Source organism: Mya arenaria, chromosome 10 (genome assembly GCF_026914265.1).
Source record: "Mya arenaria isolate MELC-2E11 chromosome 10, ASM2691426v1".
NCBI classification, from domain to species: Eukaryota; Metazoa; Mollusca; class Bivalvia; order Myida; family Myidae; genus Mya; species Mya arenaria.
Genome location: NC_069131.1, coordinates 37994232 through 38114868, shown reverse-complemented (window position 1 = coordinate 38114868; position 120637 = coordinate 37994232). Strand labels below are relative to the sequence as shown.

The following is a 120637-nucleotide window of genomic DNA, read 5'->3' as shown; positions in this document are numbered from 1 at the left end:
AATAATTCACGAACTACTTCGAATGATGTACCGGCATACATCCGAGGTTGTTTTTGTTTAAAGAAAAATGGCCGAAGACTTCCGAATGCATCCGAGGTTGTTTTTGATGGAAAATGTCCGAGGTGTTCTGAATGCGTTGGAACATCACCATTAGTTATAAAAGTTGTAGAAGATCATACAAGAAAGAAAACTATGAGAGTATATAGTATCATGCAGTACAAGAAACAAGAAACAAACTCACAAACTCAATTTGACAAAAGCAGTAGCAGGAGAAGAGAAATGGCATTCATTTGGGAAACAGTATCAAAATCAGGATATTTAGGTCACCTTAAGCAGCCCGGGTTCGATTTCCCGGCCTGGGCGCATGTGACTTTGGTTTGTGTTCACCAAGCCGGACAAGTCGGTTTCCTCCTGGTACTCCAGTTTTCCCCACAACACAAGACCTCACTCTCGTGTAAAATCGTGCCAACGAGAGTGATTAATACAATGTTGTAATAACTTGTTTCACATTATCGTTTTAAAATAAATAAGTTTAAACTAAAATCAGGAGATTCTGGAATGATACTAATTCAGGTTGAGGAATCACGTGACTTAATGGGGTTCTCACATGAGTCGCCACGGGTCACAACCGATGTAAACAAACAATTATTTGCCCTTTATTTATAAATAACTTTTTTAACAGAAAGATGTGAAATTTAGTTATTGTTTTCTACCTGCAGGGTGAGTGTGACGGTTTTATGGAAGTCCTGGACGTATACACGGAAGTGACTCCCTCAATCAAGCTGGGAGGCCCGACCAATTTTGCCCCCCTCATACGGCAGGCTGTGGATATCGTCAAGGACAAACAACAGGTATCAGGCTTCACTTGGTTTCTTTGAATATCCTTATAGATAATAATTACCTAATGAAGCCTTACTGATTTGACTGAATACGACTATCCTACAACAGCGGTGGATCATAGCCTCGACCATTATCCAATAGATATGACCGTGGAAATAATATGTGTCTTAAACAATAGTCCATCATAGCGGCGTCAATATTGAAACGTGTTGTATGTATTTAAACCGACGATGGGCTTTTAAATTGAATCCATTGCGAAGAGTATTGAGTTGTTTTCTTTTAATTGTAATCTTTTTCCATGTTTCTTCAAACCGAAATTAGGACACTTAACAAAAAAATCATTTCAGTACATTGTTATTGAGTGGGTCTACTTAGCGTTATGATAAATGAGTTAATCGCTGGCGGCCTCATCACATTTTCGTTTATCTTAAAGTCTTTTCCGTAGCTTGCCGGAGATTGCCGATTTGATACGATTGTCTATATTCATTCTAATAAAAAGGTCAGTAAGCTGAGGACTGAACATGGCTAACAATAGCTTAACGTATTAACTAAAGACAACGAGACTATAGACATTTGGTCTGTCTTGCGTAAATAAAAAACCGAAATATAATCAAATCTTGTAGTCAAATATGGTCGCCGTCATGTTATAATTAATGTTCTACATAAAAGCTGCTCTCTCACAGATTAAACGTTTTGACAATTTTTATTTATTTTTTGTCTTGGAACGAGCCATATTTTTGCGAAAATTCATGGAAACCAGTTATATAAGACTGCTGTCGAAAATTTAGATCGCAGATTTTTATATTTAAGTTCAAATATTGATGCTTTATTCATTTTTATTAAACCGTTAGTAACGGTATAAGCAATAAAACATTGATTTTTGAACGCGATCTGATCTTTTGTCAACAATTTTTTTTTTATAATTGGTTTGCAGATATGAACGCAAAAAAATTCTCTTTCCAAGATTTAAATAAAAAACTTGAAAAACGGTAAATCTGCATGAGTGCAACTTTAAATTGGTTTCTATCATTACAACGCCAGTTCTTCCTAGTGACTATTGCCAATGTAATGATGTGACGCATTTCACAAGTGACTGACTTTTATTTCCGTTAATTGCGCAGTACCACATACTGGTAATTGTCGCAGACGGCCAGGTGACAGACGAAAAGGAGAACATCCAAGCAATCGTGGAGGCGTCCGAGTTTCCACTTTCCATCGTTGTCATTGGTGAGAGAAAAAAGTTGCCTTAGAGCTTATGGTAGCTTCGATAATGAGTGTGTGTAAACCACGTCATTAATTACGACATAAATGCTACGTAGGAATGCAACATTTTGCTGATAATTGGGATTCAGGGAAACGTGTTCATCATCATTTGGGCATCTGTATGTTTCCCTACCATGAGCATAGATGGCAGTATCGGCCAGGGAGTATCGGTCATGTAGGGTCAGGGAGTATCGATCAGGCAGAATCAGGGAGTATTGGTCAGGCTGGGTCAGAAAGTATCGACCAGGCAGGTTCAGAGAGTATCGGTCAGGTAGAATCAGGGAGTATCGGTTATGCAGGACCATGTAGTATCGGTCAGGTAGGGTCAAAGAGTATTGGTCAGGTAGAGTTAGGGAGTATCGGTCATGCATGACTATGTAGTATCAGTCAGATACGGTCAGAGAGTATCGGTCATGCAGGACCAGGTAGTATTGGTCAGTTAGGGCCAGGTAGTATCGTCATGTAGGGTCAGGGGGCATCGATCATGCAGATATAGAGAGTATCGGTCAGGGAGTATCGGTCAGACAGGGTCAGGCAGTATCGGTCAGGGAGGTCAGGGAGTATCAATCCGGCAGGGTCAGGTAGTATCGGTCAGGTAGGGTCAGAGAGTATCAGTCAAGCAGTATTGGTCAGGCAGTATCGGGCAGGGAGTATCGTTCAGGCAGGGTCAGAGAGTATCGGTCAGGCAGGGTCAGAGAGTATCGATCAGGCAGTATCGGTCAGGGAGTATCGGTCAGGCAGTATCGCTCAGAGAGTATCGAACAGACACGGTAAGGGCTTGTCGATTAGGCAGGGTCAAGGAGTATTGATCAGGCAGTGGCAGAGAATATCGGTCAGGGAGTTTCGGTCAGGAAGTATCGGTCAGGTGGGGGTCAGAGAGTATCGGTCAAGCAGTATCGGTCAGGGAGTATCAGTCGGGCGGGGTCAAAGAGTATCGGTCAGGCAGTATCGGTTATGCAGTTTCGGTCAGGCAGGATCAATTAGAGAGCATCAGTCAGGCAGTATCGGTCAGAAAATATCGGCCAGGCAATATATGCATAATACGATTAAAACAGACTTATGTTTTATATAATTAAATCAAACTTTGACCTTCACTGATCGATATTGCAAGCTATGGCCACGAGTGTGCGTCTTCCACTAATTGTAAAAATGCTAATGAATATAGCTCACAGTGGGTGTTAAAATTTCTTTCTTTCAAATCGGTGAAAGGTAACCGATACCTTTGAGTTGTACCTTTTCATCTCCGTTATTACTGGGAGATGTTTGCTATAGTGAGATACATTACACATACACCTCAGGGAGGCAAGTGTCTCTAAAGTTTTAAAAAAGGTACAGATTTGAAAACAATAACACAATCCTTACATTTAGATTATAGTATTTCGATATTGTCCATATTGTAAATATATTGTAAAGGACGACTTTCACTTTCTTCTTGTATGTCCATTGTATTAAAGTTTTAACATTATATTCTATTCTGCAGTCGAACCACATTGGCTCGAACTCGTTTGGCTCGAATTCATCGTTGGCTCGAATTGGATGTTAAGAACCCATTTCTTTCAACTAACGGTAATAACTCCCGCTTGCCTCGATTTTTTTAGAGGCTCGAGGCATTTTCGCCGGTTCCTAAGAATTCGAGCCAACGCGGTTCGACTGTACCTTTGGTTTCGGAATATAATGCTCCATCTAATTTTGAAAATGGCATTTTACATGCTAGTATCTAACTGTCGTACTGGTCTGAACAACGCTATTACAGAATTCTGGTACACGAGGCATGGGCATTTCACGACTCACCTATTTTCAGGGGTAGGGGACGGACCCTGGGACATGATGAATGACTTTGATGACAAGATATCAGAGCGAAAGTTTGACAATTTCCAGTTTGTGGATTTTAACAAAGTGAAACAAGGCGCGCGGAACCCCCAAGCGGCCGTTGCGCTAGCGGCCCTGATGGAAATCCCCGACCAGTACAAATACATTAAGGACTTGGGTTTGCTGGACAAAGTAGTGTGAATACTTCGTCCGGAAATATGAAAGGAAACATGTCTTCTATAGACGCTGGAAACAGTTTCTGTTTATGTTTTGTATTGTTTTAGTGCAATTTGGTTGGCAGCTACACAATCTGGTTTAGAACTAACACGAGTCTTTGCTGGATTTATACTGCAATACACATTCTCTTTCAGAGTGTTTAAGAGACTCGTTAATGGTGTGGGACAAAAATAACTTTCCCGGTAATGCATCTATAACAAGTGTTTTATAATTATTTTACTCTTTGATACCGAAATGATATAGAGAAAAAATGTAATTGCAGTATGAAAAATATTCTGGTACTAATGGTAAGCAACCCATTCCGGTAAGAGTCAATGAAATATAACGACTGATACATATGTTGACGGATAGTTTAACCTTTATGAAATACATTTGTAGCAATACGTGATTATGTCCATCAACCAGCATATGGAATAGCTGGCGCGTATACATATGCTACGTGCTTTACGCACTCGAGCGAATCGCTTATTCTAATTTTGATAAAGACAAAATCCTAAAATTCATTTTCATATTGTTCACCATTTTAACATTTCACCCTAATAGTAACAATAATTTTTCAAGATATATGATGTGTCTGTACATGAGGTAGGTGATAGTGCTATATAATGTCTATTAAATACAGTTATTCTGGTATTTTTATTGATAAAAACAAATTCCAGAAATTCATACTTTTGTTTACATGTTTCATCATTTTACCCAAAAATCACCATTGGTTTTCTATACTTCCTATTTCACACACAGAAGATATTAAACGCCACAAATATGCAAAATTCTTTTTGGGTCATTTTCACTTTAATTGCATTTTAAGCCACATGAGCGCTGGCCTTTTCAAATCAGTATAAACTTAACCAACGGCAACACAATGAATCAGCTGATTTTGGTTCCACTGCCTTTAATTCAGTCATATAAGATAATGCAAAATGACACTTTCAACCTAATGCCAGCTGTTTTGAACACTTTCAACCTCATGCCAGCTGTTTAAAACACTTTCAAACTAATGCCAGCTGTTTTGAACACTTTCAACCTCATGCAAGCTGTTTAAAACACTTTCAAACTAATGCAAGCTGTTTAAAACACTTTCAAACTAAAGCCAGCTGTTTTGAACATTTTTAAACTAATGCCAGCTGTTTTGAACACTTCTAAACTAAATGCCACAAGTTTTGAACACTTAAACTTATTTTAAGCTGTTTGAAACACTTGTAAACTAATGTCAGGTGTTTTGAACACTTTCAACCTAATGGTAGTTGTTTTGAAAACTTTCAACCTAATGCCAGCTGTTTTGAACACTTTCAACCTTATGCCAGCTGTTTTGTACACTTTCAACCTCATGCCAGCTGTTTTGTACACTTTCAAACTAAAGCCAGCTGTTTAAAACACTTTCAAACTAACGCCAGCTGTTTTAACACTTTCAAACTAAAGCCAGCTGTTTTGTACACTTTCAAACTAAAGCCAGCTGTTTTGTACACTTTCAAACTAATGCCAGCTGTTTTAACACTTTCAAACTAATGCCAGCTGTTTTAACACTTTCAAACTAAAGCCAGCTGTTTTAACACTTTTAAACTAAAGCCAGTTGTTTTGTACACTTTCAAACTAAAGCCAGCTGTTTTAACACTTTCAAACTAATGCCAGCTGTTTTAACACTTTCAAACTAAAGCCAGCTGTTTTAACACTTTAAAACTAAAGCCAGCTGTTTTAACACTTTCAAACTAATGCCAGCTGTTTAAAACACTTTCAAACCAATGCCAGCTGTTTTAACACTTTCAAACTAAAGCCAGCTGTTTTAACACTTTCAAACTAATGCCAGCTGTTTTAACACTTTCAAACTAAAGCCAGCTGTTTTAACACTTTCAAACTAAAGCCAGCTGTTTTAACACTTTCAAACTAAAGCCAGCTGTTTTTAACACTTTCAAACTAAAGCCAGCTGTTTTTAACACTTTCAAACTAAAGCCAGCTGTTTTAACACTTTCAAACTAATGCCAGCTGTTTTAACACTTTCAAACTAAAGCCAGCTGTTTTAACACTTTCAAACTTATGCCAGCTGTTTTAACACTTTCAAACTAAAGCCAGCTGTTTTAACACTTTCAAACTAATGCCAGCTGTTTTAACACTGTCAAACTTATGCCAGCTGTTTTAACACTTTCAAACTAAAGCCAGCTGTTTTAACACTTTCAAACTAATGCCAGCTGTTTTAACACTTTCAAACTAAAGCCAGCTGTTTTTAACACTTTCAAACTAAAGCCAGCTGTTTTTAACACTTTCAAACTTATGCCAGCTGTTTTAACACTTTCAAACTAAAGCCAGCTGTTTTAACACTTTCAAACTAATGCCAGCTGTTTTAAACACTTTCAAACTAATGCCAGCTGTTTTAACACTTTCAAACTAAAGCCAGCTGTTTTGAACATTTTTAAACTAATGCCAGCTGTTTTAACACTTTCAAACTAATGCCATCTGTTTTTAACACTTTCAAACTAAAGCCAGCTGTTTAAAACACTTTCAAACTTATGCCAGCTGTTTTAACACTTTCAAACTAATGCCAGCTGTTTTAACACTTTCAAACTAAAGCCAGCTGTTTTGAACATTTTTAAACTAATGCCAGCTGTTTAAACACTTTCAAACTAATGCCATCTGTTTTTAACACTTTCAAACTAAAGCCAGCTGTTTAAAACACTTTCAAACTTATGCCAGCTGTTTTAACACTTTCAAACTAAAGCCAGCTGTTTTAACACTTTCAAACTAAGGCCAGCTGTTTTAACACTTTCAAACTAATGCCAGCTGTTTTAACACTTTCAAACTAAAGCCAGCTGTTTAAAACACTTTCAAACTTATGCCAGCTGTTTAAAACACTTTCAAACTCATGCCAGCTGTTTTAACACTTTCAAACTAAAGCCATCTGTTTTTAACACTTTCAAACTAAAGCCAGCTGTTTTAACACTTTCAAACTAATGCCATCTGTTTTTAACACTTTCAAACTAAAGCCAGCTGTTTTGAACACTTTCAAACTTATGCCATCTGTTTTAACACTTTCAAACTAAAGCCAGCTGTTTAAAACACTTTCAAACTCATGCCAGCTGTTTTAACACTTTCAAACTAAAGCCATCTGTTTTTAACACTTTCAAACTAATGCCAGCTGTTTTGAACATTTCTAAACTAATGCCAGCTGTTTTGAACACTTTCAACCTCATGCCAGCTGTTTAAAACACTTTCAAACTAATGCCAGCTGTTTTGAACACTTTCAACCTCATGCAAGCTGTTTAAAACACTTTCAAACTAATGCAAGCTGTTTAAAACACTTTCAAACTAAAGCCAGCTGTTTTGAACATTTTTAAACTAATGCCAGCTGTTTTGAACACTTCTAAACTAAATGCCACAAGTTTTGAACACTTAAACTTATTTTAAGCTGTTTGAAACACTTGTAAACTAATGTCAGGTGTTTTGAACACTTTCAACCTAATGGTAGTTGTTTTGAAAACTTTCAACCTAATGCCAGCTGTTTTGAACACTTTCAACCTTATGCCAGCTGTTTTGTACACTTTCAACCTCATGCCAGCTGTTTTGTACACTTTCAAACTAAAGCCAGCTGTTTAAAACACTTTCAAACTAACGCCAGCTGTTTTAACACTTTCAAACTAAAGCCAGCTGTTTTGTACACTTTCAAACTAAAGCCAGCTGTTTTGTACACTTTCAAACTAATGCCAGCTGTTTTAACACTTTCAAACTAATGCCAGCTGTTTTAACACTTTCAAACTAAAGCCAGCTGTTTTAACACTTTTAAACTAAAGCCAGTTGTTTTGTACACTTTCAAACTAAAGCCAGCTGTTTTAACACTTTCAAACTAATGCCAGCTGTTTTAACACTTTCAAACTAAAGCCAGCTGTTTTAACACTTTAAAACTAAAGCCAGCTGTTTTAACACTTTCAAACTAATGCCAGCTGTTTAAAACACTTTCAAACCAATGCCAGCTGTTTTAACACTTTCAAACTAAAGCCAGCTGTTTTAACACTTTCAAACTAATGCCAGCTGTTTTAACACTTTCAAACTAAAGCCAGCTGTTTTAACACTTTCAAACTAAAGCCAGCTGTTTTAACACTTTCAAACTAAAGCCAGCTGTTTTTAACACTTTCAAACTAAAGCCAGCTGTTTTTAACACTTTCAAACTAAAGCCAGCTGTTTTAACACTTTCAAACTAATGCCAGCTGTTTTAACACTTTCAAACTAAAGCCAGCTGTTTTAACACTTTCAAACTTATGCCAGCTGTTTTAACACTTTCAAACTAAAGCCAGCTGTTTTAACACTTTCAAACTAATGCCAGCTGTTTTAACACTTTCAAACTTATGCCAGCTGTTTTAACACTTTCAAACTAAAGCCAGCTGTTTTAACACTTTCAAACTAATGCCAGCTGTTTTAACACTTTCAAACTAAAGCCAGCTGTTTTTAACACTTTCAAACTTATGCCAGCTGTTTTAACACTTTCAAACTAAAGCCAGCTGTTTTAACACTTTCAAACTAAGGCCAGCTGTTTTAACACTTTCAAACTAATGCCAGCTGTTTTAACACTTTCAAACTAAAGCCAGCTGTTTTGAACATTTTTAAACTAATGCCAGCTGTTTAAACACTTTCAAACTAATGCCATCTGTTTTAACACTTTCAAACTAATGCCAGCTGTTTAAAACACTTTCAAACCAATGCCAGCTGTTTTAACACTTTCAAACTAATGCCAGCTGTTTTAACACTTTCAAACTAATGCCAGCTGTTTTAACACTTTCAAACTAAAGCCAGCTGTTTTAACACTTTTAAACTAAAGCCAGTTGTTTTGTACACTTTCAAACTAAAGCCAGCTGTTTTAACACTTTCAAACTAATGCCAGCTGTTTTAACACTTTCAAACTAAAGCCAGCTGTTTTAACACTTTAAAACTAAAGCCAGCTGTTTTAACACTTTCAAACTAATGCCAGCTGTTTAAAACACTTTCAAACCAATGCCAGCTGTTTTAACACTTTCAAACTAAAGCCAGCTGTTTTAACACTTTCAAACTAATGCCAGCTGTTTTAACACTTTCAAACTAAAGCCAGCTGTTTTAACACTTTCAAACTAAAGCCAGCTGTTTTAACACTTTCAAACTAAAGCCAGCTGTTTTTAACACTTTCAAACTAAAGCCAGCTGTTTTTAACACTTTCAAACTAAAGCCAGCTGTTTTAACACTTTCAAACTAATGCCAGCTGTTTTAACACTTTCAAACTAAAGCCAGCTGTTTTAACACTTTCAAACTTATGCCAGCTGTTTTAACACTTTCAAACTAAAGCCAGCTGTTTTAACACTTTCAAACTAATGCCAGCTGTTTTAACACTTTCAAACTTATGCCAGCTGTTTTAACACTTTCAAACTAAAGCCAGCTGTTTTAACACTTTCAAACTAATGCCAGCTGTTTTAACACTTTCAAACTAAAGCCAGCTGTTTTTAACACTTTCAAACTTATGCCAGCTGTTTTAACACTTTCAAACTAAAGCCAGCTGTTTTAACACTTTCAAACTAAGGCCAGCTGTTTTAACACTTTCAAACTAATGCCAGCTGTTTTAACACTTTCAAACTAAAGCCAGCTGTTTTGAACATTTTTAAACTAATGCCAGCTGTTTAAACACTTTCAAACTAATGCCATCTGTTTTTAACACTTTCAAACTAAAGCCAGCTGTTTAAAACACTTTCAAACTTATGCCAGCTGTTTTAACACTTTCAAACTAATGCCAGCTGTTTTAACACTTTCAAACTAAAGCCAGCTGTTTTGAACATTTTTAAACTAATGCCAGCTGTTTAAACACTTTCAAACTTATGCCATCTGTTTTTAACACTTTCAAACTAAAGCCAGCTGTTTAAAACACTTTCAAACTTATGCCAGCTGTTTTAACACTTTCAAACTAAAGCCAGCTGTTTAAAACACTTTCAAACTAATGCCATCTGTTTTTAACACTTTCAAACTAAAGCCAGCTGTTTAAAACACTTTCAAACTTATGCCAGCTGTTTAAAACACTTTCAAACTCATGCCAGCTGTTTTAACACTTTCAAACTAAAGCCATCTGTTTTTAACACTTTCAAACTAAAGCCAGCTGTTTTAACACTTTCAAACTAATGCCATCTGTTTTTAACACTTTCAAACTAAAGCCAGCTGTTTTGAACACTTTCAAACTTATGCCATCTGTTTTAACACTTTCAAACTAAAGCCAGCTGTTTAAAACACTTTCAAACTCATGCCAGCTGTTTTAACACTTTCAAACTAAAGCCATCTGTTTTTAACACTTTCAAACTAATGCCAGCTGTTTTGAACATTTCTAAACTAATGCCAGCTGTTTTGAACACTTTCAACCTCATGCCAGCTGTTTAAAACACTTTCAAACTAATGCCAGCTGTTTTGAACACTTTCAACCTCATGCAAGCTGTTTAAAACACTTTCAAACTAATGCAAGCTGTTTAAAACACTTTCAAACTAAAGCCAGCTGTTTTGAACATTTTTAAACTAATGCCAGCTGTTTTGAACACTTCTAAACTAAATGCCACAAGTTTTGAACACTTAAACTTATTTTAAGCTGTTTGAAACACTTGTAAACTAATGTCAGGTGTTTTGAACACTTTCAACCTAATGGTAGTTGTTTTGAAAACTTTCAACCTAATGCCAGCTGTTTTGAACACTTTCAACCTTATGCCAGCTGTTTTGTACACTTTCAACCTCATGCCAGCTGTTTTGTACACTTTCAAACTAAAGCCAGCTGTTTAAAACACTTTCAAACTAACGCCAGCTGTTTTAACACTTTCAAACTAAAGCCAGCTGTTTTGTACACTTTCAAACTAAAGCCAGCTGTTTTGTACACTTTCAAACTAATGCCAGCTGTTTTAACACTTTCAAACTAATGCCAGCTGTTTTAACACTTTCAAACTAAAGCCAGCTGTTTTAACACTTTTAAACTAAAGCCAGTTGTTTTGTACACTTTCAAACTAAAGCCAGCTGTTTTAACACTTTCAAACTAATGCCAGCTGTTTTAACACTTTCAAACTAAAGCCAGCTGTTTTAACACTTTAAAACTAAAGCCAGCTGTTTTAACACTTTCAAACTAATGCCAGCTGTTTAAAACACTTTCAAACCAATGCCAGCTGTTTTAACACTTTCAAACTAAAGCCAGCTGTTTTAACACTTTCAAACTAATGCCAGCTGTTTTAACACTTTCAAACTAAAGCCAGCTGTTTTAACACTTTCAAACTAAAGCCAGCTGTTTTAACACTTTCAAACTAAAGCCAGCTGTTTTTAACACTTTCAAACTAAAGCCAGCTGTTTTTAACACTTTCAAACTAAAGCCAGCTGTTTTAACACTTTCAAACTAATGCCAGCTGTTTTAACACTTTCAAACTAAAGCCAGCTGTTTTAACACTTTCAAACTTATGCCAGCTGTTTTAACACTTTCAAACTAAAGCCAGCTGTTTTAACACTTTCAAACTAATGCCAGCTGTTTTAACACTTTCAAACTTATGCCAGCTGTTTTAACACTTTCAAACTAAAGCCAGCTGTTTTAACACTTTCAAACTAATGCCAGCTGTTTTAACACTTTCAAACTAAAGCCAGCTGTTTTTAACACTTTCAAACTTATGCCAGCTGTTTTAACACTTTCAAACTAAAGCCAGCTGTTTTAACACTTTCAAACTAAGGCCAGCTGTTTTAACACTTTCAAACTAATGCCAGCTGTTTTAACACTTTCAAACTAAAGCCAGCTGTTTTGAACATTTTTAAACTAATGCCAGCTGTTTAAACACTTTCAAACTAATGCCATCTGTTTTTAACACTTTCAAACTAAAGCCAGCTGTTTAAAACACTTTCAAACTTATGCCAGCTGTTTTAACACTTTCAAACTAATGCCAGCTGTTTTAACACTTTCAAACTAATGCTAGCTGTTTTGAACATTTTTAAACTAATGCCAGCTGTTTAAACACTTTCAAACTAATGCCATCTGTTTTTAACACTTTCAAACTTATGCCAGCTGTTTAAAACACTTTCAAACTTATGCCAGCTGTTTTAACACTTTCAAACTAAAGCCAGCTGTTTAAAACACTTTCAAACTAATGCCATCTGTTTTTAACACTTTCAAACTAAAGCCAGCTGTTTAAAACACTTTCAAACTTATGCCAGCTGTTTAAAACACTTTCAAACTCATGCCAGCTGTTTTAACACTTTCAAACTAAAGCCATCTGTTTTTAACACTTTCAAACTAAAGCCAGCTGTTTTAACACTTTCAAACTAATGCCATCTGTTTTTAACACTTTCAAACTAAAGCCAGCTGTTTTGAACACTTTCAAACTTATGCCATCTGTTTTAACACTTTCAAACTAAAGCCAGCTGTTTAAAACACTTTCAAACTCATGCCAGCTGTTTTAACACTTTCAAACTAAAGCCATCTGTTTTTAACACTTTCAAACTAATGCCAGCTGTTTTGAACATTTCTAAACTAATGCCAGTTGTTTTGAACACTTCTAAACTAATGCCAGCTGTTTTGAACACTTCTAAACTAATGCCACAAGTTTTGAACACTTGTAAACTAATGCCAGCTGTTTGAACACTTCTAAACTAATGCCACAAGTTTTGAACACTTGTAAACTAATGCCAGCTGTTTGAACACTTCTAAACTAATGCCACAAGTTTTGAACACTTGTAAACTTATGCCAGCTGTTTGAACACTTCTAAACTAATGCCACAAGTTTTGAACACTTGTAAACTTATGCCAGCTGTTTGAACACTTCTAAACTAATGCCACAAGTTTTGAACACTTGTAAACTAATGCCAGCTGTTTTGAACACTTTCAAACTAATGCCAGCTGTTTTGAACATTTCTAAACTAATGCCAGCTGTTTTGAACACTTCTAAACTAATGCCAGCTGTTTTGAACACTTCTAAACTAATGCCACAAGTTTTGAACACTTGTAAACTAATGCCAGCTGTTTGAACACTTCTAAACTAATGCCACAAGTTTTGACCACTTGTAAACTAATGCCACAAGTTTTGAACACTTTCAAACTAATGCCAGCTGTTTTGAACATTTCTAAACTAATGCCAGCTGTTTTGAACACTTCTAAACTAATGCCAGCTGTTTTGAACACTTCTAAACTAATGCCACAAGTTTTGAACACTTGTAAACTAATGCCACAAGTTTTGAACACTTGTAAACTAATGCCAGCTGTTTGAACACTTCTAAACTAATGCCAGCTGTTTGAACACTTCTAAACTAATGCCACAAGTTTTGAACACTTGTAAACTAATGCCAGCTGTTTTAACACTTCAAACTAATGCCACAAGTTTTGACCACGTGTAAACTAATGCCAGCTGTTTGAACACTTCAAACTAATGCCAGCTGTTTTGAACACTTTCAAACTAATGCCAGCTGTTTTGAACACTTCAAACTAATGCCAGCTGTTTTAACACTTTCAAACTAATGCCAGCTGTTTGAACACTTGTAAACTAATGCCAGCTGTTTGAACACTTCAAACTAATGCCAGCTGTTTTGAACACTTGTTAACTAATGCCAGCTGTTTGAACACTTCAAACTAATGCCAGCTGTTTTGAACACTTTCAAACTAATGCCAGCTGTTTGAACACTTCAAACTTATGCCAGCTGTTTTGAACACTTTCAACCTTATGCCAGCTGTTTTGTACACTTTCAACCTCATGCCAGCTGTTTAAAACACTTTCAAACTAATGCCAGCTGTTTTAACACTTTCAAACTAAAGCCAGCTGTTTAAAACACTTTCAAACTAATGCCAGCTGTTTTAACACTTTCAAACTAAAGCCAGCTGTTTAAAACACTTTCAAACTAATGCCAGCTGTTTTAACACTTTCAAACTAATGCCAGCTGTTTTAACACTTTCAAACTAATGCCAGCTGTTTTAACACTTTCAAACTAAAGCCAGCTGTTTAAAACACTTTCAAACTTATGCCAGCTGTTTTAACACTTTCAAACTAAAGCCAGCTGTTTAAACACTTTCAAACTAATGCCAGCTGTTTTAACACTTTCAAACTAATGCCAGCTGTTTTAACACTTTCAAACTAATGCCAGCTGTTTTGTACACTTTCAAACTAATGCCAGCTGTTATAACACTTTCAAACTAATGCCAGCTGTTTTAACACTTTCAAACTAATGCCAGCTGTTTTAACACTTTCAAACTAATGCCAGCTGTTTTGTACACTTTCAAACTAAAGCCAGCTGTTTTGAACATTTTTAAACTAATGCCAGCTGTTTAAACACTTTCAAACTAATGCCAGCTGTTTTAACACTTTCAAACCAATGCCAGCTGTTTTTAACACTTTCAAGCTAAAGCCAGCTGTTTAAAACACTTTCAAACTTATGCCAGCTGTTTTAACACTTTCAAACTAATGCCAGCTGTTTTGAACACTTCTAAACTAATGCCAGCTGTTTTGAACACTTCTAAACTAATGCCACAAGTTTTGAACACTTGTAAACTAATGCCAGCTGTTTGAACACTTCTAAACTAATGCCACAAGTTTTGAACACTTCTAAACTTATGCCAGCTGTTTTGAACACTTCTAACTAATGCCACAAGTTTTGAACACTTCTAAACTTATGCCAGCTGTTTTGAACACTTCTAAACTAATGCCACAAGTTTTGACCACTTGTAAACTAATGCCACAAGTTTTGACCACTTGTAAACTAATGCCAGCTGTTTTGAACACTTCTAAACTAATGCCACAAGTTTTGAACTCTTGTAAACTAATGCCAGCTGTTTGAACACTTCTAAACTAATGCCACAAGTTTTGACCACTTGTAAACTAATGCCAGCTGTTTGAACACTTTCAACCTTATGCCAGCTGTTTTGAACACTTTCAAACTTATGCCAGCTGTTTTGAACACTTTTCCCATATTATCAGCTATTTGCCAGTTTTGAACATTTTTAAACCTAACGCAAGCTATTTCGAACACTTTAACATGTTGGTAGCTATTGGCAGTATTTGTTTAATATTTTACTTTATGTCAGACGCATGGAACTCTTAAAATATAATACCTGTTTCAAACATTTAACCTAATGACAGCTGAATATTGACTTTTGTTCTCCCATTCAAGATAATAAGATCCAAATATTTGGCCAAATTGGAAATCCTTTTCCTGCCCTCGGGCAAAGATAAAAAAGTACCCGTATGGAACTCTTTTTTACTACGTACAGAAGAAAATATACAGTATTAATATAGTTCGTATAAACAAGGTGGGAGGAAATACATCTACTATGGTCGCTCATATAAGACAGGTTCATCCCAACCAAACATGCAGGTTTTTCTGCGGAAACTCGGTAAACCTCGTTTCCACAAAAAATAACATACATTCGGGTTGGGTTGAACATATCTTACACTCTCGGCCATGAAAGATTCTTATAAACCTCCAGTATTCATATAACCATGTGATTGAATAAATAAAACAAAACATCTAACGTTTTATGTTTATATGTATTTAGTATACACGTATGTCTTTCAAGACTCATTGTACGCGGTGACAGTGGCAAGTACCCGCCTCGCATGTCCATTGGCGTCCATTGTTGTTGCAATGATTGGCCGGGCAGTCGGCTGGAGCGGTACATTTAGGGCTCGCTGTAAGGAACAAGTAGTGTAATTTAGGCTACAGCCGTACAAGTAGGGTTCGATTGAAGGAACAAGTAGTGTAATTTAGGCTACAGTGGTACATGTAGGGTTCGCTGTAAGGAACAAGTAGTGTAATTTAGGCTACAGTGGTACATGTAGGGTTCGCTGTAGGGAACAAGTAGTATAATTTAGGCTATAGCGTACATGTAGGGTTCGCTGTAAGGAACAATACGTGTAATTTAGGCTACATTGGTACATGATGGGTTCGCTGTAAGAGGCAAGTGGAGCTATTGCGGCTATAGCGTTACATATAGGGTTAGCTCTAAGAGGCAAGTGGAGTTATTGAGGCTATAGTGTTACATGTAGTTTTCGCTGTAAGAGACATGTGGAGTTATTAAGGCTATAGCATTACATGTATGGTTAGCTGTAAGAAGCAAGTAGAGTAATTGAGACTATAGCGTTACATGTAGGGTTCGCTGTAAGGTACAAGAAGTGCAATTTAGGCTACAAGCGTAACATGTAGGGTTCGTTGTAAGGGGCAATAATTTAAGCTATAGCGTTACATGTAGGGTTAGCTGTAAGAGGCAAGTGGAGTTAATGAGGCTATAGCGTTACATGTAGGGTTCGCTGTAAGAGACATGTGGAGTTATTGAGGCTATAGCATTACATGCAGGGTTATTTGTTAACAAGTGGAGTTATTGAGGCTATAGCGCTACATGTAGGGTTCGCTGTAAGAGGCAAGTGGAGTTATTGAGGTTATAGCGTTACATGTAGGGTTCGCTGTAAGAGACATGTGGAGTTATTGATGCTATAGCATTACATGTAGGGTTAGCTGTAAGAAGCAAGTGGAGTTATTGAGGCTATAGCATTACATGTAGGGTTAGCTGTAAGAGGCCAGTGAAGTTATTGAGGCTATAGCATTACATGTAGGGTTTGCTGTTAGAAGCAAGTGGAATTATTGAGGCTATGGCGTTACATATAGGGTTAGCTTTTAGAAGCAAGTAGAGTAATTGAGGCTATAGCGTTACATGTAGGGTTCGCTGTAAGGAACAAGAAGTGTAATTTAGGCTACAAGCGTAACATGTAGGGTTCGTTGTAAGGGGCAATAATTTAGGCTATAGCGTTACATGTAGGGTTAGCTGTAAGAGGCAAGTGGAGTTATTGAGGCTATAGCGTTACATGTAGGGTTCGCTGTAAGAGACATGTGGAGTTATTGATGCTATAGCATTACATGTAGGGTTAGCTGTAAGAAGCAAGTGGAGTTATTGAGGCTATAGCATTACATGTAGGGTTAGCTGTAAGAGGCCAGTGAAGTTATTGAGGCTATAGCATTACATGTAGGGTTTGCTGTTAGAAGCAAGTGGAATTATTGAGGCTATGGCGTTACATGTAGGGTTAGCTTTTAGAAGCAAGTAGAGTAATTGAGGCTATAGCGTTACATGTAGGGTTCGCTGTAAGGAACAAGAAGTGTAATTTAGGCTACAAGCGTAACATGTAGGGTTCGTTGTAAGGGGCAATAATTTAGGCTATAGCGTTACATGTAGGGTTAGCTGTAAGAGGCAAGTGGAGTTATTGAGGCTATAGCATTACATGTAGGGTTAGCTGTAAGATGCAAGTGGAGTTATTGAGGCTATAACGGTACATGTAGGTTTAGCTGTAAGAGGCAAGTGGAGTTATTGAGGCTATAGCGTTACATGTAGGGTTAGCTTTAAGTGGCAAGTGGAGTTATTGAGGCTATAGCGTAACATGTAGGGTTAGCTGTAAGAGGCAAGTGGAGTTATTGGGGCTATAGCGTTACATAAAGGTTTGCTGTAAAAGACAAGTGGAGTTATTATTGAGGCTATAGCGTTACATATAGGGTTAGCTGTAAGAAGCAAGTGGAGTTATTGAGGCTATAGCGTTACATGTAGGGTTAGCTGTAAGAGACAAGTGGAGTTATTATTGAGGCTATAGCATTACATGTAGGGTTAGCTGTAAGAGGCAAGTGGAGTTATTGAGGCTATAGCGTTACATGTAGGGTTAGCTGTAAGAGGCAAGTGGAGTTATTGAGGCTATAGCGTTACATGTAGGGTTAGCTGTAAGAGGCAAGTGGAGTTATTATTGAGGCTATAGCGTTACATGTAGGGTTAGCTGTAAGAGGCAAGTGGAGTTATTATTGAGGCTATAGCATTACAGGTAGGGTTAGCTGTAAGAGGCAAGTGGAGTTATTGAGGCTATAGCGTTACATATAGGGTTAGCTGTAAGAGGCAAGTGGAGTTATTGAGGCTATAGCGTTACGTGTAGGGTTAGCTGTAAGAGGCAAGTGGAGTTATTGAGGCTATAGCGTTACGTGTAGGGTTAGCTGTAAGAGGCAAGTGGAGTTATTGAGGCTATAGCGTTAGATATAGGGTTAGCTGTCCTTCCAGTTTTTTCCCATCATTTCGTTAAAAAATAGAATTTATTCCCTTTAGTGTGTTTTCCTTAAGAATAAGATTATCAGGAAGAACTCGTATCTCATTTTCACACAAAAAGTGGTTTAGTGCCTCAAATCCCATGACTGGCCACATTTACTTTACTCTCCTCCAGAATTATCGAAGTTATACAGATCGAGCGAAGAAGTTGTGGTTGGAGTATCTGTTTTGCACCATATCTTCGTCGACCGGCTTTCAAGCGACTCGCTCATGGTTTGTAAAATACACTTTTTACTTTTTAATTACGAAATAAATTGTGGCAAATCATAAAGAGTGTTTAAACAGAAATACCAAAAGCTTGAACCCTTCAGCAAATGCTGATATTTGCTCGAACCCCACTGAAACCAAAATACTTTTGTTCTGCTATAACTGTATATTTTTCTGCAATTTTGATATCATACAGTAAAATAATGAAAAAGTCAGTGTTTTCAGATGCACGACCGGTAAAACTAATTCAGTGTGTGTATACCACGTATACCACGTGGTATACACACATTGTAATTTTTTTGGTCCAAAAACATGAGCGAGTCACTTTAAAAGGAAGCGTACGTGTTAGTAAATTTGCGTTAAATCGCATCAGCACGTTATTTGTTTGACGGTAAGACTTCTGCCTTCTGGTTTCCGTTCCGATATGAGAATTATAACGAACGAACAAAAATAAAGGAACCAGTCCTGATTTATAGTATAATACTTACGTTCACAGTCGCACTGGTGGCTCTTACAAATCTCGTGGTGAGTAGAGGCACATACTGTAACGGTGCTGTTTTGACAATCCTGGTTGGTAGCGCAATGCTCCGCGCTCACCATAGCTGAATAAATATGGCCATTTTAACATTACTATCAAACATACTATCGTGGTGAGTAGAGGCACATACTGTAACGGTGCTGTTGTGACAATCCTGGTTGTTAGCGCAATGCTCCGCGCTCACTGTAGCTGTATAAATACGTCCATTTTAACATTACTATCAAACATACTATCGTGGTGAGTAGAGGCACATACTGTAACGGTGCTGTTGTGACAGTCCTGGTTGTTAGCGCAATGCTCCGCGCTCACTGTAGCTGTATAAATACGTCCATTTTAACATTACTATCAAACATACTATCGTGGTGAGTAGAGGCACATACTGTAACGGTGCTGTTGTGACAATCCTGGTTGTTAGCGCAATGCTCCGCGCTCACTGTAGCTGAATAAATATGGCCATTTTAACATTACTATCAAACATACTATCGTGGTGAGTAGAGGCACATACTGTAACGGTGCTGTTGTGACAATCCTGGTTGGTAGCGCAATGATCCGCGCTCACCGTAGCTGAATAAATATGGCCATTTTAACATTACTATCAAACATACTATCGTGGTGAGTAGAGGCACATACTGTAACGGTGCTGTTGTGACAATCCTGGTTGTTAGCGCAATGCTCCGCGCTCACCATAGCTGAATAAATATGGCCATTTTAACATACTATCAAACATCCTATCAAATTAAGAATACAACCTACATTTCCAGCCAATGAAATTGCGGATAAGTACAAGACTTAATCATATAGAACTTCGACTTTCGTGGGTGTCTGCATACTGCCATTCACCCGATACACTCTCCCTGCGTCAGATTTTGGGTTGACAATGTATCAGCCAATGAAGTTACTTTCTAAGTCAGTTAGATTACCTGAAGTAATATCTTAACGATAAAGAAGGGCTCGTTCGTTAGGCTCACTCCGACCATTCTTAATCATTGAGAATTTACTTCATGTCATCTAACTATTACTTAGGCACCACATAATTTGCGTTATTTCCTCAATTCTTCACAATCAATGTAGCTAAATATGTTTTATCATTCGGAACTCCTCGGCCATTCTCCATCGGAAAAAACCTCGGATGTATGCCAGTACATCGTAAAATTTTTGATAATAGTATTAATTTATTGTAGTGTTTTAACGTCCTTTTCATATATGTATATATATAAGTTTTAATTTACTGCCAATAAAGTGTTTTTGTATAAATAATTAAGAATCCAAAGAGTAAAGTCTAAGTTTAACTGCTAAACTGAAATTACTAGGCGATCTATCTGCAGTGAAGTTAAATGGTTTTTTTGGGCATTTCAAACCGTCCATATACATTGTTTTACCGAGGAGTTCCGAATGGATGTTACATAAATGGTCGGTTGTTTGACCGAGAAGTTCCGAATGGATGTTACATAAATGGTCGGTTGTTTTACCGAGGAGTTCCGAATGGATGTTGCATAAATGTTCGGTTGTTTTTACCGAGGAGTTCCGAATGAATGTAACATAAATGGTCGATTGTTTTACAGAGGAGTTCCGAATGGATGTTACATAAATGGTCGATTAATTTACTGAGGAGTTCCGAATGAATGTTACATAAATGGTCGATTATTTTACCGAGGAGTTCCGAATGAATGTTACATAAATGGTCGATTATTTTACCGAGGAGTTCCGAATGGATCTTACATAAATGGTCGGTAGTTTTACCGAGGAGTTCCGAATGGATGTGACATAAACGGTCGGTTGTTTTACCGAGGAGTTCCGAATGGATGTTACATAAACGGTCGATTGTTTTACCGAGGAGTTCCGAATGGATGTTACATAAATGGTCGGTTGTTTTACCGAGGAGTTCCGAATGGATGTTACATAAATGGCCGGTTGTTTTACCGAGGAGTACCGAATGGATGTTACATAAATGGTGGGTTGTTTTACCGAGGAGTTCCGAATGGATGTTACATAAATGGTCGGTTGTTTTACCGAGGAGTTCCGAATGCATGTTACATAAATGGTCGGTTGTTTTACCGAGGAGTACCGAATGGATGTTACATAAATGGTCGGTTGTTTTACCGAGGAGTTCCGAATGGATGTTACATAAATGGTCGGTTGTTTTACCGAGGAGTACCGAATGGATGTTACATAAATGGTCGGTTGTTTTACCGAGGAGTTCCGAATGCATGTTACATAAACATCGTTGTTAACTTTTTATACATGAGTTATGTGATTATGCGCTAATATGTGTTAATCAAAGTTGGAAGTACAGCTTTAATATGTGTCTTAAATCTTGATGGAAATTCAGTAGATCACACGTGCGTCCATTAAACCTCCCGATCAGTATCGATTTAAAAGTTAGCACCGACAATATTAACAACGTTGTTAACTTAAAGCTGCACTCTCACAGATTGAACGTGTTGATAACTTTATATTTTTTGTCTTGGAACGAGCAAATTTTTGCGTAAATATCTGCAAACCAGTGATAAAAGACTGCTGACAAATGATCCGATTGCAAATTTTCATATTTCCGTTTCAAAATTGATGTTTTATGCATTTTTCTTAAACCATACCGTTAGTAACGGTTTAAGCCATAAAACATTAAATTTGGAATGGAAAAATGAAAATATGGGATCTGATCTTTTGTCAGCAGTCTTTCATCACTGGTTTGTAGATATTTACGCAAAAATGTGCTAATTATTTTTACCTTATGAGACTATAGTAGACCGCAGTAAATCTTTTAGCATTCACCAATCATTTAATATTGGAGCGCTTTTGTGCTATTTAATATATATTTACAATCTTATCAGTAATAAATATTTTCCATAAATGCATTAGTTAGTAAGTAGTTAAAGTTTGAATAAGCTAAATTGGAACTTACCAATAACAACAACTGCAACAGCAACAGCACAGAAAAGAGTAAGTTTCATTTTGAACGTGACGAACAAATGTTAGTAACAGAGAAGCGATAACTTTTTAAACCATTTTATACTCCCATTTTACATCAGAGGTGACATCATCCTGCGCATGCGCTGTTCCAAAACATCATTCCGCGCATGCGCTCCAGTGAAATGATCTAGATTTTGAATATGTTGTCCTTTTGGTGCTCTAAGGTTCAAAAGTATGATAACTGTGCACGATTTACGATCAAGTTGTTCCAAATGCTCAACAAAATAAGCTCACATGTGACCCATATTGGTTCATTGACGTTAAAAGTTCATGTGAATCTTGCATATATGTGCTTTATCTGTATCGTGTCCATAGATGCCAAACAACTTAGGCGATAACGAAGAAGGGTTCCACTTAAAACCTGATGACAATAGCATATAATAACAAAATGTACCAACTCACTTAGTTTTAACATTGTATACATTTTACAACAATTGTGAAGACAGATATGATGATTTGTACTATGTCACTCTCGTTGGCACGATATCGCGCGAGAGTTTGGTCTTGTGGTGTGGGGGAAACCGGAGAAAATGAAGAAAACCCACTCGTCCTTGGTGACCACTAACCAAACTCACATGTGCCCAGGTCGGGAATCGGATCAACCTCGTGAGAAGCGAGTGCGCTAACCACTGCGTTAACCGGTCAACCTAATCGAACTCACTGAACAATCATAAATAATGAAAAGTAGGCATTGGGTCGACAATGCATATTTTAGGTGTTGGGATAGTTCACGTTTATTTCAAGAGTCACGAAGGAGTTTCTCGCAGCGTTAACACAAGTATAGCAAGATTGTTAAAAATAAAAAGTAGTACCAATCCTCTCAACCCACATTAAAGTGCACCGAAAGTCGAGCGTATCAGTACAATTTCGCCTCTGTTAAAAATAGATTCGTACACCAGAACGTGTAACTTAAATTGTACAAATATGCCTTGTGTCCTTGGCACGACCCCTCGCTCATTCGGAACTCCTCCATGCTTGTTTTGCATGTTTGAATGTCATGTTTGTATTGCATGTTTATATTCATGTTTGTATTTCATGTCTGTATTTCACGTTTGTATTTCACCTTTGTAGTTCAACGTGCATATGCTTCTCTTCATTTTTTAAAAAAATAATAAAGTTCAAATTCAAACTTTACGACATAACATGACCTGGTTTTGTGTGTGACTGACCAATATGCCTAATAAGTGGTCAACATAATATTTGAGATGGCAGTATTTTTCAAGTTTTCCTATACATGTACATTTATTTCAGCAAATTTGCAGTCTGTCGTTATTGATTTTAATCAGGTGAACGGTAGATATAAACATTTTTGGTCCATTTTTAAACCTGTCCTATCGTTTGAGTATGACTTACCAAGACACATATTTTTATGACTTTATTGATAAGACGTTTTTGGCGAGCTGAACTTGCATAAACCGTCAGCATATGTTAAGGACATGTGCGATTTCCCATGCCCTATATACAACAGTTATTGCGTTTCCAAATAGATCTATTGTCTACGTATAAATCGTGATTTCGCAAAATCGAGTGGCGCATGCGCAGCCGATTATTTAAAAGAGAAGGATATTTTGTGTGTGGACGATATATTCTTCAAAATATCGCTAAACTATGAAAGCTGCATTTTGTTTCTTGGCTTTGGCTGTGGGTAAGTAAGAGTTTGACGCGAAAATAATCTGACAAAAAAACAATAGACTATGTTATCCTGTTTCACATTTTAATGGTATGGTAGGTGAGTAGTTATAAGTAAATAAAAATGGACCAATCAATAAACGTATTTGATAACTCATTCGGAACTCTTCGGTCATTCTTCATCAAAAACAACCTCGGACTTATGCCGGTACATCAGTAGAAATAGTTCGTCAAGTTTTAGATAATATTATCAATACACTGTAGTGTTTAAAAGTGTGTTTTGTAATTACATAGTTTAAATCGATTGCCAGTGAGTGTTATTGCATAAATAAAAAAACAAGAGTAAAGTCAAAAAGTTTTAACGGCTTAATTGAAATTAGTACGCGATCTACTCGATGGAAAATGGCCGAGGTATTCCGAATGTTGATAACTATGATCAAACTAAACATTGAACTTTATTTTAAAATCGGCTTCTGAAACAGCTAGAAGATTTCCTCAAATATTACATATGGTTTACATCTTTAACTCCTGTGGTCTGCCACATCAATTCAACATGCAGACCTATCGGAGCTACTCGGTCATTCCTTCCAAACATCTTCAGATGTACATGGGTGGTTTAAAATGTCAGAATTCTTTACATTTGTTTACGCTGCAAGTATATCGCGTAGTAATTTCAATTTAGCAGTGAAGCCTTAAGATTTTACTCTGAGGAATCTTAAAGACATATGCAATAATATACACGTACTTCATTTGCAATAAATTTGTCAGTCAAACAAATTACTCGTTAAACACTACACTTCATTAATAGTATTATTTTAAATTAACCTACTTTAACTTATGCTTCCGATTGCTACGAAATTTGTTGTTTTTTCTTCGGTTTACGAGTGTGTCTCCAAATGCCACTTTATCCTCTTGACATGGTTTCAGCATACGCGTGCGCAGAAACATGCACAGACACCTCTACATGTGATACCACTGTCACAACATGCGGAGGCACGGCAGCCCTTGCTTGCGTAAACCGTGTATGTACCTGTTCGAATGGCGATGGCACTGGTAAGACATTTTTCCAAAGGTATTCTGAAGTAATTCAAAACTACCTCACGTTCCCTGTGCCCAGGAACACTCCAATCGTAACAACACGGCCATCTCCGGCAAGCTTGGATATTTTATTTCTTTCGGATAATGGCCGAGGTATTCCGATTTAGGTACACTCCAATCGTAACAACTCGGCCATGTCCGGCAAACTTCGGGATAGTCATTTCTGTCGGATAATGGCCGAGGTATTCCGATTTAGGTACACTTGTTAAATTATGGGCAGAATCTATGCGGTAAATGTCCTTATGACCATTTTGATGGAAGCGCAATGAACGCCAAAAACGAAGTTCCGCCTGGAATTGTAGGATCTTTACATTCTACCGTGAGATAAGTATGCTGATATTTAATTGCCCGCCCTTGTACCACAAAGAGCAGTTCCGTGGTCTAGTGGTAACATACTTGATTTCCTAGCAAGGAGTCGCTGGTTTGATTCTGCAGGGGCGGGTCCATGATTTGATGTTAGAGAGGGCGAAACCTTTTGACTTGCGCATCTATCTCAGAACTGAACTATTTATGTGATTTAAATTGTTCGCAAGATGCGCCTCACCCCAAACTCCGCCAGCATTCTCCGCCGCACGCGAGACGGCCGTTTTGTGAAAAGATTTGTCGAAGAGTTTTTTTAAAACTAAACTCTAAATCAAACTCTGGTCAAGACCGAAGGCGGGGCTCCGTAAGCGGCATAGACTGTGCTATGTTGCATTTAATTGGTGAATAAATGTGAAATTATCTTTGTTTAAAGTCTTCATTCGAGGTAAAACAGTGCCTTCATACGTAGCATTTATGACGCAATTTATCACGTGGTATACTCACACTGCGGAACGCCACTATTATCGTGAAAATGAATCTCGGTGGGGCTCTTTACGCGCCGAAGTCTGCGCCATTTTTTATTTTAAAGGTGAAGAAATGGTAAAGTTATCTTTGTTTGAAGTCTTCATTCGAAGCAAAATATTACCTTCCGACGAAGCATGTATAACGCAATTTATCACGTGGTATACACACACTGAAAAACATATGTTCGTAAGTGGCAATGAAATATGTATTGGAACACTACTTTAATGTGACTCGCTCATGGTTTGTAAAAGGCACTTTTTTAGTTACGAAAAAAAGTGAGGGAAATCATAAGGAGTGTTTAGCTGCACTCTCACATATTTTTTTTATTTTTTTTCTTTGTCTTTGAATGAGCAAATTTTTGCGTAAATATCTGCAAACCAATGATAAAAGACTGCTGACAAAAGATCAGATCGCAGATTTTCATACTTCCGTTCCAAATGTAATGTTTTATGGCTTGAACCGTGACTAATGGTTAAGGAAACAATGCATAAAACAATATTTTTTTAACTTCAATATAAAAATCTGCGATCTATTATTGGTCGCACTCTTATTTGACTGGTTTACATGGATTTTCACATAAATTGGCTCGTTCCAAGACAAAAAATAAAAAAAGTTGTCATAACGTTAAATCTGTGAGAGTGCAGCTTTAAAACAAAAATATCAAAAAATGGAACCCTTCAGTAAATGTTGGTATTTTCTCAAATATCGTCTTTGATGACCACAATTTTCAAACGTTTATAACGCGTTTGAAAATTAATTACGGCTGTGGTGTTGCATGATTGGTTGATTGACATTATCACGTGATATTATCAATATATCCTTAAAAGGTCAACATTTCCACCCAAACCAAAATACTTTTTTAGACTATAACTGTATTTTTTTCTGCAATTTCGATATCATAGAGTAAAATAATAATAAAATAAGTGTTTTCAGATGCATTACCGGAAAAACTAAATTTTGGTCCAAAAACATGAGCGAGTCACTTTAAGAAGTTTACATATACATGTTCTCTCAACATAAACAATATGGCTTCACCGACTTTTTTCAGGAGCTCTAAACTGCACGATGAATGCTGACTGTCATCACCAACACCTTCACCACTGCAACAAAGGTCACTGGATGTGTCAAGCTGGCCATTGTCATTGCGGCCAGGCACCGTGAGAATTGTTCCGCTGTTAATTGTACACTATACACAATAAAACTAATCGCAGCTGCTGTGTTTTGCTTATACAGTCGTACCCCGTTGGCTCGAACATCCAGGGACCAGCGAAAATACCTCAATAAATTCGAGCCAAGCGGGATTGTTTAACTTCAGTAGAAAGCAATCGGTCCTTTACATCCAGTTCGAGCCAACGAAAAAATCGAGCCAAGCGAGTTCGAGCCAACGGGGTTCTACTGTACCATATTGTTAAGGGCTCAAATGCGTTCTTTGCCAGAAATTGGAGATAACAGCTGTGAGTTGTGTTATCTGTCCCAGTTCAAAATACTGCAGCAATGCCATTGATCCCATGTTTGTGATATGTTTAAGTAAGTCAGGGGCAGTGTTTAAAAACAGTCTCAAGTCTGAGTTCAGACTCTAGACTCATTTGACAAAACTTCTTTTCATTGCAATTTGCCTTTTATCAGAGCATTAATGGTAAAATGTGCTGAAATATGTTCTGTTTGAATGTTTTTCTATCATTTACATACATTTTTGTAAAAGAAATGGAATAAAAAAAAAATCTTTCCTTTTTAAAAATACTTTTCTGAGTCTGAGTCTAGACTTGAACTTGAGACTGTTGTAATCATGGCCTCAGATTATTAGCACTATAATTCATAGTCAAATGACTTCAGATGACGCCAAATATATACAAAACGTAACACAGTCTTAGGTTGTTGTTGTATTTGAGTTTATAAAGGTCGCCCGCGCCCTATAATGGCTGCATTATGGCTTGACCCCGTCACAACCCCAAGTGTGACTTAATCAGAATTTTTAAGCCAAAGGGGGAGTTTTACTCCCATCGGTTGATGGGATATTCGCCAAAGGAGTCATTTTGTACCCAAAATGCCGCGAAACCGGCGATGAATGACATCTAGAGTGGTCCCACAGCTCTATATATGAGTCTTAGGTTATCGCACAACAGACCTATAAAATGTGTCGGGTGGCAAAAATTACATACTAAGCATATTTAAAAATCTACGACCATCGTCTTTGACGACATTTAACGTTGTAAATATCCTGACTTTTGTACGACTAATCTAAGACTATCCAACGAATTTCGTAGACCTGCTGTACGACGTATGTGACAGTGGACTAACTGAAAACTACTTAGGCAATGCCATACAGATTCTAGATTAGCCTAATATGAAAGACTGGTAGATTTTGGGCATTCGACACCGTCGCAGCAGAAGTTTTAAAATCAAAATATAGCAAAGATAAATGCATTGTTGAGCTGATATATATTAATGAGACAACTTTCAAATTATATTATAAACTATTTACAAGCAACCCTGTAGCCAATACTGAACAAGAGAGAGTACAGTTTGACCAAACGCTTGCAGCCTACTGTATAAAACTGGTTATGCACTAGTCAGGTCCGGCATAGCGGGGACTTTGAATCTCGGTCCAGCCAGTCCAAGGTAAAATCCCCGCCATGCACGGACGAACTGCTGGTAAAATTCCCGCAATGGAGGAACGAACTACGGGTAAATTCCAGGCCATGCAGGGACGAACTACTGGTAAAATTCCCGCCATGCAGGGACGAACTGCTGGTAAAGTCCTCGCCATGCAGGGACGAACTGCTGGTAAAATCCCCGCCATGCAGGGACGAACTGCTGGTAAAATCCCCGCCATGCAGGGACGAACTGCTGGTAAAATCCCCGCCATGCAGGGACGAACTGCTGGTAAAATCCCCGCCATGGAGGGACGAACTGCTGGTATAATCCCCGCCATGCGGGGACGAACTGCTGGTAAAATCCCCGCCATGCAGGGACGAACTGCTTGTAAAATCTCTGCCATGCAGGGACGATTTATTTATTTATATATTGTTTTCATTGATTTTTCATTAATCAATTTATGCACAATTTGATAATAGTATTTTCCGCAATTTGTCGTTGAAATTAATTAATAAATTTAATAAATTGTGTTTTGCAGATTTATGACCCACTGGCCATATGATTACGATAACAAATGATCTACGCGCGACATGCACTAATTGAAAAGGCCATAAAAGTATCCGACAAAAAGTATATGGACGGTCTGAAATGCCCAAAAAAACACATTTAACTTCACTGCAAATAGATCGCCTAGTAATTTCAGTTTAGCAGTTAAACTTAGACTTTACTCTTTGGATTCTTAATGATTTATACAAAAATACTTTATTGGCAGTAAATTAAAACTTATATATATACATATATGAAAAAGGACGTTAGAACACTACAATAAATTAATACTATTATCAAAAATTTTACGATGTACTGGCGTACATCCGAGGTTGTTTCCGATGGAGAATGACCGAGGAGTTCCGAATGATAAAACATATTTAGCTACATTGATTGTGAAGAATTGAGGAAATAACGCAAACTATGTGGTGCCTAAGTAATAGTTAGATGACATGAAGTAAATTCTCAATGATAAAAAATGGGCGGAGTGGGCGTAAAGAACGAGCCCTCCTTTATCGTTAAGATATTACTTCATGTAATCTAACTGACTTAGAAAGTAACCTCATTGGCTGATACATTGTCAACGCAAAATCTGACGCAGATAGTGTGTATCGGATGAGTGGCAGTAGGCGGACCTTTAAACACCCACGGAAGTTGAAATTCTTTATGATTAAGTCTTGTACTTATCCGCAATTTCATTTGCTTGACATTTAGTTTGCATTTTAAAAATGATGGTAATGTTAAAATGGCCATATTTATACAGCTACGGTGAGCGCGGAGCATTGCGCTAACAACCAGGATTGTCACAACAGCACCGTTACAGTATGTGCCTCTACTCACCACGATAGTATGTTTGATAGTAATGTTAAAATGGCCATATTTATACAGCTACAGTGAGCGCGGAGCATTGCGCTAACAACCAGGGTTGTCACAACAGCACCGTTACAGTATGTGCCTCTACTCACCACGATAGTATGTTTGATAGTAATGTTAAAATGGACGTATTTATACAGCTACAGTGAGCGCGGAGCATTGCGCTAACAACCAGGATTGTCACAACAGCACCGTTACAGTATGTGCCTTTACTCACCACGATAGTATGTTTGATAGTAATGTTAAAATGGCCATATTTATACAGCTACAGTGAGCGCGGAGCATTGCGCTACCAACCAGGGTTGTCACAACAGCACCGTTACAGTATGTGCCTCTACTCACCACGATAGTATGTTTGATAGTAATGTTAAAATGGCCATATTTATACAGCTACGGTGAGCGCGGAGCATTGCGCTACCAACCAGGGTTGTCACAACAGCACCGTTACAGTATGTGCCTCTACTCAACACGATAGTATGTTTGATAGTAATGTTAAAATGGCCATATTTATTCAGCTACAGTGAGCGCGGAGCATTGCGCTAACAACCAGGATTGTCACAACAGCACAGTTACAGTATGTGCCTCTCCTCACCACGATAGTATGTTTGATAGTAATGTTAAAATGGCCATATTTATTCAGCTACGGTGAGCGCGGAGCATTGCGCTAACAACCAGGATTGTCACAACAGCACCGTTACAGTATGTGCCTCTACTCACCATGATAGTATGTTTGATAGTAATGTTAAAATGGCCATATTTATTCAGCTACGGTGAGCGCGGAGCATTGCGCTAACAACCAGGATTGTCACAACAGCACCGTTACAGTATGTGCCTCTACTCACCATGATAGTATGTTTGATAGTAATGTTAAAATGGCCATATTTATACAGCTACGGTGAGCGCGGAGCATTGCGCTAACAACCAGGGTTGTCACAACAGCACCGTTACAGTATGTGCCTCTACTCACCACGATAGTATGTTTGATAGTAATGTTAAAATGGCCATATTTATACAGCTACGGTGAGCGCGGAGCATTGCGCTAACAACCAGGATTGTCACAACAGCACCGTTACAGTATGTGCCTCTACTCACCATGATAGTATGTTTGATAGTAATGTTAAAATGGCCATATTTATACAGCTACGGTGAGCGCGGAGCATTGCGCTAACAACCAGGATTGTCACAACAGCACCGTTACAGTATGTGCCTCTACTCACCATGATAGTATGTTTGATAGTAATGTTAAAATGGCCATATTTATACAGCTACGGTGAGCGCGGAGCATTGCGCTAACAACCAGGATTGTCACAACAGCACCGTTACAGTATGTGCCTCTACTCACCACGATAGTATGTTTGATAGTAATGTTAAAATGGCCATATTTATACAGCTACGGTGAGCGCGGAGCATTGCGCTACCAACCAGGATTGTCACAACAGCACCGTTACAGTATGTGCCTCTACTCACCACGATAGTATGTTTGATAGTAATGTTAAAATGGCCATATTTATTCAGCTACAGTGAGCGCGGAGCATTGCGCTAACAACCAGGGTTGTCACAACAGCACCGTTACAGTATGTGCCTCTACTCAACACGATAGTATGTTTGATAGTAATGTTAAAATGGCCATATTTATACAGCTACAGTGAGCGCGGAGCGTTGCGCTAACAACCAGGATTGTCACAACAGCACCGTTACAGTATGTGCCTCTACTCAACACGATAGTATGTTTGATAGTAATGTTAAAATGGCCATATTTATACAGCTACAGTGAGCGCGGAGCATTGCGCTAACAACCAGGATTGTCACAACAGCACCGTTACAGTATGTGCCTCTACTCACCACGATAGTATGTTTGATAGTAATGTTAAAATGGCCATATTTATTCAGCTACGGTGAGCGCGGAGCATTGCGCTAACAACCAGGATTGTCACAACAGCACCGTTACAGTATGTGCCTCTACTCACCACGATAGTATGTTTGATAGTAATGTTAAAATGGCCATATTTATTCAGCTACGGTGAGCGCGGAGCATTGCGCTACCAACCAGGATTGTCACAACAGCACCGTTACAGTATGTGCCTCTACTCACCATGAGATCTGTAAGAGCCGACAGTGCGAATGTGAACGTAAGTATTATACCATAAATGAGGACAGGTTCCTTTTTTTGTTCGTTCGTTATAATTCTCATATCGGAACGGAAACCAGAAGGCAGAAGTCTTACCGTCCAATAAATAACGCACTGATACAATTTAACGCAAATTTACTTACAAGTACGCATCTGTTTAAAGTGACTCCTCATTTTTTTGGACCAATAAAATTACAGTGTGTGTATACCACGTGGTATACCGGTCATGCATCTGAAAACACTGACTTTTTCATTAGTTTACTGTATGATATCAAAATTGCAGAAACATATACAGTTATAGCAGAACAAAAGTATTTTGGTTTCAGTGGGGTTCGATATTCGAGCAAATATCAACATTTACTTTGGTATTTTGTTTAAACACTCCTTATGATATGCCACACTTTATTTCATACTTAAAAGAAAATGTGTATTTAACAAACCATGAGCGAGTCACTTTAAAGCCGGACAACGTAGATATGGTGCAAAACAGATACTCCAACCACAACTTCTTCGCTCGATCTGTATAATCTCAATAACTCTGATGTACAGTAGTACAGTAAATGTGGCCAGTCATGGGATTTTAGGCCCGAAACAACTTTTTGTGTGAAAATGAGATACGAGTTCTTCCTGACAGAATTATTCTTAAGGAATACATACAACGGGGGTTAATTTTTTTTTTTAACGAAATTATGGGAAAAAACTGGAAGGGCATATGTTTAAGAAACACAAGGAATTTTTCAACTTTTGTTTTCTATATTTATTTATCCCTTTCGGTAAATTAAAACAATTGTATTATTTGTGATACTGCGCTATATAGCCCCAATAACTCCACTTGCCTCTTACAGCAAACCCTACATGTAGCGTTATAGCACTTGCCTCTTACAGCGAACCCTACATGTAGCGTTATAGCACTTGCCTCAAGCGAACCCTACATGTAACGTTATAGCACTTGCCTCTTACAGCGAACCCTACATGTAACGTTATAGCACTTGCCTCTTACAGCGAACCCTACATGTAACGTTATAGCACTTGCCTCTTACAGCGAACCCTACATGTAGCGTTATAGCACTTGCCTCTTACAGCAAACCCTACATGTAGCGTTATAGCACTTGCCTCTTACAGCGAACCCTACATGTAACGTTATAGCACTTGCCTCTTACAGCGAACCCTACATGTAACGTTATAGCACTTGCCTCTTACAGCGAACCCTACATGTAACGTTATAGCACTTGCCTCTTACAGCAAACCCTACATGTAACGTTATAGCACTTGCCTCTTACAGCAAACCCTACTTGTAACGTTATAGCACTTGCCTCTTACAGCGAACCCTACATGTAACGTTATAGCACTTGCCTCTTACAGCGAACCCTACATGTAACGTTATAGCACTTGCCTCTTACAGCAAACCCTACATGTAACGTTATAGCACTTGCCTCTTACAGCGAACCCTACATGTAACACTATAGCCTCAATTACTCCACTTGCTTCTTACAGCGAACCCTATATGTATATGGAAGGGATTATCCGCCAGTTAATTCATGCTGCTTTATGACATTTCTCATTGCATTCGTCTAAATGGCAGGTGCCTTTTTGTTATTGACAAAAAAAATGTCTATGTGTACAACTTTAAGATGCCTTCACTTTATTGCTTAGTGTTAACGTCTAAACGACCAATGACATGTGTCAAGTTCTTACATTTAAATAACTAAATAATTAAATTGTGTACAAAACTACAACTTAACTATAAATACTAAATAACTAATAGTATTTATATACTGTAATAAGACCATTGAAAGGTAAATTAATATTCATCAATAGCAGTATGCATTTGTCAATAAGCATATAGCCGATAGATGAATGCATCTAGACGAACGCAACTGAACGAATGGAATTAGAAGGGAACCAGTAAATATTGGTATCCTGCGTCAGCAACATTAAATGGGAATGGAAACCAAATGCTGGTACCCTTCTTATTCACGGGAGAGCACTCTCGCGACTTTTGCTACGGTGGCAGTCAAAAGTTTTCGTGCAGGAGCTGTCAAAAATATATCTAGAAGAGGTCATGTATAACATTATCTGAACCTAAAAAAATAATACTGCTTGATGCTATTTTCTGCTGATTATATTTTTCCTGGATTATTTTATTCGGTACTGAGTTAGACACATATCCAAATTCTTATCTGCGTTTCGGCCTTAATTTAAAATGTATTGTCTACTAGGCGGTGACCAATTGTCGATGGATAACATGTTTTGAAATTTCTGAGGCCATTAAAAAAATCCAAGTATGAGCTTAGTGCTATCATTCGCAAGAAAATATGTACGCCTGGCTGTCATGTATAGAACTCTATGCATGTGTTTCATTCACTCAAATTTTCAATTTCTTTGCCTTCACTGGCTTCAGGACAGCCAAAGCATGTATACTAGAAATCTGTTATCAGCATCACTAGTGAATCCGGACGGGGGTGGGGGGGGGGGGTAGGGGTGGGGGGTTGCCCCCCCCAACCTGTAAATCGACCAAATTAACTTTTATTTCTATATCGGAGACAAAAAGTAATAAAATGCGCCAAAAATGGACCATTTCGGACTAGAAATTGCTAAAATTATCTTGGGAAGTACCCCTAAACACCACTGCCAACACCTTAAACCAAAGGTGGGGAGCTGCAATTCAACTGCAATTAAGAAAGTCACACTTTTAATTTTCACCTGGCTTATGTGTTAGGCAATATCCTCGGGGGCGGATCCAGGATCTGACTTTAGAGGGGGCATAACTTATGGGTGCAACTTTTTTGACTTGCGCCCCTCCCTCAGAACCATTTTTTTATAGGAGGGGGGGGGCAACCTCAAACACCCCCCACCCAGGATTCTGTGATGCTGATAACAGATTTCTAGTTTACATGCTTTTGCTGTCCTGAAGCCAGTGAATGCAAAGACATTGAAATTTTGAGTAAATGAAACACATGCATAGATTACTATACATGACAGCAAGGCGTACATATTTTCTTGCGATTGATAGCACTATGCTCATACTTGGATTTTTTTTGATGGCCTCAGAAATTTCAAAACATGCATGCTTTTCATCGAAAATTGGTCAAAATCTCACCGCTCGCAGACAACACATTTCAATTTCAGACCAAAACGCAGATTAGAATTTGGATATGTGTCTTACTCAGTACCGAATAAAAACATACAGGAAAAAATAATGAGCAGAAAATAGCATCTAGCAGTATTACATTTTTAGGTCCAGATAATGTCAGACATTACCTCTTTTAGATATAATTTTGACAGCTCCTGCACGAAAACTTTTGACTGCCACCGTAGAAAAAGTCGCGAGAGTGCTCTCCCGTGGATAAGAAGGGTACCATAATTTGGTTTCCATTCCTATTTAATATTGCTGTCGCAGGATACCAATATTTACTGGTTCCCTTCTAATTCCATTCGTTTAGTTGCGTTCGTCTAAATGCATTCGTCTATCGTATATATGCTTATTAGTAAATGCATACTGTTATGTTTGATTGATGTATAATTAAGTTAGCTTTTAATGGTCTAATTACATTATATAAATATTATTAGTAATACTATTAGAAGTTTAATTGTACTCTTGTATTTAATTTAGTACACCAAAGTCAATTAAAAGTTAAAACTTGACATCTGTCATTTATCATTTAGACGTAGACACTAAGCAATAACATGAAGGAAACTAAAAGTTGTACACTTAGACACATGCGGTAGTCCATTTCAAACACGAACGAAGCAATTGCATGAAGGCACTTACGATTTAAACGAATGCACGAGTAATTTAAAAAGAGAAATGTCATAATGCAGCATGCATTAACTGGCGGATAATCCCTTCCATATATGTAACGCTATAGACTCAATAACTCCACTTGCGTCTTAAAGCGAACCCTACATGTACCATTATGACCTCAATAACTCCATTTGCCTCTAACAGCGAACCCTACATGTAACGCTTTAGCCTAAATGACTCCACTTGCCTCTTACAGCTTACCATACATGTAACAATATAGCATAATACCTCCACTTGGTTCTTACAGCGAACCCTACATGTAAAGATTAGCCTAAATAAATCCACTTGCTTTTTTCAGCGAACCCTACATGTCACGCTTTAGCTTCAATAACACCACTTACCTTTACAGCGAACCCTTCATATAACGCTTTAGCCTAAATCACACGATTTGTCCCTTACAACGAACCCTACATGTACCGCTCCAGCCTAAATTACACTACTTTTTCCTTACAGCGAATCCTACATGTACCGCTATAGCCTAAATCACACTACTTGTTCCTCACAGCGAACCCTACATGTAACGCTTTAACCTAAATAATTGCCTCTTACAGCGAACCCTACGTGTAACGCTTGTAGCCTAAATTCCACTACTTGTTCCTTACAGCGAACCCTACATGTAACACTATAGCCTAAATTACTCCACTTGCTTCTCACAGCTAACCCTACATATAACGCTATAGCCTCAATAACTCCACTTGCCTCTTACAGCGAACCCTACATGTAACGCTATAGCCTCAATAACTCAACTTGTCTCTTACAGCTAACCCTACATGTAATGCTATAGCCTCAATAACTCCACTGGTCTCTAACAGCTAACCCTACATGTAATGCTATAGCCTCAATAACTCCACTGGTCTCTAACAGCTAACCCTACATGTAATGCTATATCCTCAATAACTCCACTGGTCTCTAACAGCTAACCCTACATGTAACGCTATAGCCTCAATAGCTCCACTTGTATCTTACAGCGAACCCTACATGTACCGCTATAGCCTAAATAACTCCACTTGACTCTTACAGCGAACCCATCATGTACCAATGTAGCCTAAATTACACTACTTGTTCCTTACAGCGAACCCTACATGTACCGCTATAGCCTAAATTACATTACTTGTTTCTTACAGCGAACCCTACATGTACCGCTATAGCCTAAATTATACTACATGTTCCTTACATCGAACCCTACTTCTACAACTGTAGCCTAAATTACACTACCTGTTCCTTCAAGCGAACCCTACTTGTACGGCTGTAGCCTAAATTACACTACTTGTTCCTTCAAGCGAACCCTACTTGTACGGCTGTAGCCTAAATTACACTTCTTGTTCCTTACAGAGAACCCTACATGTGCCACTGTAACGTAGCCTAAATTACACTACTTGTTCCTTCAAACGAACCCTACTTGTACGGCTGTAGCCTAAATTACACTACTTGTTCCTTACAGCGAACCCTACATGTACCGCCCCAGCCGACTGCCCGGCCAATCATTGCAATCACAATGGACGCCAATGGACATGCGAGGCGGGTACTTGCCACTGTCACCGCGTACAATGAGTTTTGAAAGACATGTGTGTATAATAAATACATATAAACATAAAACGTTAGATGTTTTGTTCTATTTATCCAATCACATGTTTATATGAAAACTGGAAATTGTCGAAGAAGATTATATGAACCTTCCATGGCCGAGAGTGTAATTTAGGTTCATCCTAACCCGGGCGTAGGGTGTTTTGCGAAAACGTTGTTTACCGAGTATCCGCAACCCACCCTGCGCGAGGGTAAATATGAACTTAACTTACACGAGCGGTTATGGAAGATGCGTTTCCTCCCACCTCAGTTAAACAAAGAATGAAAAAATGTAAAAGAAAATTGCTGGAACTCTTTTGTGCGTAGTGAAAATAAATGCGTATAGATATGTGATAATTCGTGGTTGTCATGGATATGCGCGCAGTGATTCAGATTATGTTAAAAGTCAAATCGGTCTTCAAATAGTTCTAAGTGGAGACTGCAGCATTATTTCTTGAATGGTGCGTAAAGACTATTTTTATGGTGTCATTTGAAGCTAGAAATAAAAAATAAGCATTTTAAATATTGCCATAAGACAAGGTTTATATGAGTCTTCAACAAAGGAGGTAATTGCATGATGAAACTAAAAAAAGGTGTTCCATTCGGGTACTTTTTTATCTTTGCCCGTGGCCAGGATAAAAATTTCTAGAATGGTTGAAGGTTTGGATCTACTTATCTGAGGTGGGATAAATTTTCATTACCCGAGCAGACGTTTTTTTTTTGTGGAAACAAGGTTTACCGAGGTGGCATTAGTTTAAACATGTTTAAAACAGCTGGCATTTGTTCGAAACTTTTAAACAGCTGGCATCAGTCTGAAAGTGTTAAAGACAGCTGGCAATAGTTTGAAAGTGTTTTAAACAGCTGGCATTAGGTTGAAAGTGTTCAAAACAGCTGGCATTAGTTTGAAAGTGTTTTAAACAGCTGGCAGTAGGTTGAAAGTGTTCAAAACAGCTGGCATTAGTTTGAAAGTGTTTTAAACAGCTGGCAGTAGGTTGAAAGTGTTCAAAACAGGTTGCACAAAGTTAAGTGTTCAAAACAGCTAGTATTAGTTTTTTAATATTTCGTAACAGCTTGCATTAGTTTGTAGATTCGCATAAAGATGACACAATGTGAAGAGTGTTCAAACAATGGTCTAGGGAATTAGCTGTCTGTTTTGCCTCCGCGTAATCAAATCACAGATCTTTGAACTTAATCTAAATCAAATTCGAACGCACGCAAACAAATTTCAAACAAAGGATGCGGATTCCAAAAGTATCATTTTTGTTAAAGCTGCACACTCATATTGGCCGATTTGATGTTTTTGTCTTCGAATGAGCACTTTGTATGCGTTATTGTCTAGAAACCAGATATACAAAACTACTGATAAAATATCTGATCGCAGATATTCATTTTTACTTTCGAAAATTGATGTTTTACGTTAAAGAGCCTTACTTATGCTTAAAGAAAAATGAAAAATTTCGCGAGTTTTCCAAACAATTAGGAGCTGTATCATTGTGCGTTATTTTATATGACTGAATTAAAGGCATTGGTACCAAAATCAGCTGATTCGGAAGCAAAACCAAAACAAAACGCCAAAAATGAGAATCTGTGAGAGTGCAGCTTTAAGAAAATTACTTATACTAGGATACTGTGGGCTGTTTGAATAAGAATTGTAGTCGCTATTAGTCGTACATTGAAAATGTTGTGTCATAGTTTTATAAATATGCTTCTTATCTGAGTGAATTAAACTTTAGCCAATATAATATTAAAAATGAACACAAAGTTCAAAAATGAAAAAAAAGTTATATCATTATGTTGCCGTTGGGTAGGTTTATACTGGCCAGCGCTCATGTGGCTTAAAATGCAATTAAAGGGGGAAAATGCCGCAAAAAGAATTTTTCATATTTGTGGCGTTTAATATCTTCTGTGTGTGAAATAGAAAGTATAGAAAACCAAAGATGATTTTTGGGTAAAATGATGAAACGTGTAAAAAAAAAGTAAGAATTTCTGGAATTTGTTTTTATCAATAAAAATACCAGAATAACTATATTTAATAGACATTATATACCTACCCCATGGGCAGACACAATGATATATCGTGAAAATGTGATACTTGGGGTAAAATGTTGAAAAACGTAAAGAAAATTATGAATTTCAGGATTTTGTCTTGATCAAAATTAGAATAAGCAATACATATTTAAGATAATCGAATTTTAACGATTATAATCCTTTATTAATATGGCCTCACATGACAGTATGCAATTTTGAAAATAATGCGTCGATATATGGAGGAAGTGCTTTCTGAAAGGGAGAACCTTTTGAAACACGAACACCATCCGAAATTTATATAAAAAAATATGTTCGATTAAAACTGCTCATTTATAGAAAAAATATGAATATGAAACATTTAAGACACATATAATTATCCCAAATGACATGGGCTGTGTTCAAAAACAATATTAGATTTTACTTAATTTCAAAATTACAATCCAAGTGATATGATTGGACTGTAAAAATAACTGACCAATGAACTGATTAGAATTACTGCGGCATGACTAATAACACGGATAAGAACACTATTGATTACTGCCTTCGGACAGCTATTACATATCAGTTAAATCTAAAAACAATGTTTGCTAATCGGGTTGTGATGTAGCTAATCGGAGTGCGTAAAATTAATAAAAAAACAAGTTTTAGAATGATTTGAATGAACATTCCTAGAATATGTGGTCTAATGGTTACAATCTTGACTGTCGATCCAGGTATCGCAGGATCGATTACCCGCCGCATCGCTAAAAAAGAAACCCCGAGTGCAAGAATAAATAAACTCAACAACCACGCACCAATGCATTGATTTGTGCACACCGGATATGCATTTCCGGGAACTTTTGCGTGCTGGAAATTTGTATTTGGCAACCCATCCATGCTATATCACGCCTACCAACGCACCACTTCTATTTCCTCTTATTATCTAGATTTTGCAATCTGAAATGTAACATTCCACTCATTGCATCATTAAACAATAGTGCACATACATTTTGGTGAAATGTAAAAACATCATTTTCAACGTCATCTTTTTTTCGGAGGTTTGAACTTTTAGATATGCAAGAAACAAATTAAATCACGTGTTTCCTGTTTGCATTAAAAATCCGACCCTCGGGCATGATGTATGGCGATTTGTCTTGATGAGATAGATATTTGAACCAATTTTCATGAAATCCTCCTAGTTGTTTAGGAAATATGGATCGCTTATCATACAAACATGAGTTGAACAACGACATCAATATATAATAACGTTCACTATGGCATTTGGGGTTAGATAGACTTCTTCGACAGTGTTTGATGATTGCTCAAATATTGTCTAGGTCCACAATTTTTGAAAACGTTAGTAACGCGATTCACTAACATGCTGTAGCGTGATTGTATTATGAACATAATCATGTATTGCTACCAATGTATTATATAAAGGTTAAAATATCCGTCAACTTATGTATCAGTTTCTATTTTTATTGACTGTTCCGGAGCGGGCTCGCTTACCACTACTACCAGAATATTTTTCATACTAAAATGATATTTTTTCTCTCTGTAATTTCGGTATCAAAGATTAAAATAATTATAAAACATGAGTTTTCAGATGCATCACCGGGAAACATATTTTTGTCCAAAACCATGAGTCTCTTTAACACTCTGAAAGAGAATGTATATTGCAGTATAAACCCAGCAACGACTCGTGTTAGTTCTATACCAGATTTTGTAGCTGCCAACCAAATTGCACTAAAACAAATTTTAAACAGAAACTGTTTCCAGTGTCCATTGAAGACATGTTTCCCTTCATATTCCCAGACGAAGTATTCACACTACTTTGTCCAGCAAACCCAAGTCCTTAATGTACTTGTACTGGTCGGGGATTTCCATCAGGGCCGCTAGCGCAACGGCCGCTTGGGGGTTCCGCGCGCCTTGTTTCACTTTGTTAAAATCCACAAACTGGAAATTGTCAAACTTTCGCTCTGATATCTTGTCATCAAAGTCATTCATCATGTCCCAGGGTCCGTCCCCTACCCCTGAAAATAGGTGAGTCGTGAAATGCCCATGCCTCGTGTACCAGAATTCTGTAATAGCGTTGTTCAGACCATTACGACAGTTAGATACTAGCATGTAAACTGCCATTTTCATAATTAGATGGAACATTATATTCCGAAACCAAAGGTACAGTCGAACCGCGTTGGCTCGAATTCTTAGGAACCGGCGAAAATGCCTCGAGCCTCTAAAAAAATCGAGGCAAGCGGGAGTTATTACCGTTAGTTGAAAGAAATGGGTTTTTAACATCCAATTCGAGCCAACGATGAATTCGAGCCAAACGAGTTCGAGCCAATGTGGTTCGACTGCAGAATAGAATATAATGTTAAAACTTTAATACAATGGACATACAAGAAGAAAGTGAAAGTCGTCCTTCACAATATATTTACAATATGGACAATATCGATATACTATAATCTAAATGTAAGGATTGTGTTATTGTTTTCAAATCTGTACCTTTTTAAAACTTTAGAGACACTTGCCTCCTTGAGGTGTATGTGTAATGTATCTCACTATAGCAAACATCTCCCAGTAATAACGGAGATGAAAAGGGACAACTCAAAGGTATCGGTTACCTTTCACCGATTTGAAAGAAAGAAATTTTAACACCCACTGTGAGCTATATTCATTAGCATTTTTACAATTAGTGGAAGACGCACACTCCTGGCCATAGCTTGCAATATCGATCAGTGAAGGTCAAACTTTGATTTAATTATATAAAACATAAGTCTGTTTTACTCGTATTATGCATGTACTGCCTGGCCGATATTTTCTGCCCGATACTGCCTGACCGATATTCTCTAATTGATCCTGCCTGACCGAAACTGCATGACCGATACTGCCTGACCGATACTCTTTGACCCTGCCCGACCGATACTCCCTGACCGATACTGCTTGACCGATACTCTCTGACCCCACCTGACCGATACTTCCTGACCGAAACTCCCTAACCGATATTCTCTGCCCCTGCCTGATCGATACTCTCTGACCCTGCCTTATCGACAAACCCTGATCGTGTCTGACCGATACACCCTGTACGATACTCTCTGACCGATACTCCCTGACCGATACTCCCTGGCCGATACTGCCTGACCGATACTCTCTGACCCTGCCTGACCGATACTCTCTGACCCTGCCTGAACGATACTCCCTGCCCGATACTGCCTGACCAATACTGCTTGACTGATACCCTACCTGACCGATACTACCTGACCATGCCGGACTGATACTCCCTGACCTCCCTAATCGATACTGCCTGACCCTGTCTGACCGATCCTCCCTGACCGATCCTCCCTGACCGATACTCTCTATATCTGCCTGATCGATGCCCCCTGACCCTACATGACGATACTACCTGGCCCTAACTGGCCAATACTACCTGGTCCTGCATGACCGATACTCTCTGACCGTACCTGACTGATACTACATAGTCCTGCATGACCGATACTCCCTAACTCTACCTGACCGATACTCCCTAACTCTACCTGACCGATACTCCTTGACCCTACCTGACCGATACTACATGGTCCTGCATGACCGATACTCCCTGACTCTACCTGACCGATACTCTCTGAACCTGCCTGGTCGATTCTTTCTGACCCTACCTGACCGATACTCCCTGACCCTACCTGACCGATACTCCCTGACCCTGCCTGACCAATACTCCCTGATCCTGCCTGATCGATACTCCCTGACCCTACATGACCGATACTCCCTGGCCGATACTGCCATCTATGTTCATGGTAGGGAAACATACAGACGCCCAAATGATGATGAACACGTTTCCCTGAATCCCAATTATCAGCAAAATGTTCCAACGTAGCATTTATGACGTAATTAATGACGTGGTTTACACACACTGATTATAGAAGCTACCATAAGCTCTAAGGCAACTTTTTCTCTCACCAATGACGACGATGGACAGTGGAAACTCGGACGCCTCCACGATTGCTTGGATGTTCTCCTTTTCGTCTGTCACCTGGCCGTCTGCGACAATTACCAGTATGTGGTACTGCGCAATTACCGGAAATAAAAGTCAGTCACTTGTGAAATGCGTCACATCATTACATTGGCAATAGTCACTAGGAAGAACTGGCGTTGTAAAGATAGAAACTTTTAAGTTGCACTCATGCAGATTTACCGTTTTTCAACTTTTTGTTATAAATCTTCTAAAGAGATTTTTTTACGTTAATAGCTGCAAACCAATCATAAAAAATTGTTGACAAAAGATCAGATCGCGTTCGAAAATCAATGTTTTATTGCTTATACCGTTACTAACGATTTAAGAAAAATGAATAAAGCATCAATATTTTAACTTAAATATAAAAATCTGCGATCTGAATTTTCGACAGCAGGCTTATATAACTGGTTTCCATGAATTTTCGCAAAAATATCGCTCGTTCCAAGACAAAAAATAAAAAAAGTTGTCAAAACGTTTAATCTGTGAGAGAGCAGCTTTTATGTAAGACATCAAATTATAACATTACGGCGACCATATTTGACTACAAGATTTGATTATATTTCGGGTTTTTTTATTTACGCAAGACAGACCAAATGTCTAAAGTCTCGTTGTCTTTAGTTAATACATTGAACTATTGTTAGCCATGTTCAGCCCTCAGCTCACTGACCTTTTTATTAGAATGAATATAGACAATCGTAACAAATCGGCAATCTCCGGCAAGCTACGGAAAAGACTTCAAGATATACGAAAATGTGATGAGGCCGCCGGCGATTAACTCATTTATCATTACGCTAAGTAGACCCACTCAATAACATTGTACTGAAATGATTTTTTTTGTTTAGTGTCCTAATTTCGGTTCGAAGAAACATGGAAAAAGATTACAATTAAAAGAAAACAACTCAGTACTCTTCGCAATGGATTCAATTTAAAATTCCATCGACGGTTTAAACACATACCACACGTTTCAATATTGACGCCGCTATGATGGACTATTGTTTAAGACACATATTATTTCCAAGGTCATATCTATTGGATAATGGTCGAGGCTATGATCCACCTTTGTTGTCGGATAGTCGTATTCAGTCAAATCAGTAAGGCTTCATTAGGTAATTATTATCTATAAGGATATTCAAAGAAACCAAGTGAAGCCTGATACCTGTCGTTTGTCCTTGACGATATCCACAGCCTGCCGTATGAGGGGGGCAAAATTGGTCGGGCCTCCCAGCTTGATTGAGGGAGTCACTTCCGTGTATACGTCCAGGACTTCCATAAAACCGTCACACTCACCCTGTAGGAAGAACACATTAATTAAATTGCATATCTTTCTGTAAAAAGGTTATTTAGAAATAAAGGGCAAATAATTGTTTGTTTACATCGGTTGTGACTCGTGGCGACTCATGTGAGAACCCCATTAAGTCACGTGATTCCTCAACCTGAATTAGTATCATTCCAGAATCTCCTGATTTTAGTTTAAACTTATTTATTTTACAACGATTGTGGAACAAGGCATTACAACATTATATTAATCACTCTCGTTGGCACGATTTTACACGAAGTGAGGTATTGTGTTGTGGGGAAAACTGGAGTACCCGGAGGAAACCCACTTGCCCGGCTTGGTGAACACAAACCAAAGTCACATGCGCCCAGGCCGGGAATCGAACCCGGGCTGCTTAAGGTGACCTAAATATCCTGATTTTGATACTGTTTCCCAAATGAATGCCATTTCTCCTTCTCCTGCTACTGCTTTTATCAAATTGAGTGTGTGAGTTTGTTTCTTGTTTCTTGTACTGCATGACACTATATACTCTCATAGTTTTCTTTCTTGTATGCTCTCCTACAACTTTTATAACTAATGGTGATGTTCCAACGCATTCAGAACACCTCGGACATTTTCCATCAAAAACAACCTCGGATGCATTCGGAAGTCTTCGGCCATATTTCATCAAAAACAACCTCTGATGCATTCGGAACTCCTCGGCCATTTTTTTTAATCAAAAACAACCTCGGATGCATTCGGAAGTCTTCGGCCCTTTTTTCTTTTAACAAAAACAACTTCGGATATATGCCGGTACATCAGTTGAAGTAGTTCGTGAATTATTGAATTATATCATTAACTAAATGTAGTGTTTAAGCTTGTACTTGTAGATCTAAGTTTAAATTGATTGTCAGTGAAGTGTATTATTGCAAACATCTACTTGCAGCGTTGTTAAAGTGTACCGATTTCGGACAATGTAAACCGCCCATAACCATCCGTGGTTGTTCTCGATAAAAATGGCCGAGGAGCTCCGAATGCCTAGGATGTATATGAACGATTCACAATGTTAAAACTAAACATTCAACTACGCTGTAAGTAGATCGCGTAGTAATTTCAATTTAGCTATTAAACCTAATGAATTAACTCTTGTGAATCATCATTATTTATGTAAAGAGAATCAATTTGGACTTTGTAATACACAATTAAAACACTGCAATATAAAAGTTTACGGGCTACTTTTACTGATGTACTGGTATACAGCCGGGTATGTTTTCGATGGAAAATGGTCGAGGAGTTCCGAATGACATCAACGGGTATAAACCCACTATAATTGGAACAGTTAAAACGCCTGCAATAGCTACTACAGTAAAAACTCGATATGTTAAAATCGTTGGGACCTCGTGGAATACTTCGAGATAACGAAAAGTCGATATATCCGAAATACCAAATATCTCCAACCTCACCCAACGCATTCGAAATTATTTCGACATAGCCAGAACATCGATATAACAGAATTCGACATAGTGAGTTTCGAATGTAATAATTTAATGGTTGTTGCTGCTTATCTGAACAAATGGTCTGTTGCTTCTACGAAACTGTTACTTTTGATTTTTTTCTTAAAGTTAATTTTTCTTTCAGGTAATGACGATATTTATACTCACGTCCTTTTTGAGCGGAAATATTCCCTTGTCCTACACAATCCTGTCTCCAAATCCGTACACCGGGATGATTCCGTCATCATCAAAAGGTTCCAGGGTCTCTCCAAGTATACAAATAACCTGTAACAATCCTTAAAGGGGCTGTACTCCGTATGATAAAATAGCGAAAAAAAGAGAAAATTGTCGAAAACCGACATAAACTTGGCATCGATGTGTACAATGCATTGAAACTTACTAACTGAAGTACCACATAGTTTATAATTTATTTAAGTTTTAATAGCGGGTATTTCGTATTTTTACATTAAAAAGATTACTGGGTATGTCTACCAGGTAGATTTCATTCCTTATGCGTGATTGGCTAGTCGGTGTTATTACCGAGGTAGGTGTATAGCTTAATTTTGTCGCCCAAATAGAGTAAGCCGTCGTAGCTCAGTGGATACGACGCTGGACTGCAATGTGTACACGGGTTTGAACCCGGTCTCCGACACATTTTGTTTTTACATTTTGGTACTTTTTTACAATTATGATATCAAAGCGTAACACATTCTATTAGATAATTGTCCTGAGATTCCTTACAGAAATTCCTTTTTTTGTGCCAATCTGGTGTACATTCCCTTTAACACTCTCTGTATCTATTATTAGCATGTTATTATTATGGGCACAATCGTGTACAGTATCTATTCACGATCACTAAACGATCATATACATTCTTAGAAATTATCATTAACAATTCCTATAACAATCAGCAGTAATCGCCAGAACAGTCATTAACAATCCCTAGAACAATCAGCAATAATCACAAGAACAGTCATTAACAATCCCTAGAACAATCAGCAGTTATCACTAGAACTGTCATTTACAATCACTAGAACAATCAGTAGTAATCACTAGAACTGTCATTTACAATCCCTAGAACAATCAGCAGTAATCACTAGAACTGTCATTTACAATCCATAGAACAAACAGCAGTAATCACTAGAACTGTAAATTACAATCCCTAGAACAAGCAGTAGTAATCCATAGGACTGTCATTTACAATCCATAGAACAATCAGCAGTTATCACTAGAACTGTCATTTACAATCACTAGAACAAGCAGTAGTAATCTTTAGAACTGACATTTACAATCCATTGAACAATCAGCAGTAATCCCTAGAACTGTCATTTACAACCCCTAGAACAATCAGTAGTAATCACTAGAACTGTCATTTACAATCACTAGAACAAGCAGCAGTAATCCCTAGAACTGTCATTTACAATCCCTAGAACAAGCAGTAGTAATCACTAGAACTGTCATTTACAATTCCTAGAACATTCAGCAGTAATCACTAAAACTGTCATTTACAATCACTAGAACAAGCAGCAGTAATCCCTAGAACTGTCATTTTCAACCCCTAGAACAAGCAGTAGTAATCACTAGAACTGTCATTTACAATCACTAGAACACGCAGCAGTAATCCCTAGAACTGTCATTTACAATCCTTAAAACAAGCAGCAGTAATCCCTAGAACTGTCATATACAATACCTAGAACTGTCATTTACAATTTATAGAATAATCAGCAGTAACCAATAGAACTGTCATTTACAATCCCTAGAACTGTCATTTACAACCCCTAGAACAATCAGTAGTTATTAATAGAACTGTCATTAACAATCCCTAGAACTGTCATTTACAACCCCTAGAACAATCGGTAGGAAACCCCTAGAACTGTCATTTACAACCGCTAGAACAATCAGTAGTTATTAATAGAACTGTCATTAACAATCCCTAGAACTGTCATTTACAACCGCTAGAACAATCAGTAGGAAACCCCTAGAACTGTCATTTACAACCGCTAGAACAATCAGTAGGAAATCCCTAGAACTGCCATTTACAACCGCTAGAAGAATCAGTAGGAAACCCCTAGAACTGTCATTTACAACCGCTAGAACAATCAGTAGGAAACCCCTAGAACTGTCATTTACAATCCCTAGAACAGTCATTTACAACCGCTAGATCAATCAGTAGGAAACCCTTAGAACTGTCATTTACAATCCCTAGAACAATCAGTAGTTTCAGTTATCTTTAAACCGTGCACGATAATTTCGAATAATCCCACTAGCCGATACATTGTAATTAGAAAGGACGTGATAATAACCTAAAAAATATTGCTATTTATCTACTTATCAGTCTGTATTTATTTAATTGTAAATGCATTTATTTGCTCACTTATATATGCAATACACTTATCGTCGTATATGTCAGTTACGGTTACTCGTGTTTTTCTTCTTACAGACGTAATTTAAGAAATTGTTTCGCTAAGACAAAGACCAATTTCGTCTCGGACAAAATTGGTGTTCGTCCTAGCGAAACAGCTTCTTACGTCTGTAAAAGGACACTTTTGTAGAAAATCTCGTACTGTATCTATTACGTGTAATTAAACGTGATTTAAACAGAGTGTTTCTCCTACAAACTGACCTCCTGGTAAGGGTTGGTCCTGGACGGCTGGACGTCGTGGAGGGACAGGCCATCATACGTGTCCTTACCCTGCATACGGTTGCTCAGCGTGTAGTCGATACCTGGATGATAGTACACGTATGAGTACGTGTAGTGAGGGGTATCTGGCTAACCCTGATTTAAATGCAGAAAATGATGATAATAATATTGAATACGATAATGAAGACGATATTGAATACGGCAAATACTTCGTAACTGAAACACTGCTGTTACTGCTGCTACTGCTTCTACTGCATTTACTGCTTGTGGTGTGTGGTGCTGGTGGTTTTTACTGCTGGTGGTGCAGGTGGTGCTGTTGTTGTTATAGTTTTGTTGTTATTGTTAGTGATGGTGGTGATGGTGGTGGTGGTGGTGGTGGTGGTGGTTTTGATGATGATGATGATGATGATGATGATGATGATGATGATGATGATGATGATGGTGATGGTGATGATGATGATGATGATGATGATGATGATGATGATGATGGTAGTGATGGAAGTAATAATACCGGTGTACATGCCTACCAAATATAAGGCCGCACTCCTTTAGGCCGACGTTTTGTATGGCGGTGGTAACCTCCTTGAGGCTTTGGAACTTGTCTGCAATTGTCCGGAACATGACTTTCTCGCCAACATCCTCACACTCGCTCATCGACTCCAGGAAAACCGAACGCCTGTAATCGAGACGAAAGTTGCGTTTGAACGATGACATTTCAGGTCACGAGTAAACACTCCCACCACCTTCCCTTCATCCCCCAAACCCGTTATAACCGTCGCTTTAGCAGTCCATGACCTCCGCATGAAATAAACATTTTTGTACAACAAAAAACAATAACATTTTTTTTTCTGTATAGAAAAATAACCCCAGTTATTATTGTATAGAGGGATACTGGGTCATTTTAGTATGTCGTACCAGCCGCCTTGAACCAGGGACGGTGTTGCCTGATATTCTTTAAAAATTAAAATGTTAAATGTGGTAATAAGAGAGTGTTGCGAAACATTAGTTGTACTTGTTCGTGTAGCCTGATTGCAGTTGACCTAATATTTGTCTTTCAAGGACGGATCCGATTGGAGAGGGGATTACTCAGGCACACAACTTTTTGACATCCGGCCGTCCCTACCAAAATGTTAGCACGGGAGTTGGTGTATTTTTAATCAATATCTAGTCCAGAATGCGCGTATAGTATAACTGTTTTCTCCGATATTGCCATAAAGAGTAAACTTGGACTATTTTAGGGTGGTGCGCCCCCTCCCCCTAAACTCGCTATTAGTGCCGGTAGGTTCACAAAACCCTGCATTAAAGCTGCTCCCAATGCTCATGATTTTGAAGATGACAGTACGGTCCACCTTGTTTGAGCCGAAACGTCGTCAAACAAAATTCCGTTTTTTTTTAAGAATTTATGCAGCTGATATTTATTTTATTAAGATTTTATTTCAGCATACGTACCACAAAACGTCATCTGGGCCGACAGCGCGTTACTATGTTGCATTTTATCAAGTTGTTTCTCACTATGCTATGTCATGCTATGTTATGCTATTCTAATCAAGGCATCCGATAGAAAAAGGTTTACTCTTTCAAATAATACCAATTAAAAATGTTGCAAGTAGTATAAAAAAGATGGGACCAGTCTACGTAATTATTGATCGTCCCTCGAACGTGTATGGAATAGATCACACATTGAACAAATTGTGAATCAACTAGATTGACATGCCGTGTCCATGATAAGCATGTTTTTGTATACGTGTTGCGAGAAATATCTTAAAGGCCTAGTTTAAGGAATATGTGGCATTTTAATCCCCTGCTGTGCATCTGCACTGGTGTCACAGTAGGGGCCAATTTCCTGTGTATTCGTTTCATTGGCTCAGGGCCATTTAGACTCCATTTTCATTATAAAACTTCTAAATCTGCACAGCAGGATACGCAGATCGGAGATCTGATAAGAGGGATCAAGGCAAGTAGATAAAGATTAATAAACAGAGGTTGAGTACTATACACAGTTGAGGGGTGGGGGGGGGGGGGTGTAGGTCACTTATGGAAGGCATAAACTGCATTCGCTAACACTCTACCTTTGTAGTTGTACTCTAACAGATTGACCGTTTTGACAACATTTCTTTTGTCTTGTAATAAACCAAATTTTGCGTAAATGTCTGAAAACCAGTGATACAAGACTGCTGACAATAGATCAGATCGCAGTTATTCATATTTATGTTCGAAAATCGCTATTTTATGGCTAAAAGCGGTACTAACGCTTTATGAAAAATGAGTTTTTCGGGAGTTTTCCAAATAATTGTGATATGTTCTAATGTCAGTATTGGTTAAAAAATCAGCTGATTCTGTGACAAAAACTAAAAATTGTCAAAACTATCATTCTGTGAGAGTGCAGCTTTAAGGCGACAGTTTCAGTCAGCTGCGGTTAAGCATAGCAAAGCTACCTTAAACAAGACGAAATCTTAAACAAATTCACGACTTGCCTTTTAAGTGATACAAGACCATAGGCCATGTATAAACAATGAACTTAGCGTTGATTGAAAAGTGTGCATTTATCAAAAAAAGCCTTAAATGATATTTTAAGATATCGTTGAGTGTATTGAAATATTTGCTGTATACTGTATTTTGCAAATTTGAAAAGCTACATATTTTATACCTGTAGTTGATACGCGAATTTTAGTTTCATCAATAAACTCCACATCGAGGGGCGAAAGCGAAAAGGTTCTACATTTTTCTTTATTTAATGTCACTTAGAACCTTTTCGCATAAATCCATCGATATGTACAGAACATTTCACAATAATGTTATACATACTGAGTACAGTACCATTCGAATGTGAGTTTAACCTTGTATACACATAGGTCAATATAGTCCATAATTATGAAGTGAGTTTAAAAACAACCCGTAAAACTCAGCATAATAATGGAGTGACTTTTATAAAACGACCCGTAAAACTCGGCATAACTTGAAATGGAGTGAGTTTTAAAGTCAGGTAAATGATGGAAGTTAATTCTAAATTAACCCTTAAAGCTTTAAACGCATTATCATTGAAACATAATCTATAACGTTTAAAATCTTACCTTCCAGATTTCCTACCTCCGACCTCGCCTGCCATATATTAAAGTTGACAAAATTTAAATCTCACTGAGTTGAACAATTCCTTTATCAAAAAGGAAGAAACAAATCCTTTCCTATCACGAAAGATAGGTTTTTGTCCAATATCAGATACACTTTAAATCAACCGTTCAACATTTGTAGCATTGTTTATATTCAAAATACTATTGACAATTGAGTTTTTTTATAATTTCTTAAGTTACAGAATTAACCAGAGCGAAATATTTAGCGAAAAATTAACTTTAAACTGTGTTTTAAGTTTAACACGGTAAAGACAAGATCGGTATTACATACCTGATAAGATAAAAGAAAAAAACGTGACCTGTAACAGTGAAGTACGGAAGCGTATGTCGTACATACAGTGAATGTTGTTATGTAGAGCTGTCGGTTTGTTATGAAAGCGTTTATCATATAAACTGGTGATTTGGTCAGGAAGCCTAGTACTGATGATGTGGCCATGTAGTGTATTCGGCTTAGTATGGAAGCGTATATCGTATATACTGATGATGTGTTCATGTAGTCTAGTCGGTTTGTTATGAAAGCGTATATCGTATATACTGATTAAGTGATCATGTCGTCTAGTCGGCTTGTTATGGAAGCGTATACCGTATATACTGATTAAGTGATCATGTAGACTAGTCGGCTTGTTATGGAAGCGTTTATCGTATATACTGATGATGTGTTCATGTAGTCTAGTCGGCTTGTTATGGAAGCGTATACCGTATATACTGATGATGTGATCATGTAGTCTAGTCGGCTTGTTATGGAAGCGTATACCGTATATACTGATGATGTGATCATGTTGTCTAGTCGGCTTGTTATGGAAGCGTATACCGTATATACTGATGTTGTGTTCATGCAGTCTAGTCGGCTTGTTATGGAAGCGTTTATCGTATATACTGATGATGTGTTCATGTAGACTAGTCGGCTTGTTATGGAAGCGTATACCGTATATACTGATGATGTGTTCGTGTAGTCTAGTCGGCTTGTTATGGAAGCGTATACCGTATATACTGATGATGTGTTCATGTAGTCTAGTCGGCTTGTTATGGAAGCGTATACCGTATATACTGATGATGTGTTCGTGTAGTCTAGTCGGCTTGTTATGGAAGCGTATACCGTATATACTGATGATGTGTTCATGTAGTCTAGTCGGCTTGTTATGAAAGCGTTTATGGTATATACTGATGATGTGGTCATGTAGTCTAGTCGGCTTGTTATGAAGGCGTTTATGGTATATACTGATGATGTGGTCATGTAGTCTAGTCGGCTTGTTATGGAAGCGTTTATCGTATATACTGATGATGTGGTCATGTAGTCTAGTCGGCTTGTTATGGAAGCGTATATGGTATATACTGATGATGTGATCATGTTGTTTAGTCGGTTTGTTATGGAAGCGTATACCGTATATACTGATGATGTGGTCATGTAGTCTAGTCGGTTTATTATGGAAGCGTATATCGTATATACTGATGATGTGGTCATGTAGTCTAATCGGCTTGTTATGGAAGCGTATATCGTATATACTGATGATGTGGTCATGTAGTCTAGTCGGCTTGTTATGGAAGCGTATATCGTATATACTGATGATGTGGTCATGTAGTCTAGTCGGCTTGTTATGGAAGCGTATATCGTATATACTGATGATGTGGTCATGTAGTCTAGTCGGCTTGTTATGGAAGCGTTTATGGTATATACTGATGATGTGGTCATGTAGTCTAGTCGGCTTGTTATGGAAGCGTATACCGTATATACTGATGATGTGGTCATGTAGTTCATTCAGCTTGTTATGAAAGCGTTTATCGTATATACTGATGATGAGGTCATGTAGTCTAGTCGGCTTGTTATGGAAGCGTATATCGTATATACTGATGATGTGGTCATGTAGTCTACTCGGTTTATTATGGAAGCGTATATCGTATATACTGAGGATGAGATCATGTAGTCTACTTGGTTTGTTATGGAAGCGTATATCGTATTTACTGATGATGTGTTCATGTAGTCTACTCGGTTTGTTATGAAAGCGTATATCGTATATACTGATGATGTGGTCGTGTAGTCTAGTCGGCTTGTTATGGAAGCGTTTATGGTATATACTGATGGTGTGGTTATGTAGTCTAGTCGGCTTGTTATGAAAGCGTTTATCGTATATACTGATGATGTGTTCGTGTAGACTAGTCGGCTTGTTGTGGAAGCGTATACCGTATATACTGATGATGTGTTCGTGTAGTCTAGTCGGCTTGTTATGGAAGCGTATACCGTATATACTGATGATGTGTTCATGTAGTCTAGTCGGCTTGTTATGGAAGCGTATACCGTATATACTGATGATGTGGTCATGTAGCCTAGTCGGCTTGTTATGGAAGCGTATACCGTATATACTGATGATGTGGTCATGTAGTCTAGTCGGCTTGTTATGGAAACGTTCATGGTATATACTGATGATGTGGTCATGTAGTCTAGTCGGCTTGTTATGGAAGCGTTCATGGTATATACTGATGATGTGGTCATGTAGTCTAGTCGGCTTGTTATGGAAGCGTATATCGTATATACTGATGATGTGATCATGTAGTTTAGTCGGCTTGTTATGGAAGCGTATACCGTATATACTGATGATGTGATCATGTAGTCTACTCGGTTTGTTATGGAAGCGTATATCGTATATACTGATGATGTGGTCATGTAGTCTACTCGGTTTGTTATGGAAGCGTATATCGTATATACTGATGATGTGGTCATGTAGTCTACTCGGTTTGTTATGGAAGCGTATATCGTATATACTGATGATGTGGTCATGTAGTCTAGTCGGCTTGTTATGAAAGCGTTTATGGTATATACTGATGGTGTGGTCATGTAGTCTAGTCGGCTTGTTATGAAAGCGTTTATCGTATATACTGATGTGGTCATGTGGTCTAGTCGCCTTGTTATGGAAGCGTTTATCGTATATACTGATGATGTGGTCATGTTGTCTAGTCGGCTTGTTATGGAAGCGTTTATCGTATATACTGATGATGTGTTCATGTAGTCTAGTCGGCTTGTTATGGAAGCGTATACCGTATATACTGATGATGTGTTCATGTAGTCTAGTCGGCTTGTTATGGAAGCGTATACCGTATATACTGATAAAGTGATCATGTAGACTAGTCGGCTTGTAATGGAAGCGTTTATCGTATAAACTGATGATGTGTTCATGTAGTCTAGTCGGCTTGTTATGAAAGCGTATACCGTATATACTGATTAAGTGATCATGTAGACTAGTCGGCTTGTTATGGAAGCGTTTATCGTATATACTGATGATGTGTTCATGCAGTCTAGTCGGCTTGTTATGGAAGCGTATACCGTATATACTGATTAAGTGATCATGTAGACTGGTCGGCTTGTTATGGAAGCGTTTATTGTATAAACTGATGATGTGTTCATGCAGTCTTGTCGGCTTGTTATGGAAGCGTTTACCGTATATACTGATTAAGTGATTATGTCGTCTAGTCGGCTTGTTATGGAAGCGTATATCGTATATACTGATGATGTGATCATGTAGTCTAGTCGGCTTGTTATGGAAGCGTATATCGTATATACTGATGGTGTGGTCATGTCGTCTAGTCGGCTTGTTATGGAAGCGTATATCGTATATACTGATGGTGTGGTCATGTAGTCTAGTCGGCTTGTTATGGAAGCGTTTATCGTATATACTGATGATGTGTTCATGCAGTCTAGTCGGCTTGTTATGGAAGCGTATATCGTATATACTGATGATGTGGTCATGTAGTCTAGTCGGCGTGTTCTGGAAGCGTATACCGTTCATTTTGATGATGTTGTCGTGAAGTCTAGTCGGCTTTTTATGGAAGCGTATATCGTATATACTGATGATGTGATCATGTAGACTAGTCGGCTTGTTATGGAAGCGTATATCGTATATACTGATGATGTGGTCATGTAGTATAGTCGGCTTGTTATAAAAGCGTATACCGTATATACTGATGATGTGGTCATGTAGACTAGTTGGCTTGTTACGGAAGCGTATAGCGTATATACTGATGATGGGGTCATGTAGACTAGTTGGCTTGTTATGGAAGCGTATACCGTATATACTGATTATATGGTTAATTTACTCTAGTAGGCTTTTTATGGGAACGTATATCGTATATACTGATTGCGTGGTCATGTAGACTTGTCGGCTTGTTATGGAAGCGTATACCGTATACACTGATTATCTGGTCATGTAGTCTAATCGGCTTGTTATGGAAGCGTATACCGTATATACTGATGATGTGGTCATGTAGTCTTGTCGGCTTGTTATGGAAGCGTATACCGTATATACTGATGATGTGGTGATGTAGTGTTGTCGGCTTGTTATGAAAGCGTATATCGTATATACTGATGATATGGTCATGTAGTCTAACTGGCTTTTTATGAAAGCGTATACCGTATATACTGATGATGTGGTGATGTAGTGTTGTCGGTTGTTATGAAAGCGTATGAAGTTTATTCTGATGACGTGGTAATGTAGACTAGTTGGCTTGTTACAGATGCGTATATCGTATACACTGATGGTGTGATCATGAAGTGAAGTCGGCTTGTTATGAAAGCGTATACCGTATATACTGATGATGTGGCCATGTAGTCTTGTCGGCTTGTTATGGAAGCGTATATCGTATATACTGATGATGTGGTCATGTAGACTAGACGGCTTGATATGGAAGCGTATATCGTATATACTGATGATGCTGTCATGAAGTCTTGTCGGCTTGTTATGGAATCGTATACCGTATATACTGATGATGTGGTCATGTAGTCTTGTCGGCTTGTTATGGAAGCGTATATCGAATAAACTGATGATGTGGCCAGGAAGTCTAGTAGGCTTGATATGATAGCGTTCGTCGTACATACTGATGATGTGGTCATGTAGTCTTGTCGGCTAGATATGGAAGCATTTACCGTATATACTGATGATGTGGTCATGTAGTCTTGTCGGCTAGTTATGGAAGCTTATACAGTATATACTGATGATGTGGTCATGTAGTCTTGTCGGCTAGTTATGGAAGCGTATACCGTATATACTGATGATGTGGTCATATAGTCTTGTCGGCTAGTTATGGAAGCGTATACTGTGTATACTGATGATGTGGCCATGTAGTCTTGTCGGCTAGTTATGGAAGCGTATACCGTATATACTGATGATGTGGTCATGTAGTTCATTCAGCTTGTTATGAAAGCGTTTATCGTATATACTGATGATGAGGTCATGTAGTGTTGTCAGCTTGTTATGGAAGCGTTTACAGTACATACTGATGATGTGGTCATGAAGTCTAGTCGGCTTGTTATGGAAGCGTATATCGTATATACTGATGCTGTGGTCATGTAGTCTAGTCGGCTTGTTATGGAAGCGTATATCGTATATACTGATGGTGTTGTCATGTAGTCTAGTCGGCTTGTTATGGAAGCGTATATCGTAAATACTGATGATGTGGTCATGCAGTCTAGTCGGCTTTTTATGGAAGCGTATATCATAATTATATACTGATGATGTGGTCATGTTGTCTAGTCGGATTGTTATGGAAGCGACTATCGTATTTATTGAGTATGTGATCAGTATATTCGATGTTTACTGCCATATAAAGTATATATTATATACACCTACATAACAAACCGACTAGACCATCAGTAAATACAACATACGCTTCGTTAACCAACCGATTAGAATTCATGACAGCCTTTATCAGTATAAACGATTTATACTTGTATATGATATCACATACTCGACGATAAATTTATAAAATGTGACTTTTGAAATCACACGATGGTGTAACTAGAGCCGGTCTTAAGCCATAGTTAGACATACAATTTAGTATATTAAAAAGGATATGGATCAATAAAATCGTAAACAAAAATATCGAGTAACCAGAACGGACCTCCTTTTTGACATTATATACATTATATACAGAATTTAGACACAGTGGCTTGATGATAAAGGCTCATTTAAGTCATAATAACTCATTCCAACTAGCCAAAATTATATTTTACACATACCTGAACATGTATATCATCAATATAATACATTGCTTTAAACATAAAATGAGATTTGACAAAATTCAAAAGTACCCTATACTGTAATATGAAACTAAGGCTTGATTACGACTTGTTTACGACTCAAAATGATTCATCATCATCATTCAAGGTTACGATCACTTTCTACACTTTGCGCACCCCAGTATGATAAAACGCGAGATAACAATGTTGACATTAAGTAATAAACATTTACATATATTGAAAACAAGAAAAGAAATGCACGTAAGTGAAAATGAAATCGCGCATCATTTTTATCGATATGGAGGGTTGTTTGTTCTTTTAAAGTGACACTCTTTTTCAAAATCAATACGTACACATATATAACAAACATTAATTTTGAGTGATAAATCTTTACATGCTTACTAAATAACACTTTTATTGAACATATTAATAACTGATAACAAGATTGTGACCATGTATTTAATAGCTGAAAACGCAAAAATATTAAATTATTGGTGAATGCTTAAAGATTTACTGTGATCTACTATCGTCTCATAAGGTAGAAATACCTTCTTTTGTGCACCTTTCTTTCAAATTAAACTCGATATCCTTCATAAGAATCGTTGTTTTCGACATTTATTCACCCTGTTTGGTATATTTATTGTATGAATTGTACTAAATCTGATTTGGGAGTAGGAGTGCATCTTTAACAATCCATAGCTCGATGTGTAGCTCAAATCCTTTTTTCCAAATAAAGCATAATTCAAGAGAGTTTCTCCACGAGTTTCAAGTCCTTTATATACATGTATTGATCGGGAATTTCCATAAGGGCAGCGAGCGCCACAGACGCCTGTGGGTTCCGAGCGCCTTGCTTTACTTTGTGGAAGTTCACAAACTGAAAGTTATCAAATATCCTCTCCGGAAGTAGGTCATCAAAGTCGTTCATGGCGTCCCATGGACCGTCCCCGACTCCTACGACAACGATGGAAAGGGGGAAGTTGGATGCAGTGACGATGGAGGCGACTGTTTCCGCTTGGCATGCTAGCTGCCCTGTCGTTGCTATCACAAGGATGTGGTACTAAACATGGAAAAGTTTAAACGATAAGAGTGGTTAAGTTGTATATGGGTTGTGAGTTCGACTCCTATCAGATCAAGTATCACCTTTACTTTTTATTGTGCAATTTATGTTTAAATACCAACAAGCTTGTCTTGACATGCGATAAACAAACATTGAGTTGTAATAGAAAGAACTAACGTCATAACTGCTTCTTCAATCTTAATCAAGATATAATAAACTCGGAACTCCTCGGCGATTTCCCATCGAAAATAACCTCGGATGTATATGGACGGTTTACAATGACAGAAATTACATTTTAACTACGCTGCAAGTAGATCGCGTAGTAATTTCAATTAAGCAGTGAAACGCAATGAATTTACTCTTGGGAATCTTAATTATTTATGCAATAATTGCCTTCACTGGCAATCAGTTTAAACTCAAATATACAACATACATGTTAAAACACGACAATGAGTCAATACCATTATTTAAAATTTACGAACTACTTCTTCTTCTGTTGACCGTTACACTTGTTTACAGTTAGATGACGTCATACTGTCGAAGTGTCGTCATATGTTTTAACGTGATGTTTTGACGTTTATTATTCAGACGGAGTGGTGAATTGTGAATAATTTTCAGAAAACATTAATTTCAAAGTGCTCCGTGAAGCGCTGCATGGGTTGTATTGATAACCATTTCCCTCCTTAGTATTTGATTATATAACTCTATTTTTCAAAAAGGAAACTTGTAAATAGTCTATGTACACAGCTATGTATTGTTTGTTGATTTATATAAAAAACTGTGTGAAATATAGATATAGTCTCAAAACTTTCCCTCGTACTGATGAACCAGCATACATCCAAGGTTGTTTACGATGTAAAATGACCGAGGAGTTCCGAATGGTTGATATATAATATAATATAACCGTTCGCTTTGGAAACCTTCTACCTTTTTGGTGTTCTTTACGATGTGTACTGCCTCGTCAATGAGAGGCGCAAGATTTGTAGGTCCCCCCAGCTTCAGACCCGGAGTCACGTGATTGTACACGTCCATCACCTCCATAAATCCATCACAGTCGTTCTGCAACATAGACACGGGGAGTGTTATGTTTACATTAGTAGAGGTTATACAATACCTATACAGTCGAACCTCGTTGAAACATAGACACGGGGAATGGTATGTTTACATAAGTAGAGGTTATACAATACCTATACAGTCGAACCTCGTTGAAACATTGACACGGGGAATGGTATGTTTACATAAGTAGAGGTTATACAATACCTATACAGTCGAACCTCGTTGAAACATAGACACGGGGAATGTTATGTTTACATTAGTAGAGGTTATACAATACCTATACAGTCGAACCTCGTTGAAACATTGACACGGGGAATGGTATGTTTACATAAGTAGAGGTTATACAATACCTATACAGTCAAACCCGGTCCCGATTTCTTGAAACTTCTTATGTCTCTTATAGCAGGATTAAGCTAAACTCACTATTTTTGGTTTACAATAAATTGCGTCATATTCACTTCTTTGGGAATTTTTATACTCATACTTTTACATAGGAATTATCATTACGAAAACACATTAAACTATTTTTCATTTATCAAGATACAATTTAAGTATGTATTTTAGCTAATTGAAATAAGCTACTCAAGCCTGTCAAGCTTAAGAAGTTTCGAGAAATAGGGGCCTGGGGACTGGTGAAATAACTCGAGCCTCGGAGGATTTCGAGCCAAACGGAAATACTTACCTTCAGTATAAAAAAATAGGTCCTAAACATCCAGTTCGAGCCAACGCAGCATTCGAGCCAAGCCAGTTCGAGCCAATGAGGCAATCGAGCCAAGCCAGTTCGAGCCAACGAGGCAATCGAGCCAAGCCAGTTCGAGCCAATGAGGCAATCGAGCCAAGTCAGTTCTAGCCAACGAGGCAATCGAGCCAAGCCAGTTAGAGCCAATGAGGAAAAATTGAGTAAGCCAGATTGAGCCAATGCGGCAATCGAGCGAAGCCAGTTCGAGCCAATGAGGCAATCGAACCAAGCCAGTTCGAGCCAATGAGGCAATCGATCCAAGCCAGTTCGAGCAAACGAGGCAATCGTACCAAGCTAGTTCGAGTCAATGAGGTAATCGAGCCAAGCCAGTTCGAACCAACTGGGTTCGACTGTATATATATATAGGTTAAGATCGGAAAGCTATTTATTTGGTATTCTTGTCATACCGACAGAGCACATATAACAATAATGTTTAAATGTCTTCATTCAAATGACTCTTTTTTAAAAAAATATAAAAAGGCCACTTAATCAACCAATCACGAATGACAAATGACATTTTGTGCAGTACTGTTTTTTTATTCTTAAAATTTCAATTCACGTATTGCTAGTCTACCGCAAAAGTATGTTGATTTGCAATGCATGCACACCTATTACCTCTGGTTTAAGGGGGAACAACTTCCGGTCAGGTGTGCCCTTGTCCCCGAAGCCGTAGGCTGGGATGATGCCATCATCGTCTAGCGGTTCCAGAGTTTCACCCAAAACACAGATCACCTGCAATAATCATCAGCAATGCCTTGAAAGATCGTATGCAATCCCCATGTAAAAATTGAAATTAAGTAATACAGCAACAACTGTTATCATTATTGGTAACTGGAACAAGCAAATACACTTCATAGAATGTGTCTTCGATTCGTACTGATCGCCTTAAAAATAGAATGTGTCTTCGATCCGAACTGATCGCCTCCAAAATAGAATGTTATTTCGATCCGTACTGATAGCCTAAAAAGAATGTGTCTTTGATCCGTACTGATAGCCATAAAAAATAATGTGTCTTCGGCCCGTACTGATCGCCTCAAAATAGAATGTGTTTTCGACCCGTTGGTGGGAACTTGGTATTATGCTTCTAAAATGAAAGCGAACGGTGTATTTTTATAAACGATGTTCCATTAATACAATCAAGCCTTTTTTTAAAGTATTAGATTTACATATATCTTTTTAACGCGTGACAGAGGAAGACTATAACGAATAACAACATGTAGCGATAGTGTAAACATTCAGGAATTAAATTGAATTCCGGTAGATCTATATTTACGAGAATTTGAAGTTGTTCCGGTGGTTACATTTGAATCCCCAAACTTCACATACCATACTAACGTACATCCTGGTACAGATTGTTGTTCTCCTTGACCGTATGTAGTCAGTAACCGCTGAATTTATTCTTACCCTGGGTATCGTTACACTTAAAACTTTGTAATGAATGAGATGTTAATTTTTTTTTCAATCGATTAGCCACTCATTTTTTTATCCCCTAATGTAAAGTCAATATTATTAAGCATTACCGTACATAGTTTTATGCGTGATCTCGTATTAACGTTATCAGAGAAAGCAAAATTGTTATGTTCTGTTTTTAATGATCGAGGCATATTTTTTTTTTTAAATATGCCCAACCGCGACCTAAGGGACAGGGCGCTGGTTGTCATCCACCATTTAATGACTTTACTGGGAGTATATCTCTTCAATGAATGATAGAACATGGTTGTAGAACCCTATTCAACTTTCACCACCTTTAACAAACGACCTCCGAGAGATACAAGGCGGAGCAGCAGTTAGTTAACAACAACTAACTTACTTCGTTACAAATTTACTTACTTACGCACCAACTCACTCACTCACTCACTCACTCACTCACTCACTCACTCACTCACTCACTCACTCACTCACTCACTCACTCACTCACTCACTCACTCACTCACTCACTCACTCACTCACTCACTCACTCACTCACTCACTCACTCACTCACTCACTCACTCACTCACTCACTCACTCACACACTCACTCACTCACTCACTCACTCACTCACTCACTCACTCACTCACTCACTCACTCACTCACTCACTCACTCACTCACTCACTCACTCACTCACTCACTCACTCACTCACTCACTCACTCACTCACTCACTCACTCACTCACTCACTCACTCACTCACTCACTCACTCACTCACTCACTCACTCACTCACTCACTCACTCACTCACTCACTCACTCACTCACTCACTCATCATACCATGATAATGTTTTAAATTAAATTGCTGACTTAGACTCTTTCTGTTATCATATTCTCTATTTTTAAAGGATACAACGTAGCTGGATCATGAATATAATTGCCATAGCTTTAAGTGAGATAGTTTTATAAAGCGCATATCATAAGGCGTCTAAATGACTAACCTATGAATATCATCCGCCATGTTTGATTTTAAACTCACTCAGATGTTGACATTCCCTACCTTATTGAAGTAAACCGACATGCTTATCAGAGGTTAAACTTAAGACGAGGAAGTTTTTACTATCCGAAATTAGATACTGATATGAGCAACCATACCGCCGAAGTACTTGCTTTTAAAGCTTAATAAAATGTCGCTTGCGAAATATTACAATACATCATTTAAAGGCCCGTTCTCGCTTCGGACCATTTATTTGTTCATATGTACGACTAAAGAAGTGGTGAAGAGGTTGAAACTGAACACTTTTAAGTGACACTCTTATTCAAAGTCAATACATACACATGTATAACAAACATACATTTTGACTAATAAAACTACTTACTAAATAATGTATTTATGGAAAATATTAATTTCAGATAACAAGATTGTAAACATTTTTTAACAGCAGAAAGCGCAAAAAAATTAAAGGATTGGTGAATCCTAAACTATTTACTGTGGTCTACTTTAGTCTCATAAGGTAGAAATACCGTGATTTATGCTTATTTCTTTCAAATTAAACTGGGTATCCTTTATAAGAACCATTGTTTTCGATATTTATTCATCCTTTTTGGAATATTTAAACAATATCATCAATTGTGGTAAATCTTATCTGGAGTGCATCTTTAACTATCGTAGTGTGGTTATGGTGTCGACATAAAAATAATTTTATATAATATTTGAATGTTTACGAAATAAGATGCCTTTTGACAAATTTCAATTTAATTATGAAGTGCTTTTATTTAGGTTCATCTTGATAATAAACACGACAAACTCATTCAGATCAGTAAAATCAAGAAACCGTTAACAAAATCGGGCTTATTAAGCTGCTTGTTACACCCTAAAGAACTGGGGGAGGGCGGGGATACTCAAGCCCCCCCCTTCTTGGGGCACTGTTACGGCAAAAACATGTTGATAAAAAGGTCGGAAGATTTATTTTATTTATATTTTCTTTATATGGAATTTATTTCATTTTGAAGTGTTCAATCAAAGGAATGTTTTTTCCGTTAAAAAAAAATATATTTAATGTTTCATAGCTCCATAACTGTAGCTAACGGGGGATTTAAATGGGGGGGGGGTAGATGGGTTTTTTTAACGGGGGGTTTAAATGGGGGGGGGGTAAATGTTTTTTTTCAAATGGGGGTAAATGGGGGTATGGGGGGGGGTAAATGGGGGGAAGGTTAAATGGGGTGTTTAAATGTTGTTGTTTTTTTAAATTGGGGGAAGGGTTAAAATGAGGTTTGAAATGGGGGCTTTTAAATGGGGAGGGGTAATTGGGGGGTTGAAATGGGGGGTTTTAAAGGGAGGGTAAATGGGGGTTAAATGGGGGTTTTAAAGGAGGTTTTAAAGGGGGGTTTAAAGGGGGGTTTTAAAGGGGGGGGTTAAAGGGGAGGTTCAAATGGGGGGGGGGGGTAAATGGGGAGGGGTTAAATGTTTTTTTAAAGGGAGACAATATAGATTGATAGAAAACTTTTTGTTATTTAAATGCGTTATAATATCTAGTTCAATACACATCAACGATCAAAACAAAACAAAACGCATATGATTTGTGTGCATATTAAAACTATTATCCTTTTTTAAAACGTATGTTCATGATTTTCGTGGTAAAATAGTATCAGATTAATAATGTTTGCATTCATGTTTTGCTGTATTGAAAGACGTTCGTTCTACATAAAGAGTTCTTACATTGATATAAAGTGTAATTATTTAATGAGCTCATATATGAATTGCTTTGATAGTAAACAAGTGTATCTGGTAGGTAAGTTTGCATAACAAATACGTGGTACGTTCTTATTGGGTAACAATAATAACAAACCAATATGTTCAACAGTCCGTGGTAAATGGCGCGCTTTTAGATACAACTATAACGAAACACCAGCGCAGCCCAATGAAATACCTGGTTTTTGGTCGATATCACCTACAAACCCATTAACCTGAGAGCGGATCTTCACAACGGTTTAACACAAGTATACGAGTGTTATTAATTGGCTTTATAAAACTCCGAAATAAATCTGGTGAGTTCCTTTACTTAAATCGTTTTAAATGTTTATAAAGATATTGGTTTAATTTAGTTATAATTAAAGCTTATATTTCGTGGAATAATCTAATAGTTCATAAAGTTATAACTAGATCGATATGCTTGAACAAATCGTGTCTTTGTTTTCCTAGCAACCAACTTTTTTTGTTAAAGCACAACTAAATTAATCTTAGGTCTAGATGGCATAGTCAATTGAATAGATGATTTGGACGAGGGCGCACCCGGGGCGCGCCCATTCTAAAATGGTTCAAGTTGCATTTATACAATATCCGAGAAATAATAAAAATATTGCACATGAATGCATATTTCAGACGAAATGTCTCAATATTTTCTTAGGTACTACTTCCAGCCCCAATTTATCCATTAAAACCGTGTATTGATCGTATTCTTTGGGAAGCGAGTGTACTTTTTTGGTTGCACTTCCAAAGTGCGACCCCTATTACGCGAAATTCTAAATCCGCCCCTGGATATTTCGGAATGAATAATGGTATCTAATGTTTTTGCAATTAGGCCCATCAGGAAACAATTTTTTTAAAAGTGTATTTGCCTTTTTGAAAAAAAAACATATGTAAAACTTACGGCTTGTGTCGTAATTACACTTTTATTGACGCACGCATATTCTGATTCTGAATCACACAAAAACTGCATTAGACTTCCTCGCCCAGCATAAAAGGTGTATATAAACATAAAAAAAATCGGCCGTATAGTGCCCATTTAAGTGCACTAGCCGTCGTAAAGAAAAAAAGGCAAAAAATCAATGAATAATAGCTAAAATAGGTACAAGAATAGTACACTTTCACTAAAAACATATTTTTAAGTCATGCAATTTTCTATTTTCACTTCGTAAACAAGCATACGTTCAGCTTATACACTCAATAACTTACACGTGTGGCCTCCGGGTAGGCGTATTTATATTGCGAGAAAAGTGATATGACTTACTAACCAGGTGAAAATATCCTCCTAAAACACCAAATTCCCTTCGAACACCGCCATTTCATTCCGCATCACACATTTCCCTCACTTAAAATTCGGAAAACACAAAACACGTTGGACCCCCTGTGAGCTTACTGAGCACTATTTTATATTTGTTGATTGTACCAGCAAATAGAGCAAGCGCCAATTTCTTATGAAAACCATTCATATATGAAAACAATTGAAACGATTAAATTGATTAGATTGTATTATTTATGCACAAATGTTAATGACATGGACAGCACAAATTTAGGCTACAGTTATCTTTATTATTATCCAACTTTTAGGTATTTGACGCGATACTGGGCAATTGCCGTACTAATAACAGACAATTTAAGATAATATATGCCAAAACTCGACCAAACTCGGACAATATGAGCGTCTGTCAAAAGTCGCCTTTTATGAGAGATATTTTGGAAATTATTTCAAAAGGTAGTCATTTTGTTTTCCGTTTTTCCGACTGTTTAAAAAATTTTGTGTTTTGTTTTAACCTATTTGAAATAACTAGCCTATTAAATACTTTATTCACTTTGTATGGTTTGAAATTACAGTTTTATTTCAGCTGTTGGTGGATTTAACGACTATTATATTTTTGTACACCGACAAAATGAACGACGAAGGTGAAAAAATTGACGTTTTGGCAAACAATTTATAAAAATAAGACGAAAATACATGCTTCCTTACACTGCACAGTGCTTTATTCATAAGTATGTGCAATGTCATTAAAAGGATGCATGTCAAAATCAGCAAAGTTAAGTCTATACAAGCAGACACCTTTAATAAATAAGGGATAAATACAGCTTTAATGTGACTTAAAAGCTATTACAATGTAGCACTATGGAAACCCCGTCTTGTGGCAATATTAAGAATGCTAATTGACTATACCCGCTCCAAATGGCACGATAAAAAAGTTTTCACGCACCGTTCAAGAAAAAAAATGCTCCACTCTACTCAGAACTATTTAAAGATCGATTTGACTATTAACATAATCTGAATCACTGCGCGCATATCCATGACAACTACGAATGATCCCATATCCAAACGCATTTATTTTCACTACGCATAAAAGAGTTTCAGCAAAAAAAGCATTTTGTGTAACTGAGGTTGGAGAAAAAGCATCTACCATAGCCGCTCGTGTAAGATAGGTTCATCCCGACCCTCGCGCAGGGTGTTTTGCGGAAACTCGGTAAACCTCGATTCTGTAAAACACCCTGCGCTCGGGTCGGGATGAAACTATCTTACACTCTCGGCCATGAAAGATACTTATAATCTTCACACATCGTAGCGTTTGCACGTATCCAAGATTTTGCAGTATTCAATACGCTTTCAAGATCCTTTGACAGATTTATGTTTCTATATTATTCAGATTTATTATCTAAAAATCCCCAGTCGTACATCCAGCGTAAAGTGGTCGTTGATCATGTATTTGTTTGGTCTGGCCAAGATAACTGTCATTCTGTAGCAGATCGAACTGGAGTCGCATTTCAGTTGTAGCTATTAAAGCATAGAGCGCATACATGAAAACCTATTTGAAAACACTCAACAATTTTTGGTCTTTCAAGAACTACCAATAACATTTGAGTAAATGAGTGTCATAGTTTTATAAAAAAAACTTCCTTCCTTCCTCCCTCCCTCCCTGCCTCCCTCCCTCCCTCCCCCTCCCCTGCCCCCCTCCCCCTCCCCCTCTCCCTCCCTCCCTTAGTATTGTAACATATATTTCCATTAGATATAATGTTTTAAAATTTGAACGTATTGGAAGGAACAGTGAATACAAATTACAAAATATATTTAAAATAAAAAGATTTTGAAATAACAATTACCGTTTGCATATTTTGAAATACTTGTAACCTTACACCTTATGTAGATAGCTATGAATGAAGAACGCACGATGGCTTTGGTCCTTTAGCAATTGTATCTTGCCAATTAGTGATGACTAGATTAAATGCCTTATGATCAATAGCTTGCAGGAGGCATTTGTTCATCATATATAGTCCTGAGGAACGAAACAAGAATAGATACACGAATGAAAAGCTATCTAAACTATTGTAAATACATCTTATGCTATTAAGATTTCAAATTAACAAATTTTAAAGCGATAATCTTCATTAGCATGACATGTGTCTACAGACAATTGTGATAGGTATATTTGAACGGAGAATAGCTTTTGTTCGGTTTGAAATATTAGTTCGTTAGTTAGTGTTATATAAAGAACCATATCTGTCTGATGAAATACATATTAGGACGATCTTGAAAGTTATGGGATTGGAGTGTGTTGTTGAATGGGTAAGTCAATTTACATTTTCAGTTTTGCTCTATATTGTACATTGATCGAACATGTAAAGAAGGCCTAAGAACATTCATGAACATTTTAGTTGACATATCACAATGAATACTTCTTTACATTCACCATACACTTGGAAAGAAATGGATCCATTTTGTATAACACGCAGGAGTTTGAAGTGTGAAGTCGTCTGTTATTAAAAATTAGATTAAAGCCGCGCCATTGAACCAATGGTATACGACCTTAAAATACCGAATATTAACTAGTGTTTGCGTTGACATGTCTTAAGTAATGAATACACAGTTGCAGAAGATTTAACGAATCTTTATTATGATGAATATTTATTAAATATGTACATTTAAAGATCGACCGCACTGTTTCATTTTTCACTGTTGTATGAACGCAGTAGGGAAAGTTACTAGACAGATCATCAAACGATTTTCAGAAATGCCTTAAAGCTTTTAATGAATATTGTCAGCATTGGAGGCTTCAGGCCATTATGAAAAAAACAAGGTCAGGATATCTGGTGCAAACAGAAGGTCATGGAGACACTATGGATATTTACACTCACCAAATATACACGAAATCGTTGATAGTATTTAGCCCGATTGGAATATTTTATTAAGACAAAGAACATTAATTCCAGCAAGCAAAAACAGCTCTTCATTTTCTATTCAAAAGAATGAATAAAATTGACGTACTTATCGATCTCCAACTTAAACAAATTGATCATACTATTGTTTCTTATATTGAAGTTCTCTTGTGAACATTGAGGATTTGAGAACACCGAAATTTTTGAAGAAATAATTCATAACTTTTATAACTTCTAAAAGGAAATAACAATTTAAAGAAAAGTACAAGACCTTAAAGGTCACTCAGTAAGTGTATTTGAGGCGTTGCGGAGTCCCGAAGAACGAAGCAAGCGTTCAAGTAATCACAGTTAATTCCGTAATAGAGGCAATTTTCGCCAAATATCTGATCAAACACTACCGTCAGTTCGTCTGCGTCTGTTATGATATTTTTCGGGTTCTTGACCTTGGCTCAAGGTCAGATAATATAAGGATTAGTTATCCGCATGCAATTTAAATGATATGGTGTAAGCAACGCACGAGTTATACTCAGACTAAAAACATTCTTGTTTGTACAATTTAAAAAGGTAACAGAAAGTTGAATTCAGTGAATTTATTTAACGTAAAAGACTAAATTTGCATTATATATCATACCTTTTTTAAAACGTCTTCTTTCCTGATAACAAGGTATAATTTAGTTAACCTACAGCAACTACTTCACGGTCAATATATCGCACCATGTGAATTACAGTTCGAATTCCACCAACTATTTCCGAGTTTCCTATAACACGGAATATTGTTTGTATAAAACAAAATAGATGAACATGGGGATTATCTGCGAGGCTCTTGATTTTGCAGTTTGTTTTATTGATCTCAAGTTTGCTTGATCTTAAGGTGCTTGATCTGACTTTGCTATCAAGTTTTGAAGAAACTCTGTGAGTTTGAGATCTCGTAAAAGAAGGCAACCCGCGGCCATTTTGTTGGTGGTTTTGAACCACCAGCGGCCATCTTTGACGGGTTTCCATTGTTTTATTGACAATATTAAACGTATAAACGAATTGATTTTAACCGAAATAATTCAACACCTTGATAATCGTTTAAAGTCAACTGAGGAATTGTATTTGTGTAAGATAATGGATTTAAACCAAATTCAAAATATTTAACTGGAAAGGGTATTTCCTCCTTTATTAAATACATTCTATACCTGAAACCCTCAACTGTTTTAAGAGTATTCCACACGCAATAACGCATGCTTGGTTTTCAAAATGACTGCGCTTTTGGTAACCGTATCAAATCGTATATTTATTTGACAGGTTGGTCGCATTGAAACAAATCACAGACTATCACCTCTGATATGATATTCAATAAAGTTGTTAAAATATCCATTGTAAAGAAAGAGATAGTAGCCTTTAACAAAACGGCGATAACACGGAATGCCTTGCTTTCTGATGGTATCGGTGTCACTTGTGGCCTTAATATACCATTAACTGTTTTCATAGGTTACACATCTAGTATTGTTTGATCTCGGATCTCTGCTTAACAGATTGAACCTATTGTACGCATTATCCATGGGAAACATTTCGTCGTTTATTGAGAGTGCGCTTTTATTGTGATAGTTTCAACAATGAAAAGTTTACATTTGATCATAAGCTTTGTCCTATTTGAGTACTGTGGTTAAAAAGAATTTAAAGCTTTTAAATTAGGATGATTTGGGAGAAAACAGTGTGTTTGGAAATGTTTTAAAAAGTTAAGAGATTTAAGACGAAAATAAGTTGTTTCCAAATGTGTTATAAGAAAAACACATAGTCATTTTGTATGATTTATTGATTAAAACAATCGTACAACGTGAATCAATTAGAGAGCTATATTCACACTAAAATGATTTTTTTTTTCGATCGTCCTTTTAAGAATGAAGCTAACTACAGAACACTTTCCATTATATCACAGAAAGTTTCAAAGATATCTAATGGTAAATTAATGACTTTGTTGACGCTTTTTAAATATTATTTTAATGCGTCGCTGTCTCTCTTTCACAACTATGACAAATCTATCACAAAGTTTGCAAATTACCCCCCTTCTTATTGGTGACCAGCAGACATTTTTGAAACCAAAACCTTAAAATATATATCTGCAACTTGTTAGAGAAACGTGTCTTGGATTGAGTCATTTTGTATTTTAAAACATTTAAGTCAATGTAATTTTGAAAGTCTTCAGCACGGACATATCGCAGCTACACTTTGCATTCACTGCGTTGATCGCTTTAAGTGTGCACCGATTGACAGCTGCACGTACAATGATTGGTGCAAACACAGATATCCGTTTATTTTTTGGGAATAATGTCTTCAATTATTTTTATTTGATAATTCGTTAGGAATTTACACTGGTCTTGTCATTCTCCACGACTTATTTACTCATCAACTATGGTTTGAAAATCGGTACTTCTTAATATTATCATGTGCTGATGGCTATCCCATACCCAAATGTGCAAAATTGCCTCAAATCATTTACCCAGATCAATATAACACCATTCTTATCCAAAACGGATTTAAACATTCTTTTGTTCGAGTCATATGGAGTCAAATTAAAACAAATATTAACGTAACATAATGACCGCAAACTTCTATCACAAATGTATTAATAGTGATAAGCTAAGGTCGGTATTTTGCTACTAACGATTTGCTAATAAAGACTCATCGTTTTGATTTCAAACAATGGTTTAACAATTAAACATGATTTCATTATTAACTTCTTATACGAATGACTGGTTCTCAAAAAGAAACGTCTATTGTCATCTTAATCAGATCAAGGTATTGTACGTCAGTGCTATTGTTCAAATACCCCATAGAAATGAATACTGGCAATCAAACAATGGAACCCGTCAAAATTGGCCGCTGGTGGTTCAAAACCACCAACAAAATAGCCGCGGTTGCCTTCTTTTACCTTACATAGATGTATTTTTGTTGTCAGTAACATTTTGATCATTGTGCTTTTCATAAAAGACATAGATAGTATCCCCCGCTGAGTCGAAATTTCGGGAATGGGATATTGTTTGGGCGTTGTCCGTTCTTCCGTCGTTCCGTCCGTCCGTCACATGTTGTTGTTTTTTGTCAAACATATGACATACCGTTCTACGGATTGGGGCAAATGAGACATTACATTTGGTCCAATAGTTATGATTTTTTACAGAACGTTTTCTTTAATCAACTATTATAATAATTTGTGACTAAGTCAGTATGTGTCAACAACTAGGTCATCAGGTCAAATCTTAAAAAACAATAAAGGGGTTATATTTATGGATATATTCTAGCCTTTATGTTATCCCATGCCCAACTTCAGGTGACAGAATGCATCTATTTTAAAGTCGACCACTTGGGATCAAAAACTAGGTCACTAGATCAAATCCTAGTAAATAATCAAGAGATTATATTTTGTAGCTTAAAAGTAACATGCAGAATGTTTCAAACTTTCATTTTCATAAAATGAACGTTGCCAATAAGGCGAGTGATATCAATTCAACGAATTTGCTTGTTATTTAACTCGTATAACCCGTGCATAAACATTTAGAAAACGTGTATATGGTTTTCGGCGATAATGTTCAACCTCAGTTTTGACCTACTTCTTAAGACAAATAACTTAGATTGTTGACCAATCAAATATTGTGTTTAATGAAAAATGTAGAAGAAATAATGGAAATGAACCGTTTTGATTGGTTTAAAATTAATTCGGCGGATCTACGAGAGGCACTTATAAGATGAAGTTTTGAAAGGATTTTTTTATATTGACTTCTAATTGCTATTCGTAATCATTAACCTTCTGTGAAATCACATGAAATGTTATATTTAGTGCAATGTTGTTGTTTTTTTAAAAATGAAATGCTTTCAGTCTTTTATCTTCAATGGAGACATATTATCCCCCATGCAAATCTCTTGTAATCTCCAATTATGTGTCGTATATGCTTCTTATCTAAAATCTTTTATAAATTACTTATATGAAAAAATGACCCTGTTTGTTCTTTTCAAAATAAGTATCTTATATTCCCTATTTTCAGAACAAGCAATATATCACAAATCCGAAACAAAATCGAGAACTTTTAAATCTGTGCACTGTGTTCTTATTTGTAAACAAAGCGAAAATAGATCAACCTGTTTATAGGTCCGTGATATTATTGAAAATTAGTAATATTGAAATATTATTTAGTTTTCCAGTTACTTCTGCTGTCAGTAAACATCATCGCACGCGCTTTTTGGTGAAATGTACAAAAATGCGCTCTTTTATGTATTTTCTTCACAAATAATGTAATTTATGTTTTCTTTCAATACTTTCAGCCAAACATAAATTATTTATTTATTAACCTCATAAAGTATAAAACAACGACTGTATAGGAGTGGTCTATACCGGGCCAATACATTTATTCAATGATCATACACGCAATGGTTTCATGAGGAAAAAATGACCACTGAATGTGGCATATTGTGTCCTTGCACTTATACATAGTAAAATGAAAAAAAAAGAAAAACACATTTCACATGTAACTTTTAAATGTCCATGAAACCTCTTCTCTCAGACTTAAGAAGTATGTCATGCACACCCAACTTTCATCCGAAACGAAACAAAATCGTTTATCTGAAAAGATACAAAAGTTATTAACATATTCTTGATAAACATGGTATTTCTAATGAAACACATAAACATAAAGAACATCGAGGGTGGGCGGGAGGGCGACCAATTTTCTGATGGTTTAACTGGCCCGGTACAACCTCGAATGACGAAAACACGTGGACAAACGGCTTTTATACCAGCCGTTTGGTTATATAAACCCACTGACCATTACCATATATGGCAATAGTCGGAAATCCCCCCATATATGGTAATGATCGTAAATACGATTTATTCCGAACAGAAAATAAATATATTTATGTTTTCTTTCAATACTTTCAGCCAAACATAAATTATTTATTTATTAACCTCATAAAGTATAAAACAACGACTGTATAGGAGTGGTCTATACCGGGCTAATACATTTATCGAATGAAAAAGAACGGAAAAACCCGATTTGTATAAACATATTTTAGTTACTCAACTTTAAAGTAACTGACTTCTTGCATTTTTCACTTTCCCTGATGTAAATATCTTTAGAAATCTCTGATCTCCATCGACCATGTTTTTTAATTAATATATCTGGTACGCCCCTTTCAGAAGCTGTTGTCGCACCTCCCGACCTAAACGAATGCAATCCGTATTTAGAATTATCTAATCCTAAAATTGTAAGATTTTTAACAAATATTTCTCTTGCTGTTGTATATGAAATATGCTTCCCCTTTCTTAATCTATGTGTATTATCTTTCTTGGAAAAATAAACGTTTCTAAACAAAAATTCATCTGAATCTTCTGAAAGCTGAGCTGAATCCATGTACATTCGTAAACAATTCACTGGACAAATATCGTTTTAAACTAGTACCACCATAACTAACAAAATCCTTCTTATTCCGAGACAACGGTCGCCATGAACAAAATCCGTCTCATTCCGAGACAACGATCGCCATGAGTAAAATCCGTCTCCTTCTGAGACAACGCTCGACATGAGCAAAATCCGTCTCATTCCGAGACAACGCTCGACATGAGCAAAATCCGTCTCATTCCGAGACAACGCTCGACATGAGCAAAATCCGTCTCATTCCGAGACAACGCTCGACATGAGCAAAATCCGTCTTATTCCGAGACAACGGTCGCCATGAACAAAATCCGTCTCATTCCGAGACAACGCTCGCCATGAGCAAAATCCGTCTCATTCCGAGACAACGATCGCCATGAGCAAAATCCGTCTCATTCCGAGACAACGCTCGACATGAGCAAAATCCGTCTCATTCCGAGACAACGATCGCCATGAGCAAAAAACCGTCTCATACCGAGACAACGATCGCCATGAGCAAAATCCGTCTCATTCCGAGACAACGCTCGACGTAAGCAAAATCCGTCTCATTCCGAGACAACGCTCGCCATGAGCAAACCTGTCATCATAAGCATAGAATCACGTCATGAGCAAACGATTCAATTCATAGACACCTCTCATCATAGGCAAACCCTCACTTGTCATGTCAATTAATCACATTCACATTAGTCACTCCTCGTGAGCAAACGATCGCATGCATAATCATCGCTCGTCATGGGCAAATAATCGCCTTCAGAAACGTATCTCGTCATGAACCAAAACATTTGCATTAATTTCATACTAATTACTCTTGTGAGCAACACATCATCTTACAACAACGTCAAAACAACTTTATAACTAAACAAACTGAAAACTTTACTGAATGTCGCTATGTATACCAAAACAAAATACAGTGCATTTAAATATGATTACAACATACATCAAGCTTAATAACGCGCACAAACAGCGAACACGTACGTTGACCTAGTATATTAACGAACGCTTATACTAAGAATACCTTAAACATTTGCAACAATTCTAATTGCCAATACCTTACTAGAAAACCTTCTAGGATTGAAAACGCATTTCTTGTTACCATTGTGTGTAAAAGTGTTTTGCCCTTTGCCAAATTCCATAATTCCACAAACGTAATCTTTCTGGACATAATTAGCATTGAACCACATAGGCCAAAAGGCCGAACTAGGCCACTTATGAACAATAAGCGTAGCAGATGCATTACAATGCAAAACATGCAAAATGGCCTTAGAAACTAGACATATGGGTGGCACCAGCCAATTATTGTCATTACCCCAATCTTGAGTAAAACAGTCTACTGCTTCCAACTCATAGTCCATAAACAAGGAATTGTATCTCTTGATTTTCCTGTTTTTGTATGTAGCAAACGATCTACATCATGCTCTCCCCAAATACTATCTACATAGCTAAAAAACTCGTCGGTGACTTCCCACTCATCAGTGTTGGATAGTTTGCTTATATTATCCGCAACTTCATTTAACTCTCTCGGAATCCACTGAATACGCAGATCTATCTTAAACTAAGCGTAAAGATTCTTGTTGTAACTCTACTTTGGTACTTCCACACTGAACGATATGAACGCACGACTGGGAATCAGAAAACCATTTTACCGTTTTACCATTTAACATATTGCCAAAAACATCTAATGCAAGTTTGACAGCCCTTAATTCTCTAAAAGTAGAACTTTTGACTACTTCCTCTTCCGACCATATAGAGCGAAAAACGCTGTTTCTACAATTCACTACATAAGCGCCCGCACCCGAATGGGAAGCGTCGGAATACACTAACACTTCAACTGGCGAATACGGAGCTAGAAAACTAACGTTAGATTTCTGTAAATTCAACTGCCAAAATTCCAGTTCCTTAAGAAACGGGTGTCCTTCAGGAATTTTCATACAAACATCCCAAGAACTAGGGCCTTCTATCAAAATATATAAAAACCTAGTCATTAACCTCACAATGCTGCCTAAAACTGGTTTCATAGAAATAATTTTGTCAACGCATTTTGCTAAACATCTCGCTGTGACTGAACTGTAATTTCTAAAAACGTGTTCAATGTTTGATAAACAATCTAGTACTCTCCTTTCCGGAATACTTATACAAAATGCTATACTATTCCAAAATATACCTATCCATTCAATGCTTTGAACTGGATTCCAAACTGACTTTTCGTTGTTTATGATGAAACCAGCCTTAATGAGACTATCCTGTACAAATGAAGCATCTGTCAGCGTCCTTTCTAACGATTCAACACTTTACTAAAAATAAAAGAGGCAGTACTGCATCCAAAATCCAACACCGTGAAACAATAATATTTCCCCTTTATAGAAAAACCTAAAAATATCTGATGAGCCGCAAAAATATCTATGTGATGATACCCTTGACTTAAATCAAACTTAAAACTGTAGGAATCTTTTTCAAAATACTCTAAACCCGTTTTCCAATCTTCAAAAGAAAAACTTTCTTTCCACAAAAATTTATTTATTTTTCTGAGATCCAAGATCAATCGTTTTTTGCCTTGTTTGATTATAGCAACACTCAAGGGATTCACTGTATGCGGAACAAAAGGTGTCTCGACAATAAAATGCTTTTGTAACAATTCGTTTACAGCAGAGTTTACAAAATCTATATTATCCAAAGCGGGCTTATTATTTCTCGCAAAAGAAGGTTCCGGCACCTCAAAAAATGGTAATTTGTAACCATTATCTATAACATCGACAATATCTTGATTTGCGCCGATTTGTTTCCAAAAATCTATGTGGGATTTTAATCTACCCTTAACATTTTTGGTTCCACTTGAACAATCTGTTATAAAACTATTTCTTCATACTCAAAGAAATCTCTATCAAACAAACAGTCAAAAGAATACTCATCATCTATATTCTGTCTTGGGCTGTGTGGTTGCCGCTGCGGCTCTGGACCTGTCGGCGTAGTAATAGTTGACTCTACGTGGAGCGCCTTCGTTTGCGCGGCAATCCCTCCGGAAGTGCCCTCGCTGACCGCACGAGAAGCAGATGTCGTTGCCGGTGCTGATACGCTGGGCACGAAAGGACTGCTGTGTCGAATGACCCCATCCCTCTTGTTGACGTGGCTGCCGCTGACTTCCGGTGGTGGCGCTCGCAATGGTAGAAGAACGCTTATAAGGAATAAATTTGTTATCTGTAGAAGGCTTGGAAGTTTGATCTTTTGATAGCCCTGGTTTCAGCTTGTCTAAGCCTTTTTTCATCGTCGCTATCTGAACCAAATAGCGGCCTTTCATACTCATTCACTGTCAACCAGCCCCCGGGGGAACAATCTGCCACTTGAATTAATTTATTCCTGTGCTTAACTTTAGAAAGTAAATCTTGTAAAATTTCCTGAGCTCCTTCAGGTAAGTTCTTACACAAAGCCCTTTCCAAGCCTTCCTGAATTTCTGAATTAAATTCAAACTGATGTTTATTTGATTCACTTTTAAGTTTTGGTTTCTTGTCTTTGCTAGTTTTAATACTACACAAATCTTGTTTAAAGTCCTTCAATTGACTGTCAAGATATGTTTTAAACAACGAAAAAGCTTCAATTGCTGAGTCCCCCGAGGACTTACCGTTTCCACGTGCAACTCCGCCGCCTTCTTCGTCGCTTGCCATAATACAATACACCAATTTTCTGATGGTTTAACTGGCCCGGTACAACCTCGAATGACGAAAACACGTGGACAAACGGCTTTTATACCAGCCGTTTGGTTATATAAACCCACTGACCATTACCATATATGGCAATAGTCGGAAATCCCCCCATATATGGTAATTATCGTAAATACGATTTATTCCGAACAGAAAATAAATATATTTAAGGTATGCTAGAAAAATGTCTATCATGTGTGTCCGTTCCGGATAGAAACATCGGCAAGTCTCGTTACCTGGCAACGTTAATATATTTGAACATTATAAATGATCAGTCACTGAAAGAACGAACTAAAATAACTAACTAAATATGTCATAGCATTTAAAGGAATATGTTAAAGAATATCAATAATGTTCCACCTAATTATTATTATTATTATTATTATTATTATTATTATTATTATTATTATTATTATTATTATTTTTGTTATTTTAATAGTTATTATTATTATTATTTATTTTTTGTATTTTTTTATTATTATTATTATTATTATTATTATTATTATTATTATTATTATTATTAGTATAGTTGCAATAAATATAATCCTTTAAAATTTGAACGTACGGAAGGAATTACATTTAAAATAAAGAGATTTTGAAATAGCAATCACCGTTTGCATACTTTGTAATACTTGTAACCTTACACCCTATGTAGATAGCTATGAATGGAGAACGCACAATGGCTTTGGTCCTTTAGCAATTGTATCTTGCCAATTCGTGAAGAATAGATAAAATGCCTTATGAATAATAGCTTGCAGGAGGCATTTGTTCATTATATATAGTCCTGAGGAACGAAGCAAGAATAAATACACGAATGAAAAACTAACTAAACTATTGTAAATGCATTCCATGATATTAACAGCAAACCCTTAATGGGCATAATTTCAAACTATGATCAGCTTGATAATTTCTAAATGTGTTTCATTTACTGGATTCAAAAACAAAATTTTAAAGAAATATACCGGCAAATAACATTTTTATTCAAATTTGAATTACCCTACCCCCATTTCAGAATTTTCGATAAAAACAACATCACCCGAGAGACAAGAATAATCCTTTATTGGTTTTATTTTTTAACATTTTTGGTAACAATTCGGTATCATATTAACAAGAAATGTATTTGCTTTCAGTAGCAATACATTTTTGATCACATCACCAATAGAATCATACTGTACTGAAATAGCCATATGGTATTTCAATTTTAACATACTTTTTTGACAACGTAAAATTGGAACATCGAAGTTAAAAAGCAAAACTAACAAGTTCAAGAAATACTAATGACCTGTTGCTTATAATTAATTATCTTTAATGTTTTTGGGAACATTATGCCAGAAAATCAAAATGTTTTACTGTCTCGCTTAAAAAAATAGAGTTTGTAATTCCCAACCACCCATTTCAGCCGTGCCTGCAAGTTATGAAACTTGCTCTTCAAAGAAGCTAATATTTAGTGTGTTGTTGAATGGGTAAGCCATTTTCCTTGAGTTTTGCTCTATATTGTACATTGATCGAACATGTAAAGAAGACATTAGAACATTCGTGAACGTTTAAGAAGACATATCACAATGAATACATTTTTACATTCACCATACACTTGGTAAGAAATGGATCCATTTTGTATAACACGCAAGAGTTTGTGAGGTCGTATGTTATTCAACGCTCTGATTAGGTTCAAGCCGCGCCATTGGACCAATGGTATACGACCTTACAACTACTGAATATTAACTAGTGTTTGCAATGACATTTCTTAAGCAGTAAATTTACAGTTGCAGAGGATTTAACGAATCTTTATTATGATGAATATTTATTTAATATGTACATTTAAAGATCGACCGCACTGTTTCGTGTTTCTCTTCAGTATGAACGCAGTAAGGAACGCTACTAGACAGATCATCAAACGATTTTCAGAAATGCCTTTAAGATTTTAATGAATATTGTCAGCATTGGAAGCTTCAGGAAAATATAAACAAAACAAATATCAGGATGTTTGGTGCAAACAGAAGGTCACGGAGACCAAAGGTGGCCGGCACATGGTTTCGATAACATAATTTCAAATTCTTCCCCCAAAGGCAAAAAAATCCCTCAGAACTTGAGTCATATAACATGATTTCTTTAATAAAAGATATCGATCGCGTTTTTTAATTGGTCCATAAGTGCACCCATGCAAAAGGATGTATTGAAATTTGGTATGTTTTTACCTTTTCCTTTCTGCCAGACATGTAGTAGGGTTACGGGTCTGTGCAATTTGTGCAAAATATCGTATTGTTAAGGCTTATATGACCCGACAATACCTTGATCAAGTATCGTCCAATTTGAATAACGCAATCGCATTTTACTTGTACAAAAAACACGGTCATCTATTAATATTTTTATGGAATGAAAATGAATACAAACCGGTTACTTTGAATGATGTGTCATTTGTTAAACTCGGTTGACAGGACGCATTGACATTTTAACTGTATTGTTATAACACCTGAATCATTTAACAGGATGTGTAAGCTTATTTATACACGGATTCGGGCTTTGCCCATTCGGCGAGTGTTCATTTAAGATTGTTAGTCATGTTAGGTTTTTGGAGCATAGTGCACAGACAGAATGTAACCCTGGTTAGACCTACCCTGGTTCTTTAATGTGCACCAGTGTATAGCACTGTCACACGGGACCCCCATTTAACGTCCCTCCCGGAAGATGATTAGTATTTTTGTTTAGTGATGCGACTGGGAATCGAACCTGCGACCCCTGAAATGATAGTCAAGTGTGTTACCACTAGACCAAGGACCCGCCACATTATTTCACAGTTGACAATCTTTATAGTTTATAGTCCATAATTATATATAATCACACAAAAATGAATACATATGGCAAAATTTAAAAAAAAAACATGTTTGTTATACATATACATCAAGTGATTTGCTTAATTTTATTAGAATTCAACGTCTAATACGTATACGTCAATACTATTGGTAATAGCAAAACATTAACATTACATAAGGTTTGGACAAAAGAAATATCTCGCAGTGAACAATGCAACACTATTAACATCGTAAGTTTTTGTAATATTAGAGAAAAAAATAACAGTTTTGAATAGACTTTGTAAAAAGATTGAGCGTGAATTTATGCTGCAATTTGCAAAATGCAAAAGCCATGCTAAAATCAATTAAAAAATGACGAATGTTTAGCTCGACTATTTGAAGAATAAGGAGAGCTATCAAAGTCAATCGAGCGTCGGCGTCGGCGTCACCACTTATGTTCAAGTTTTCGTACCACCTAAAATATTATCAAAGTCCATTTACATATGGCTTTGAAACTTTGCACACTTGTTCACCATCATGCCCCAAACAGAAGGGGGTAACTCTATCAAGCATTTTGACAAAATTATGCCTCTTTTTCTACTTAGAATTTACGATAAAGTTTGCGTACCAGCTCAAATATTTTCCAAGTCCATTGACATCTGGCTTTGAAACTTTGCACGATTGTTTACCATCATGCACCCAACCTGTACAGAGAAGGAGGTTACTCTATCAAGCATTTTGACAAAATAATGCCCCTTTTTCGACATAAAATTTACGTTAGTTTGCGTACCGCCTCAAATATTTTTCAACGTCCATGACATCTGGCTTTGAAACTTCGCACGCTTGTTCACCATCATGCTGCCAACCTGTACACAGGAGGATGTCACTGTATCAAGCATTTTGACTGAATTATGCCCCCTTTTCGACTTGAATTTACGTTCAAGTTTGCGTACCACCTCAAATATTTTCCAATTCAATTGACATCTGGCTTTGAAACTTCGCACGCTTGTTCACCATCGTGCCCCAAACCTGTACACAGGAGGAGGTTACTGTATCAAGCATTTTGACAGAAATATTCCCTTTTTCGAATTAGAATTTACGTTAAAGTATGCGTATCTCCTTAAATATTTTCATAGTCCATTGTCATATGGCTTTAAAACTTCGCATGCTTGTTCACCATCATGCTGCCAACCTGTACACAGTAGGATGTCACTGTATCAAGCATTTTTACAGAATTATGCCCCTTTTTCGAATTAGAATTTACGTTAAAGTTTGCGTACCTCCTCAAATAATTTCCAATTCCATTGACATCTGGCTTTGAAACTTTGCACGCTTGTTCATCATCATGCCCCCAACCTGTACACAGGAGGAGGTCACTGTAGCAAGCATTTTGACAGAATTATGCCCCTTTATCTACTTAGAATATTCGTTAAAGTTTGCTTACCACCTCAAATATTTTCAAATTCAATTGTCATCTGGCTTTGAAACGTTGCACACTTGTTTACCATCATGCCCTCAACCTATACACAGGAGGAGGTAACTCTATCAAGCCTTTTGACATAATTATGCTTTTTTTTCTACTTAGAATTTACGTTAAAGTCCATTGACATATGCCTTTCAAGCCATGCATTTTTCAATCTAGACACTGAAAAGCGGCGGAATAGTCGAGCGCGCTATCTCTGAGACAGCTCTTGTTTTTGTAGATACAGGTTTGCGTGTCAATAATAAGAGCATGGCTTTTAGCACTTTTTGTGCCGAAATAATTATAAGATACAACTTTTGTAGCCTTCTTCTCTGTGCGAATATGCTAACAGATATGTGTAAAGCTTATAACTCAAGCTCTTTATCAATGTTATACAAATTAATCATTGCTCTGCCATGGTATAGTGAAAATTGGGACTAAATATTTACATATCTTTTAAAGATCTATAGCATAGCGGTCAATACTTGCAGCTACATGTTTTACGCCTTTAAAACACGTATTCCGTTGTTGTGGCAAAGAGGGCAAAAGGAGTAAAATGTATCTTGTGTTTTTTTTTCTTTTTAGATATTTTAACGAGTATAAGTCAAAACAATGTAGGAGAATATAGTTTCATATAGGATTAACTATGTGTTGGGTTAAGGAATGAATTGCGGGGTTGATGTCATTATCGGGGTATGAACGCAATTGGGCTGGTCAAAGTGTGTGGAGTCAAAAAGACTCCACGCGTACTTTGACCAGCCAATTTGCGTTCATATCCACGATAATGACATCAATCCCGTGTTACACCAATTATTAATTATTTTATTCAAGAATTGTTAAAAAAATACTTTATTTCATTGAAGAAAACATTTTAGTAATGTTTTCTTACCTATTCTGTTAATAGAACGACCCGACTGTAACCGGAAACATTATATCAAAAGACGTCACAATAACGCGGGAAAAGATCAACCACTTATAAATAACTTTTAACAGTAAAATTAAAACACTTAAAGCAAGGATACATTTAACATATCATCATTTAACACTTTCTAAAATGTTTAGTTATATTTTACGGACCTGCTGACACAATACAAACAATAACAAGATCAAAAAAATACATGTATATTGTTATGCGATGAATTGCGATCCGAACATATCCGAAGATGTTGCGTTCATCGAATGATAACCGCGATTGACGAAAAAGCAGTTCATTTAAGGAATTGAAGTTGAGGTGTAAATATTTAACTGTAAACGAGAATCAATATTTAATCGTCTATAACTTCCATAGTCTGCTCAAGCTTGATGTATCTTGATCGTTCCGTTGCTTTTTGCAATTCACTCACATATTTGAAGTTTTTTAAAATGACAACAGGTCAAAAAAGGGCCCCGTTACCAATATAAAAACGTTATTTGCTATAATTGGGTCGCTAGGTTCGATCACGTGAACGTTGTAGTGCCCACGAACCGCCTTGGTGCATATGCATTGCTTGTTATAACACTTATTTTTTTTTAATCGATTTCCGGGCTTTATCTATACTGTATACTAGTATTAATTCGGTATGCATTAAATATCACAAATACGCACAAGGATGGGATACCATACACGTGTATTATTTCAAGCAAACCATACACTGATAGTTTTAATAACTTAAGGAGGAAATAAAGATCGACATAACTGATTTCAGTTAATAGTTTTTACCCAGTTAAAATTTAGCTTGACCCGCTACCCCCCCCCCCCCCCCCGAACGTCTCATTTGAGAGCCTTCGAATGGTGCTCGGAATTAGAGGGCAGAACTTAACACATGACAGCTGCCTTCAGTGTGTCAACTCAGCTCAACTCAATATTCTTGTATTATATCACCGTTTAGATTTAAGTAAAAGCATGTGTATGCACAATATATTTGTCACGTCATGGAACCAAAGGGTCTATTTGAAATAAGCTATGATATCGCGCCTGGATTTGCTTGTACCCATTTTTATACGACTATCCCCTTAGCAGAGCTATTGAAAAAAGTGTCTTCTTACGGTTGTAAGCGGACCGTGCACGAGAATTTCGAGTAATCCCACTAGCCGATACATTGTATTTAGAAAGGCCATGATAATTAGCTAATGTTTATCTTTCGGAAAAAATATTTCTTTTTAATTATCTATTTATAAATCTGTATTTATTTATTTATTAATGCATGTATATGCTCACGTCGTATAAGTCAGATACAATTACTTGTTTTTAGCTCGACTATTCGAAGAATAAGCGAGAGCTATAGTACTCATCCTGGCATCAGTGTCGGCGTCACACCTTGGTTAAGGTTTTGCATGTAACCACATTAAAGTCATTATCGCAGTAAATACATCATGTATTGCATTGAAACTTTAGATATGTATTCCCAACTATGTAACCTACTAAATTTATGAAGTTAACACTTTATAAATATCATGCAAATTATTGGCCTTTATTATTTGACTTAGAAATTCTGGTTAAGATTTTGCATGTAAGAACACATTGATGTATTGCATTGATACTTTATACAATGGTACTCAACTATCCACTCTACTTAAACAACCAAATAAGATACCTCTAGTTCGCATGAAATTCAAATAATGACCCTTTTTATTCGACATTGAAATGCTGGTTAAGGTTTTGCATGACACCACATTAAGTCAATACCTCAGTGAATACATCATGTATTACACGGAAACTTTAAACACAGGCGTCCGACCTTTTAACCTTATTAATGAATCAAGTAAGAAAACTCTGCCTCGCATATTATATAATGTTTGCCCCATTATTATGTGACTTAAAATTCTGGTTAAAGGACTAGTTTAAGGAATGTTTGGCATGACAGTCTACTGCTGTGCATCTCCTGCTATTTGCGGTGGTGTCACAGTAGGTGACAATTTCCTGTTTAGGGTCCATTTCTAAAATAAAACCTCCAAAACGGCACGGAAGGATATTTAGATCATAGATCTGATAAGACAATTTGGCAATTAGATTTAGATCAATACACAGAGGTTGTCTACAATATACGGTTGTGGGGTGGGGGGGGGGTCACTAATTAAAGAATTAAACTAGGCCTTTAAGGTTTTGCATGTTAGCACACATAGGTAAATATCTCATCACCCACTTGATGTATTACATTGAGACTTTATACAATGGTACTCAACCATCCACACTACTTTAATAACCAAGTTTGATAACTGTATTTTGCAAAGAATGGCCCTTTATTATATGACTATTTGAAATTCTGGTCAAAATTGTGCATTTAACCACTTAACTGTTAGTATCTCAGCAAATACATCATGTGCATTGAAACTTTATACAAAGGCTGTCAGCCATTCATCCTTCTTATTAAATCAAGTTAGATAACTCTCATCTTGCACATAGATATCTTTCAATATCCAGAAGAACTTGTCTTTGCATTTAGCTATTAGATTTGCATAATTTAATTATTGTTTTGTTCAACATCAATTTTAATTAATAATTTTCTGTGCACAACCACCAATCCATTGTATATCCAACCAACTGATAGGAACTTTAAACAATGCTCCACTATAATTGAGGAAAATATGGTTACTCTTGCATTATTGTATACAGCCTATAATCATTTAATGTATTGCATGCTAGTTCCATTAAGTCTGTATTTTATTAAAGGCTGAATGTGTTTGAATTTTACATAAATCTTCGCAGGCATCATTCTTATCGAATTTTACAGTGATCCATGCATGTTTCGCCCAAACTTTTTAATTCTTAAACTGATAAGCGGCGGAATAGTCGAGCGTCTCTGTGACAGCTCTTGTTCTTCAAAAGTGTCCTCTTACAGACGTAAGAAACCGTTTTGCTAGGACGAACACTACATTTATACTCGCCTCCGACAAAATTGGTGTTCGTCCTAGCGAAACGGCTTCTTACGTAGAAAAACTCTTACTGTATAATTATATTACTCATTTTGCGTGACACAAACATAATACAAATAGGACACCAGAAGGGTAGTTGGTAACACCATATTGATTTAATCGTGTGTTATCTGGTTTGACTGTCGGTACAATGAATTCCTTTTTGCTGCCCGAAATTAAACAAGTGTTATTGTCCACGTATACTTTAAACTGAAAAGGGGTTCATCTAGAAGTGGTAGTAGTAGCAGTAGCAGTAGCAGTAGCAGTAGTAGTAGTAATAACAGTAATAGTAGTAGTAGTAGTAGAAGTAGTAGTAGTAGTAGTATTAGTAGTAAAATTAGTAGTAGTAAAAGAAGTAGTAGTAGTTGTAGTAGCAGTAATAGTAGTAGTAGCAGTAGCAGTAGCAGTAGTAGTAGCAGTAGCAGTAAAAGTATTAGTATTAGTATTAGTAGTAGTAGTAGTAGTAGTAGTAGTAGTAGTAGTAGTAGTAGTAGTAGTAGTAGTAGTAGTGGAAGTAGTAGTGGAGTAGTAGTAGTAAAAGTAGGAATAGTAATAGTAGTAGTAGTAGTAGTAGTAGTAGTAGTAGTAGTAGTAGTAGTAGTAGTAGTAGTAGTAGTAGTAGTAGTAGTAGTAGTAGTAGTAGTAGTAGTAGTAGTTGTAGCAGCAGCAGCAGCAGCAGCAGCAGCAGCAGCAGCAGCAGCAGCAGCAGCAGCAGCAGCAGTAGTAGTAGTAGTAGTAGTAGTAGTAGTTTTTGTGGTAATAGTGGTGCAGTTTTTGTTGTGTTCTTGTTCACATCTACCTGTAAAAAATTTACCCCCAAAAAGATGATATAATAAATGATTAGATAAATAGTTTACATGTTTATTACTTACAACTGCACAAATGAATAGCAAAAATGCATCCTTGAATATTAATTGTGTTGGCGGAATACTTAACAACAGCACACAGTCATATCAAACCTACAACCATGACTAGTAATGGGGTACGGGGAATACTTTACAACTGTACACACGCATAGCAAACATAAAACCATGAATAGTAATTTGATAGGTGGAATACTTAACAACTGTACACAGGCATAGCAAGCATGCAACCATGGATAGAAATGGGGGTAGGCGGAATACCTAACAACAGCACACAGGCATAGCAAACATGCAACCATAGATAGTAATGGGGTAGGCGGAATACCTAACAACAGCACACAGGCATAGCAAACATACAACCATAGATAGTAATGGGGTAGGCGGAATACCTAACAACTGTATACACGCATAGCAAACATGCAACCATAGATAGTAATGGGGTAGGCGGAATACCTAACAACTGTATACACGCATAGCAAACATGCAACCATAGATAGTAATGGGGTAGGCGGAATACCTAACAACTGTATACACGCATAGCAAACATGCAACCATAGATAGTAATGGGGTAGGCGGAATACCTAACAACTGTATACACGCATAGCAAACATGCAACCATAGATAGTAATGGGGTAGGCGGAATACCTAACAACTGTATACACGCATAGCAAACATTCAACCATGAATAGTAATGGGGTAGGCGGAATACTTAACAACTGTATACACGCATAGCAAACATTCAACCATGAATAGTAATGGGGTAGGCGGAATACTTAACAACTGTATACACGCATAGCAAACATGCAACCATAGATAGTAATGGGGTAGGTGGAATACCTAACAACTGTATACACGCATAGCAAACATTCAACCATGAATAGTAATGGGGTAGGCGGAATACTTAACAACTGTATACACGCATAGCAAACATGCAACCATAGATAGTAATGGGGTAGGCGGAATACCTAACAACTGTATACACGCATAGCAAACATACAACCATAGATAGTAATGGGGTAGGCGGAATACCTAACAACTGTATACACGCATAGCAAACATGCAACCATAGATAGTAATGGGGTAGGCGGAATACCTAACAACTGTATACACGCATAGCAAACATGCAACCATGAATAGTAATGGGGTAGGCAGAATACTTAACAACTGTATACACGCATAGCAAACATTCAACCATGAATAGTAACGGGGGTAGGCGGAATACCTAACAACTGTATACACGCATAGCAAACATGCAACCATAGATAGTAATGGGGTAGGCGGAATACCTAACAACTGTATACACGCATAGCAAACATTCAACCATGAATGGTAACGGGGGTAGGCGGAATACCTAACAACTGTATACACGCATAGCAAACATGCAACCATAGATAGTAATGGGGTAGGTGGAATACTTTACAACTGTATACACGCATAGCAAACATGCAACCATAGATAGTAATGGGGTAGGCGGAATACCTAACAACTGTATACACGCATAGCAAACATGCAACCATGAATAGTAACGGGGGTAGGCGGAATACCTAACAACTGTATACACGCATAGCAAACATTCAACCATGAATAGTAACGGGGGTAGGCGGAATACCTAACAACTGTATACACGCATAGCAAACATGCAACCATAGATAGTAATGGGGTAGGCGGAATACTTAACAACTGTACACAGGCATAGCAAACATGCAACCATGAATAGTAATGGGGTAGGCGGAATACCTAACAACTGTACACAGACAGAGCAAACATGCAACCATGAATAGTAATGGGGTAGGCGGAATACCTAACAACTGTATACACGCATAGCAAACATGCAACCATGAATGGTAACGGGGGTAGGCGGAATACTTAACAACTGTACACAGGCATAGCAAACATGCAACAATGAATAGTAATGGGGTAGGCGGAATACCTAACAACTGTATACACGCATAGCAAACATGCAACCATAGATAGTAATGGGGTAGGCGGAATACTTAACAACTGTACACAGGCATAGCAAACATGCAACCATGAATAGTAATGGGGTAGGCGGAATACCTAACAACTGTACACAGACAGAGCAAACATGCAACCATGAATAGTAATGGGGTAGGCGGAATACCTAACAACTGTATACACGCATAGCAAACATGCAACCATGAATAGTAACGGGGGTAGGCGGAATACCTAACAACTGTATACACGCATAGCAAACATGCAACCATGAATAGTAATGGTGTAGGCGGAATACCTAACAACTGTATACACGCATAACAAACATGCAACCATGAATAGTAATGGGGTAGGCGGAATACTTAACAACTGTACACAGGCATAGCAAACATGCAACCATGGATAGTAATGGGGTAGGCGGAATGTTTAACAACTGTACACAGGCATAGCAAGCATGCACCATGGATAGTAATGGGGTAGGCGGAATACTTAACAACTGTACACAGGCATAGCAAGCATGCACCATGGATAGTAATGGGGTAGGCGGAATACTTAACAATTGTACACAGGCATAGCATGCATGCAACCATGGATAGTAATGGGGTAGGCGGAATACTTAACAACTGTACACATGCATAGCAAGCATGCAACCATAGATATTAATGGGTAGGCGGAATATTTAACAAGTGTACACAGGCATAGCAAGCATGCAACCATGAATAGTAATGGGGTAGGCGGAATGCTTAACAACTGTACACACGCATAGCAAACATACAACCATAGATAGTAATGGGGTGGGCGGAATACTTAACAACTGCACACAGGCATAGCAAACATGCAACCATGAATAGTAATGGGGTAGGCGGAATGCTTAACAACTGTACACAGGCATAGCAAACATGCAACAATAAATAGTAACGGGGGTATGCGGAATACTTAACAACTGCACACAGGCATAGCAAACATACAACCATGAATAGTAATGGGGTAGGCGGGTTACTTAACAACTGCACACAGGGAAAGCAAACATGCAACCATGAATAGTAACGGGGGTAGTCGGAATACTTAAAAACTGTACACAGGCATAGCAAACATGCAACCATGAATAGTTATGGGGGAGGCGGAATACTTAACAACTGTACACAGGCATAGCAAACATGCAACCATGAATAGTAACGGGGGTAGGCGGAATACTTAACAACTGTACACAGGCATAGCAAACATGCAACCATGAATAGTAACGGGGGTAGGCGGAATACTTAACAACTGTACCCAGGCATAGCAAACATGCAACCATGAATAGTAACGGTGGTAGGCGGAATACTTAACAACTGTACACAGGCATAGCAAACATGCAACCATGAATAGTAACGGGGGTAGGCGGAATACTTAACAACTGTACACAGGCATAGCAAACATGCAACCATGAATAGTAACGGGGGTAGGCTGAATACTTAACAACTGTACACAGGCATAGCAAACATGCAACCATGAATAGTAACGGGGGTAGGCGGAATACTTAACAACTGTACACAGGCATAGCAAACATGCAACCATGAATAGTAATGGGGTAGGCGGAATACTTAACAACTGTACACAGGCATAGCAAACATACAACTATGAATAGTAATGGGGTAGGCGGAATACTTAACAACTGCACACACGCATAGCAAACATACAACCATGAATAGTAATGGGGTAGGCGGCATACTTAACAACTGTACACAGGCATAGCAAACATGCAACTATGAATAGTAATGGGGTAGGCGGAATACTTAACAACTGCACACAGGCATAGCAAGCATACAACCATGAATAGTAATGGGGTAGGCGGAATACCTAACAACTGTATACACGCATAGCAAACATGCAACCATGAATAGTAATGGGGTAGGCGGAATACTTAACAACTGTACACAGGCATAGCAAACGTGCAACTATGAATAGTAATGGGGTAGGCGGAATACTTAACAACTGCACACATACATAGCAAACATGCAACTATGAATAGAAATAGGATTGGCGGAGTACTTACCAACTGCACACATGCATAGCAAACATGCAGCCATGAATAGTAACGGGATAGGCGGAATGCTTAACAACTGTACACAGGCATAGCAAGCATGCAACCATGGATAGTAATGGGGGTAGGCGGAATACCTAACAACAGCACACAGACATAGCAAACATACAACCATAGATAGTAATGGGGTAGGCGGAATACCTAACAACTGTATACACGCATAGCAAACATGCAAACATAGATAGTAATGGGGTAGGCGGAATACCTAACAACTGTATACACGCATAGCAAACATGCAACCATGAATAGTAATGGGGTAGGCGGAATACCTAACAACTGTATACACGCATAGCAAACATGCAACCATAGATAGTAATGGGGTAGGCGGAATACCTAACAACTGTATACACGCATAGCAAACATTCAACCATGAATAGTAACGGGGGTAGGCGGAATACCTAACAACTGTATACACGCATAGCAAACATGCAACCATAGATAGTAATGGGGTAGGCGGAATACCTAACAACTGTATACACGCAAAGCAAACATTCAACCATGAATGGTAACGGGGGTAGGCGGAATACCTAACAACTGTATACACGCATAGCAAACATGCAACCATAGATAGTAATGGGGTAGGCGGAATACTTAACAACTGTACACAGGCATAGCAAACATGCAACCATGAATAGTAATGGGGTAGGCGGAATACCTAACAACTGTATACACGCATAGCAAACATGCAACCATGAATAGTAACGGGGGTAGGCGGAATACCTAACAACTGTATACACGCATAGCAAACATTCAACCATGAATAGTAACGGGGGTAGGCGGAATACCTAACAACTGTATACACGCATAGCAAACATGCAACCATAGATAGTAATGGGGTAGGCGGAATACTTAACAACTGTACACAGGCATAGCAAACATGCAAGCATAAATAGTAATGGGGAAGGCGGAATACCTAACAACTGTACACATACAGAGCAAACATGCAACCATAGATAGTAATGGGGTAGGCGGAATACCTAACAACTGTATACACGCATAGCAAACATGCAACTATAGATAGTAATGGGGTAGGCGGAATACTTAACAACTGTACACACGCATAGCAAACATGCAACCATGAATAGTAATGGGGTAGGCGGAATACCTAACAACTGTATACACGCATAGCAAACATGCAACCATAGATAGTAATGGGGTAGGCGGAATACTTAACAACTGTACACAGGCATAGCAAACATGCAACCATAGATAGTAATGGGGTAGGCGGAATACCTAACAACTGTACACAGACAGAGCAAACATGCAACCATGAATAGAAATGGGGTAGGCGGAATACCTAACAACTGTATACACGCATAGCAAACATGCAACCATGAATAGTAACGGGGGTAGGCGGAATACCTAACAACTGTATACACGCATAGCAAACATGCAACCATGAATAGTAACGGGGGTAGGCGGAATACCTAACAACTGTACACAGACAGAGCAAACATGCAACCATGAATAGTAATGGGGTAGGCGGAATACCTAACAACTGTATACACGCATAGCAAACATGCAACCATGAATAGTAACGGGGGTAGGCGGAATACCTAACAACTGTATACACGCATAACAAGCATGCAACCATGGATAGTAATGGGGTAGGCGGAATACCTAACAACTGTATACACGCATAGCAAACATGCAACCATGAATAGTAATGGTGTAGGCGGAATACCTAACAACTGTATACACGCATAGCAAACATGCAACCATGAATAGTAACGGGGGTAGGCGGAATACCTAACAACTGTATACACGCATAGCAAACATGCAACCATGAATAGTAATGGGGTAGGCGGAATACCTAACAACTGTATACACGCATAGCAAACATGCAACCATGAATAGTAATGGGGTAGGCGGAATACCTAACAACTGTACACACGCATAGCAAACATGCAACCATGAATAGTAATGGTGTAGGCGGAATACCTAACAACTGTACACACGCATAGCAAACATGCAACCATGAATAGTAATGGGGTAGGCGGAATACCTAACAACTGTACACACGCATAGCAAACATGCAACCATGAATAGTAATGGTGTAGGCGGAATACCTAACAACTGTACACACGCATAGCAAACATGCAACCATGGATAGTAATGGGGTAGGCGGAATACTTAACAACTGTACACAGGCATAGCAAGCATGCAACCATGGATAGTAATGGGGTAGGCGGAATACTTAACAACTGTACACAGGCATAGCAAGCATGCACCATGGATAGTAATGGGGTGGGCGGAATACTTAACAACTCTACACAGGCATAGCAAGCATGCACCATGGATAGTAATGGGGTAGGCGGAATACTTAACAATTGTACACAGGCATAGCATGCATGCAACCATGGATAGTAATGGGGTAGGCGGAATACTTAACAACTGTACACAGGCATAGCAAGCATGCAACCATAGATATTAATGGGGTAGGCGGAATACTTAACAATTGTACACAGGCATAGCATGCATGCAACCATGGATAGTAATGGGGTAGGCGGAATACTTAACAACTGTACACAGGCATAGCAAGCATGCACCATGGATAGTAATGGGGTAGGCGGAATACTTAACAACTGTACACAGGCATAGCATGCATGCAACCATGGATAGTAATGGGGTAGGCGGAATACTTAACAACTGTACACATGCATAGCAAGCATGCAACCATAGATATTAATGGGTAGGCGGAATATTTAACAAGTGTACACAGGCATAGCAAGCATGCAACCATGAATAGTAATGGGGTAGGCGGAATGCTTAACAACTGCACACACGCATAGAAAACATACAACCATAGATAGTAATGGGGTGGGCGGAATACTTAACAACTGCACACAGGCATAGCAAACATGCAACCATGAATAGTAATGGGGTAGGCGGAATGCTTAACAACTGTACACAGGCATAGCAAACATGCAACAATAAATAGTAACGGGGGTAGGCGGAATACTTAACAACTGTACACAGGCATAGCAAACATACAACCATGAATAGTAATGGGGTAGGCGGGTTACTTAACAACTGCACACAGGGAAAGCAAACATGCAACCATGAATAGTAACGGGGGTAGGCGGAATACTTAAAAACTGTACACAGGCATAGCAAACATGCAACCATGAATAGTAATGGGGTAGGCGGAATACTTAACAACTGTACACAGGCATAGCAAACATGCAACCATGAATAGTAACGGGGGTAGGCGGAATACTTAACAACTGTACACAGGCATAGCAAACATGCAACCATGAATAGTAACGGGGGTAGGCGGAATACTTAACAACTGTACCCAGGCATAGCAAACATGCAACCATGAATAGTAACGGGGGTAGGCGGAATACTTAACAACTGTACACAGGCATAGCAAACATGCAACCATGAATAGTAACGGGGGTAGGCGGAATACTTAACAACTGTACACAGGCATAGCAAACATGCAACCATGAATAGTAACGGGGGTAGGCTGAATACTTAACAACTATACACAGGCATAGCAAACATGCAACCATGAATAGTAACGGGGGTAGGCGGAATACTTAACAACTGTACACAGGCATAGCAAACATGCAACCATGAATAGTAATGGGGTAGGCGGAATACTTAACAACTGTACACAGGCATAGCAAACATACAACTATGAATAGTAATGGGGTAGGCGGAATACTTAACAACTGCACACACGCATAGCAAACATACAACCATGAATAGTAATGGGGTAGGCGGCATACTTAACAACTGTACACAGGCATAGCAAACATGCAACTATGAATAGTAATGGGGTAGGCGGAATACTTAACAACTGCACACAGGCATAGCAAACATACAACCATGAATAGTAATGGGGTAGGCGGAATACTTAACAACTGTACACAGGCATAGCAAACATGCCACTTTGAATAGTAATGGGGTAGGCGGAATACTTAACAACTGTACACAGGCATAGCAAACATGCAACTATGAATAGTAATGGGGTAGGCGGAATACTTAACAACTGCACACATACATAGCAAACATGCAACTATGAATAGAAATAGGATTGGCGGAGTACTTACCAACTGCACACATGCATAGCAAACATGCAGCCATGAATAGTAACGGGATAGGCGGAATGCTTAACAACTGTACACATCTATAGCAAACATACAACCATGAATAGTAATGGGATTGGCGGAATACTTAACAACTTTACACATATGTAGTAAACATACTGCCATGAATAGTAATGAGCTAGGCGGAATACTTAACAACTTTACACATATGTATTAAACATACTGCCATAAATAGTAATGAGCTTGGCGGAATACTTAACAACTTTACACATATGTAGTAAACATACTGCCATGAATAGTAATGAGCTAGGCGGAATACTTAACAACTGTACACATACATAGCAAACATACAACCATGAATAGTAATGGGAAAGGCGGAATACTTAACAACTTTACACATATGTAGTAAACATACTGCCATGAATAGTAATGAGCTAGGCGGGATACTTAACAACTGTACACATACATAGCAAACATACAACCATGAATAGTAACGGGGAAGGCGGAATACTTAACAACTTTACACATATGTAGTAAACATACTACCATGAACAGTAATGAGCTAGGCGGAATACCTAACAACTGTACACATACATAGCAAATATACAACCATGAATAGTAACGGGGAAGGCGGAATACTTAACAACTTTTCACATATGTAGTTAACATACAACCATGAATAGTAATGAGCTAGGCGGAATACTTAACAACTGTACACATACATAGCAAACATACAACCATTGATAGTAACGGGCAAGGCGGAATACGTAACAACTGCATACATGCATAGCAAACATACCACCATGAATAGTAATTGTATTGTTCGGTGATATGTATAATAAGAACAATAAGTTACAGACCCTTGTGTTTATGTAACGGGGTTAGTCAGACCCGTAACGGGATTTGTGTAATAGTTTTACTCTGAACAACTAACTATGATTCTTGAAATACATGAATAAAATGCAGTGAAAGCTATTCACTGACGACTAGCTGGTAGGCTAACAGAACATAACATAGACAGTAATGTGGTAGGCGGAATAGTTAACAACTGCACACAAGCATAGCAAAAATAAAACCATTAATAGTGATGGGATTGGCGGAATACTTTGCATTTTCACACATGTATAAACAAACATGCAACTATGAGTCTTGATTGGTAATGCGGAATTCACCAAATTAATGTTGTGTCGTTCAGTAAAGTTTTGTTTCTTACTTTGTGCCTGAAAACAGGGTTTATATTTAATTGTTTACTACTGGGCTTGTCCATAATATAGTTTTCATTGTGTTATCTTTACACGTGTTGCTTATTTTTTCTTTCGTCGGCGTGATATTTAGGCTTTTTTTTAGCCTAGGTCGTAACTAAAATTTAATGTTCAACGGGGATTCGGTTGTATGACATAGCTTTTATGAGAGATATATGTCGTAGTTTTAAGGTTGTGTCGCTGAAGTTTACTCAGTTCCACACCTTGACGCATGATAAAGTAACACTGTACAGTAATGTTGTCGGCATAGTGGTGTTGGTTGTCTTTTATAAACGATATCTGACTAGTGCTAAACACAGGCATTTCCAAGTAGCATATTCACTCAGGTACTATAAATGTGCCTATTTTTAGAATGTCAAGTGGTGTAATCATCATATAAAGCTTGTGCGGTGAATTTAGCTTGATATAATGAATGTTATGTTACCGCCTTACGGTTGCCTCCCTTAGTTATTAAGTATCCATTTGCTGTCATAAACAACGTAGATATTTATCGTCATTTAAAAGGTAAAATATGATCAATTAAGTCATTTTACACGAACATCAGGTTGAACGCATTTGTTTAAAGCGGTATTGAATTACTTGAAGATAAATTATGATTTCTATGACACTAATAGTATTGTTAAAATTGCGATAAAAACGGGCAGTGAAAAACTATTAAAGATTATTATTGATGAATGAAATAATGCACCAGTCAATTATAACCACGGCCCCCCAAGGTCCGGGGTTTAACCGGGTCTTTGACTTTCGGTCCAGCCAACCCCGGGTAAAATCCCCGCCCTGTGGGGACGAGTAGATGGTTAAACCCCGGCCAAATGCCCCCGCACCCCAGAGACTCTATATAAGGCCCAATCTCCGCTAAATTGGCGCTATGACAAAACCACCGCGGACACCCGGCCCTGCAGAGCCACCTGGAAAGTAAAAACAGTTTTTCCCGGCTATCCCCGGTATACCCCCGGACCTGGGGGGGGGGGGGCGTGGTTACAATTGACTGGTGCATAATAATGACTAACCAACTATTTATTATGAAATATTTAGATTACATTAAAAGATTCACAGTAGTTATTCAGTTTGGCTCCGGCCGGACTCAATGGAATGAAAAAAGTAAGACTTCGACAGTGAATCTTTCACATTGCTGGGACAAAAGTGACAATCACTGATAATTGTTTGTTTTCACTGTTATTGACCATGTGTTGGTATTTGAAAAGAAGGGGCGTTCTTCATAAAACTTCTTAAGTCATTTCTTAACTTAACTCAATTTCCTATTTTTCATAGTCAAATTACATAGAAAGGTATTATTGTTTTTAACGTAAAAGTATGTTGTTGTTTTTTATAAAATCATTGAAAAATAAGTATTTCATATATAGTGATGTTATTATATCATATGATAAGATAGATACATGAGTTAGGTAAATGACTTCAGTTAGGAAATGACTTAAGACGTTTTATGAATATCAGCCCTGAAGTGTGGTGTTGAAGGGAATTGTAAGTTAATTCAAGATTAATAAGGTGATAATTCTTAGTTTATCTCTTCCTGGTGTCGGTTCTATCCTGCGTTGGCGTTTGAAGTAAGGCCCTGAACACTTTGTACTTGTTTATACTCAGTTCCTTGAAAGGAAAAGGGGGTTGTGTGTTAAAGTCAACGCATTTGGATTTTTAGGTGTGGTGTTCTGTAATAAAGGTTTATATGATTTTTAAGGTAACTCAATAGGTGTATTGGGGCTTTGTAGAGTCCTTAGGAACAAAGCAAACGGCCTAGTAAGGTCAGTCATATAGAGGCAAGAAAAACAGTCACTGTAACTATTGAAGTTATTTACTGATACACTTCGTCACTGTAACTATTGAAGTTATTTACTGATACACTTCTGAGGTTCATTTTCTGTCCTGTAGGTCTTTGTCTAGGGATAAATTGGCAATTGAACAGTCAGTATAACTAGTGATGTATTATACTGGTACGCGTCTGGTTTGGACCTATTGTTTGGCGCTGCAAGATTTTGACTTGGGATTTAGTAGGCATAGATGTGAGGGATGTTACTACCATTATAGAGGCAAGAAAACAGTCACTGTAACTATTAAAGTTATATGCTGAAAGGTTTCTGATGTAGACCTATTGTACGCAGTGATTTGTTTTTGGGAATAATTTTACCGCCTGTGCCTTGTAAATTGGGAAAAAAAGTTGACTTTGGGAAAAGTACAAAATCAGGCCAAAATAGCTTATAATATGGCAAACATACATGTTTTCACTTTTTTATGAATACATGATGCTGTGAAAGAGTCAGAATTGTCAAGATTATGTTTAATTTTAAAGAAATTCAATGCTTTTTTATTCATAAACCTAGTCGGCATATATCAAGTTAGGAAAAAAATCAAATTTTGGGGGGAAAATGGACATTTTTTCGGAAGGGGAAACGGCCTTTAGAAGACAGTAAATTGCACCCAAAAATCACTGGTATGCAGTTTTGTGATTCGCTTTACTTTTTAAAGTTTTTGAGTTATTCTGACTACTTTAGAAAGCCATGTAAAAGTTATTTGGTAAATTAGAATGTAATTTATTTTTTAATTTAGCAAACTCCAATAATTTGTTTCGTTTTTCGAATCATTGGTATCTAATATAAAAGACCAGGAAACCAGATGGAAATTCTTTTTATAAAGACCGTTCGGAATACGTTTCAAAAATTGGTGGGAGCGGTTGGATTGTTTATGATAACAAAAATACCTCACACATGCATTCTTAATGTTTAGAACAATCAAAATACTACCTATTCATTGGCATCCTAATGACACACGTTTTATATTTAATTGTATTTTTTTTTTTTGTATTGGACATGGATCGGTAAATGGAAGAAGTCGTGTTGTTGTAATATGATATGCTTGTATTGATGCATTCACGTGACTTAACTTTTACTATATTCCTTTAGTTGCATATTTAAGAATTGACCTTACTGATTTTCGAAAATTTATTTGACAACAAACAAAAGTTATTATGTACAAATCATTGTTTTTAAGCAATTCCTCAAATACATGTTTTGCTCTAGTTACGTTATCCCCATCCGGACCGAACATTTAAGAAGGGGTATAATGTTTGGGCGTCCGTCCGTCCGTCCGTCCGTTTATACGGGACCATATCTAGGTAGGGATTGATCAGATCATGTTAAAACTTGGTCAGAATGTTCCCCGTGTTACAATATTGCCCGGTTGTTATAAGGTTTGTACTAAGGGGTCAAAAACTACGTCATTATGTCAAATGTAAGAGAAATCTTGGGATCAAACCGAGGCAATATATTCGTTTCAAACTTTACGAAACATATTCAGGATGTTGAACTCTTGGACAAATTTTAAACTGGATCCCATTTAATAAAAATAATGTCACAAGGTCAAATGTTACATTGTTTGTCTGGAACCTAATAATATGAACCATATATTGGTAGGAATTGGTAAGGTTATTAGACACATTTTAAACTTTGTCACATGTGATCGACCATTAGGTCACTAGGTCAAATCGTCTTTGTTTCGAACCATATCACAGTAATGCTCAAAGATGGTCATATTGTTTCCGTTTTCGAAATTTTTATCGCATTTTAAAAGTTTGTAATATTGCGTCAAAAAAGGGCCACAAGGTCAAATTTGAGAAGATTTTTTTGAAATATACTTAATGCAATATATTAGGTCCAATATTGATCAATCTCAATCAAAAATGTTGTCCTTGAAAATAACTGACTAGTTTGAAACTGGGTCACATGAGGTCGGAAACAAGGTCTTTAGGATAAACCTTACAGAAATTTTGGTAACAAAAAGGAAATATACTCGCTCCAATATCTATGAAACCTAGTCAGAATATTTGCCTCGATTAAATCTTTACTTATATGAAAAACTTCATATCGGGTCAAAAAAGGTTCTTATGCCAAATCTTACAAAAGCCTTGTGATAACTATATGAGTTGGTAATATTTCTCAAAAACTTAATGAAAGTGATTGTCTGATGGAATATTTTATCAGTTTGAAACTGGGTTTTGTGGGTTCAAAAACTGACAAGTAAACTTACACTTAAAGAAACTTGGTCAAATCTTTATGCTTTACTATAAACATAGTCTTATATTTTGAAAGATGCAAACAAACTCATATCTCATATACAGCGTTTGTAAGAGTTCATTATCTTTATCAACACATAATTATGCTTCTATGCGATATTTCACATATTTTGGTTGAAATATGTAGGGCCTGTATTGCATGCTGTAATGTCTGTTTTAATAGCACCGTCAGTTCGTCTGCCTCTGTCGTGATATTTCCCGGGCTCTTTTAAAAATCGCATGTAGAAACTATATTGTTTGTGATTTAAGCAGGTTACAGGTAGTTCGCAAGAGTGCACTTATCTTAAAGGAAAGACTACACATTTACATTTAAATTTTTTATTTTTTCGAAACTATTTTTAAGCCATATGTTGATTACACTAACTAAACACATTAAACACATGTATCATCATAAGTGCAGGGGGAAGGCACTCACACATGTATCAGCATAAGTGCAGGGGGAAGGCACTCACACATGTATCAGCATAAGTGCAGGGGGAAGGCATTTACACATGTATTAGCATAGGTGCAGGGGGAAGGCACTCACACATGTATTAGCATAGGTGCAGGAGGAAGGCACTCACACATGTATTAGCATAAGTGCAGGGGGAAGGCACTCACACATGTATTAGCATAGGTGCAGGGGGAAGGTACTCACACATGTATCAGCATAAGTGCAGGGGGAAGGCACTCACACATGTATTAGCATAGGTGCAGGGGGAAGGCACTCACACATGTATCAGTATAAGTGCAGGGGGAAGGCACTCACACATGTATTAGCATAGGTGCAGGGGGAAGGCACTCACACATGTATTAGCATAGGTGCAGGGGGAAGGCACTCACACATGTATTAGCATAGGTGCAGGTGGAAGGCACTCACACATGTATTAGCATATGTGCAGGGAAGCGGGGCACTAACATATGTATCAACATATCAGCAGGGGGTGGCGGCACTCAAACATGCATAGGTGCAGGGGCAGGTCACTCCAACATGTGTTACCATAGGTGTAGGAGAGGGGGTAACTCACACATGTATCAGAATAGTTGCAGGGGGCAATCACACATGTATCAGCATAGGTGCAAAGGGGGAGGGTCTCACATGCATCAACAGGGGGAGTGGCCCCTAACATGTACTAGAAACAGTGCAGGGGAGGGAGGCTTTCACATGTTTCATCATGTGTGTTGGAAGCTTTACATATGTATCAGCTTGTTTGTTTGTGCGTGCGTGCGTGCATGCGGGGGATTGCAGGGTGATACGAGGGTATATGGAACACTTACACGTGTATCAGGGATATCGGGGGAGTGTGCGGACATGGGGGTACTCACACATGTATCAGTGGGGGTGGAGCTCGCACAAATGTATCAGGGCGGTGGAGCTTGTTGGTATGCCCGGGAGGGGAACATGCATCAGTGGGGATCTTGTTTTTGGTGGGGATGCCCGAGAGAGTCACATGCATCAGTAGGGATTGTTTGTTGGTGGTAATGCCCGGGAAGGGGTTGGAGGAGTGTACGGAAGTCGGAGGTACTCACATATGTATCAGTTGGGGATAGAAAGCGCACACATGTATCTGGGCGATGGAGTTTTGTTAGTATGCCCGGTAGGGGCACATGAATCAGGTGAATGCGGAGTATGCGGACAAAATATGCAGGCGTGGCGGCTATTATACATGTTTTAGGGGAAAAGGGAAGTGTTTGGGAGTGAGTGTCTATTAAAAAATGTATCGTGAGAACTTGGAGGAGTTGTGCGGGTGTGGGATCACCTACACATGTTACGTTTGATGTATCAGATGAATTTGGAGCTCGGCATGTGTTGGGGTTTGGGGCACTCATATATGTATCAGAGGGACGGGGTGCTAGCATGTGGGGAAGACTACTCATGCAACACGGATATTGAAGGGTTGAGGGATATTCGAGGGTTGGGGTCACGCACACAGGTACCATCAAAAATGTTTGTTTTTACATTAAGCCGTGGTTCGAAATAAGCAGCTTTAATGTAATAATATATGAAGAAAGCGCATATTTTAAAGTCATTATGATCATACTTATATTATGAACAATATACACGATATTTACATTTTTGTTTGATTTTACAACTTCAGATGATGCTGAAACGTCGACGTAGACCTTCGCCTAACATCCATCACATTTTGAAGTCACTATAGACATTCAATATTATGATTTAAATTTACAGAAAATGCGAATCTTATATTTAAAAAAATAAACTTTAAATTTTACGACTTAAATTCTAAGAAAGATGTCAATCGTTGATGAAAATTAGTTGGTTAAAACGCGCTTAATACAACAAATATACCGTTCATATAGGTAATACAAAATAACAATCATGGGGAATTATTTGAGAAAGACAAGACGAAAAACTGATCATAGGACGCATCGAGCAGAAATATGTGATAATGTGCGGTCGCATCAGATGGATAGACCAATAGAAAATATACAAGGACCTATTAGAACACAAGAATCAAGTGAATTAGTCAGTGACATAGAGAGACACATCGAAGACACCACGAAACTTCACCAAGTGTTGGAGAACAAAACACATGTGGTGGCTACATACATGGAAGAACTTGTTGATCGCATTGGTGAGGACGTAGAAGCCCACAAGCGAGACTATGACGCCCAGAAGGCCGATATTTTACAGCAGCAGCAGCAGGTGGATGAAGCCTTCAAAACGGGTAGGTAAAATGTTAACACTTTTGGAACGATGCAATCCGGTATTTAAACGACAAATTTGATTCTTTTACTTTATCACTGTCAATTGTAACCATATCAACATTTGCGTGTCTACTTTCATTGTTAATATATTGAAATCCCGGTTAGTAATTACTACACAATTTTAACTGAATATAGAGTATATCTTCACACTTTGTATCCCTTTAAGCGGCGAAAACACTTGTAATCCAACAGTATACAATAACAAAATTACAATGGCAAGTACTATTGTCAAAACTGAATAATGATTATTTAGATTGTTCAGCCTTTGCTTAATAAAAAGGGCAATCAAAAGCCAATAAGCCTCTCGAAAGTTAAATAGTTATAATTGTTGCATTCATTTAAAGATGCAATCTTACTCCCAAAAAGATTTACCACAATTAATTATATTGTTTTAATATTCCCACAATGATGAATAGATGTCGAAAATAATAGTTCTTATGACGAATACCGAGTTTAATTTGAAAGAAATGAGCATAAAACACAGTATTTCTATCTTATGAGACTATAGTAGATCACAGTAAATCTTTTAGCATTCACCAATCATTTATTATTTTTGCGCTTTCTGCTATTGAATACACAGTTACAATCTTGTTATCAGTAATTAATATTTTCCATAAATGCATTATTTAGTAAGAAGAACAAGGTCAATCAGTCAAAATTGGTGTTTGTTAAACATGTGTATGTATTGATTTAAGAGTGTCACTTTAAAAAATAAAATGCTTACTATAACACCCTTATCGTGTGTACCTTTCTCATTTTATTTCTCATTTGAAAATTCAAAACCTGTTTTACAAACCTCCAGAAAACGCTTTTGGATAATTAGGCCATACCAATTCATTTCTATGTTTAGCGTCCGCGAGCGGATAGGTTTTAGTCTTCCCGGTCGAAAAACAGCACAATTTATATGATCATAGATCTTACCGAAATATTTCCCGTTTACTTTAATTTCGATGACAAAACACAAGTGTAAACAAAATTCTCATACGCTGTACTTGTATTATTGGTATTTGATATCTGAAATGATGCATTCAGTGTGATTCCTATGATCAACCCACTAAAAGTTTTATTTGAACTCAATACTGTGGAAGTCTATCTAAGAAATGAAGATTGTCCAGAATTGAGGCTCTAGAGTCTATATTATACATCGAATATCACTAATTTGGTATTTGTTTCTTTCGGGGTCCGTTTTTTTCAGGATAGTTAAACATAAAAAACAATTTGGTTAATTATACCTCAGGTGACTTGTCCATGTTAAAATCTCATACACATCATGGGTAACATCATACGGCACGGTTTTGACCAGTTGACATGATTCTGTCACATAACACGCGCGTCTTAAAATAGACATCTTTGGTTTCCCAAGCCAGTGGTTAATTTGACACTCATGGTGGGGTTTCTTTATATGAGGTTGCGAAACATAAATTGTACGCGTACGCTTGACTAAACGTGCAGGTGGTTGCAGTTGTGATAAAATTCCGTTGCTTAATTTATTTTAAACTTGTTCTAGTTGGCTTGCTGTTTGTGCATAAATCACGCTGCTCTTGCTATCGTTAGTGAAATTCTAAAATACACATTCCTGGGTGACTCGATGCGCAATAAGTACACATTCCTCGATGAAGAAGTGCGCAACATGTACACATTTCTCGATGAAGAAATGCGCAACATGTACACATTTCTCGATGACGTGCTGCGCAGTCCACACGAACTCGTACAAGTAGCCGTACAAGTAGCCGTACAAGTAGTGTTTCGCAACCTCACTATTGATCGTAAAGACATATACAATTTAAAATCACAACATACACACAAATGAATAAACAAGTACAAGTAATGTGTTCAACGTGTGTTTTGTAATATCAATTTCACCGTTGTCGTTCTCATTTGTGGTCGCGTGCTATCTTTACGCCTCACAGTGTCACTTAAATATTCGTTCAATATCAAATGTAGAATATGACCAAAATATTATATGTTTCAGACCTCAAAAACACTTTACTTCAACACCATATAACATCCAATTCTACCCTTTCGCTGGGGCCGTTCTTTCGTCATGGTGACTCCCGCCTGGAAGATTCTTACATGCCTCCAAGGCTTTTTGAAGTATTGCAAAAAATAAAGATTGATACCGAGAACCGGGCAACAGAAAACCAGAAATCTCGTATTACATCACTTGAACAGCTACTGACACCTAATGATAAAACGAACAAAATCACAATCATAACCGCGAATGCTGGTGTTGGTAAAACATCATTTTGTAAGTTTGTAGCTGTTTTGTGGTGCGCATTGCATGACGACCAAACGGATACAATCAGCAAATTTAAAGAGAGGTTTGACATTCCCTTTACATCTTTAGAAGACATACCCTATCTCCTCTACATTCCAATGAGGGATATTCCGCCAATCTGCACCCATTCCATAGAAGAAATCATCTTCGCTCACTTAGAAAATGAGATTGGATACCAGAGGCAAGACCGAGAAAAACTGGAAAGGGTATTCATAGACGAACGTTGTTTGGTCATCTTAGATGGATTGGACGAGGCTTCTTTGTCAACGTTGAACTCACCAATGGCAAACCGGAAGTACAGCATAATTATAACATGCCGCCCATGGAAACTCGCAGATATGGCATTGCCGAAGTACATGCATGTTAGTATTGACGATCTCAGCCAAATTTCACAAAAACAGCTGTTTAAACACGTGAATCAAATCTTAAACATTTTTTACGGGACAAAGTTTGAAGTTGAAGACTTCTTTGCCACTTTACAAACACTGAAACTGCAGTCACTTTCCTCCAACACGCTCGTGGGACTCCAACTGTACTGCGTCTGGCAAGACCGACATATGGACGACGAAACACCAGAAAATAACAAAACTAGTGTAACGCTTGGGCCAACAAGATCACACATCTATGCAGATATATTGGAAATGATGTTCAGCTTAGTAAACAACAAAAGCAATGACAACTCAGAACGTCCACAAACACCACCTCCCACACAAAGGCCTCTTCCTACATGTTTTGAGGGACGGAAGCTGTGTAAAGCAAAATCCTCTTTGATTTATGAAACAGGAAAGATTGCTTTTGAGATGTTAATTAACTCGAAGAACGATTTTAACGAGGCAACCATGAATTCGTTACAAGATGAGCAATTTCTTTTAGATTCAGGACTGATCTCAGCCGATAGGTCACACAAGTGCAGTATTGAAAGCAAAGTGTACCGATTTCTACACAAAACCTATCAGGAAATGTTAGCAGCATTATATATTTCGTCACTGGATTTCAAGAGTGAAGACTGGCTTGCGTTTGAGAACAACTTCAATACTGCGTTTTCACCGGACTTAATGTCCTTTCTGTGCGTGATGAATTACGAGCAGGGCCGTCGATGTTCGGAAATGTTCGGCGACATGGAGCGGAAGTTTAACAGAGAAGATACATTTTATATAAGTGAGATCATCGAGTACCAAGAGGCCGTGCTATTAGCTTACAACGAATGTGTGAACAATGGTGTGTCAAATCCGCAACTTACGTTAAGGCATGCATACCTAGATAGGGAAACAAATGCGTCAAATAATCCACTGTTGCAACACAGCCGTAATGGATTGAAGTCGTGCGCTATTGAATGTTCCGAAGAATACCCAGTTAACATCAGCATGACAGGCATGGAACAACTGAACACATTATGTATATCCAGTGAAAATGAGAACGATGCTTATCCACAAACTATTCCAACATGTTCTTTAAACAAATTAACAGTCCTGTGTCTGTTCAATTTGTACATAGAAAATGACAACCTACACCTGGCATCATGTGAGAATCTTAAAATTTTGGTTCTGAATAACGTCCACCTCCAGCATATGACTATCGCCCCGGCACAGCTGGAGAAGTTCTGGGTCTACATCAATGATGACATGCTGGAGAAGACACCCCCAATGGAGGTGACATTCGCACACGGGGAACAGTTTACAGAGAAATTACGACAGCTCAGTCTGATAAACGTTACTTTTAATGAAACCCTTAATATACGGCAGTGTGATAAACTACAAAAACTGCTGCTGGACACATTAACATTTCCTGACGACTTCCACCTGGACCTTCCCTCATTCACGGACCTCACTGAAGTAAGACTAAATAACCTCAATCTCCACCATGTGACCATAGCCCCGGCCCAGCTGGAGGAGTTCTGGGTCTACATCAAGGATGACATGCTGGAGAAGACACTCCCAATGGAGGTAACATTCGCACAAGGAGAACAGTTTACAGAGAAATTACGAGAGCTCAGTCTGATAAACGTTACTTTTAATGAAACCCTTAATATACGGCAGTGTGATAAACTACAAAAACTGCAGCTGGCCACATTAACATTTCCTGACGACTTCCACCTGGACCTTTCCTCATTCACGGACCTGACTGAAGTAACACTACACAATCTCCGTCTCCACCATGTGACCATAGCCCCGGCCCAGGTGGAGAAGTTCTGGGTCTACATCAAGGATGACATGCTGGAGAAGACACCCCCAATGGAGGTAACATTCGCACAAGGAGAACAGTTTACAGAGAAATTACGAGAGCTCAGTCTGGTCAACGTTACTTTTAATGAAACCCTTAATATACGGCAGTGTGATAAACTACAACAACTGCAGCTGGCCATATTAACATTTCCTGACGACTTCCACCTGGACCTTTCCTCATTCACGGACCTCACTGAAGTAAGACTACACAATCTCCGTCTCCACCATGTGACCATAGCCCCGGCCCAGGTGGAGAAGTTCTGGGTCTACATCAAGGATGACATGCTGGAGAAGACACCCCCAATGGAGGTGACATTCGCACGCGGGGAACAGTTTACAGAGAAATTACGAAAGCTCAGTCTGGTCAACGTTACTTTTAATGAAACCCTTAATATACGGCAGTGTGATAAACTACAAAAACTGCAGCTGGACACATTAACATTTCCTGACGACTTCCACCTGGACCTTTCCTCATTCACGGACCTCACTGAAGTAACACTACAGAATCTCCGTCTCCACCATGTGACCATAGCCCCGGCCCAGGTGGAGGAGTTCTGGGTCTACATCAAGGATGACATGCTGGAGAAGACACCCCCAATGGAGGTGACATTCGCACGCGGGGAACAGTTTACAGAGAAATTACGAAAGCTCAGTCTGGTCAACGTTACTTTTAATGAAACCCTTATTATACGGCAGTGTGATAAACTACAACAACTGCAGCTGGCCATATTAACATTTCCTGACGACTTCCACCTGGACCTTTCTTCATTCACGGACCTCACTGAAGTAAGACTACTGATTCTCCGTCTCCACCATGTGACCATAGCCCCGGCCCAGGTGGAGGTGTTCTGGGTCTACATCAAGGCTGACATGCTGGAGAAGACACCCCCAATGGAGGTGACATTCGCACGCGGGGAACAGTTTACAGAGAAATTACGAGAGCTCAGTCTGGTCAACGTTACATTTAATGAAACCCTTAATATAAGGCAGTGTGATAAACTACAACAACTGCAGCTGGCCATATTAACATTTTCTGACGACTTCCACCTGGACCTGTCCTCCTGCACGGACCTCGCTGAGATCTATTTTGTGAACATTCGTCTCCTGCATGTGACCATCGCCCCGGCCCAGCTGGAGGTGTTCTTTGTAACTATCAATAATCAGATGCGGAAGAAGACACCGCCTATGGAGGTGACATTTGCAAATGGTGAACACTTTACAAAGAAACTACGAAAGCAAAAAATGAACAATGTTATTTTAAAAACAACCCTTGATATACCAGAGCTTGATAAACAACACAATCTCCGCCGTACCACATGTAAATAATCGTAAAAGATAAACGTGAGATTAATTTATTTGAAAAATGCTAAGGGTAGGTAATCTGGGCGTTATCAGTATAAATGTCATTTTCTTGAACAATATTTTTTATTAATATACCCCACGGTTACATCAGTTGAATAGCTAAGATGTGTGCAAGTTATCAAATATAACTTAAACATTTTAAGAAAATGAATTTACTTTTCTTTTTAACTTCGTAAAGTTGCACTCTCACAGATTAACCATTTTTACAATTTTTTAATTTTTTGTCTTGGAAAGAGCAAATTTTTACGTAAATATCTGCAAACCAATGATAAAAGAATGCTGACAAATGATCGGATCGCAGATTTGCATATTTCCGTTCGAAAATTAATGTTTAATGGCTTTAACCTTACTAACTGTTAAAGTAAAATGCATAAAACCTTAACCTAAATCTGAGATCTAATATTTTTCCAGCAGTCTTATATAACTGGTTTCCATGGATTTTCGCAAAATTTGGCTCGTTCCAAGACAAAAAAAGTTGTCAAAACGTTCAATCTGTGAGAGTGCAGCTTTAAATATGTTATTCATATCTTGTAAATATTTTGATTTCTTATTTAATTAAACATTGTTTTACCCCGTGAATCACAAACCTAGGAACAGCTTTGCTTAAATGTGTATTATTATATCAAAAGACATATTTTGTGCAAATAGTTTGTTTGATCAAGTGGAATACTTTAGATAAACATAAAATGTTCGTGATATTGTATATAACTACTCGGGTTTATGAAAGAAATACTTACTGTGTAAATGTGAGGATAATTCGAATACCTGGCCGATTGTTCGGAACATTGTTCAAGTTAACAACGTTGTTAACGTAAGCGCTTACGTTCAGATCGTTGCTGCTCTGAAAATCTAAAGGATTTAATCGATGTCTGCTGTATATCTTAAAAAAGATTTAAGACCGCCCAAGCAGCTGTATGCTATATATTTCATATAAATACGCGAGCACATAATGAAATAGTTATTTTTTAAACGTTATTATCAATGTCGTAAATCACATTGATTACTTCGACAAAGTTCTGAACAATCGAGCCATTGTTTACAACACCAGTGATAATCAATGTTGTATAGACTAAAAAGGTCATCAATAGTACATTGTGTACATATATAACTAAAAGTTGTAACAATATTCATTAACATTGATAGTTTTAGCAATATTCATTAGCATCCTAATTATGACGTAATGCATAAACAAATCTTTGCAACCTAATGGTGGATGGCTTACCTAAATGGACTCACACTTTTTTTGCATCCTTATTATGGATGGCTTTCCTTAATGTACTAACACATCTACGCGTCCCTATGATACTAGATTGTTTGCCTTAATGTACTAACACATCTTTGCATCCTTATGATGGATGGCTTACCTTAATTCACTAACACATCTTTGCATCCTTATTATGGGTGGCTTACCTTAATGCACTAACACATTTTTGCATCCTTATTATGGGTGGCTTACCTTAATGCACTAACACGTCTTTGCATCCTTGTTATGGGTGGCTTACCTTGATGCAATAACACGACTTTAAATCCTTGTTATGGGTGGCTTACCTTAATGCAATAACACGTTTTTGCATCCTTGTTATGGATGGCTTACTTAAATGCAATAACACGTCTTTGCATCCTTAGTATGAGGGCTTACCTTAATGCAATAACACGTCTTTGCATCCTTGTAATGGGTGGCTTACCTTAATGCACTAACACGTCTTTGCATCCTTGTTATGGGTGGCTTACCTTAATGCACTAACACGTCTTTGCATCCTTGTTATGGGTGGCTTACCTTAATGCACTAACACGTCTTTGCATTTTAATGATGGGTGGCTTACCTTAATGCACTAACACGTCTTTGCATCCTTATGATGGGTGGCTTACCTTAATGCACTAACACGTCTTTGCATCCTTATTATGGGTGGCTTAGCTTAATGCACTAACACATATTTGCATCCTAATGATGGATGGCTTACCTTAATGCACTAACACATCTGTGCATTCTAATGATGGGTGGCTTACCTTAATGCTCTAACACGTTTTTGCATCCTTATTATGAGTGGCTTAGCTAAATGCACTAACAAATATTTGCACCCTTATGATGGATGGCTTATCTTAATGCACTAACACCTCTTTGTATCCTAAAGATGGATGACTTATCTATTGGCTTACCATTATGCACTTACACGCCTTTTTATCGTATTAAAGGATGGCTCACCTTAATGCAATAATACATCTTTACAGCTCGATGATGGGTTACTTACCTTAATGCACTAACACGGCTTTGCAATCGAATATTAGATAGCTTACCTTAATACATTAACACTTCTTTGCAGCATTATGACGGATGGCTTACCTTAATACATGAACACTTCTTTGCAGCATAATGACGGATGGCTTACCTTAGTTCACTCACACCTCTTTGCAGCATAATGACGGATGGCTTACCTTAATGCATGAACACATCTTTGCAGCATAATGATAGATAGCTTACCTTAGTTCATACACACATCTGTGCAGCCTTATGATTGATGATTAACCTTCATGTTGTTCTAAAAAACGAATTCGCATAGATACCGTCCACGCAAATATGGCTGAAACTAGTTCTGTCACTTTTAAACAATGAAATCTAAAGAAGTGATGAAAGTGTTTGAAAACGAAAACTATTGACATATCAATGTATATTTACATGTATTTTGTTTAGAATCGACAATTATATGTCCATTAGAATTTGCCATATAGTTCGCTATATGCTATCTCTTTGGTGTAATTCTCTGTAGATTATGTTTGCCATGAACTTTAAATTATGCATGTATTCACATTAATTGTTGGATCTCATGTAGATGGTAGATATTGTCAATAATATTGTAATTTTCATTACGAACCTATGTTTAATAACATTGATCAGATGGTCATCTATTAAGACGTCATTTCATATGTAAAACACTTAACAGTGTACTTATTGTCAAGGAATCTATTTTTCATGTATTGTGCTTGCATTTTATCATGATTTTATTTATAATTTAGTAGAATGTAAATTTGAAGATGAAGCATATGTTTCATCTGTTATGATAAAAGAAGGAACTTTAACAAACGGGTTGATTTTCGTCGGTTAAAAGTGGTCACAATGTGATCACAGTCACTTAGAATTTCTAAACCAAACATCTATTTAATGAGTGGTCAACATTTTGTTTTGTCCTCTGAAAAGGAAATACTTCTCAAGTGTTCTGATTTTTCTGACATTTATTTCAGTAAATAAGCAGTTTGATTTTTATCAGATAAGGCGGTAAAAATGAAAATTGACCGGTCAAGAAAGTGGGTAGTTTACAAAATAGTATGTTGACCACTAAAATATTTTATATGTTCTTATGTTTGTAATTACGTTCTAACAATTATTAACCATTACATAATCAGTAAATATCTCTTTACTTTACAACGAAATGGACATGAGCATGAGTCATATAGTTGTTTATTTGTGTCTTTTTTGAACACATGAGGTATTTGTAGTGATCTTTTTCTTTATCCTTCTGAACACCTCGGCCATTTTCCATCGAAAACTACCTCTGATATATATTGGCGGTTTACATTGTCAAAATGTTTACATTTAAGTACGCTACAAGTTGATCGCGTAGTAATTAAAATGTAGCAGTTTAACCCAATGGCTTTCCTCTAGGAACCTTAATAAGTTATGCACTAATACACTTCAATGGCAATCCTTTTAAACATAGTAGTATACAATACACATTTAACACTGAAATTAATTAATCAAACAATTCAAAATTTTACGAACTACTTCTACTGATGTACCGGCCTACAACCGAGGTTGTTTTCTATGGAAAATGTTTTGCAAATGTGCATGAAGTTGCGCCAGAAGACCACCAGACATCTCTGGTACCTAACTCTCAGCACTCTGGTGTCTCCCTGCGCCAGAAGACCACCAGACATCTTTGGTACCTGACTCTCAGCACTCTGGTGTCGCAATGCACCAGAAGACCACCAGACATCTCTGGTACCTGACTCTCAGCACTCTGGTGTCGCAATGCACCAGAAGACCACCAGACATCTCTGGTACCGGACACTCAGCACTCTGGTGTCGCCTTGCGCCAGAAGACCACTAGACATATCTGGTACCTAACTCTCAGCACTCTGGTGTCGCCTTGCGCCAGAAGACCACCGGACATCTCTGGTTCCTGACTCTCAGCACTCTTGTGTCGCCATGCGCCAGAAGACCACTAGACATCTCTGGTACCCGACTCTCAGCACTCTGGTGTCGCCTTGGTTTTAGGTATGTACTTGTTAATACATTTGTAAACCACAAGCCATCTATTAAATGAACAACTAAAACCACGAAGAAATTAGGCTGGTCTGTACATAAATAACATACATGAAATTCATGATAAAAATAATCAATCATCCTGTTTTATGTGATAAAATATGTTGCGCAAAAAATGTTCACACAAACCCATATATTCGTGTTTTTATTTGTAAAGAAGACAAAACAAATACCGAAAAGTTTCTAATATTTTTGATAATGTTTGTAAAACCTCTAACTGAAATATAAACATTCTCCTTTTAGATTAATGGTTCACTGGGTATTTATGTAATTGTAAGAAAAATAAATTATTACGAATGATTCACAGCTTGCTTAAACAATGTTGTCGTCTGAAATCATGTTTTATAGACAAAGATCTAGCTTTCAGTCTTTGAGAAGTGAAATCAACAAAGTGGCAGACATCAGACAGTGGAATGCGAACCACTGCAGGGAAATACAATACACGTTTCACATACGAAACTGTAGAGATACCAGTTGCTACTTACCAAAGCGGACCACGAGGTCAGAGGTTATCATTACAGGGACTTCCGGATCCTATCCTGGACAAAGATGACCAACATTATAGGTATGATGCTCTGGCGATTTAAATCAAAATAATAGATAACTTAAATTATGTCACTTGTGTTTTGTTTATCATAATTACTATTATTATTATTATTATTATTATTATTATTATTATTATTATTATTATTATTATGATTATGATTATTTTATTATTATTATTATTATTATTATTATTATTATTATTATTATTATTATTATTATTTTATTATTATTATGATTATTTTTATTATTATTATTTTATTATTATTATGATTATTTTTATTATTATTATTATTATTATTATTATTATTATTATTATTATTATTATTATTATTTTTATTATTATTATTTATTATTTTTATTATTATTATTTTATTATTATTATGATTATTTTTATTATTATTTTTATTATTATTATTATTATTATTATTATTATTATTATTATTATTTTATTATTATTATTATTATTATTATCATTATTATTATTTGTTTTATTATTATTATTATTATTATTATTCATAGTTTAAAGGTCACACAAGGACAGTATCGTCAAGGTGACTGATAAATCTGATCGGCCTTAGTCAAAGCCTATGGTAGCTTCAGCTCAGACACTCGGGATGTAAATGCAACAATGAGACACCAGCATAACAAGGAAAACCTTCCCTTAAATACTGTGTACAAAACTGGGAGTGAACGATCTTTTTTTTCTTTTGCATCTATTGTAATTGAATATTTCTAGTAGTGCTTATATAATATTTCAACAGATCAATTGTCATTGTATTTCTTGTGTTGAAGTTTGTTTAACTGTGCATTTAGTACTATATATGATAACACTTACTGACTTTTTCATTTAGTAATTGTGATGTGTTTTATTTCTTCAGCGAGCTGTCACTCACCAACTTTAGGAAACATCCCTGATCAACGTCTCTTCCTGTTCATGTTGATACTGACCAAGCCAGCAGCAGTACCACTGATCTTTATCCATATGTTTTTGAGGATAAATGAGAAGGTGAGGAAAAAGCATATAGTTTTTTTTCAAAAACATACGTGTTTGCGGCATTCAGTTTTTATAAAGAAGATGATATCCTTTTAGTGTACAAGTATTAAATACATTCTTGTCAAATGCGTGCGTCAAATCTGTTTTGCAAAGGAAAGTAATGGTATGTTATATCCTTTGTTGGCATTTGCTAACCAAAAGTATGCTTTGGCCTTATTAACTAAAAACTGTAAAGAACATTCATAGAATCTCTGTATACTTTTTAGCAGATAAAAATAAAACACATGTTCAGCAAGGGGCATAAAATTGTACATAATGAAAGTCATTTGTTCAACTTTGAACTAAGTAGTTTCAAATGGTCAAGTCAGGCCTGGCGTTGTCGTCCCAAAACGTTATCTCATAATTCAAAATATTCAAATGAATACGAGTACACACATTGGTTTATACGTATTTATCTGGTTCATTTATGACGAAAAGATACTAGCTCATAAGTTCACCCTCGCGTCCGTAATCTGTGCAGAAATCAGTAATGTGTCCTGTTTGAGACGCCATGGGAAAGAACCCTGGTGGGTATCGAACCCACAATCGCTAGGCCGTCTTTGCTGTGATACGGACACCTTCAGCGCTAGAGCAATTTCACCCTCTGTATAAACATAGGCCGGGACAATGTCATAATTCTTACTAAGGGGCATAACTCTAATTTAAATACAGTAATATTTACTAAATAAAATACTGAGGTATGCTCCCTTTTTGTCTTCAAAAATAAAGACGAGCATTGGCGTCCGCTCCGTGGCGTGTTTCCAATGTTCATTGAGACTATTCCGAGTACATTGCTTCTTTTATGGGTTTCCAGTTTTATATTCTGTGTTACAGAAGTCTCATCTGATACGCCTGCCCATTCTGTTGACCATACCAATCCAGCTGCGGAAGACTTATTGGACCAACTTACGGAACCAACCATCTCATTGACTGCTCCAATAGGACATTGTTCACTGTCATGAATATAACGAACTACAGTCGCAACACGTTAACATACAAACCAAACATACTGATTGCTACTTGTATATCTTCAATTCAATTTTACCTGTGGAACTCCCATACCAGAGTGGTAGTAGCTAGAAAACGTTTGGAAACTCCATAGTTATATCCTTTTAGGCAAGCAAATTATTTAACGGAATAAACGTGTGTTGTGATTCTGGGACATTGGTAGTGTTATTGATAGCTCTTCGAAAACTAAAAACAAACCTGGATGTCCCATTTATGAGATCTTCATGAAAATGGAAAAGATCCAATCGCCAAGCGCCCATATTGTAAATAAAACATGAAGTAGACAACTGGAACATTCATAAGAATATGTTGCAATATGAATATCATGCTCAATGACAATGAATGTATAGAAAAAATTGAGAATATTAAAAACCAGAATTCTGTTCAGATTTTGTATAATGTTATAGCAAAAAATACTCTTGGTAAATGGGCTTTGTAGGCTGTTGTGTTTTCAAGAAATAAATCCAGGCTTTTGTGTCAGCCATGGGGTCGTTATTGCGAACATTATGCAACGCGGTTAACCTCCATCATAACTAAAGTGTTCAGTAAAAAACCCAAATGAAACTTTTTACAAACGAGCAAAATACACAAGTATTGTAATGTTCATTACTAGTTTAAATTATCATTAAAATGCCCCTTTTAAATGATGAAATTATGAAGGAGCATTGGCGTTTCTTCCGCAGCACTTCCATTTGAAAGATTCATAATATTGAGTGGTCGGAAGCAAAGTCCTTATTTCAAGAGTAACACTTGTATTGATAAGTTTAGAATCTGTGAATCCCAAACCAAAGTTTGTGTTGATGTCTGGAAGAAGAAAGTGTGTTTTTGTATGATTTTAATTAGATACAACAGCTGTTTTCTTTGTTATAATCTCTGATCATTTACTTTATATATATATTTTTTTATAACTTTGTGTGTAAAAATTGAATTGTTTGTATAAAAAAACAGCTTGACCTAATGTTTAAATGAATTGGAGACGGAAAGAATAAAAATGTGTTTTTGTGTGTATTTTTGTACGAATTTCCGAAATAAAACTGAATAAAATGCTAAATACAGAATGTGTTATTTGTGTAAAAAATAGACCATTATAATTATGTTAGATTTGACCTGTTTACATTTTAATTCTTACCAATTAACCAATATAGTGATATGCCCAGATTTGGGACTGTGTGTTTGGCACTAAAGTTATAAAAGTTATACCTACCTACATTAGAAAGGAAAGGAAGACGTAAAAGAAATAAGTCTATCACGATGTTTTCATTTTTTGCAATATATTTGTATAAAAAGGCAATAAGCAAGTTTAAAGTATCTACTTCTACCAGTAGTGGAATATACGTACAAGTAGTGAAATAAATGTACAGGTAGTGAAACACTTGTACAGGAAGTGGAATAAACGTACAGGAATACACGTACATGTAGTGGAATACACGTACATGTAGTGGAATACACGTACAAGTAGTGGAATACACGTACAAGTAGTGGAATACACGTACAAATAGTGGAATACATATACAAGTAGTGGAATATACGTACAAGTAGTGGAATACACGTACAAATAGTGGAATACATATACAAGTAGTGGAATATACGTACAAGTAGTGGAATACACGTACAAGTAGTGGAATACACGTACAAGTAGTGGAATACACGTACAAGTAGTGGAATACACGTACAAGTAGTGGAATACACGTACAAGTAGTGGAATACACGTACAAGTAGTGGAATACACGTACAAATAGTGGACTACACGTACAAGTAGTGGAATACACGTACAAGTAGTGGAATACACGTACAAGTAGTGGAATATACGTACAAGTAGTGGAATACACGTACAAGTAGTGGAATACACGTACAAATAGTGGAATACACGTACAAATAGTGGAATACATATACAAGTAGTGGAATATACGTACAAGTAGTGGAATACACGTACAAGTAGTGGAATACACGTACAAGTAGTGGAATACACGTACAAATAGTGGAATACATATACAAGTAGTGGAATACACGTACAAGTAGTGGAATACACGTACAAGTAGTGGAATATACGTACAAGTAGTGGAATACACATACAAGTAGTGGAATACACGTACAAGTAGTGGAATACACGTACAAGTAGTGGAATACACGTACAAGTAGTGGAATACACGTACAAGTAGTGGAATACACGTACAAGTAGTGGAATACACGTACAGGTAGTTGAATACACGTACAAGTAGTGGAATACATGTACAGGTAGTGGAATACACGAACATGTAGTTGAATACACGTACAAGTAGTGGAATACACGTACAAGTAGTGAAATACACGTACATGTAGTGAAAAACATGTACAGGTAGTGAATTACATGTACAGGTAGTTGAATACACGTACAACAAGTGAAATACACTTTGAAGTAATAAAATACACGTACTAGCAGTGAAATATACGTTCAAGATGTGAAATCACGTACAATTAGCAAACTACACTTACATTAGTGAAATACACGTAAAGGTAATGAAATACACTCAAAAGTAGTGAAATACACTTACATGTATTGAAATACACGTACAAGTAGTAAAATATATACGTATAAGTAGTGAAATACACGTACAGAGGGGCCGTCTTCAATAAGCAATTTAGATTGGACTTTAATTTAAGATTAGAAACTGAGTGTTGTTGTTGTTGTCGAGTTTATAAAAGTCTGCCCGCGCCCTATAGTGCATGTATTATGGCTTGACCCCGTCACATCATCAAGTGTGACTGAAACATATTTTCGAGGACAAAGGGGGAGTTTTATCCCCACCATTTTTGGATATTCGCCAAACTAGTAACTTTGAACACAAATTGCTGCGGGCAGAAACTGAGCGTTTTGATTGTTCTTAAGCTGACCAATAGCCTTAATGGATTCACTAAGGCATATCTAAGGATAAAGATAAGATCAATATTGTTAATTGACCCTGGTCATTTCCTGAAAGTTTCGGGAAAGTCTGTTCATTTGGGTACTGGCCGAGGGATTTTGATTGAAATAACGCTTTTAAATCTAATCGGAAATAAATCAGCGTCATCGAAGACCATGTCGAAAACATGGTTTACTGGAGAATATCCGGAGGCATAGTATTTTCGTGACAATGTCTACGGCGTTGTAATGCCAGTATAATAGGTTAATATTTTTGAAAATGAAATTTATGGATATCACCGCACGATCAGTATATTTGTCCAAATATGTTGACGGGCAATCACAGAGAACTAAAATAAAAAACACACCAAAACTCGTAGTATTTTCCCGACTCTAATATAACAGTCTACAAATATTGTACATGAGGAGGTGATGAAACATGAGCTCAACTTTTATGAGCCAGTTCGAAAAGATGATCATAGATAAGCATCGAAAAATATATCGTAGTATTAGTCGCAACTCTTTCGTAGCTAAAGTGAGTAAAATACTGAGGTTCATATGTTGTTTTCTTGACATTGCCTGACCTGACTACTCAAACTCCAATATACGATCAAAAAGGAACATTACCCTTAACATTGACCGAATAAAGCCCCAGACACTGATATTAAACCGTCCGTGTGAAATAAGTAAAACTCTTGATGAATTTAAAGAAATGTTGTTAAACTGACCTCTCTTTGTTACCTTCTTAATAATTCTTAATATTGGTTTAAGAACTTGATGAGTGGCCATATGTGGGCGTAACTGGCCCCAGATATCTTCTAGTGCAACTCGAATGCGATTGTTCACAATAATAATTATATATACTGCCCGTAGTATAGCAACTATATTATGGTTCTACATGTACTATGCGGCAGAAAGGTAATATAAAACAGCGGGGGCAGGCCTTAAAGTTTGTCAACATAATTATTAATTATACTTATCATCACAGGAATATAATATATGCCCTAAAGCAACTATCTCCAAGGAGAGAAGTCTTAATATAAGCTCTAAGCTATCTCTTCAATCCTTTTCCCTGTATACTTGTAATATACTGATATACGTATTTCATATAGAACTCTGGATGTCGTGGCACATTTTATAATTATAGCATTTGACAGCACTATATCACATCACCAACTAAGTAAAGATTATGTTAAGGTAGCCCTATGTCAGATATACTAGCGGAAAAAACTCTGCTTATTAGGGAAATTGTCTAAAAAGCGACAAGCTTTTCGCTGCTTACATGATGTTTTTCTCAGATACTGAGAGGTAATACCTCAACGTGCGTGACAATTTTCAGAATTAATCTTTGTAGATCCGTGTTCATATTGATTAACCGTTATATTGTTATTGCGTGGATTTCATTTTTTTAATAATACCATAATGTCGCTGCTGCAATCAGAATAAGTTGTGGAAGCTTGGAGTAGGATTTTGTTATTGTTTCCAGCTATAGGTCGAACTTGATGAAAGTTTATTCAGTTTTGAATAGTTCCATATAAACAAGGGTCATCTCATCTTATTCATAATCTACAATCCAAAATTTATTTATATTTGGTCACTATGAACAACAGCAAGTAAAAGCTATGTTAAATTGAATTTGTTGACCGGCATGAAAGATCTAACAGTGAAACTAGATTATTAGACATTGAATTACTGAATATAAAATACATATACAGTATGCATAGCATATGTATGTCAGATATCGTAAGCGATGGTTAATCACAAACTGAAGTTAAAGCAAGATATCCATTGTTTGAAACGAGTCGTCAAGAGAACTCGTCAATGACAATGTGTTCTTTTAAGGGAAGTAATTCATGAGGGGATCTGATGTGCGTTTTTTAGTTGTTTGTAAAGATTGCCTTTGCCAAATTCTAATTCGTGAAATATTTAAATGATGTCACGTGACGCATTAAAATGGCCTACAGCATGTTGTGAAAATATGCAAAGTAGAAAAATGTGGGTTTCATGACACTTGGACGCATGCATGCAGTATTGT

At 37.4% G+C, this 120637-nt stretch overlaps 3 protein-coding genes, 1 long non-coding RNA gene and 1 pseudogene across 6 annotated transcripts in view; 3 read left to right on the top strand and 2 right to left on the bottom strand.

Annotated features, from left to right (window-relative positions):
• LOC128206677 (copine family protein 2-like) overlaps positions 1–4490 on the top strand; it is an 11130-nt gene extending 6640 nt beyond the window's left edge. Inside the window, exons 5-7 of the mRNA XM_052909287.1 lie at positions 720–851; positions 1962–2067; positions 3905–4490. Coding sequence (XP_052765247.1) covers positions 720–851; positions 1962–2067; positions 3905–4113 — 447 coding nt within the window. The 3' untranslated portion in view covers positions 4114–4490. The remainder of the gene's footprint in view (positions 1–719; positions 852–1961; positions 2068–3904) is intronic.
• A 26786-nt stretch (positions 4491–31276) lies between these two features.
• On the top strand, positions 31277–37029 carry LOC128205192 (uncharacterized). The gene is made up of 2 exons (XR_008256192.1): positions 31277–31624; positions 36870–37029. It is a non-coding gene; the product is annotated as an uncharacterized LOC128205192 (long non-coding RNA).
• Positions 37030–40463: 3434 nt separating this feature from the next.
• On the bottom strand, positions 40464–51712 carry LOC128206271 (copine family protein 2-like; annotated as a pseudogene).
• Positions 51713–58130: 6418 nt separating this feature from the next.
• On the bottom strand, positions 58131–62883 carry LOC128206337 (uncharacterized). The gene is made up of 4 exons (XM_052908722.1): positions 62848–62883; positions 60996–61112; positions 59513–59644; positions 58131–58585 (listed from the first exon to the last, which is right to left on the bottom strand). Exons 1-4 carry the CDS (start codon positions 62866–62868, stop codon positions 58271–58273), a joined length of 585 nt encoding a protein of 194 aa, XP_052764682.1. The 5' UTR covers positions 62869–62883; the 3' UTR covers positions 58131–58270.
• Positions 62884–64770: 1887 nt separating this feature from the next.
• On the top strand, positions 64771–112310 carry LOC128205847 (uncharacterized). Of its 3 annotated transcripts, none has more exons than XM_052907856.1 (3): positions 64771–64835; positions 102327–102917; positions 104930–112310. In XM_052907856.1, the coding sequence occupies exons 2-3, from the start codon at positions 102569–102571 to the stop codon at positions 108781–108783; spliced, it is 4203 nt and encodes a 1400-aa protein (XP_052763816.1). In that variant the 5' UTR covers positions 64771–64835; positions 102327–102568; the 3' UTR covers positions 108784–112310. The 3 variants fall into 3 exon arrangements, with proteins under 3 accessions (XP_052763816.1, XP_052763819.1, XP_052763817.1); XM_052907859.1 differs by lacking the exon at positions 64771–64835 and adding an exon at positions 68020–68113; XM_052907857.1 differs by lacking the exon at positions 64771–64835 and having other exon boundaries at positions 102173–102917.
• Positions 112311–120637: the final 8327 nt, after the last annotated feature.

Excerpts from the sequence above, each read along its gene's own strand:
- LOC128205847 (XM_052907856.1), top strand. The coding sequence starts at position 102,569 with ATGGGGAATTATTTGAGAAAGACAAGACGAAAAACTGATCATAGGACG. Across the intron at positions 102,918-104,929 it reads GGATGAAGCCTTCAAAACGG|ACCTCAAAAACACTTTACTT; the intron begins GTAGGTAAAATG and ends TATATGTTTCAG.
- LOC128206337 (XM_052908722.1), bottom strand. The coding sequence starts at position 62,868 with ATGTCGGTTTACTTCAATAAG. Across the intron at positions 61,113-62,847 it reads TGTCGGTTTACTTCAATAAG|GTGATCTGTGTTTTGGGTGA; the intron begins GTAGGGAATGTC and ends TGATTATTGCAG. Across the intron at positions 59,645-60,995 it reads TGTTCCCCCTTAAACCAGAG|AACGACTGTGATGGATTTAT; the intron begins GTAATAGGTGTG and ends TCTATGTTGCAG.